Source organism: Myotis nattereri (genome assembly GCF_964212035.1).
Source record: "Myotis nattereri genome assembly, chromosome: 19".
NCBI classification, from domain to species: domain Eukaryota; kingdom Metazoa; phylum Chordata; class Mammalia; order Chiroptera; family Vespertilionidae; genus Myotis; species Myotis nattereri.
The window spans coordinates 24810580-24948785 of record NC_138095.1 but is presented as its reverse complement, the minus strand read 5'-3'; the positions used below and the strand labels follow the sequence as shown (position 1 = coordinate 24948785).

Below are 138206 nucleotides of genomic sequence, written 5' to 3'. Positions count from 1 at the left end.
GATCCATCTATGTTTGACAGTTACTATGACAATCAGGTTATGTTTTAGTAACTGCACTTTTAGCCACCGAGGTCGTGCCTCGGTCAAGCCTTGTCTAATTCCACTTTGCTGCAAACTCCAATAAAGCCTTAAACCTTTCCTGAGCTCCGACCCCAAAACCCTCCAGGATTGACATAGGGCAGAGTCCAGGGCTTTGCCATGTCCTCCGGTCAGCCTAGACTTTGCCAGCAGCATGACGGTCCCCAACACTTCCTCTCTGTAAAAAAATCAATAAAATATTTTTTAAAAAAATAAAAAAATTAAAAAATAAATAAAAAGTGCGCCCAGTGCTGTTACTGCTTAGTGAACTACACGGGTTTTAGGAGCTCCGAGCCAGAACCTGGAGGCCGAGACTCGATATGTGACTTCCATGATTTCACAGGACACAGTTCAACCCACGGCTCTCCGCTCGCAGCAGGCGGCTGCAGGAGCCGTATTTCTGCCAGGACGGCTGGGAGGTCCAGGGAAGTGCCATTTCTCAGGGAGGATGCCTTCGGTAAACTTCACATGATTCAAACCTTTGTAGTCCCAGAACCTCTTTCCCCCACAGGAATGACTGTAAAGTAAGTGATCACATGCGTTCGCACCGCTCGTAAATCTACAACCGTCTCCCACATTTTTTGCTTTTGATGCTGCTTTGTATCGTTGCAGCATAATCGCTGCCCTCCAGCCCTCTCCTACGTTAACAGCACCACCTGTTGAGGAGGTAGTTCAGTCTTTTTTTTTTTTTTTAATATATTTTATTGATTTTTTACAGAGAGGAAGGGAGAGGCATAGAGAGTTAGAAACATCGATCAGAGAGAAACATCGATCAGCTGCCTCCTGCACACCCCCTCCTGGGGATGTGCCCGCAACCAAGGTACATGCCCTTGACCGGAATCGAACCCGGGACCCTTTAGTCTGCAGGCCTACGCTCTATCCACTGAGCCAAACCGGCTTGGCAGGTAGTTCAGTCTTCAGTGGCGTTTCGTCGGGTCCAATATCCACTCCAAAGACACTCATTTGGGGGCAGGGGAGGGGGTTTCAGCACTAGGATCACCACCTTGTGAATGCATGGATAATGTTACTATATCTTTTTAAGGTGGCTTATCATGACCGTGAATGGCAAAATGACAGCTGCAGAGCCACAGAAAAACAGTTGCTAGAATCCAGAGTGTACTGAACAGCTTTGTGATTCGCTCCAGAATAATGTCACAGTGTGATCATTTGTTTCCCGGCTACAGTGGCGCCGCCTTGTGGCAGTGGCATAAACACAGTGGAAAATTCATTCCATCCCCGGGATGCTTTGACATTGCCCCATCCCTAATGAGTTAAAAGGTTGCCCTTTTTTTTTTTTTTTCTGACGTTTCTGTGATTTCCGATGTAACCGCGGAGGGGCACTTTGTTGATGGTTTTATGTGACACCGTGTCAAAGTCGCATAATTCACACTGCATAGGATGCATACCCCAGAGAGGCTGGGACTTGGCGGTGTGGCTCATGCCCCTGCTGAGACAGCAAAGCTGTCTTGCCCCTGCCCCTCCTGTTTGGGGTCCCTCCTGTTTGGGGTCCCACAGGATCCGGGCAAGGCAATTCTGAGAGCGGTGGAGCCCGAGCATAAAAGCCCATCAGTTAGGGGCCGGTGACACTACCAGAGCTGGGTGATTTGTCTCTTTGCTATTCCGCAGCCCATTCAGTGATGATCTATTTGTCCTAGAGAATAGATAATGGCAGGTCTGCCCATATTTTACACTTAGGAACCGGCCTGCTCCTCTCCGCCCGGCGCTGCCCATCTGTCTTTGTCCTGGCTCTTCTCATTTCATTTCACAAATTGGGCAACAGGCCTTGGCAGTGACTTATGAAGGCAGATTCCGTGCGGGCAGCTTGCTCTGGGAAGGAAGAAAGGGAGAAGAGATGGGTCAGAGAGGGGAGAGATGGACAGATGCAGGGGAAAGAGATGTCATAGACTCGGTGGTGGACAGGAAGGGACCTCAGAGCGGAAGGGGAGGGAGAGCTCCCAGCACAGAAAACAAGGATGCTGAGGAGGCCTGCTTGTTGAAAATTGCTTGAAGAGCCGAGCCCAATCCTAATAATTAAGTTGGGCTGCTCTAGCCGGTTTGGCTCAGTGGATAGAATGTCGGCCTGCGGACTGAAGGGTCCCGAGTTTGATTCTGGACAAGGGCCCATGCCCGGGTTGCAGGCTTGATCCCCAGTGGGGGGCATGCAGGAGGCAGCCGAGCAATGATTCAATCTCATCATTGATGTTTCTATCTCTTCCTCTCCCTCTCTGAAATCAATAAAAAAATATATTTTTTTAAAAAGTTGGGCCTAGTGCAAAGCCTAATTGTGGTAGCCAGCCTCCGGGATGGTCCCCTGTGACTGGCAAGTGTTGGTATCTACACCCTTGTAAAGCCTTTTCCCCACACGGAGCAGGGCTGGCATGTATAACCATGACGGAGCGTGACTGCCAAGACCAGGTTATAAAAGTGCTCGAAGCCCTAACCGGTTTGGCTCAGTGGATAGAGCGTCGGCCTGCGGACTGAAAGGTCCCAGGTTCGATTCCATTCAAGGACATGTACCTTGGTTGCGGGCACATCCCCAGTAGGGTAGTGAATGTGCAGGAGGCAGCTGGTCGATGTTTCTCTCTCATCGATGTTTCTAACTCTCTATCCCTCTCCCTTCCTCTCTGTAAAAAAAATCAATAAAATATATATATCTTTTAAAAAGTGCTTGCGGCCGAAACCGGTTTGGCTCAGTGGATAGAGCGCCGGCCTGCGGACTGAAAGGTCCCGGGTTCGATTCCAGTCAAGGGCATGTACCTGGGTTGTGGGCACTTCCCCAGTGGGGGATGTGCAGGAGGCAGCTGATCGATGTTTCTCTCTCATCGATGTTTCTAACTCTCTATCTCTCTCTCTCTTCCTCTCTGTAAAAAATCAATAAAATATATTTTAAAAAAAAGTGCTTGCGGTTTCCACCTTATTTTCTTTTGGGTCACTCCCATTGGGGGAAGCCAGCTGCTGTGGGGTGAAGACCTCCAAGCAGCGCCCGGAAAAGCCCAGGTGGCAAGGAACCGAGGCCTCGGGCCAACACGCTGGCCAGGCGTGCGAGCGCCCTACCTGGGAAGCCGCTCCCGCAGCGCCAGTCAAACCTGCACAGCCCGGGCACCCATCTTGACTGCGACCCCGAGCAGGAGACCCCGAGCCAGAACCAGCCCCGCGAACCAGTCGCTCCTGGATCCCTGACCCATTTGGAACGGTGTGATTTAATAAATGTTGATTGTTTCAAGCTGCTCCAATGTGGGGTGATTTGTTTCGCAGTAATTGGAAATGGCCCGATTCCTTATTCGCGGAATTATTGTCCAACAGCTATCTGGTTTGCTGCCCGGAACGCATCGTCCATGGGGCAAGAACCCATTCAGACCAGCTGCTCAGCTAACTGGCGTGGCGAGGCAGGGTAAATGGAGTCAGTTAAGCAAAGAAAAGATTCTGGGATGGAAGCGGGGTGTGTCCTGAGCAGAGGGGAAGGGCCACAATTAGGATGACCAAACCTCCCGATTTCCTCAGGACAGGGGGGTTTCCTGGGAGGGGGCACTTTCGGTGATGAAACAAAGACAGTTGGGTAAGCTGGAATGAGTAGCTGGGGTAGGGGTGAAGCTCTCAAAGCTGCATTCCAAGTGAGCGGCCACACGGTGGCTCACGTGTGACATGGCGAGGGACGCCCATTTCCCATGACTCTGGGGCAGGGGTGGGCGCATGCCCCGCCTGACTTGGGGGAAGATGGGAAAACCCTCTTTGGAAATGCCTAGCCCAGCGTGAGGAGGCTGCAGACCAGCCCTCCCTCCTCCCTCCCTGCAGGGGCAGCCGGAAACACCAAGCATTTGCTGAGGACTCTCCACGGAGACCAGGAGGGCCAGCGTCACCCTGCCCAAGGGTCCCAGCTTCCTGTGGCTTCCAGATGCCCTCTGTCACGTCGCCAGCGAGTTGCTATGCGGCCCCTGCGGGCACATCCAGTGACAGGTCATCAGGGCTGCCCACACCCTGGTTAGGAAGGCATTCCCGGTACCCAGTGGGAAGCTGCCGCCACCCTTGAATTCCATGGGATCGTGCGGAACAATCGAGACCCATTTCTTCCCTGTAGCTCTTTCACATACTGTGCACACATGGCTTCCTCTGCTTAAGGTCCTCCCTGCTCCTGGCAAACTCCCTACTTTACCCTTCAAGTCTTAGGTCCAACGTCAGTCACATCCACCTCTCCACGCCTGCCACACGCAGATCCTAAGGGAAGGACAGCTCCTCCAAACGACACCAGTGACATCTTATGGCTGCACCTCCATGGGCCCACCTGGGCTTTCCCGGAGGTGGCTGTGACTGGGAACTCGCAATCACACTGATTCAAGGAGGCGCTCACTCCCTTTGGTTTCCTCTGATCACCCCAAAAAGCCACTGGGCCCAGCTGGGTCTAATCCTCCCTCCCCCCATGCTCTTTATTTTATTTTTAAATATATTTTTATTGATTTCAGAGAGGAAGGGAGAGGGAGAGAGAGATAGGAACATCAATGATGAGAGAGGATCCTGGATCAGCTGCCTCCTGCACGGCCCCCACTGGGGACCGAGCCCACAATCCAGGCATGTGCCCTTGACCGGAATTGAACCCAGGACCCTTCAGTCAGCAGGCAGAGGCTCCATCCACTGAGCCAAACGGGCCAGGGCTGTTTGTGGCAATCCATTCAGGTTTTCCGTTTATCATACTGATATAGTTTCCTTTTTAAATAAATCACATATAATAATACATGTGCATTGTAGCAACTTTAGAAAACACAGGGAAAAAAATCATAGTTTGAGCCTCACTTTCTTTTTTTTTCTTTTTTTTAAATATATTTTATTGATTTTTTACAGAGAGGAAGGGAGAGAGACAGAGAGTTAGAAACATCAACCAGCCACCTCCTGCACATCTCCCACTGGGGATGTGCCCGCAACCCAGGTACATGCCCTTGACCGGAATTGAACCCAGGACCCCTCAGTCTGCAGGCCGACACTCTATCCACTGAGCCAAACTGGTTTCGGCTGAGCCTCACTTTCTTATAGAAGTCATCACTGACCCTCAGGCCTGTATGGGACCTCCCTTTTTTCTCTTCTTCCCCATTGTAAATCCTCATGGCCCCCGGCACTTCACAGCCTCTGTTGCAATTGGCAAAAATGTTTTTGTTTACATTCCTCACTTACCCAGTAAATATTTTGTGTCACGGGCAGGAGCGGTGAGGGGTGAGAGGCCGAAGGTGCCTGAGTGCCCTGGAGGGGCTCAGAGTCAGTGCTGAGCTGATATGGCCTCCCCCCCCCACCCCCTTAAGTCCCTAGGGGGCCCGGGCCTTACTGTTCTGCCCACCTTTGGTGTCTCAGAGTGTCACACGTTCACCAGCCAGGCAGACCCAGTACTCGCTGAAGGAATCCCAGAGTTAGAGCCTGCCTTCCACTCCCCCACTCCAAGCACACCAGCAAGGAGCCACCTGCCTGGGGTAGGCACTTGGTGGGGTAGGGGGGGCAGGGGACAGGCATGCTTCCACGTCTCTCCGTAAGCCACCAAGCCCCTGGTCCCCGTGTGGGGTCTGCAGGCTCCCTGCTTCTGCTGAGGTCTGTGATCTGGGGGATCGTGGCCGAGCAGGGGTTCGTTTGCAGAGCAGACTAAGGAGCTGGACGGGGCAGGAGGAGGGCAGGGGGCCCCAGGAGACGCAGGAAGAGATGGTAAAGGCGGATGGGAAGAGTGAAGGAGGTGATGGAGAGATGGCGCGGCCCTGAGCCCTGCCCGCCCGTCTGAAATGGTGAGGGGGCTTGCTTCTTGGACAATGTGGCTCCCCTCACCCCCAGGAAAACGCACCGTCTCCGGGGTCTTGCTCTGATGCCCATCCCTCCATGCCCGGCTAAGAACTCCCCATCTCCTTGTTCAACGCCCCCATTTCATTGAACTGGACACTGAGGCCGGAGTGGGGAAAGGGCTTTCTTAAGGTCACGGAGCAAGTCAGGAGCAGCGCGCAGGGGCTCAGAGGCAAAGAACCCCGACTTCCTCCCACCCCGTGTCAGTGGAATGTGGGGGGCAGGGGGATGCACCGCAGCAGCGGGCGGAAGGAGGCGGGGGACCGGAGGGGGCGGGACTTATTTACGCCCCGCCCCCCAGGCGGGCTCAGGGGCGGGGCCTCCCTCCAACCTGCTCTCCGCCAACATGGCTCCGCGGCTGAGCAGCATCTCTGCAGCGGCGCGGCTGCTGGGGCGCCCCGGGCCCCGCCGCGCGGAGGTTGCGGCTGCGGCTGCGGCGCGGTGAGAGCCGGGCGGGGGAGGGGAGGGGAGGCGTGCACGGGGGGGAGGGGGGTGCAGGGCGGGGGCCGGGGCCTGGTCGTGGGGAAGGGGCAGACTCCGGCTCGGAATCTATGGGTTGGAGGCGGGGGCAAAATCCAGGCCTGGGGTAGAGCCCTGAGCCAGAATGCGGGAGGTGGTGCGCGCAGGGTCTTCGTTCCAGGGGGCGCCTGGCTCTGGGGGGATGGAAGATGGGGGGAATGGGAGGGGCAGATCCTGGGCCCTGGAGCCGGGGAGGCAGGAGGAGTGGCCTCAGCCCCCGGCTTTGCGGTGACTGTGAGGCAGCATCCATTGGGGGCTCCTGGGAGAGGCCACTTCTCTGGAATTTCTTGGGGGTCGGGGGGAGCCGTAAGGGGAGCAATGGAGGATCCCCAAAAGCCACGGCTGCACAGACCGTTTGCTCCCCAACCCTGCACAGTACAGGTGGGGCAGAGGAGGCCTGGGGGGGGGGGGGATTGCCCAAGGTCACTCCCCCTGCTGCGCCGTGGCATCACTGGGCCTGGACCCTGGTCTCCTGGCACCCAATGCTCTTTGCGCCACCACTGGCGGCCTCTCGGGAGAGGGCGGCCGGCTGGACCATGCCCCCAGCCTGAGCTTTTGTGTGGGCCCTGCTCCCCGATTGGCCCTGGCCTCCCCTCCCTCCTCCCTCTCCAGCGCCCGGTACTTCCCCCATCGCTGCACTGACACCCTGTCCACGCTTGCGCTTGCCCGTCTCCCCTCCTAGACCCATCACCTCGTTTTCTGTTTTCCCAACCCCTGGCCCAGGGTTCAGGACAAATGGGAGTGATAAAATAGTGCATATCTCATAGAGTTGTTAGGGTTCCAAGGGCCCTGATGTGAGGCTGCTAGCCCCTGGGGATGGGAGGTCTTGCCCCTGGCTCCAGGCGATGTCTCAGGCAGTTTCTGCATGAGCCCCTCATCCTAGGCCAGAAAGGGCCTTGGGGAGATCATCTTATTTTCCAGATGAAGAGATTGAAGACTGGGAGAAGGGACCTCAGTTTCCCAGGGTTGTAGAATCCGTTGGTGGTAGAAGCCATTTGCGTGGCAACCGTCCAGAGGCCGCACAGGAGCCTGGGAGCCTCTTGTTTCTCAAAAACATATTGTGACGATTAAGTCTTAGCGCATAGTAGGAGCTCAGTAAACAGCAGTTATCACTGCTGCACCCGTGATCCTGTTAACAGAGCTTCAGTTTTAGCTCCAGTGTGTCTTACTGCTTCTGGAACAGGAAGCAGAAATAGGGCCCTTTCTAGAGTCTCAGAATGTGCATAGACCCCTGCTTCCTAGCGAAGAAATAAAACATTATGGAGCCGTTTCAGGGTGGGGGGGTGGGGCAGGCATCAGACTATTGATACCTATGAAGAGTGCAAATGTGTCATTACTGCAAAGTTCTCACCTGGGACATATATGGAGCTGTTCTCATGCCAGAAGCCCTGCGCTAGGTATCCCGGGGGATGGAATGACATCCCATGTGTTTGGGGAGACGGGACGTAGTCGTATGAAAATGATGGCAGGGCTGCGGGGGAAATATGAGAGGTGTTTTTGTGAATGGGGCTGATCCTTCCCACAGATTGGACAAAGCTGTATTGTGTGTTTATCTAGGACTAAGAGGCATTCTTAGTAGAGTTTTGATCACAGAATCTTTGACATGTCTGGGATGGTTTTCCCGAGATGACATTAAAAAAAAAATAATAATAGCCGAAACCGGTTTGGCTCAATGGATAGAGCGTCGGCCTGCGGACTGAAAGGTCCCAGGTTCGATTCCGGTCAAGGGCATGTACCTGGGTTGCGGGCACATCCCCAGTAGGAGATGTGCAGGAAGCAGCTGATCGATGTTTCTCTCTCATCGATGTTTCTAACTCTCTATCTCTCTCCCTTCCTCTCTGTAAAAAATCAATAAAATATATTTAAAAAATAATAATAATAATAATAAATTGGGACTGCTCTAGAGCAGTGATTCTCAGACTTGAGTGTGCGCCAGAACCCCTGGTGGGCTTGTTAAGACCCGGATCGCTAGGCCCATTCCCAGAGAGGCTGTTGCAATGGTCTAGGGTGGGGCCTGGGAATGTCTCAGGGGATTTGAGACCCACTGGGATGGGGAATCCTGGCTCGGTGGTTATCTCATTTAAATGGGAATTGGCTCTGGAAAGTTTGGCGAAGTGGATGAGAGCTGGAATCCCAAGCCTTTGTTTTGTAGGAAGTTGCGGGGCCGCGGGGGGGGGGGGGGGGGCATGGAAGACATCACCAAAGTGGTACTTGACAACAATTGATGGGCAGGTTGGGAAAAGTGGGGTGACAGGGGGAGCCCAGAGATCAGTTAGGAGTTTCGGTAGGAACAGTGCTACTGGCTGCCACTGCTGTGTAAACCCTTTCTCTAAAAGGCCCGTCCTTTTGCCTTTGTTTCCCAGATGAGGAATGTGAGGCTCAGAGAGATAAAGCCCAGCTGGGGTGAGAACCCCAGTTTGTCCAGAACCTGTGCTCTGAAAACACAAATTCTGCTGCGGGTGGGGGTGGGGAGGGTGGGAGAGAAGGGCCCCTGAGCCCTGTGTCCGTGCTCTGAGCGAAGGGCCACCCTTTCTGGCCTTCCACCTTCCACCTCTCACCATTTCCCTGCAGCTCTGTCTGAGCTCCCCCACCTCTCCTTTTGTTCCCCAATCACGGACTGAGCATGTGCCACGTGCCCAGCACTGTTCCGGGCACTGGGGAGAGAGCAGGGCTACACAGGACAGACAACAGCCCTGTCTTTATGGTGCTGCTTCTAGCAGGGAATCAGTAAACAAGGCACATAATAAGCAAACAAATAAAACAAGGTATGTGTTAGCCCAGCTGGCATGGCTCAGTGGTGGAGCATCGACCTATGAATCAGGAGGTCACAGGTTTGATTCCCGGTCAGGGCACATGCCTGGGTTATAGACTCGATCCCCAGCATGGGACTTGCAGCAGGCAGTGTTGGGGTCCTACTCCAGCAGGTCCAGGGGTTCCCAAAGGTGTGGACGGAGTCAGCGAAGAAGGAATGACATGGAGACTGCGTTCAGTTGATCAGCATAGCCAGGTTCTCTCTTTATTGTCCTGTTACATCTGTATTTATACTATTTGATCCTATAAGCATGCCTCTATAATCACATCATGGTATGTTTTGGATAACAGTTCTACAGTTCCTTGTTTCTTATCTGACCTTTGCCAAAAATCCTGTCTCTATCTAGTTCTATTGATTTTAATCTTGTCTAAATTAATCTCTGTGTTCCATTACAAGGGCTATTCCAAGGTTGCTGCTCTACTGATGGGCTACAAGGAAGTGACTGAAGGAGATTATCCTACCCAGTAAAGGTTATGTCCTCCCAGCCTCGCTGCTTGCCTTCCCTGGGACTGCCCTGTATCGGTGGGTCTCCAGGGGTATAGACTCTGGTGCTTTCCCTGGTGGGAAGACCCCTGGGGATGTGGGCCCAACAAGTCCCAATTTTTTAAAAAATATTTTTTTTTATTGATTTTTTACAGAGAGGAAGGGAGAGAAATAGCGAGTTAGAAACATCGATGAGAGAGAAACATCGATCAGCTGCCTCCTGCACACTCCCTACTGGGGATGTGCCCGCAACCAAGGTACATGCCCTTGACCGGAATCGAACCTGGGACCCTGGAGTCTGCAGGCCGACGCTCTATCCACTGAGCCAAACCGGCTAGGGCAAGTCCCAAATTTATTGCCAACAGTCTTAGTCCAAGTTCTTCATAAGTAGTACATGGTATTTCTGTAACACTAGGGGGATTTACTGATTTATTCTCTTCCTTAGTCCTGTTAATCCCTAACCTGGGGAAACAACCTTACTCAGGGAGGTGGTCCTGTTTAAAATGCATAGCGCCAAGAGGGGGAGCAAACCATATGCCATATACGCCAGGTCCTTTGAAACATAAGCTGTGCAGATGTTTCTTCCCTGCAGCGGCTGTGTCAAGCAGCAAGGGTGGACCGGCTTCCAGCAAGGCAGCCCATCAATAATTCTCTCTCATCATTGATGTTTCTCTCTCTCTCCTCCTCTCCCTTACTCCCTGAAATCAATAAAATATATATAGGTATATAGATTTTTAAAAAGGTCTGTGTTAGAAGGAGCTTCAGAAAAATAGAAAGGTGAGAGAGGTCAAAGAGGAGTTCAAGGGCAAGAGAATGTTGTGATTTCGCTGAGATGTAAGCCTGAGAATGCTGGGTTCCGGGTCAGACGCTGCCCTCGGGTCCTGGCCAGGCCCCTTGCTGGGTTTGACCTGTGGGAGAGATCTGCGCTCCTCTGACACATGGAGAAACGGGAGCCCGCAGGCAGGAGCAATTGGAGGGTGCTGGGAAGACCTGGGAGCCCCCGAGAGCTCCTGGACCTGCCGTCCACTCCCCAGGTTCTTCTCCAGGGCTGGCCGCTTGGCTGTTTATCTTGGTCACTGCTGGTGTTAATAAATGACTTGGAGCCCATGAGTTTTGGAGCAAAGGTCTTGGTTGACAAACTGGAGGAGTTGCTCTTCTCCCTGCCACCACCCCTTCAACTCCCTGACCTTCTATTTTCCCGTGTGGAAAATGGGGACACCAGGAGTATCAACACTGTGACATCATTCCACAGCTTCCGCCGGATCAAGCTACTGAAAAGCCAGCCGCAGATCCCTGGCACAGCGGACGTCCTCAATGAATGTGATCCACAGCGAAACCCCCTCCCAGCCACCCGGCCAGGGCTTAAGATGCTTTTTTAATTTCATCTGTCCCAGTGGCTGCTGCATATTTTTTTGGGGGGAAATGTAATGCTTTGAATTCACAAGACATTTATTCTAACCACAGAAAAGGCTCGAAAAAGGGGAGGACTTGCTGACGGGGTTTCCACTGCCGGAAATCATGCAGACTTGCTTTTCAGGCCTGGCCAGAAGCTGCTGGGACTGTGTGGGGAAGGCAGTGATGGTCTGGCAGGACCTGGTAACAGGTCCCTCCACTCTGAACAAGGCACGGTATTCATTTGTTCATTCATTCATTCATTCTCACAGCACCCTAAGGAGGTGCACAAGGCAGATCTTTGTCAATTAAGTGTTGGCTGGATGAATGAATCTTGCCTTGCTATGCTTTTTAGCCTGGAGATTTGGAGACTGGCCAGATCACCTCCTCTGGAGAGCCCACCCAGATTGCCAGAGGCTAAGTCCAGGCTCACTCTCCTGGGCTCTACCAGAGACTTCCAGCTGTCATTGTGTTCCAAGGCTGGTTGCTTCCAGCACCTGGGACCTCCTCGGGGACAAAGCTTAGTGGTCTCTGGCCATCCATTTGTGGGGGCTGGGAAGGGGCGCAGGCCGGGTGTAGTGTGAGCGCAGGGAAAGAGGGGGAGTACAGTGTCCCCCCCTCATCAGAGGGGACAGAACTTACAAAGGAAGCACAGAGTGCAAGAGCCTGGTGAGTTCAGGGAGGAGCATCCCTGGAGAGGGGTACACACTTGGGGGGAGGCTGACACTACAGGCTGGGCTGTTAGGACTGTGGCTGTGCAGTAGGTGGGTTTGGGTTTGGTTTGCCTCCGGGAAAGGGGCTGCAGTTGTGGGGCCCCCCCTTGGAAGGGGGTGAAGTGGAGGCAGGGAGGCTGGAGAGAGATGGGAGGTGGGGCTGCCTCCCTGGGCCTCTTGAGGCTCAGCAAAGACTCAGGAAGCAAACCGGGTGCCCGGAACCCTGCAGAAGGGACCAGGTCTGCTCAGCTGGCTCCAGCGAATGACATGTCACATCCTGGAGCTGCCATGGGATTCCGTGGCCCTGTTCCCAGAATGTGGGTCACCAGCCCCGGGGAGGGGAGCGGGGCACCTGAGCCTGTGGAAAGGCGGAGGCTCCCCGTGGCCGCCTGTCCTTCTGAACTCCTTTGTCCCGCAGCTTCTATTCCAAGGACAATGAAGGCAGCTGGTTCCGCTCACTCTTCGTGCATAAGGTGGATCCCCGGAAGGACGCCCACTCCACCCTCCTGTCCAAGAAGGAGACCAGTAACCTCTACAAAATCCAGTGTGAGCGGCTGCTGCGCCCCCCAGCCTGCCCGCCAGCCCTCCCCTCCACACAGGCTTGGGTGGGGAGATCCTGAGCTGCCCCGGGCGCCCTGGCCCTGTGGGGCTCCCCACACCCGAGCTCCCCGCGGACACACACACTCCTGCTTCACCTCCCACTCTGTCCTCTCTTGCAGTTCACAATGTGAAGCCTGAGTGTCTGGATGCCTACAACAGCCTGACGTGAGCATCTTCCTCCATCCACCTGCTCCCGTGCCTGTTGGGGTGGGTGGGGACCTACCCCAGCCCCATGCTCCTTACAGAAGTCCAGGGATGCACATTTTGGAGCCGGAAGTCCTAAGGCTGTCTTGTCCGGCATCTGCATCTGAGAGATGGGGAGGCTGACACCCAGGCCCGAGGGCCTGAGTGGAAACCCTTACCTCAGGGTGCGATGTAGCTGGTGTGAGCCCCCCCCCCCATCTCTGTGCCCCTCCCACAGGGAGGCCGTGCTGCCCAAGCTGCACCTGGATGAGGACTACCCCTGCTCTCTCGTGGGCAACTGGAACACGTGGTATGGGGAGCAGGACCAGGCAGGTGAGGTGCCCCCGTCTCCAGCACCACTGCCGCCCACCCAGGCCCCCCCCCCCCTTACACCTGGCTGCCCTCCACCCCCTCTACAGCAGCACACCTGGGGGCTTTCTTTTTTCTTTCTTTCTTTCTTCTTCTTTTTTTTTAATATATTGTTATTGATTTCAGGGAGGCAGGGAGAGGGAGAGAGAGAGAGTTAGAATCATTAATGATGAGAGAGAATCATTGATTGGCTGCCTCCTGTACACACCCTGCTGGGGATCAAGTCCGCAACCCGGGCACGTGTCCTGACCAGGAATCACACCATCATCTCCTGGTTCATAGGTCGATGCTCAACCACTGAGCCACACCAGCCGGGCCAGAGTGGTCTTTGTAAATACAATCCTCACCGACTCACTCCCCTGCTCAGACACCTGTGGGGGCTCCCCTCTGCCCTTGGGGTGGCCCACAGGGCTCTGCGCGTCCTTCCCTGCCCAGCCTCTGGCCTCGTCTCTCCACATCCTCCTTGCTTCCTGTGCTGTCCTGCCTGCACCGTCTGGCTCCACACTGTTGTTCTTGCTGTTTCCTCCGCCCGAAGCAGACTTTCTCCCTTGCCTACTTTCCCTGGTTTACTCCTCTCCTCGTCTTTTATTTTGATATAGTCATCACCTCCTCCTGGAGGCCTCCCTGATTCCTTTGACCCAAGCTGGGCCAGGCCTCTCCCCTGGCTCCCCAGCACCCAAGACTTGCCTTTTCTCTGCCCTGATAGTGCAGCCTATGGTGTACTTGTCTGTCTCCCCTTGTAGGTGGTGAGTCCTGGGAAGGCGGGGCCCCTGTCTGTCTGTCTGTCTTCATCACTGAATGAATCCCCAGTATGCGGCTCACGTTTGTGGAATAAACAGGGGCTCTTGTCTGAGCTGGTTCCTTACCCCCCAGCATGCCCCACCCCACCCCTACTCACCCACCTCAGTTGGCGCCAGGTGGTAGGGGCCACCCATAGATTTCGTTGACTCATAGCAGCTCAGCCACTCAAAGGGGGCTTTGGCCTTGAGGTCTATACTGTCCGGGAAGGTAGCCACTAACCACATGTAGCTGTTTAAGGTAAAATTAGGTGAAATGAAATGAAAAATTCAATCCTCGGTCACACAAGCCACATTTCAAGCAACATGTGACTCTGGCTACCGTGTTGGACAGCACGGCTATAGAACATTTGCATCGCAGTAGACAATCCTCTTGTCCGGGACTGATTTAGACTCTGCACAGCACAGGGAGCGCCTCTGGAGCTGCCCTGATAGGAGGTTCTCTATGCTTCCCTTGAACTCTCCTAGCAATGGGGAGCTCACTACCTTTTAAGCCAGCTTATCTCATTCTTTCATAGTCCTGATAATCGTGTCTTTTAAAAAAAATTTTTTTTATTGATTTCAGAAAGGAAGGGAGAGAGAGATAGAAACATCCATGATGAGAGAGAATCATGGACTGGCTGCCTCCTACACGCCCCCCACTGGGGATCGAGCCTGCAACCCGGCCACGTGCCCTGACCGGAATCGAACCGTGACCTCCTGGTTCATAAGTCAACGCTCAACCACTGAGCTACGCCGGCTGGGCTACATTTTAATGAATTTGTAAGAATCACTGATCCTTCTAGAAGAACTACTTTCATGGTTAGAGATTTATTTCTTCAAGTGAATCTACACGCCCTGCCTGTAACTTCTTCCTCTTGGTAGTCCTTCCTCACCCCCCGCCCCCCCCCCCGCCCCCCCGGATTAACTTCATTCCTCTTCCCCAGGTCAGCATCCCTGGTCGTGGTAGCCTTCCATCCATACAGTGCTTTCGCGGTTTCCCCTTGGGAAGGGCCTTTACACAAACCGTAGGGTCAGACAGTTTGGCAGATGGAACCATCGAGGCACAGATGGAGTCCAGAGGCAGGTGATGGACAGGCTGGGGCTGGGCACCCGCATTTGGGAAGCCGGTTAGCCAGCTGCCCACAGTGTAGCATCCAATGGGCCTTTGGGGCTCTTTCCTCCCGTGTCCCAGCCGTTCTCCCAAGGATGGAAGACTGTTCTCTCTGCTTCCACAGTAGCGGGTTCTTTGGTTTCACAATGTAGTCGCCTCCTAGGGCTGCTGTGACAGAGTTCCAACACTAGGCAGCTTAAAACAACAGAGGTGTGCAGCCCAGAGGTTTGAACTCAAGGTGTGGGCAGTGCCACGCTCCTTCCCAAGACGAGGGGGAGCATCTTTTCCCCCTTTTCCAGCTGCCGGTGGTTGCTGGGAACTCTTGGCGTTCCTTGGCTTGTAGAGGCGTCGCTCCTCCCCGTGTCTCTCTCTTCACTTGGTATTCTCTCTCTGTGTGTCCAGATCGCCCCCTCATAAGGACACCCGTCATTGAATTTGAGGCCAACCCAGTATGAGCTAATATTCATTTAATTATACCTACAAGGAGCTTATATTTCCAAATCAAGTCACATTCTGAGGTCCTGGGCAGGCGTGGGGATAGGGGACATAATGAACCCAGTCCCAAGGCTATAGGAGAAACTTCAAACAGGACAAGAGCTTTCGGTGCCAAGTCAGCCTTCTTCCTGCGTGCAGTCCCCAGGCCTCGGGTCTCTGCCCCAGGGCCATCTGCTGTCAATCCCATGGGTCTCCATCAAGAGATGGCACATAGACCAGTGTCCCTGGAGAAGTCCCTCCGCCCCCAACACGTGGTGGCATACCGTACATGCTGTTCTGTCCCTTGGTTTATTTTTTTTAAATTCCCTGTTTTGGAATGTTCCATCTCAGCCCATCAGACCTACCCCCTCCTACTGTGTCCCTCACGGCCTGGCTTTCCGTGTGCCCTGCTCCTTGGGTATAAATTCACGTCTGGTTCAAGTTGCTGTTTAAGGATGTTTGGGTGGGGGCGTTATTGTTGTTTTTGTTTTTTAATATATTTTATTGATTTTTTACAGAGAGGAAGGGAGAGGGATAGAGAGTTAGAAACATCAATGAGAGAGAAACATCGATCAGCCTCCTCCTGCACACCCCCTACTGGGGATGTGCCTGCAACCCAGGTACATGCCCTTGACCGGAATCGAACCTGGGACCCTTCAGTCCACAGACCGACGCTCTATCCACTGAGCCAAACCGGTTAGGGCTTATTGTCGTTTTTAAGATGAGGACATTGAAGCCTGGAGGGGTCAAAGGCCACCTGGCAGAGCTGGGGCTCCAGCCTAGGTCTTCTGGGCTTGTGTCTGGGGTCATGCCCTGCCCAGCACTGCCCCCTCCCTTCCTGGTGCTACCGAGAACCAGGCTGGAGGCCACCCCCCTACACACATGCTTAGCCAATTGGGGGAGAAGCAGGGCTGGGTCCCAGGGGCCCCCTGACCCAAACCTCTCACCCCACCACAGTGCACCTGTGGCGCTTCTCCGGCGGCTACCCCGCCCTCATGGACTGCATGAACAAACTCAAAAACAACAAGGTACGTTGGCATCCGCTCGGCAGACCTCTCCGCTTATTGGATCTGGCCCAGCCTGTGCCGGGGGCTGCCTCCGCCACCCCGGGGGACCCGCTGCGGGGGTGAAGGGGGGTGGGAGTCCTGCTCCCCGGCTGCCCTGCCCTGACCGCCGCGCCCGCAGGAGTACCTGGAGTTCCGGAAGGAGCGCAGCCAGATGCTGCTGTCCAGGAGGAACCAGATGCTTCTCGAGTTCAGCTTCTGGAATGAGCCACAGCCCCGAGCAGGTCCCAACATCTATGAGCTGAGGACGTACAAGCTCAAGGTGCCTCCCTCCCGCCCGACCCCTGCCTGCCCCGCTCCCCCTGCTAGAGTGCAGCTGTAGGCGCCCCGAGGCGGGTGCCCCGGCAGGGAGGCTGGGGTTTCTGGCCTCTCCCGCCCTCTGGGCCCAGCACAGAGGTGTGTATGCACCTGGGCCCCTGATTGAGGCCAAGGGACCCCTGGAGTTGGGGAGACTTGGCAGTTTCCCGCCTTCACCCAGCTGTGACGCTGGAATCCGAGGTGAGGGCTCATTCGATTCTCTTCTGGTTCTCTCTCAGCCGGGAACCATGATCGAGTGGGGCAACAACTGGTGAGTGGTCGTGCGGGGGGCTCGGGTTGGGGAGACCCTGCCCACCTGCCCTGCCAAGGCCCCTAGTTAACCTTTCCCGGGGCCAAATGGCAGGGAACCCTGCAACCTCTGCCCCTCGGGGATCCCGTGGGAGGATGCAACCAGGAGGTGAGCATCTTCTAGAGACTCCCCTGGGATCACCCAGCCCGCAGCTCACTTCCGTCACCCCATTCCCCGGCCATCTCGAGAGCTGGGGGCCTCGGGCTTCTCCCTTGAGGTGGAGCAGAGAAATCAGCCTGGAGACACCTCAGGGGGCCCTGTCTCCCGGCCCTGGCGTCTCCCCAACACTCTTCCGCCGTGCAGGGCTCGGGCCATCAAGTACCGACAGGAGAACCAGGAGGCGGTGGGCGGCTTCTTCTCACAGATAGGAGAGCTCTACGTGGTGCACCATCTCTGGGGTAGGCTCCCCCCCCCACCCCACCCCACCCCCGGGGCAGTGCAGGGAGAGCCAGTCCTGTGTGCCCAAGGAATGAGGCATTGCCTTTCCCACAGCCTACAAAGACCTGCAGTCTCGGGAAGAGACTAGAAATGCTGCTTGGAGGAAGAGGGGTTGGGACGAAAATGTCTACTACACAGGTGAGTCCCTTCTCCGGGGAGCAGGAGGGCTGGAGGGGGCAGTAGGGCCCTTGGAGGTCATCTGCTAGGAGCCCTATTTGAGGATGGAATCTAGTCTCCCTTGACTACCTCCAGCGATGGGGAGCTTGCTTTGAAGACAGTGAGTTATTGGGATTCCATCCTGGTGGCTCACTGCACGTGGTCCAGGCAGGCCTACGTGAGTGCTCTAGGGGATGCCATAGCAACCAGGAGGTCCCTGCCTCTGAGGAGTGGAGTTGTGTGCCCTGTGACCTCGGGCGCGGCTCTCCACCTCACTGAGGCCGTTTCCTCGTCTGTACAATGGCGATGGTGACGGTGCCTGCCTTGGAGGGCTCAAGGGAGGGCTCCAGGAGCCAGTTTATAAAGAGGGCTACACCCAGGGCCTGGCACAGAGGAAGCACGCAGCAAATATTTCCCAGCCAGTTCTCTGTCCCTTCGCTGGGCCTCCTAGGACCACCTGGATCAGTAGGTGTTGACTGACGGAGCCCTTTTGTCCTACCAGTCTACTGCTACAGTTACTTTCTTGGTATTTTTCTATAAATGCTTTACCTAGCATTGTCCTAAGCAATCTTATCAGTGAAATCACTTTTTACTAGGCTAGTGTTGTTGTTTTTTAAATATATTTTTATTGATTTCAGAGAGGAAGGGAGAGGGAGAAAGAGATAGAAACATCAATGACGAGGGAGAATCATTGATAGGCTGCCTCCTGCAGGCCCCCTACTGGGGATCGAGTCCATAACCTGGGCATGTGCCCCTGACTGGAATTGAACCTGGGACCCTTCCGTCTGCAGGCCCATGCTCTATCCACTGAGCCAAACCGGCTAGGGCTAGGCTAGTTTTTTTGTTTTGTTCTCACAAACCCAGGAAAATAAATGTATAATTATGAAAAGCGTTGACATGTTGCATTTCATCACCACCTCAGTCCTCCCTTGTCTTACCATTTGGAAGACCCCGTGCTCTCCCTGGGCCATTCTGGGAGGGCGGTGGGCATTTCCTGTCTCAGCGTCCCAGGCACTCTCCCCTTCAGAAGCCAGTTTCCTGGGGGAGCTGGCCGCGTCCACCTCTGTGACCTCTGCCTCTCCCCGCAGTGCCCCTGGTGCGACACATGGAGTCTCGGATCATGATCCCTTTGAAGATCTCGCCTCTCCAGTGATGCTGCTGCTGCCGCCGCCTCACTGCCCTTCTCCCTCGGGACAGCCACGGACAGAGGGGCTCCCAGTCCAGCTGTCTTGGTTTTCTCTCTGATCTGGAAGGACTCTGGGGGCTAGTGCTCAGCTCAGACAACGGGGAGCTGAGGATGACAGAGTCCTGAGGACTTTGCAGCTCTGCCTGCCCTGCCCATCCCTGCCCCTGTGCTGGAAGCAGTTTTTAATTTCTTTGAATGAAGAACAGCAACCTTTTATGTCTTCTCACATTCCCTCCTCCCCTCTAAAATTCCTCATCTCGGGCCCACCAGTCCCCAAGTATCACCATGGCAAACAACAGTTTAGCTTTAGTTGCACAAAAGGTAGTGTGTCCAGTGGTTAGAGGTGGGGTGGGAGGGGAAGAGGTGAAAGCAGACCAGGCTCTCGGGGAAATTCCCCGGTCTCCACTGGCCATCCACTTGCTGGACAGTCCAACCCACGTCCCTCCTGCTGGGGAAAAGCCTAGAACTGCCTAGAATTGCAAGAAGTAAAGGGAAATCCTCAAGTTAGCAAAGTCAGCCGGAGGTTCATCTCATGAACCCAGAAAGGCTGGGGAAATGGAGCTGGGAAGGATCTGGGGGCAGGAAACAGAATGGAACAGAACGAGAACCAGGAACCCAGAAGGTAGAACGTAGAATTCACAGCCTGGGTTTGAACTGCAGAACTTGGAATACAGAATGGGGGACATAGCACCGAGGTGACGAGACCACCTGGGAGGGTTTCCTAATACAAGGCAGCTGGAAAGAGGCTCCTCGCTTTCCCTCTACACCATGTGGTTGAAAACCTGAATGTGTCGTTGCAGCCGTCTGTCTGTGCGGGGACTCTCCTGCCCTCCCTTTCCCTTCCTGCGGGCAGATATCAGGCCACGGCCTGTGCTTTTCCTCGGTGACCTCCACACCTCATGAACCTCTGGGTAGGTTGATTCTGCCTCCCCTTTCAGGAAAACTTGCGCTGGAATTGCTGACGGAACCAATTAAATGTTTACTATAAACCATGGTGTCTTCTCATCATCTGCGAGGAGCTCTGGTAGGTGCCCGAGACGGGGCCAGCTTCCCAGGTCCAACTGCTGATTTTCCTCCCCACGTGGTCCTGTGCTTCCGGAACTGCTGCTCAGGAAGGGTCGCCCCCCGTGGCGAAAGGAACGCCTGTGTAACCAGGGATTCGGGACATCAGTGTTTCTACCTCCAGATAAGGATTCATACCAGAGTCCTAAACCTGCCCGTGCCATTCCTACCCGGGGTAGAAAACACTGGAGCTGTGAAACGATGCATTAGGACTGCGACTGCCTGGGCAAATCGGGCCTAAACTAGGGAACTGCTGGTGCACTTGGGGGGGAAAAACACGTGTAAGATGGGGTTAATGCCCTGCCTGGCTCGCTGCCCTCCATAGTGTGGGACGTTAGGGTGAATGTGACAGTTAAGAACCCAGGGTATGGAGGCATATCCACAGAGGTCCAAATCTTCACACTGCCACACTTCGAAATATTTTTAAGTTACTGATTTTAGAAACACCCATTTGTTGATGCATTCATCGGTTGATTCCTGTATGTGCCCTAACCCAACTGGAACCGGCAACCTTAGCAATCGCCAGGCTCTAACCAGTTGAGCGACCCGGCCAGGGCTCTCCACTACCCCACTCTTGTGTAATCTTGGGCAAAAGACCTATTCACTCAACAAATACTTGGCAGAGAGCCTACTAGTCGCGGGCATTAAGGCGCTGGGGGAAGAGTGAACGAAACACACTGAGTCTTTGCCCTGGCAGCCTCCGTTTCCTGGTTTCCCAGGGCAGCGTGCGGTGATGGCAGTGGGATCCTCCCTGGCAACCCAGTTGCCTCAGCCCCTGGCGCCCAAGTCACCAAACCGCAGCCAGCACGGGGCGCCAGCCACCATTGCAGGCTTTCAAGCTTCGCTTCCGGCTTCCACGCCTCGCTTCCGGTCTCCGTGCCTCGCTTCCGGCCTCCGCCTTCCGCTTCCGGCCTCCGTGCCGCGCTTCCGGCCGCTCCCTCCTTCCTCCCGCTTCTCGATGGTGCGCGGGCTGCAGTTCCCCCGGCCAGCCGCCTGAAGTGAGTGGAACGCGGGGGCCGGTTCGGGGCGCGGGGCGGCGAGGGGGGGTCGGGACCCTGGGAGGGCGCCAGGGCGAGGCCGGGGGCTCGGGGACTGCGGGGCGGGCCGCCCGCCCGCCCGGGGGCGTCCTCGGGCCGGAGTCCCGCCCGGGTTCTCTGTCCTCGGGGCCCTGCGCGCTCCGTGTCCTCTCGTGGGCAATGCTGGCTGCAGCATCCCAGGCCCCACGTTGCAGCCTTTTTAAACGACGAGGACGAAGGCGGTGGTGAAAACAGCGCCCATGTCCCGGGCGCTCAAGTTTGTGAAAGACACTCCTTTCTGGGTCCCAGTCGTGGTTGCTCGCACGGAAGCCTTTCAGGTCTTTTGGCCAAAATCAGCTTATACCATGTAGGACCGTTTCCTGAAGGTTCTTAATGGAGCCGCTTGAAAAATATGTTGTATTGATTTTGAGAGAGAGAGAGAGAAGCATCGACGTGAGAAGGAAATATGGATGGGTTTGCCGCCCATCCGCAACCTGGATGGACGGGAATCGAACCCCGTAATCCTTTGGGGCCCGGGAGGGCGCTCCACCCACTGAGCCACCCGGTCAGGGCTGCATCGAGCCACTTTTAAAATTTAAATGTGCTTGAAACATTTAAGCCTGTCATACACGTAAAACTCGGTTCACTTGTCATGTGCGGAAGGTTATGATAAGAAGTTAATATATTTAAAGTGAAGACAGGTCCTTGTTCATGATTCCGGCCAGGTCTCCCTGTCTCAGGCTCTGCGATAGAGTCCCTTCGTGAAGCGAGGAACGTCGGGGTTCACAGATGGTCAGCGAGGGGCGTCAGACGCTCCTGGGAGCAGTCAGCTGTTTCTAACAGGAATCGGAAAGAGTCGCTTGCTCCTCGGTGCCGCCGTCATCGAAGATCACGCTGTGCCCCCACCCCCACCCCCGCCCAGGACCCGCTCCCCATCGCCTGCATCGCCTTCGCCCACGGGGGGCCTTCCCGGGCCCGCAGCCACAGCCACCCCTGAGGTAGGGCCTCTTTTCTCACTGGGTCTGCGAGGGGGACAGGGCCTGGAGGAAAGGGCAGGGACTGGTCCCAGGATTCAGCCTCCAGCTCAGGGCTTCCCGGGCTCCGCTCCCACGAGCAGCGGGCTACCCCGATGGTGGTTGGTGACTGATTTGTTGGGGTACGGGAGGGGGTGCTGCCCACCTCAGGGGGCTGTGGTGACAGCCAAGAGAGAGAGCAGAGGGAGGGTGCTCCCTGACCCGAGAGCTCCATGAAATGTAGGCTCTGCTTTTTTTAATTGATTTCAGAGAGGAAGGGGGAGGGAGAGAGAGAGAAACATCAATGATGAGAGGGAATCATGGCTCGGCTGCCTCCTGCACGCCTCCTAGTGGGGATCAAGCCTGCAACCTGGGCCTGTTTCCTGACGGGGAATCGAACCCAGGACCCTTCAGTCCGCAGGCTGACACTCTATCCACTGAGCTACACTGGCCAGGACTAGGCTCTGCTCTCTTAAATGTTGGGGGTCACCAGGGAGTTGACAGCATCCCCAGATGAGATGGTGGCAAGAGGAGGCGGCATGATAATGGGGTTAAGAGCACTGATGGGACATCCCAGCTGTGTCGGCCGGGGCAAGTCATTCCGCTTTCTGATGCTCCGTGTTCTCATCTATAAAACGTGCTTGTTCTTATCTGAAAGGTTTGTATAAAGAGCAAATGAGAACATTACCCACAGAGTGCTTAAGTCAAGGACCAGCTCACGGTGATGAGGCAGTAGTATCCGGGACGTGCTATCGGCCAGGCTAAGGCGCTTGGTCAGTGGTGTGGTGGTGGTGCCTTTAGAGGAGGTGGAGGGGAGGAAGATGAGTTCATTTCGAACAGGCCGAGGGATGACCCCTCGCCCTCCTTTTATAGAGGATTTAATTGCAGCTTGGGAGGCTTGTCTGTTTTTCTTTTAAATCCTCACCTGAAAAAAAACAAATCCTCACCCAAGAATATGCTTCGAGAGAGGAAGGGGGCGAGAGAGAGAAACATCCATCAGTTGCCTCCCATACACACACCGACCAGGACTCGAACCCACAGCCTTTTGGTGTACGGGATGATGCTCCAACCAGCAGAGCTACCCCGCTAGGGCTAAAGGGTTGAGTCTTTTCTTGAGTTACCGAGGGTGTAAATGACCACAACTGCTCATTAGACTTAAGTTTTCTGACCACAGGAAAATCCAAAAGCCTTCTCCTCTTAACAGGTCTCTGCTGTTTCTTCCTGACCTCACCAAACAGCCATGTCGTCAGAGTCGAGCAAGAAGCGGAAGCCCAAAGTGATCCGAAGCGATGGAGCCCCAGCGGAGGGGAAGCGGAATCGCTCTGACCCCGAGCAGGTGGGGTTCGCCGGGCTGCCGTGCTGCTGAGGGAGCACAGCTTGTCGCCGGGCACCTGGCTGTGGGTTTGCAGCAGCTGAGGGTCAGAGGGACAACCTTCCAGGGAGCCTCTGTTTAACCAGGTGCCCAGAATTCACCTGGCTCTCCAGAGCCTGAGTGTCCCCATCAGTTGTAGCTGCAGCATCCCAAGAACCAAGACTTTTTCTTTTTTTTTTTTTAATTTAAATTCCTTATTGTTGAAAGTATTACATATGTCTCCTTTTCTCCCCATGGACCTCTCCCCGGCCACTCCCGCACCCAGCACATGCCCTCACACCCCTACTTGTGTGTCCATTGGTTATGCTTATATGCATGCATGCAAGTCCTTTGGTGGATCTCTTACCACCACCACCACCCCCGTTATTTATTTTGTTTTTGATACTCCTCCTTCCTTACTGAATCTGTCACTAAGCCTGCATTCCTTTATAATCAGAAGAGAGGAGTTCTTTTCCATTTTGAAAAGAAGAAAAACATTTGATTTGAGGACCAGATCCTTTAGAGACCTGCTTTGGGGTTTCATTGCTTTTGATCTCAGCCCATGTCCCTGGTCCTGACTGGGAGACTTTTATTCCCTACTCAAGGCCTGTATCCTTGCCTCCACAGGAAGGCAAATACTACAGTGAGGAGGCTGAGGTGGACCTGCGGGACCCTGGAAGAGATTATGAGCTGTACAAGTACACGTGCCAGGAGCTGCAGCGACTCATGGCCGAGATCCAGGACCTGAAGAGCAGGGGAGGCAAGGATGCGGTAAGGAGTGGACTAGGCAGATGTGAACCTGGTGGGTCCACATGGATGCACCTGTTTCGCACTTACCAGAGAGAGCCCATCCTGACCTTGGCCTCCTGTCCTAGCCGTGAATAGGTCGTTGGGGCCTGGGCGCTCTAGGGACCTGTCTATTAATCTATTGGAACTTCTCATCACCATCCACTCACAAATGACACTAATGATAAAATACAGGATAATGAATTTTTTCCATAACTATAATTTGATAATTTATCCAAATAATGTGTATTAAGTGCTAAGTTTTTTTTTTAAATATTTATTTTTATTGATTTCAGAGAGGAAGGGAGAGGGAGAGAGACATAGAAACATCAATGAGGAGAGAGAATCATCGATTGGCTGCCTCCTGCATGCCCCCCACTGGGGATCGAGCCCGCAACTCCGGGCATGTGCCCTTGACTGGAATCGAACCCGGGACTCCTTGGTCCGCAGGCCTGTGCTGTATCCACTGAGCCAAACCAGCCAGGGTTAAGGGCTAAGTATTTTGCTAGGTGTTGAGAAATGACATGTAAATACCCTTGCTGTTATAAGGGTGGATATGTACAAGGAAATCAGAACAAAAATTAAATTATTACTACTCAATGAATAAACCAGGCTTTGGGGCAGAGAAACTAAACAGTATGACTACAAACTAGATGAATAAGTTCAAAACAAAACAACCCATATTTTGCCAGGAATCTCATGTGTTTACACTGGCCAATATTGTTAAAATTATTATATTTTAGCTCTTAAAGAGAGTCAAATTTTACAGCTATAATTCTTCTATTTTCATTTAAATTATTCTGAAATGCTTTTTACAGAGGTAAAATTGTATGGCAAGATTTTGGATCTCTTGTGTGCGACATGTAAGGCCAGATTTTTTGTGCGTTGGCTGCACTTGCTCCCTATTCAATTCCTGTTAACTTTGGTCCAACCAGAAATGGCTTTTTGCCCTGAGAACCTTAAGCCCTTCCCTTGTACAGTCATTCTTTCATTTCTCTCTGACTCTTCTCATGATTCTGCCTCTTCCCATGGTCTTATTTTGGAGCCGAAGGAAGCGAGCCAGTGCCCGTTCTTGCGGTGTTTACCAGCTTTTCTTTGCCCGCAGGCAGTTGAGATTGAAGATCGCAGGATCCTGAGCTGTGTTCATTTCATGACTCTAAAGAAGCTTAACCGATTAGCCCACATCAGGTTGAAGAAAGGACGAGATCAGACCCATGAGGTAGGAGTTGAGAGGTTTAACCCTCCTCCTCCTCCCTCCTCCCCATCCCCTTCTCAGTGCCCTTTACCCCTTTTTCTGAGTTGGCTGCCACTCTGCTCTGCCCCGCCCCACCCTGACTTGCCCCTCTCACCTCTGACCTTGTCCTCCTTTCAGGCCAAGCAGAAAGTAGACGCCTATCACCTGCAGCTCCAGAACCTGTTGTATGAGGTGATGCACCTGCAGAAGGAGATCACTAAATGTCTGGAGTTCAAGTGAGTTTTGGAGGCCAGGGCTTTGGCAAGAGGGTCTGTTAGTAACTGCCTTTTCCCGCATAGCTCTGTGTGAGCTAGTCTCTTCAAAAAGAAATCAGATGATTGTGGAGACGGTAGGGCCTGGGAGAAGAGTGAATAGATGACTTTGAGTGGGAAGGTTGGAGGCAATAGTTTCTGCGCAAAGAAACTCCGAAGCCTGTCTGACCATTTTGAGTTTTGAGCTCTGCACCTGGTCAGGAGCAGTTGTCTCTCCCTAGTAGGGGCCTTTGCATTCATTACCAGTTTGATTTCTGAGCAGCCTTGTTGGGAGCAGCTCACCTCCAGTCATGTCCTTTTAACCTTTTGGCCCAGTTTTCATCTCTAAAGTTCCAGCAGTTCATTTTTGCAAACCGGGATTTCTTGCTGCTTAGCTGCCTTTGGTGAACAAATACGAATTTGCAGTGTTCTTTCTAAAATGTAATAATGCCTCTTGGCAAATCCAAGGTGAGAGATGAGAAGGGAGGAAGGAGTAGAAGAGAAGGGAGCATGTTCTTGCTTGGTCAGACCCATTTGTGCCAACTGAAAGGTGTTATTTGTAATAAACTTGGGGTGAGTGGGCACATTAGACATTGGGTCTAGTTTATTTTTAATAATAACGATGATGATTTTTGAGGAATCTATCTGCTCCACAAATTCATCACATAGTAATACTTAAATACTAACAGAGGTGAAATCCACATCAGGTCTGAGTAGTATGGTACCATTGCCACGCTCCTGGTTTTGACTTTGTACTGGTTAGGTAAGATTGTTATTGGAGGGGAAGGGTATGCGGAGGAACTATACCCTCACTCCAGGTATGAAAGCAAAGGCGAAAAGAATGCGATGCCCCCGCCTGTGACCATTGCTCAGATGGAAGCCGATAAACCCAAAATGCAGTGGAACTAGGCCCATGGAGAGCCAGTTGCCCTGGAGTGAGGCATGTCCCTGCGTAGCTATAGACCTGGGCTAAGTGGGTGTACATGGGGAGGACCTGGGGGCCTGCTTAAGCCACCGTTTGGGTTCCTAAGAACGGCAGCTTGACATTTGTTTTTGTCTCTAGGTCAAAGCATGAAGAAATTGATCTGGTCAGTGTAGAGGAGTTTTATCAAGAGGCTCCTTCAGATATCAGCAAGGCTGAGATCACCACGGGAGACCCTCACCAGCAAACCCTTGCACGTCTGGACTGGGAGCTGGAGCAGCGGAAAAGGTGGCTTTCCTCTTCCTGACCTTGTTAACCTGTGCAGACACGGCCCTTTAACCGCGGGGATAGTACTTGATCCACAATCAGACGGCAAAGCTCTGTGTAGCCAGCAGAATGGTCCCTAAGACCAAACCCCATTTTGTGATGAATTCACACCCGATAGTTCAGATTTGGCCAACTGCATCGTAAGTGGGGTTGGAATCGGTTAAGGCTGTTGACGGAAAGTTGGAGTAATCTTTCTTTTAAAATTTTGACACCTGAGACCTAAATACCTTTTGCACCATAAATCTAATTTTGATTTTGTCCTTTTCTCCTGTGGTTTTTAAAGCTTTGCAAACATTATTTTAGAAGGTTGTACGATATTTCATGTATAGACAAATTGTAACTCACATAATCGTTCCCTGATTGGATTGGACTGTTTTTCTTTGGAGAAGCAGCTGTTTTTATCCCTTGCCTTTTTCGGTTATCGAATGTATTCTGTGCCTTTGGTCCATGTTATGAATTTAATTAGCACTAAGTCTGATTCTTAGGGATTGGTGTCAATTTTTAGCAGATGGGCCTGTCACTCGCCTGTGCTCCTGGCACAGGCTAAACTGAGTGTTGTATTCCTGCGGCACTGGTCTGGAATCCTTCTCCACCCGGCCCCACTCAAGCCACTCTATGGCCTCATTTGGGTCCTGTAGCTATTAGGTCCACATGTTTGTGAAAGTTTGGGTCTGGCCTCTAGAGGCAAGAAATGGAGCAGATGACACGGGGGTATTCCGTAGAGGTTATGGACAGCCTCTGGAGCCAGACAGGCATGGACTCAAAGCCTAGCTCCGTGCTTGCTCTTTCCTGGATGACCTTGGGCAAGTTATCTACCTCCCTGAGCCTTCACGTCCTCCTTTGGGGATAAGGAAAGACCCTATCTTCCAGGGTTGTTGTTCTTGGTTTTTTGTTTGCTTGTTTTTAACAGACACAAGGCTTTTGTTTTTTCATTTTTCTAAATATATTTTTACTGATTTTCAGAGAGGAAGGGAAAGGGAGAGAGAGATAGAAACATGAATGATGAGAATCATTGATCGGCTGCATGCCCCCTACTGGGGATCAAGCCCGCAACCCGGGCATGTGTCTTGACTGGGAATTGAATCATGACCTCCTGGTTCATAGGTCAATGCTCAACCACTGAACCACACCAGCTGGCTCTCACAGGGTTTTTATAAAGATGTAATGCTTGTGAAGAGTTCTTCAAAGTGCCAGGCATATAGTACGTGCTAGGGAAACATTGGTTCACCCCAGCTGCTTTTACTAGGGAGATTCTGACAGTGAACAGGCGTGCCAGGATATCTCTGGAGAGCATCTAGGGACAGTGCCCTGTCCTTTCCCCACAGGTTGGCGGAGAAGTACCGCGAGTCCCTCTCCAACAAGGAGAAGATCCTTAAGGAGATCGAAGTGAAGAAGGAATACCTGAGCAGCCTCCAGCCTCGCCTGAACAGCATCATGCAGGTGAGGGCCTTCCCCACCCTCACCCCATCGGCCTCTGCTTTGCCTCCACTGAAGAACCAGGGAGACCCTGCTGACTCGAGCCGTCAGCAGCTATGTCTGCCTTTGGCTTTTGCCAGGTGTGTCACCCTAACCTGAGTTAGTGTACAGTTCGAGGATGGTCCTGGGTAGGAGAAAAGCTGGCCAGGTGGACTCAGGGACATAGACACAAGTTAACTTGGGGTGCTTTCTTTTGTTTGTTTGTTTGTTCATCCTCACCCGAGGTTATATTCTCCATGGATTTTTAGAGAGAGTTGAAGGGAGGGAAGAGGAGAAAGAGGGAGAGGGGGAGAGAGAGAGAAACATCAATGTGAAAGAGATGCTTCGATTGGTTGCCTCCCATATGCGTCCCGACTGGGGCCTGGGATCTAACCCAGGTACGTGCCCTGACCCGGAACACAAGACCCTTGGTGCATAGGCCAACACTCCAACCACTGGCCAGGGTTATCCCAAAGCCTTATCCCGGTAAAACACGTTTTTTAAAATAAATATATATATATATATTACATATATATATATATATATATTATTGGTTTTTAGAGAGAGAGGAAGGGAGAGAGAGAAAAACATAAAAACATCAATGTATGAGAGAAACATTGATCAGCTGCCTCCTGCACCCCTGACCAGAAATTGAACTGGCCACCTTTCGGTGCACGCTTTGACCAACCAACCGAGCCGCACCGACCAGGCCCACTTTTGCAAACTCTTTAGTTTACCCCCTCCATGGTCTTAACCAGCCCCCGAAGTCTATAGGTGCCTAAGTGTGCTGTGGATTTCTGTTAGATCCCCCTGATTGTGCCTCAGGGGAAGATTCTTAGTAGATTTACGCACTGTGAAAACATGAATCATAGTTGAAAGCCACTAGGTACCCTAGGAGGAAAAGCCCCCACTTCACCTGTAAACTGTAGTGTCTATGATTTTGTTTGCTTTGTGAAGCCAGATTTGGTCTAAGCCCTTATAGTTTTATGAAGCAGGGTAAATGGTTAATATGAAGGAACTTGGCAAAAGGACCCTAGAGAAATTACTAATTCCCTTTTCTGGGGTTTGGAAGTCTACATTTCCTCCCTTCCACACTAGGCATAGAATTAGAATTAGTAACAGAAATATTCCCAGTAACACTGTATAATGGGATAATGGGACAGAACAAAAATGGAAACTAAGAGAGTGGGTGGTACTTAATTTTTCCTGTTAAAAAATATGCCTGCAAATGTTTAGGTTTGTAAAGTGACTGTACTGATTTACGGAAATTTCCTTCAGCATTATGAGAAAGTTCTAATTGCTCCTCATCCTCATCAATGCTTGCAGGCTTCCCTCCCGGTGCAAGAGTACCTGTTCATGCCTTTTGACCAGGCTCACAAGCAATATGAGACGGCCAGGCACCTGCCGCCTCCCCTCTATGTCCTCTTTGTCCAGGCCACTGCGTATGGGCAGGCCTGTGGTAAGTACGGGGCCTGGTGCAGAAGAGGGGCCGTGGGAGCAGCAGCTGTGGCTGATGGGGTCATTTGGAAGCACTGCCAGCTGAGGAAAGCTCTAGGCCTGGCTCAGACACCCTCAGGTGACCAGTGCTGCCTGCCCTGTGCACCACCCAGCATGGCTGCTTTGACTAGTTGGCCTGAGGCTGGACTAAACCGATGGGCATTTCAAAATGGATGGCTTTGAATGTTTGATGAGCCTGGCTGGTCGGCTGTTGAGTGCAGTGCCCAGGCAGCCCAAAGCACGTTTGGCAGGTGGATCGGCACCTCTTGCTCAGCTTCAGAAACTAAACAGGTCCCAGCCAGCTCTTCTAGGCTTTTCCATGCCCCAAACAGGCTGCATGTCATTACGGTGAATTGCCCAGTGAGGGAGTGTGTCCTCATGATAAGCTTAAAGGCAGCCCTCTCCAGGGTTTTGAGACGTTTTGGAGACCCTGCCTCTTGCTCTATTGCTGCTTTCACCCAGCACCTAAAGCTTTCTTCCCCACCCCCACCAGGGCATGCTCTCCTCCACCACATCACTGTCTCTCTTCTTATGTCTTCTGGGTCCTTCTGGTCCTCTCCCTCCCTGTTGTCCTCCCTCCCCGTTGTCCTCCCTCCTGTTTCCATCATCAGCTCATATGAAATCCTCCCAGCCCCCTAGACAGGGTGAGTAATTTTCCTTTCTGTTTAAACCTCAACCTATTTCCATTCTCATTTTACTGTAGAATTTCAGGACTAAATTACTCAGAAGTTTGCCAGTGGTATATGGGGGCAGCCAGCTTATTTGGGGTAAGGTGTGATGGGTCATGCAGGTTTGTTAGAGAGAGTAGTGGTCGGCTACCTGGGAATATTATCCCACGGCCTGCACTTGGGGGAAGTTTGCCATCCCTCCTTAGAATGATTGGACAAATCATTTCAGGCTGCTGTGACTGTCAGTGATCTGTATACTCTTCTGAATGGAGCAGGCGGGGAGGTGGCCTGTCTGACCTCCAGCCCTAGACCCACCGGGCTCCACAAAGGCAGGCCCAGGCGTCACTCAGGAAGATGTCGGGTCTGTGCATGGCTCTTGAGATGCCAAGCTCAAGTCAAATAGACCTAGGTTATTTTTTTCCTGGCTGTTGTATCAAACTTCTATAAGGCTTCATTTTCTCATCTGTAAATGTATAAAAAGTATAATAATAGTGTTACTCCTATAGGGTTGTTGTGAAGATGGAAATTTTTTAAAATGTTTTTGTTGATTTTGGAGAGAAAGGAAGGGAGAGGGAGGGAGAGAGAAACATGAATCAGTTGCCTCCCATACACACCAGGCCAGGGATTGAACCCACAACCTGGGTATGTGCCCTGACCTGGAATAGAATCTGCAGCCTTTTGGTATAAGGGATGACGCTCCAAGCAACTGAACCACACCAGTCAGGAAGGTGATAATTTTTATTGTATTATTTGTTTATTTTTGTAAGAGAACATTTATTTGGTAAATCACAGGCAGAAGTAATTCCTAGAAGATTTGAGCTTAGGACACAATTTATAGAGTTAAAGGAAGAGCCCTTGAGCTTGGGAGTGAGGAAGGTCATGGTAATGTGCCTGGGGCAGGGAAGGGGGAGGGGGAGGGAAAGGCATGGGTTTTAAAGATGGAGATTTTAGGGGAGGTCCTCGGGGAAGACCTTAACAGAATATTGAGCAGTTTTCCAGGCGTACCCTTTCAGGTGGTGGTCTCCACTGATTGATTGGCTGGCACCGGAGCAGGGGGTCATTGTTCAGTGGCTGGTTTTTGCTGCTTCTCTGGGCCTGGAGCTGAAATGCAACTGAGGCCTTGATGTTATCTCTAGGGGGGAAAGGTCTGGGGGTCCAAACCACATGACCTTCGATATACTAAGGAAGGAAAGGTCACTCTGGAGATGAGCCGCCCGCCCCCCCCCCCCCCATAACTGATTGCCTGGTGCAGGCATCTGGGGCTTGCCACCCTGGTGACCACCAGTACCTGGCCATTGTCCCTGCTCTGCTCACGTCTGTAACTGCCTGCAGTATCCCCCTCAGGATCTTGGCGCTGAATTACTTCAGCGAAAGGCGTTCAGGGTCTCCTCTGTAGGTGCTTTCTGCTGAAGGGGTGGTATTTTCCTTCAGAGCCAGGCGATCCTCGCTCGCCGTCAGAGGGGCGATGAGGCCCGGGCAGGGGAGGAGGTGGTGACGGTGTCTAGAGTTGGTATTTCCTGAGAATGAGTAGGGCTTGTGACCTTGAACAAAGCGAAGACTATTGTTAGGGTTGGTGAAGGAGGAACACAGGAGGCTGTAAACTAGGTCATCTGGAAAACCAGAAGGGCTGAGCCCCAAAATGGTGCCAGCCAGAAGATTATAATTTTTTAAAAATTAATTTTATAATTAAAATTATAAGCATCTCCTCATTCATTATAAACATCACCTCACCATCTGACTGGCCAGCTCTCATTAGTCACATTCTGATTTCATAAATGCAGAACCAGGGGCTCAGCGCTGTGACATAACTTTCCAGGTCACACGTTTGGGAATTGGAACTATGACTCAGGCCTAGGACTGGACTGCAGGGTCCAGGTTTCTGCCCACCGTCCTCCTGCCTCCCAGTTAGATGTCACAGTGCCAGCCGGGTGCTTGGTGTAGTGTGGCATAGAGAATGAGCACTTAGTCGGGTGAAAGCCATTATTTCTGGGATGTGACAGTTACGGGTTTCTGCATGAGAACCTTTAAGGCATTTGGCAGAAGAGTACCATGTGGCTTTAGGCCCGAGGTTGCGGTTTCTGAACCTTGGTATAAGCCTGAAACTGGAGGTGTTCACCACTAGTCTCAGGTCATACTTGTCCAGGAATCTACACTTTGGGTTCTTTGTTCTCGGTAAATGATGCAAAAATACTTAAGTTTCCTACCTGTTTCTCTTCATCTGGAGAAAGGGTTTTTGTCCTCCCACCCCAGTCAGTAAGGAGCTGTGACAAAGGCAGAAGAGATGCAGTCCCGGAGCTGGCCTGCCTGTGCGGCTGAGCTCCTGCCCTCAGCGGCTGTCATACAAAGCTTCTTCTTGCTCCCAGATAAAACACTGTCTGTGGCGATCGAAGGCAGTGTGGACGAAGCCAAGGCCCTGTTTAAACCTCACGAGGAATCCCAAGGTAATGTGCTGGCCAGATCCTCCCCCGTCTTCTGTAGCTGGCTCGGGGGACACCAAGTCACCACCTGAGGGCAGTGCTGGCCCTTTGGAAGTTAGCTGTGCTGGTTTTGTTTAACAGGGAGCCTGACTATGTTCAGTGGGGGTCAGGGAAAGCCGTGCCTGTGGATTTCAGCCCTGCACTCACTAGCTCACTGTTTCCGGGGAAGCACTTTAACCTTTGAGCCTCAGTTTAGTCACCTGTCCAAACAGGATAGTAACACCTCATGTAGAATTATGTGAATTAAACAAGGTTATGCATGCAAAAGCCTTTAGCATCATCCTGGGCACATAGCAACCACTCAAATTATATGAGCTGCTATTATTGTTACTTTATTACTATTATTGCTACTACCACCACCACTACCAGTGGAGGGGCATAGGAAAACATCAAAAAACATGTAAAAAAAAACTCTAAAAGATGGGTGGTGTGATTACAGGTCATTTTTCTTTGTTGTTGTTTTTTTAAATATATTTTATTGATTTTTTTACAGAGAGGAAGGGAGAGGGATAGAGAGTTAGAAACAACAATGAGAGAGAAACATCAATTGGCTGCCTCCTGCACACCCCCTACTGGGGATGTGCCCGCAACCAAGGTACATGCCCTTGACCGGAATCAAACCCGGGACCCTTCAGTCCGCAGGCCGATGCTCTATCCACTGAGCCAAACCGGTCAGGGCCATTTTTCTTTGTTTTCTTGCATCATCATGTTTTCTATACTGAATATGAAGCAGCAAATTAATTTATCCTAAAAAAAGCATTTATAAATGACAGAGAGTCTGGGCCCCTTTCCGCCCTGGGTTGAGGTGCTTTAGGGAGCATCAGGAGCCCCCTCCACTCTATACGCCTTCTCTCTGTGTCTGCAGATGACGAGAGCGACTCGGATGCCGAGGAGGAGCAGACCACGGTGAGAGCCGTTCCCTCTTGTGGGCGTGCCAAGCAGCTGCACCGGGGCCTGCTAGTTGGCAGGTGCCATCCTTCCTAGCAGCAGAAGAAAGGTTTGAAGGAAAGGGCTGCTGGGAGCCTGGCCACTGAATAGCTGAAGCATCAGGTCCCAGGCAGCAGTGCTGAGGCCCTGGCCGGTAGGGAGAAGGCAGGGAGAGATTTTGTACGACCAGTGCTCATCAGGTCCATTCTTTCCTTTGTCCAGAAACGCCGGCGACCCACACTGGGAGTTCAGTTGGATGACAAACGCAAGGAGATGCTGAAGAGGCACCCGCTGTCCGTCATGCTGGACCTGAAGTGCAAAGGTCTGGCTCCCTTGTTCTGGGGGTCCCATAGCACTTAGGGGTTCCGCCAGCTGTCGGGGCACAGAACCCCGCAAGCCAGGGCCTCTTTGCCCAAGAACAGATTCTGATTTCATATTTCTCTGGTTATCTTCATTGTCAGCGGTACATGGTATCCTTGTGTCTTATTCCTGGTGATCTAAACTTGGATCCACTTGGTGATCACTTGATCACTTCCTTTTCATTCTGTCTTGGTCAGAGGCAGGGTCTGTAAGTCCAACCCTCAAGGGGAGGGAAATGGAGATCCACCTTTTGGGGGGAGAAGTAACAAGGAATTTGTAGACGCTCTGCTTTTTTTTTTTTTTTTCTCAACCTTAAATTGCCATTGAGTTTTTGTTTTCACAGTAAAATATCTTAAAGCCTCATGGACGCCCCTTTCTGTAAAACTAACAACTCTGCTCTCACGTTTCACTCGTGCATCCTTTTCTCTCCCTCCCCATCCAGATGACAGTGTGCTTCACCTGACGTTCTACTATCTCATGAACCTCAACATCATGACAGTAAAAGCCAGAGTGACAACTGCCACGGAGCTGATCACCCCCATCAGTGCAGGGTAGGAGCAGGCGTGGCGGAGGGGGACGGGCTGGGCTGTGGTGCCGGGCTGCCCTCTGTTTCTCTCTCCGCTGGCTCCGAGAGGTTCCACTGGCCTGGAAGCCTGGCACGTCACTGGTATTGAGAAAGCACTGACCGACTTGACTTAGTGACGCACTGCTACCAGCAGATGACAAAAGTGACTGCGGCATTCTGCACACCGAGGGGGGGGCAGGGGAACAGCTTTTCAGCCAGTGTTGGGAGAGCATGAAATGCCATTTGGCACATTATCAGGTTGACAGCTTTTCTTTTTCTGTCGCAAGGTGCTGGGATTTTCACTTTACACTCCGCTCAATCCCAGATTGTCCTTAACCTGGGCGGTGGGAGGAGGACTGTGGTGGGCCCTGCGGGGTTTTTGAAGAAGGTGAGCCTTCAGGTGTTGTCTAGCTCATCCCCTGTTGTACAGATGGATAAACTGAGATCCAGGGGGCAGATGATGGTGGAAGCCCTGGGTCTAGAGCTCCAGACCCCCAGTCCAGGGGCCTTGGCTCCAGTACAGGCTGCTTTGGCCCCTGGAGACACCAGCCTGCTGGATGGTTTTGTCTCTCTGTCTGTCTTTTTGACCCCCTTTATGTGATCACAGTATTTCACCAGTAGCCAGTCAGAGTGCAGGTATCCCTGGTTTTCTCTAAATTACTTTCGTTTGGTTTTTGCCATTTGGGTTTGACTCAGGGTGTCTGTATGGTCCACATGTTGCAATTGGGTGAAGCTTCTCTCAGGCACCTTTTCATCTGAGTGTGTCTGCCATCTTTTGTTGAGAACTTGTGTTGTTTTCTCTGTAGTCTTCCTCCAGAATTAGATTTTGATGATTGCATCCCTACAGTACAGGTTTATGGTTACTCCTTCCCCATGTATTCCATATAAATTGTGGTTAAATCTAGAGGATTGATGAAATTCTATTTTGATTTTTTGGAGGGGACAGAGGGGCAGGACTGTGTCATAGATGTTGAGTGCTGCCATCAGGAGACCCGAGCTGTCTGTCTTTGTGATATTGATGACTTTTGCCAGGATCTGTTAATTCATTAGGGAATTAATGTTTTTAACACAAACATTTTAATCAGAATTATACTAGCCTTGCTGAATTTTCCTCAAATTATTTTCCAGAATGATCTCCATTGGGACATTTTAATCCATTCATTTTTCATTAAGCCATTAAACTATTTTTATTCATTTTCCATTTTTATTTGACCAAGGTTTTTTAAATCCCTTTTCCATTAAAATTTTATAACAGAGATTTGACTAATTGAATAGCTTTTTGTTTCGATGTTGTATTTTTATGACTATAGCTTCCCCTTTCATGTCTGTTGTTTTTACCAAAGTCAGACATCTTGAGACATATATTACAGATGTAAGTTTTGTCAGGGAGATTTTATTCTTCTCCCTAGCCAGCGTGGCTCCGTTGTTGAGCATAGATCCTGAACCAAGAGGTCACCTAGTCGATTCCCAGTCAGGGCACATGCCCAGGTTGCAGGCTCAATCCCCAGTAGGGGGCATGCAGAAGGCAGCCGATCGATGAGTCTATCTCCCTCTCCCTCTCCCTTCCTCTCTCTCTAAAATCATTCAAAACTTAAAAAAATTATTTTTTGATTCTTCCATCAAGATTTGTCGCCGAAACCGGTTTGGCTCAGTGGATAGAGCGTCGGCCTGCGGACTGAAGGGTCCCGGGTTCGATTCCGGTCAAGGGCATGTACCTTGGTTGTGGGCACTTCCCCAGTGGGGGATGTGCAGGAGGCAGCTGATCGATGTTTCTCTCTCATCGATGTTTCTAACTCTCTATCTCTCTCTTCCTCTCTGTAAAAAATCAATAAAATATATTAAAAAAAAAAAAAAAAAAAAGATTTGTCAATTAGAAACCCTTATGTGCAGTTGTAGCTGTTTTGTTTTATTTTGGTTGATTCATTCTGTTAGTAATAGCCACTAAATATCGGCCAAGGACTGGCAATTCTTATTTATTTTCTAGCCAGTTTTCCATGCGAGGCAGTGAAAGGGGCAGACCCTTGCTAGGGGATAGTGGAGACAGACAGATTCTGGGAGAGACGGAGAACAGAGGAGAGCCAAAAGCTGCCAGTGCCGCAGTATTAAGTCCCGAAGTCATTTTGGGGGCTCAGGGCAGCAGGATTAGCTCTTCTGCCTGAGTTGCTCCTGATGCTATTCCTGAAAAAATGGAGACCGCTATACTGGTTGAGGGAAAGAGTGGGCCCTGTTGTCCTTTGTGATCAGATTACTCTATTATTATGCTCCCCCCAATTCTCTTCTCTGCTTGTCACACTTAATTACGGGCTGTGCCCTAGCCATTGCAGTTGGGTGGCAGTGGTGTCACTGTCTTTCTGTTTATAGCACTGGGCCACCTTGTCTCCAGTGCAGGCGATAATATCTTTTTCTTCGAATACAAAGGGGTCATTTTCTTGTGAGTAGCGTGAAATTTGGTCAAAGTGTGATAGACACAGCACCAAAGTTGCACACTTCCTTTCTGGGGTAGAAAGGGATCTTTCTGCTTCTATAAAAATTATGATTATTTCTATTTCCAGTGTCATGGGGCTTTGCTCCCCTTAGGTAAGGCCCTGATCACCATATAACTTTGAAGGGATAGGGGTTTTTTGTTTGTTTGTTTGTTTGTTTGTTTTCTTATTGCTTTTAGAGGGAGGGGAAAGGAGAGAGATAGAGAGATGGAAACACTGATGAGAAAAGACCTCATTGATCAGCTGCCTCCTGCATGCCCCCTACTGGGGATGGACCCCGAAATCCAGGCATGTGCCCTGATGACTGAGAATCAAACCAGCGACCTTCTGGTTCTTGGATCTACACTCAACCACTGAGCCACACTGGCCAGATGGATAGTTTTTTGTTGTTGTTTTTTGGTGGGTAAGAGTACTACTGTCTTTTTAAAAAATATATATTCTTATTGATTTCAGAGAGGAAGGAAGAGGGAGAGAGCGACAGAAACATCAAGGATGAGAGAGAATCATTGATCAGTTGCCTCCTGCACACCCCCTACTGGGGATCGAGCCCGCAACCCGGGCATGTGCCCTTGACTGGAATCGAACCTGGGACCCTTCAGTCCACAGGCTGACGCTCTATCCACTGAGCCAAATCAGTTAGAGCAGTACTACTCACTTTTTTTACTGTAAATCTGAGCTCCAGCACTAACTAGCAGCATGATTTTGGACAAGCCATGCCTTTCCAAGCCTTGAGTTTCTCCTCTATAAAATGGAAATGATAATACTCTGTACCTCATAGGGTTATGAAGATCCAGTGACCTCAGGTGTATAAAGCGTCTGACTCACAGGAAGCATTCCATGAACGCTGGCATTGATCATCAGTGCGAAGTGGCATGACCACCCCCGAATGTCGCAGTCTGCCTGGAGACAAGGTGTTGGGCCACATTCTCACTGCAGTCTGCTCCCTTTCCAGTGACTTGCTGTCTCCTGACTCAGTCCTGAGCTGTTTGTATCCTGGGGATCATGGAAAGAAAACGCCGAATCCAGCCAATCAGTACCAGTTTGATAAAGTGGGGTGAGTCAGCAGTATTTCCTCCTTTCTCAGCTTCTCTGCTTCTGAGTTTCTCTGATGGCTCAAGCTTAATGCAGGAGACCTGGTCGGGCCAGAGCCTCTGGGGGGTAGGGAGACCGTGGGGCAGGGGAGAACGCTCTATTGAGAGAAGGGTACACAGGAGCTTTCCTGCTTATGAGGCAAACGGCGGTCATGGATGGGTGGGTGGAGAACATGATAAGAACACATGACATAATAAAAATGTTGACCATTTTAATTCTCTGAGGATTAAAAACATTTTAAACTATTTTATGAATTGGTAAACTGGTCAGGAGAACGATCGTGTGCACTGCCTTTTTATTGAGATTTGCTGATTAGTTGAGGACTGTCAGGGGAAAAGAGAAAAATGAACATGGGAGAGATGAAATTTACAATAGGGAACCGCTCAAGTCAAGAGGCACGGTGGTAGCCTGGCTGTAAGCATGGCTGAGCCTGTGGGGCCCACCTGTTGGGGGTGATTGGGAGGAAGACTATATCCTGGGACCATTGCAAAAAGGACTTATAAAATTATTTTACTCTTTTTTTTTTTTTAATATATTTTATTGATTTTTTACAGAGAGGAAGGGAGAGAGATAGTTAGAAACATCGATGAGAGAGAAACATCGATCAGCTGCCTCCTGCACATCTCCTACTGGGGATATGCCCGCAACCCAGGTACATGCCCTTGACCGGAATCGAACCTGGGACCTTTCAGTCCGCAGGCTGATGCTCTCTCCACTGAGCCAAACCGGTTTCGGCATTATTTTACTCTTTTATGCAGCATCCTGACTTTGAGAGACTACGTGCTTGATTTAGGACACCCCTATTTGTGGGTACAGAAGCTGGGTGGCCTCCACTTCCCTAAAGAGCAGCCCCAGGTATGTACACTGATCCCATCTCCTTAGCTGGAGAGCTCTACCTCCTCTCTACCCATACAGACTCCAGAAAGGCTTCTGGTGGCTTTTGGGGGCTTTACACTAGCAGAATGCGTTCCCTTAAGGATATGATCTGTCCTCCCTCCACTCAGCACACTAAAATGCCCAAGGCCTACAAGTGTTTAGGTACCTTTGCCTTCTCCCTGAGTCTAGAAACCCTCTAGATCAAAGTAACTTGGGTCCTTACTCTGGGTGCAGCACAACTGAAGGACAGCGTCTGGCCTGTCACAGCAGGTAAACCCTGCCTTTCCCCATCAGGTGCCCACCTCAGGGCATGGGTGAGCTCGGCTGCCACAGGCAGGCAGGGCCTAGGAGAGAGGCGGTGCCTGGAGGAAGGGACGAGCACTCAGGTGTGCCCCTTGCTGTCATCCACAGCCCACGGTGATCGCTGACCACTCGCTGAGCTCTAGCCACATGGAGACCACCATGAAACTGCTAAAGACCAGAGTGCAGTCCCGCCTGGCCCTCCACAAACAGTTCGCGTCCCTGGGTAAGCTGGCATTGGGGCTGTGGCTTGAGAGCCATTCATTCAACACAGGGACAAAAACTACCTAGCTCTTCATTCAGATGTCTGGAATCCTGGCAGCAAATGAAAGAGGGCTGGATTTCGGGCTCTTGCTGAGCTGCGGTGTTGACAGGGCGGCTGGAGAGAGCTGCAGGCCATCCAAGCACAGATCTGAGCTCCCCCAGGGTCATCAGGGCTGTTCGGGCTCACAGAGGGGCCCGGAGCCTTCTGGTGGCACAAGTTGGTCGGGGGCAGCTCATCCTAAGGTAGCGGATGTCCGACTTCGGTGTACATCCTACAGATATGTAGTGGGAGTCCAGGTCATGATTCATGGAGCCCACCTTCAGCTTCTGTGAACACAGCTGTACAGGGATCCACTCCTCATCCCTCCCTGAGACCTACTGAGCTAACACCCTCCAGGGTAAGGCTGAGCCCCTCTTTCATAAGCTCCCAGGTGATTCTGCTGAGCCATTGACCACAGTGGTGGCCATATGGGGCTTCTTTTCATTTATTCATTCAGTAAATACTTGTCAAGGGCTTACTACGTACAAGGCACTTGCAAGATAGTGAGGGTTAAAATCTTTCTGATGCGAGAGGGCTGTCAGGAAAGACATTGGGTTTCTAGGACCATCGGGAGACCCTGCCCCTCAGGTTCGGTCTAGTGCTCCACGTGGACCCTGGTCTCCAGGGCAGCATTGCTCGTCCGTCAGGCCTTTCTCCCATCAGCATTGCTGCATTTGTTTCGTCTCAAGGTTGGATGATTGTCATCCTGGGCAGCGTTTACTGTGTTGGCATATTTGCTTATTGAAATGCCAGCAGGAATTCACGCTGGAACAGTTCTCCAGCCTTTCTCCCCTAGAGGAGCTGACACAGAACACTGCAGTCTTTTCCTCCATCAAGGTCAGCTATGGAAACAGCCCTCTCGGCGATTCGATCTAATTAACCGTCACTGCTGCAGCGGCACTGTCATTGGTTTTGGCTGGAGGCTCTTGTTTTGCTGTCATTTGTATTAAGGATAAAGCACCGTGAATGCTGCTGCTGGGTCTGGCCACAAGCACGTAGCCCTGGGTGAAGTCAAGTTGATGTGCCTGCATTCCTGGCACGTGTTGACCTGGGCACCTACTGAGTGCCAGGTGTACCTAGACATCTGGCAGGGCCATCTGAGTCCTCTAGAGGATGCTGGTTACCTGGCTGTGGCACCTGATTTCTACCTGTGACCCCACCTGTCTTGCTCTCTTTTAGAACATGGCATTGTACCAGTTACTAGCGATTGCCACTACCTCTTCCCTGCAAAGGTTGTCTCTCGCCTGGTGAAGTGGGTGACGATTGCCCATGAGGATTACGTGGTAGGTAGAAGAGTGACAGGTCATCGTTGCTGTCCTGGGGACCGTAGGCCAATGTCTCCACCAGGCGGGCAGGAGGTTTTAAAGGAGCCAGCCGTTCATTCCTTGTCCGTGTTGACTTCTAGGAGCTGCATTTCACCAAGGACATTGTGGAGGCAGGACTGGCTGGGGACACCAATCTCTACTACATGGCACTCGTGGAAAGGGGCACAGGTAATTTGTTCTGCTCATAACAGTGAGGCAAGGGGAGTGGCTGAGAATAAAACATTCCTGGAAATTGCCCAAAGAACGTGAAAGATCTGGAATCCTGCTGCAGGACTTAGCAAATAGTAATGAATGTGACAGCCACCGTTAGATGAGTACTTTATCTCATTTAATCCTCATGACTGTCCTAGGGATGGTAATATTCTCATTTTATAGGTGAAGATGTTAAGACTTAGTCATAAACCCAGTCTGACCTCTGACCCTGAGCTCTTGGCTTTATTGCTCGCTAGAATCGGACACCTGTTCCTACCCCTCATCCCAGAAGGACTGGCGTGTCTGAGGTTGTGAGGTGCGGGGTGGCAGGACCTTCCTCCCTGTCTGCAGTTTCTGCGCTCATTGGAGGCATCAAAACTGTGATTCCTCACAGGTGTCCTGGCATCTGACTCGCCAGGGCTTCCTGCTTGAGCCACCCCGATACTCCTGTGATGCTGTCGCCCGGCCTCCGCCGCGGCAGGCCTGGCTCGGACACAGGATCTGATCCCCGGGGCTTGGTACTGAGGCCACAGGGTCAGGGGACTTGTTGGTAGTTTTTTCTTCCCTTCTCTTTTTCTTCGTGTGTTTTTAAAAATATTCTGAGGAAATTAAGTATTTCACATACAGTGAGGCTCTCAATCCCACTTTATGCTCTCCTCATGGTAGGGGACTACTATTTAGAATTTGTGCATTTGCTGCTGCTTTTTTTTTTCTTTAGAGAGAGAGAGAAACATCAATTTGTTGTTCCACTTATCTATTCACTCATTGGTGGACTGCTGTTTATGCCCTGACCAGGGATTGAACCCTCACCTTGGTGTACTGGGACAATGCTCTAGCCAACTGAGCTACCCAGCCAGGGCTTTGCATTTGCTTTTCATCCTCTCCTCTTTTAAAATATACTTTTACCTCATCTCTATGCAGCCCAAAAATTTATGAAGCCCCAAGGGTAGAAAGTCATTGGAAGACATTACTTCTGCTTCCTGGTTGAGCAGATGAAAGCTTGGAATCATAATAAGTATTCTAGATTCATACATAAAATGAATGAAAATTAAAATTTTCATTAGCTGTATTGAAGAATTTGAAAAATTAAGTTTGAAATTTAAATGAATAAGTGGGCAACAAACCCAAGTACATATATATAATCCTTAAGTCATACAACAGATCGGTTTGAAAAGTTTATGTAATATAGATCAAAAAGTTGTTGAATAGAGTTCAATCCAGAAATATATTCAGACTACTGTGACAGAGGCAACACAACAGTAAAGAAAAGAATCACTTTATAATAAATGTTTTTGTGACTGTTGGGGAAGAATTGTCTTTTTTTTTTTATTATTATTATTGTTTAAAGTATTACAAATAGTAGTACATATGTCTCCTTTTTTCCCCCATGAGGAAGAATTGTCTTAACCCACACTTTCTTGCCCGCTGTTATTTGAATTACTGGTGTGTCAGAGAGTTCTTTTTTAAATCCTACATAAATAGTGAAAAAAGAATGGCATATTTAGCCCATTGGTGGAGACGATAAGTGTCATCCTATTGAGAGTGGCAAAGACTTCCCCCAGAGAAAAAATGAATGTGTTAAAGAAATACAAATATTTCATTGAATGATTATGAACACAGTGCTGACATCAGGCAGTTAAAGTCAGCACTGCTGCATTGCACCTGTTTGATCTTAAGAAGGTTTCTCTTGGAGCCTGAGTTTCTGTATATGTACAGTGGGGATGATAATAAGGGTACCCATCTCAGAATCATTGTTAGGATGAAATAAAGTTTGTGTAATAGCACAGTGCTCGGAAACAGAATAAGTACTCAATAAATGTTGGCTGTTAACAAGTTTCTACATAACAAAATATCTAAAAATAAAAGGAACAGAATAGAAAGGATAACTTTTATATAACAGCTAATACACAATATTGAAAAACCAGTAAGTCTTTACCTGGGAAAATCCTTAATTTGCTGGCAAATAAATGTCAATTAAAACCAACTTCTGTCAAAGGACCAAATAGAACTCAGGCAAACCCAGTGTGGAGTAGACTCTGGCGAGTCCACACCCCTCTGCCTCCTTAGAGGGACCAGAGTCACAGGCATCACATCTATAACCTGGCAGTTCCACTTCGGAGATTCCAGAACAAACATAAAAGTCATTTAGTACCAGGATGTGCTCTGGAGCACTTGGATTAATAAGGGACCTCAGAGCTAGCCTTAGGGGTCTGCTGGGGACGGTGCATGGCTGCCAATCTGGGTCACAACTGATTTTCCTCCTTTCCCTTCCCAGCCAAACTCCAGGCAGCTGTGGTGCTGAACCCCGGCTACTCCTCCATCCCACCCATTTTCCAGCTCTGTCTGAACTGGAAAGGGGAGAAAACCAACAGCAATGATGACAATATTCGGGTAAGGCCCTGCTGGGGTGACAAGAGGAGCAGGAGGAGCTCTCTGGGGAGCTAAGGGCTGGGACACTGGCGTAATTCCTAGGACAGAGGAGCCCGCCAGGATTTAGAGACTATATTGGAGGCTGCATGCTGTAATGGAAGGAACCTAGACCCATCTCAACCAGTTACCTAGTTTGAGGTCCACAGGTTTCACCCCACTTACAAATTAGGGAAAATATAAATACCTGCCTTGAAAGGTGGTTGTCATAGGCTTCTGTGCAAATGTGAGCTAACTCAGAAGCATAGGATTGCTGGAATGAGATGAGTATGAGATCATTGCAGCTGATAATTATTATTTTTTAAAATATATTTTATTGATTTTTTTACAGAGAGGAAGGGAGAGGAATAGAGTGTTAGAAACATCAATGAGAGAGAAACATTGATCAGCTACCTCCTGCACACCCCCTACTGGGGATGTGCCCGCAACCAAGGTACATGCCCTTGACCGGAATCGAACCCGGGACCTTTCAGTCCGCAGGCTGATGCTTTATCCACTGAGCCAAACCGGTTAGGGCTCTGTTAATTATTATTATGCCTGATGACTTGATTCTGTGGTGGCCTTAAGGCTGTGGAGCATGTTTTTAACCCTAACTCCTTCTGACTTGGATCTCAGCTTGAGATTCCGTCTCTACACACCTCCGTCCTCTTGGCTGTGGCTGTGCAAGGCAGGGAAAGCTATGGGTCAGAATCAGGAAGACCCCATGATTTGAGGAGGGGGAGCCTTAGGATAATCCAGTCCAGCTTGATGTGGTGTGCGCTAGCTCCTGCACAGGCCCAGCTGCCATTCTGTGGAGCTGTCAGACCGAGCAGTCTGAAGGTTGTGCTGAGTGTCCGGACTTCCCACTCTGTAGGCCATGGAGAGCGAGGTCAACGTGTGCTACAAGGAGCTGTGTGGGCCCCGGCCCGGCCATCAGCTCTTGACCAACCAGCTGCAGCGCCTGTGCGTGCTGCTGGACGTCTACCTGGAAACTGAGATCCACGATGACAGCGTGGAGGGGCCCAAGGAGTTTCCCCAGGAGAAGATGTGTCTGCGGCTTTTCAGGTGAGGGGAGAGGTCAGAGTGCCAGGGACCTCCAGTCCTGCCTCTCATGGGGATTTGGGACAGAGATCAGAGCCTGGCATAGAGGACATACTTGTTCCCAGGTGCCCTGATCTCTGTTCACAGAGGAATTTAAAGTCCTGCTGCCGGATTTCCTGGGGAGAGCTTGCTGCCTCCTTCCTGAAACTTCCTGCAGCCGCGCTTTACCAGCCTGGCCCAATTGTTCTTCACAAGCACCCTCTGAGGGGGGACCCCCCCACCCCCCCACTGAGTGAGCAGCACTGAGCCATGAACCAAGAGGATTTGGCTGAATTTTACTTTCCATGCTTTCTGTACTGTCCAAATCAGCCTCTTATCTATACCACCTCCACCAGGCCTGCTGTGCTCTTCCTAAGGCGTTCACACGTCTTTGAGAATCACAGCTTTAGGCAGTCGGCTTCCCATCAGGAGCCAGCCTGAAGGAAGACAGACACAAGTACAGATCTCTGCTCTGCTGCTCACCTTGGAAGAATCACTTCAGCTCAGCCCTGAGTCTATTTCCTAAAGGCTGAAGGAAATATAACCTTCAGGCTCATGATAAATTAGCTCTAATTTACGTGAAGTTTCCAGCATGGTTCCTAGCATAGACCGGGGCTCACAAAATGCCAACAGGTCCTGACAGCTCGGTATTTAGCATGTCTGCTTTCCCAGCACTTCTGAGTACTTTTCCTGTCGCTTTGGGGTCCTCTCTCGCTTTCGTCCCCTCACTCATATTCTTAGAGTCCGTTCCAGAACTCCCGAGTTCATATTGCTCAGGCATCCCTTCTGTTCGGGGCAAGGGCTTGGAGAGGAATGGTGTCTGGGAACGGGAAGGGCTAGAATCTGTTTCTAATCCGGACATCCCCCTGTTCCCTATCAGTCTAGGGCAGCCGTGGGCAAACTACGGCCCGCGGGCTAGATCCCGCTGGTTTGAAATGAACTAAAAAAAAAAAAAAGACAGTACCCTTTTATGTAATGATGTTTACTTTGAATTTATATTAGTTCACACAAACACTCCATCCATGCTTTTGTTCCGACCCTCCGGTCCAGTTTAAGAACCCATTGTGGCCCTTGAGTCAAAAAGTTTGCCCATCCCTGGTCTAGGAGGTGCCTTATTTGCCTCTCACCTCCTCAGGCAGCCAGTCCCAGCCTGGGGAACGTGTCCCCAGCATCCTCCCTGCTGTGTCTGGCACCTCCGCCTGGGTGATTTGTGGTGCTATCTGATAATAACCAGCTCTAACCCCCAGTGGCTGCTGGGAGGTGGTGCTGGTGCTGGATGTTGGTGCCTTCTAGGACTTGCTCTCCCTCGTGGGTCTGTGTGAGACCTCAGCTCTTCCCACCCTCCCAGCCTGCTGTAGCACATTCCTAGGGTGGGATCTCTCACTTGGCCAGTGTTTCTTTTCTGTTACCTAATGGTTCCCCAGGGACCCCTTTTCTGAAGTGCTTTGTATGTCACCCACGCTGAGCTCTGTGAGGGCATTGGAAGGTGCAGCTTTGGCCACTCAGATCTAATTAACTCCATCACTGGTGAGGTGTGAGGTTCTTGACCTAAAGTCCTGACCCTTGGGATCAAGCCAGGAAGCTGAACTTTTCTTTTTTTTTAATGCAACAAGTTTATTTAGCATAGCCAGTCCCAACATTCAGCACAAAAAGTTTACAGAGGCTGATGGGTACCTTCAGGCTGTGGGTTCTCCATCAGACGTATTCTTAGACTTGCCCAAACGACAGTGCCTTCTGGTGTTGGGAGGTATATGACCTCATGGTTACGAGCAAAAGCTTTGGGGCCAGAAAGACCTAGGTTCAAATTGCTGCTCCTACCTGTGTGATTAGGGTCTATACTTAGTCTCTTTGAGCTTCAGATTCCTCGCTGGTAAAAACAGCGTTCACTTCAGGTATGGTTGGGAGGGTGAAATGAAACCAGATGGAGCATATGAAGTGCCAAGCACAGTGCAGACAGAATAAACCCACAGTTAGGTAAGTGGTTTTCCTGGTGTGGGAATTAAAACCTTTTTTCTCTGTATCTGCAATCGCACACGCGCTCGTGCGTGCCCACACACTCCCTCCTACCTTCCCTTACTCAGACCAAGATCCAGGGTGTTACCTAGTGGTTACTACTGAATGTCAGTCATAGGCAGATGAATAAAGGAGGCCCTTCACCTGGACATCAGTTACTGGGGAGCTGTGTGGAAGGGGACCCTGTGTGAAGTTCTGCTTGGGGGCCGGGGATGATAGCTGAAGCACCTAAGCTTCATGAGGTCAAGGCTTGGCGTCGGACCTGGTCTTGAATTTGGGCTCTGCCACCTTCTGACCGTATAATGCTGGGCAGATAGTTTAACTCCTTGAGACTGTTTCTCCATCTGTAAAACTTACAGAATTACAGCAACAGCATCTAACTTTGCAGATTCTTTTCACCCCGACTTCAGAGTCCTACCTCCCTCCTGCATGGGACTCTCCTTGCAAAAGAGGTTTTTAAGTTTTTTCCTTTATTTTTTTAAATTATAGAACTAAACCATGTTTATTGTTAAACATAGAAACAACAATCAACAGTTGTTAAATATATTAAAAAGTGAGGGTGCCCACATCCTCTCCCCAGAAGTGCCTATTGTTAGTGAGGGCCCTTCCAGGCCTGTTTTCATGCATTTGCAAGCATATAAACATTTTTACAAAAATGGTATCACACCTTACATATTGTTCTGCAGTCTGCTTTTCTCACACGTTTATTTTTCCCCCTAACAGCTGTACAGTATTGTGCGGGTAACCATAATTTCTTCCGTCCCCCTTCTCCTGTTTCTCTAGGGGTCCCAGCAGGATGAAGCCGTTTAAATATAACCATCCTCAAGGATTCTTCAGCCATCGCTGACCTGCTCGGCCTGTGGTTCCCCTGGGCCCTCGGTGCTGTGCCTCCGCTTCCTCTTCTGTCCGCATGTGGCTCCTGATGGTCTCCAAAGACAGGTTTTATATTTCTAGCCAATTAAAGTGTCATCTGACCAAGTGGCCTTTGTCTGGTGGCTCTTTTGGGAGGAGGGGGTGGCTTTGCAATCTGTAAGGGCCAGTAGGAGCCACAGCACGGTGTGAAAGAGCATTTGTGGGTAGACTTTCTCAGGGTGGCCAACCCCACCTTACTTGTTTCTGCTTTGGGCAGTCCTCATTATCTAGGTCAAGCATGTCAAACTCAAGGCTAACATCGGCCGAGTAAACGAGGCATGGGGTCTACGGGCCGCGAGTTTGACATGCTTAATCTAGGTATTTATTATCCTGAGTCCGTGCTATTAGGAGGTGACAGGGGAAACCAAATCAGCGTAGCACAAAACCCAAAGCTCTTCTTTCCCCTCCCCTCATCTCTCCACTGGACCTGTGGTGTCGGTGTCTCTCATGGCCACATTCTCTGATCGTTGCATGTCATGAACGTCTGACAGTGCAGTGCACAGAGGAGACAAATACATCACAAAGAATAATTGTAGCCCTGACCGGTTTGGCTCAGTGGATAGAGCGTTGGCCTGCGGGCTTAAGGGTCCCAGGTTCGATTCCGGTCAAGGGCATGTACCTTGGTTGCAGGCACATACCCAGTAGGGAGTGTGCAGGAGGTAGCTGATCGATGTTTCTAACTCTCTATCCCTCTCCCTTCCTCTCTGTAAAAAATCAATAAAATATATTAAAAAAAAAAAGAATAATTGTAAATCGTGCAGGATTTGGTGAAGTCGATGAGTGATTTTGGAGACTCACATGCAGAGCTACCACCCAGTGAGACTCTGGCAGAGTGGGGCCAGGTGGCATCTGAGAATCTTCATGATGAAGACAGGCTGAGTGCCTCCAAAAATAATGATTTGACTCTCAAAGGATTAAGAGAAGTCCTGGGAAAATAGGTAACACCTAAAACGTTTGCAAAATTACCTCCTTGTAATCCTGCAAAAGTCGAAGAAAGTGAAGGGTGGCATCAAGTGTTCTTGGGCAGGTTCATCTGAAAAATTATACTCCTTCAAATCAGTACCCTGTTCATTCTTTATTCATTTTAACAAGTCAGATACAAAGATGTAAAAATATATAAGAATTATTACATAGTTGCAAGTATAATCTAAAGTTTGCTAGCTACAAGATGAGATAAGTTTCTTTCAGCTTTATTGAGATATAATTGACATAATAATGTGTAAGTTTCAGGTGTACAACTTGATTTTTTGTATATTGCACAATGATCACCAGAATAAGTTTTGTGTATGTGTTAAGAACTTTTAAGATTTACTCTTAGCAACTTTCAAACATGTAAATTTTATTTATGTGATAGTCCCAATCAGATGTGTTTTTTCTCCCACAACATACTTTTAAGTTTGGTCCCAATGTACGTGTATTCACTTTTAGTGGACTTGTACTGACTATCCTTGGATAACACGGACCTCTGGTATAAAAGCTGTCATTCTCCTGTCCTCTCAGCTGATCGCTGAGCTCCCAGAGACAAGGATTTCTTTTTTTTTCTTTAATATATTTTATTGATTTTTTACGGAGAGGGATAGAGTTAGAAACATTGATGAGAAAGAAACATCCATTAGCTGCTTCCTGCACACTCCCTACTGGGTATGTCCCCACAACCAAGGTACATGCCCTTGACCAGAATTGAACCCAGGATCCTTGAGTCCGCTCCATCCACTGAGCCAAACCGGTTAGGGCGACAAGGATTTCTTGAGGAAGAACTGGGAGACTCCTAGCCCTGCCAGGGCCCTTCATTTTCTAGATGGAACCCCGAGCCCAGCGAGGTGAGGAGAGGAGAAGGGCACCTCCCGTGGCTCTTAAATAACCTCCACTACCTGTGCCTCGCCTTCCCCTCATCCGACATCATCCCTTTGAATTCCAGAGATGGATACTCTCCAACCCAGGGGTCCTTGAACTTCAACATGTAGGAACCACCTATCCCAGGAGCCAGCTAGAAATGCAGTTTCCCATGCCCCACTCGAATAGGACACAGTTAACCCAAGATGGGCTTGAGGAGTGTATTTTTAACAAGCTCCCCAGGTGCACATTGCCTCGTCTCTTTTTGGAAGTTACTGTTACTTATATTGGTGACGCCTCAAATAATGCAGAAGGACCCCTTTCTCTGAGCAGCTCCCCCTCTTCTGTCTTCTGCACCTCGGGCAGCGGTATGAGCTCTGGTTGCTTCTTCCTCTCCACAGAATGCGTTCTCCTTGTCTTTTCTCTGACCTACTTGCCTGGGACTCTCCCTGCCAGCATCCCCTTGGTCTGGCCACCTTCAGGCCTTGCATCTCACCGCCTGTGCTGAATAAGATTGAAATGGGGCCTAAAAATAGTTCCTTTAATGGCCTCTGCATTGCAGTCTCCACTGCATCCTTGGCTGGAAGGCAGCCAAACTGACTCAGCACAAAAGCTTGTCTCTGGTAACTGGTAGCCGGGACAAGGTTGCAAACAGCTCGTGAAGGCTGGAGGAGGCTTGGTTTCCTGGGCAGGGATGTCAGAGCCTGTCACCCTCCAGAAGAGAGTTTTTCTTCCTCGGAGGAGAAGGCTGAACAAAAGGATCCTTTGGCTTTAAGGAGAGGGTTTTAAAACCAGTGAGAAGCCCAGGACAATCCAGCCCCTTTGAGCTGCTTAACTGAACCATTTGTGCCTTGGTTGGGCAGACTAGGGGGAGGGGCTTGACTTGTTCCTCCCCAGCCAGAATTGGCCTTCCCTTCCCTGGGACACATCCCAGACTCCAGGCCCTTTCTGGCGTTCTGTCGCTGGGAGGGATCGGCCCAGGTTCCTTGCCTTTTTAAAGCTGCCAGCCATGTTCCTGATTTCTTATCTTCTAGTCTCTCCATTGTGTTCTTCCCAGCTTGCCCTTTCCTAACTTTACAAATAAATCCAAAGACCCCTTTTATCCACACCAGCCCAATGAGAGCCAACCCCCGGGCTTTTCCCAGAATATTGAACAGTTCCCGCCCCCCCCTCCCCCCGCCCCCAGGTTTGCTAACCTGGTGGAATGTAAGCCTGAAGCTTGAGACCACATGGAGAGGTCCTGCCTGAGAATGAAGCCTACAGGAAAGCAGCCAAGAGATGGCCAAGTGAGTGGACAGCATCTTGGAGAACAATCATTTGAGATTTCCCCCGGATCTAACTATATCTGAAACAATTCAAACTTATTGAACTGATTGGTTATGTAAAATAATATATTTTTTATTATCAATTATTAGTAGCAGTAGTAGTTTGCTTAAGCTAGTTTAGCTCTGTTTTGACTGCTTGTAACAGAAACAATGCTGATGGGCCCACCTGGTGTGCCTACTGGTTGAGCATTGAGCCAGGAGCCAGGAGGTCACGGTTTGATTCCCGGTCAGGGCATGTGCCAGGTTGTGGGCTCAATCCCAGGTTCGGGGTGTGCAAGAGGCAGCCAGTCAATGATTCCCTCATCATTGATGTTTCTGTCTCTCCTCCCCTCCTCTCTGAAATCAATGAAATATATTTAAAAATGAATGATGTTTTGGTCCCTATATCTTTGGTTACAATCTGTTGCTAATAATGCACAGAGGTCTTTGCCTCCTCCCCCAACCCCTATCTTCAGGGGTTAGGCTCTGGTATTTATCTCTGTGTTTTTAATCATGTAATCTCTTGATATGTCAATTTAAAAAACTTTATTTTTGAAATAATTTTTAACTTACTGAAAAGTTGCAAAGATAGAACTTATAGGGAGTTCCTGGATACCCTCACTCAGCTCCCTCTAATGTTAACATCTTACACGTTCATGGTACATGTGTCACAACTAAGAGATTAATGTTGGTACATTACTATTACGTGAACTACAGACTATTGGCTGTCCACTAGTTTCTCTACTAGTGTTCTGGGATCCAGGACACCACACTGCATTGAGTCATCATGTCTCCTCAGTCTGTAGTCTGTGATAGCAATCCATAATAGTGCTTAAGACTATAGGTTACATCATCTGTAATATCCTAAAGTGGCTAAGAAGCATCTGGTTGGGGCAGGGAAAGAAGCAACTCCCAGAACAAGGGTTAATGACAGATCTAAAGTTGGAATCAAGCCTTTGTATAAAGCTCCCAGATGATGCCGATGTAGGTGATCCATAAGCCAGGCACCAGGCCACCTGTCTGTAAGATCATAAAAATAAAGCATCTAGCACACTGCCTGGCACAGGAAAAAATACAAGAGAGGCCATGTAACTGGTCCCAGAATCTCGAGACCCCTGATGCTTGCTCAGTCCTGTGTCATCTTGTGACATCCAAACCTCCCTTGGTTCTGTCCCCTGGCCTGCGAGGGAGGGAATAGATAACAGCAGCAGCTCATTTCATAAGCACTTGTTTTTATTGCACGGAAGCAATTGAAAGTGGTCTCCGGTGGAAAAGTGCGCCCTGGCATGGTTCAGTGCCCAGCCCCACCCACTCGGGCTCTTCCAGGGGAGCGAGCTCTGGGCAAGGGCCTGACCACTCCTTTGGAAAACAGAAGGCATTTGGGAATAGGTTAAGACATCTCAAGCATAATGTGTTTCTAACTGCTCATTCATTACTGCGGTCATCTGTCAGTTGCACATACAGGAAATAAATGCACTTATTTGGAAAGGAGGGGGGCAGTTTTTACAGTCAAGTGTTTAGTGTGGCATTCGGCATATATCACATTCCGCTACATAAGCTATCATAACATAATGGACCATCGCCTGGGGAGGGTTCGGGGTACGGGGGGCAGGGTGGGGAGTGCCCTTCCTTGGTAACATATTGCTAACAACGTCTTGTTTAGTGAGGGAGAGCCCCACCAGCTAAGCAGAGTTTCTTCTATAAAGAGAAGGGAGAAAAAAATGAAAATTGATTATGCCGACCCTCGGACTCCCAGACCCTCCTGAGTTTCTTTGGATGCTCCGGATGCTCCTGTCTCCCTCTTTACTTCTCCCCCTGGGCGGCCTTGTCTCCTGTGGCCTTCTCTGGAGGCCTGCTGTCTTTGTGGTCTGTGCTAGAGGACTTCTCAGCCTTTTCCGTCTTGGCTTTGCTGGGTGCGGGGGCCTCCTTGCTGGGCTCTTCCTTGGCTCGGGCCTCCGGTTTGGGTTTCTCCTCCGGCTTCTTGGCCTCGGTGGCCTTCTCCTCCTTGGCATCTTTTTTCTCGGGTGCTGCCGACGTCTCTTCCTTCTTTGGCTTTTCTGGCCCCTTCTCCGCTGCTTTGCTGGGTCCTTTGGCCGTGGCGTCACCTGGTTCCTTCTTGTCCCCCTCGGTCTTCTCTTTGGCTTTCGCCTCTTCCTTCTCCTTGGCAGGAGCCTCCTTCTCTGGAGTCGCTGCTTTTTTCTTACCCTCAGCCTCTTCCTTCTTGGCTTCAGCTACGGATTCTTTGGGCTTCTCCTGGACCTCGGGCTTGGGAGCCTCCTTCTTGGGCACCTCATCTTTCTTGCTATCCTTCTCGGTTTTGGGTGTGGCTGGAGCTTTCTCTTCCTCTCCCTTCTTTGGTGGCTCTTTGACTTTCACCTCCTGGGGTTTCTCGTCTTCCTTCATGGGGGACTTCGCCTCTTCCTTCTTTGAGACCTTCTCAGGGGCCTTGGCCTCCTCCTTCACGGGAGACTTGACCTTCTCCGGGGACTTGACCTCCTCCTTGCTAGGACTTTTGGGCTTTAGGGGTGATTTGATGTCTGCGGGGGACCTTACTTCCTCCTTCACTGGGGTCTTGGCTCCTGGGGACTTCACATCAAGAGTCTTGGCCTTCTCGGGGGACTTAGCTTCTTCTTTCGTCGGAGACCTGGCCTTTTCAGGGGATTTGACCTCAGATGGCGATTTTGCTTCTTCCTTCTCTGGGGACTTGGCCTTCTCTGGGGACTTGACCTCAGTTGGGGACTTAGCCTCTTCCTTAACTGGGGACTTGGCCTGCTCAGGGGACTTCACCTCAGCTGGCGATTTTGCTTCTTCTTTCATGGGGGTCTTGGCTGGTGACTTGGCCTCTTCCTGCTCTGGAGACTTGGTCTCCTTCTCTGGGGATGCAGCCTCTTCTGCTGGGGGAGACTTTGTTGCTTCTTCTCCCCCCTCTGCTTCCTCCTCTTCTCCCCGTTCCTCCTCCTCGCCCTCCTCCTCTTTGGTCTCTTTCTCCTCTTCCTCAGTCACTTCTTCGGTCACTTGTATCTCCTCTGTCTGTTCCTCCACGATCACGGTTTCCTTCTCTGACTTTTCTACCACCCTGATCTTCTCTTCACTTTTGACCTTTATGTGAGTGGCCGTGGAAGGCATTTTAGGGAGTCCCTCTGGAAGGGAGAAGGGACTCGGGCCAAAGCCAATCCGACACTCTTCACCCTCCAGGAGTTTTCTGCAGAATGGATAATGGAACACGTTACTATGAACTCAAAGCAGGTCGATAACTTGGGGGTCTTCCTGGTTTCCTCTGAAGGTCCATAGAGTCCAATGATGGGGACTTCAGCAGAGGAAGGAATGTGAACAATGGGCACTTTGAGGATGGAGAACTTAGTGAATCATCCCAGGAGGCCACACCCCAATGGCACTGCTCTTGTTTAATGCAGCAAAGGCTGCAACTTATGAGATAAAACACCTTCTTTTCCTTAAAAAATTACCCTTAAGAGAGAGTGCCTACTTTAACAAAATTTACATTTATTGTCCCTCAACTAAAATAAGAGAAAGTTGGGAGCCTGAGAAGACAATTTCATACTTACAAATTTGGGTTTAAGAAGTCTAAGGATGTTCCTATTTTAATTTCAAGAACCTGTCACCTTTGTATTTTCATCCTTTGAGTTTTAGGAATAGGGTGATGGCAGCAGTTTCTACTCTTTTATTTTTTATAAATTCTGTACACCCCACACTGGGGATCGAGCCCGCAACCCAGGCATATGCCCTGATCGGGAATTGAACCTTGATCTTCTGGTTCATAGGTTGACGCTTAACCACTGATCTATACCAGCCAGGCTTTTTGAGAATTTTTATATGAGTTGATTTGAGCCAAACTGACGACATGCTGGGAGCAAGATTTCAAATGTTCCCCTGTTGTTATCACTCCTATTTCATTTCCCCAGAAAACACCTGCTCAGAGAGCCCAGAAACTATGCTTGAGAGACAGTTATAACGGACCCTGCACTCAAGTACCTCTTCTCCCTGCAAAGCAGGCCTCTCACCGGCTGCATTTGGGAGCAAATGAGGAGCTTTAACCCTCTAAGTCACTGTCAGAATGAATATAAGCCACTCTTAATATTTTTGTTTCAGGCCCTGGCTGGTTTGGCTCAGTGGATAGAACGTCAGCCTGCAGACTGAAGGGTCCCGGGTTTGATTCCAGTCAGGGGCACATGCCCCCCAGCCCCTGTTAGGGCACATGTGGGAGGCAACCAATCGATGTGTCTCTCTCACATCGATATTTCTGCCTCTCCCCCTCTCTTCCACTCTCTCTAAAAAAAAAAGTCAATGGAAAAATATCCTCGGGTGAGGATTAACAAAAAATATATATTTATATTATCTAAATATATATATTTATTATATATATATATATATATATATATATATATATATATATATATTTGTTTGTTTTTTGTCTCAGAAAGTAGAACGGTGGTTGCCAGGACTGAGAATGGAGGAAAGGAGCATGGGGAGTTATGTTTAATGAACACACAGTTGCAGATTAAGATGATGAAAAATGTTCTGGAGGCCGAAACCGGTTTGGCTTAGTGGATGGAGCGTCGGCCTGCGGACTGAAGGGTCCCGGGTTCGGTTCCGGTCAAGGGCATGTACCTGGGTTGCGGGCATATCCCCAGTGGGGGATGTGCGGGAGGCAGCTGATCGATGTTTCTCTCTCATCGATGTTTTTAACTCTCTATCTCTCTCTCTTCCTCTCTGTAAAAAATCAATAAAATATAAAAAAAAAATGTTCTGGAGATAGATGGATGCACAACAATGTAAATGTACTTAATGCCATAGGACTGTATATTTAAAAATGGTTAAGTGGCAACTTTTATATTACATATATTTTACCACAATAAAAAGTTCATCTTTATCTCTAAGACAGGCAGGCTGCCTCACTGGGGGACTTGGAACCCCAGGCTTAGCTCCTCAGAAGAATACAAGGGCTCCCCACCACCCTGAAGGCCCCCGGCCCACCTCACCTGTAAGCCGCAATCTCAATATCCAGAGCCATCTTGACATTGAGCAAGTCCTGATACTCGCGGAGCTGGGCTGCCATCTCCCACTTGGTGTTCCTCAGCTCAGCGTCCAGCTGCTGGATAGTGTCCTGAGGGCGACAGGTCACATACCCCTCAAGCGCCAGCCGACACCTGGCCCTCAGCACCAGAGAGGCTGGGCCGGGCCCTGCGACCCAAAGCAGTCCTGTCCCGGCCCACAGCTGGAGCCAACACCCACCCTGGAAAGCAGCGGGGCCTCATTTATGGACTTGGAAACCACGTGGAACAAAAATTCAGCTCTGGCTATAGCCTCAGCCTGGGGAATGGTCTGGGATGACACGCACCAGACTCCAACAATGCATAGTAAGTGCTTTAAAAGTGCCAGTTTTTTTGTTTTGTTTTTTAATACATTTTTATTGATTTCAGAGAAGAGAGGGAGAGATAGAAACATCAATGATGAGAGAGAATCACCGATCGGCTGCCTCCTGCATGCCCCTCACTGGGGATCGAGCCCGCAACCCAGGTATGTGTCCTCACCAGGAATCGAACCTTGACCTCCTGGTTTACAGGTCGACATTCAACCACTGAGCCAGCTGGCCGGGCAAAAGTGCCGTTTTCTTAAGCCAGTTGTCTTCAATAGGGAATCTGCCAAGGCCTTCCCCAGGTTACCCACACTCACAGACATTGGTTATTATTCACCAAATGCCCTTTTTGTGACCAAACCCTGCTAAGAACATTCACACTCATCTCTTAAAAAGGTTGTCTATCTCTTTCATCTTCAGAGCTCTGCAGAGTCAGCGTTCTTTTTTGTTGTTAATTCTCACCTGAGGTTATTTTTCCATTGATTTTTAGAGAGAGTGGGAGGGAGGGGAAAGACAAAGAGAAATATTGATGTGAGAGACACATCGATTGGCTGCCTCCCGCACGTGCCCCAACCGGGGATCAAGCCTGCAACCAAGGTACATGTCCTTGACTTGAATCGAACCCGGGACCCTTCAGTCCATGGACCGCCGCTCTATCCATTGAGCAAAACCAGCCAGAGCAAAGTAGGCATTCTTGCCCTGGCCTGTGTGGCTCAGTTGGTTGGGCATTTTCTTGTGCACTAAAAGGTTGCCAGTTTGATTCCAGGTCAGGGCACATGCCTGGATTGTGGGCTTGATCTCAGTAGGGGGCATGTAGCCTATTGATGTTTCTCTCTCTGTAGGCATTCTTTCCCCCCCCCCCCTTTTTCATTGAAGGAATTCCAAGTTGGAGAGGCAGATAAACTTCTGGAGTCACATACCTAGAAAGACATACTGATATATCTGGTATGTCTGACTCCAAGGCCCATGTTCTCGATCACTACAACCCTGCTCAGAGGACAGCGATTTATCCAAGGTCACGGTCACCCAGCCCAGTCAGACAGTCTGGCTCTCTACCCCAACCCTGCCCACCTGGTAGGAGGCGATGTCGGTTTGATGACGGTCCTCCAGCTCAGAGCGCTGCCTCTCCAGCGAGTCCTTGGTGCTTTTGAGTGCCTCCAGCTCTGTGGTCCTGGACTGCAACTGGCGCCGGTACTCACTGATCTCCTCCTGTGCTGAGCGCATGGCATCTGTGTTCACCTTGGCTGCCTCTGACAGTCGGTCTAGCCTCACTGGGGGAGAAGGAGACAGCACAGTTAGACACACCTGGATGCGTGTCCCAGTGCCCAGCTCCAGAAGGTGGCACGCATCGGTTGAGGACCTACTGGGTGCTGAGTGCCATCCTGGGTGCTTAACTCATCCTATCTTGCATGACAGGCAAATGACTACTGCCCAAGGCTACCCAGCTAGTGAGTGGCAGAGCGGGGATGCAAATCTAGTGTCTATATGGCTCCAAAGATTAGTCTGTCTCCTCGACTCAGGATCCAGAAACCCTACAGGGCAGAGGAAACCCCCATTTCTGGTCCTAATGCCTGGTTCAGTCCCCAGCAGGGGCTGGCAGTGCTGGGGTTCAGATGTGAAACCTGGCTTAACTCTGAACTTCTGGCTGAATAAGTTCATGAGCCTTTGACCTTTGAAGACATGAGGGTGCTGTGAGCCACCGTGTAGCCACAGCCCCTTCCTTGCAGGTTTCTGCTGTGCAGAGAGCCCAAGGTCGCCGCAGAGCCCGGGGCCTGGGTACCAGCTCCTCTGCCCCTTCCCTCCACCTGGCTGCACATTGCGGCACTGGAGCCCCTGAGCCAGCGGCAGCCACGCCGGCCCCTGCAAGCCAAGGGCTGCTGGTTCCCAGGCCTTCCAGGGCTGGTGGAGGTCTAGAGACTATCTACATCTCCTGAAAGTGAACATCCTGAATCTTGAGATAGTGACACCCAGGGCCTGAGTTGGGAGTGTGGGAGGACGAAGGGAAGCCAGCTGGATGGGCCAGAAGCCTGGGCTGGTTTGCTGGTATGAAGGGCAAAGCCGGAGAGAACAGAGGGGTTCGCTCTGGGAGGAGCCTTGCTGCAGAGAAGTGGGAAAAAAAAAAACAGAAACAAAAAACGGGAAAAGCCTGCATCCAAATCCCAGCTCTCCTGGCTTTCCCTATAATGCCGGCAAAGATTTAGAAACCATCCTGAAGGGTGAGGGTTCTTACCCACTGTGGATCACAGGCCCGTTTGGGAATCACTGAAACCCCTGCGTCCTCTCCCAAGAACAACACATAAAGTTTTACATTTTTGGGGGGAGAAGGGGGAGCGGTGGATCATGGAGCTTCCCAGAGTAAGAAGTCCAGGTGGTCCACCCCCATCTTTCCACCCAAATAAATAGAAATGAAAACCAGAGAAAGCAGCGTTGGTCAAGGTCACCCTGCAGCTGCTGGAAACAGCTTCAGAGCGGCTGCAGCTGCAATCCTGCTGACTCAGGGCAGCTTGGAGTTGGGGGAGGGCTACGGATTTGGATGTGGGAGGCTCCCAGTTTCCCAGGCGAGGGGAGGGGACATTATAGGTCTCAGGTGCCAGTGGCTTGTAGTGATGGTCCCCCCTGGGGAGAAAGGATGGGAGAATGCCCCACTTCTCCGGAAATTAGTGGGGAGGGGCCTGGTAGGGATCAGAAGAATGGAGTCCGTCCCCTGCAGTGTCCAGAAAAGGGGGGTGGGCAACGCAGCAGGGAGGACAAGTTACTTTGAGGGCAAAGAGTCCCCAGCGCTTGTGACTAGACGCCAGCATTGCTTCGGAGCTATAGAGGGGACCTGATGTAAAGGGGCCTCGGAGTGGAGTTACCTAACTACAGGGGGCGAGGGGGAGACCAGGAGGGTCCCAGAGTTAAAGGGCAAGCACAAGGCCCCTGGAGGAGGGCAGCCAAAGGTGAAGAAGCCATACTTGACGGGGGCTGAAGACATCCCACATGAGGCCCAGGGGGAAACTGTTCTTTAACTAAGGGTTATGAACTTTGCACGGGGCAGCTGACAGTGGACTCTCTCCAGCCACCTCCACGCAGAGTCCAGCAGCGTCCCCCGGTATCACGCCACCCCGCCCCTCGCCGCGGTGGGACCAGCAGGGGGCGCCCCTTCCTCCCCCACCCCCACCCCTACCCCCACCCCCACCCCCGCGCGCGCGCTGGCGCACCTCGGAACCACTCCTCGGACTGCAACGTGCTTTGCACCGTGTGGCCTTCGAGCTGAGCGCGAATCTCGCGCAGCGCGGACGTCACGTCGCACTTGAGGGCGTCGCGCGCGTCGGCCTGGGCCTGGGCCTGCGCCGCGCCGCAGCCCTGAAGCTGGCTGAGCAGCTCGGCCACCTCCTCCTGGTGGTGGCGCCGCAGGTAGCCGCACTCCTCCTGCAGGGACTGCACCTTCTTCTGCAGCTCGGCGCGCGCCGCCTCGGCCTCCTGCGCGAAGCGGGCGAGCGCGCGCGCCGCCGCCTCGGCCTCCTCCCGCTGCCGCGCCTCGTCGTCCAGGCGCTGGCGCACGTGCGCGATGTCCTCCAGCAGGTGCTCCTGCTCCAGGCGCAGCTGGCCGCGCGCGGCGCCCAGGCGCAGCACGACGCCGCGCATCTCCCGCACCTCGCGCTCGTACAGCTCGCCCATGGCCGCGCGGCCCGCCTGCTGCTGCCGCAGCGCCGCCGCCTCGCCCTCCAGGCTGCGGTTGTGCGCCTCCAGCTGCCGCACCTTGTCGATGTAGCCGGCGAAGCGGTCGTTCAGCACCTGCAGCTGCTCCTTCTCGCTGCGCGCCGCCACCGCCATCACGCCGCCCTCCGGCCCGTTGCTCAGCGTGTCCAGCGAGTCGGTGCTCGAGGCGACGGCCGCGCCGCCGCGGAAACGGCTCGGCGAGGCCGACACGGAGCTCACGGACGTCCGCGCCCACGAGTGGAAACCGCTCGACGAACCGGCGGCCGAGCGCGCGCCGCCCTTCCGAGCCAGCGTGTAGTGCAGGCTGCTGCCTCCGTGCAGCGACGCGAACGGGGCGCCCAGCAGCGCGTCGGCGCCGCCGAAGCTCATCATGGCTGGAGCAGGTCCGGGAGTGGAGCTGGTGGAGCGGGCGCCTGGCGCTGGGACGGGGCGGGTGGCACTGCGGCAGCTCCGGGACGGCGGCCCTTTTATAGCAGCGGGGCCGAGTCCAGCCCCCGGCAGTTGGGGGGGGGGGGCGTGCGGGGGAGGAGGGCCCCGCCCGCCTCCTCCCCTGCTGCCCCGGGGCTGGCCGGCTCCGCCGCAGTGAGAGGGGCGGGGCAGGGGGACCGGGGAGTGAAGGGGAATCCGCGAGGAGTCGGAAGAGCCCCCCGCCTCGAGGGCAGGTCCGGGGGTAGAGGATTCCCAGAGCGGGCCGGCGGGGACCCCCGGGTGCGCATCGGAAGACCCTGCTACTGTTTTCAGAATAAGGAAAGGGGCTGAAACGCGGAGAGGACGAGGAGAGCTGCTGGGAGTAGGGGCAGGGCGCCTTAGGGATGGAGCGACGGAACACTCGGTAGTCAGTAGGATGAGGGGGTTGCTGCATGAGTCGGGGCACAAGGTGTTCCTAATAGTTAAGAGAGGCCTCCGGGGAAGGGGTGCAGAGTGTCTGCAGCCGCCGGGGAACAGGGGAGGGAGCGAGGCAATCCTGAATGGAGGCAGGGCGGACGCTGCGGAGGCTAGAAATCGAGGACCTCTGCGTGGAGTGTCAGTGTCCCCGGAGTAGCTAAGGGCTCAAGAAGCTCGGCAGCCCCTGCAGAAGAGGGGAGGGAGCCTGGAGTTGAGGGGGGCAACGAGAGTGGAGCCCAGAGGAGGGGGCCCAGTGGTCTCAGCAGGACAGACAGAAGGTGAGCTGGCCCCAGTGAGAAGGACCCTCCGTGAAGGGGGCAGAGGGTCTCCTGCATAGACCGGGGGAACCTGGGCTGCGTGTGAGGGTCCGGAAACCCAGAGTGGGGGTGCTGCTGGGGACGGGGCATGCATATGGGAGAGCTGGTGCCTGTATAGGGGGGTGCTGGAGGGAGGGGGAGAGTGACACGTGAGTGAGTGGTCACTCGGCCAGGCTCTTCCCACTGAGGTCGCTCCAGTTTGCTGGCCACATGACCTTGGACAAGTTGTATCTGTCCGCCCCGCCCCCACCACCCACCTCAGGCTGCAACTTCAGACCCCTAGCTCCCCAGGCAGCTTCAGCTTGGGGGGGCGGGGAGGGGGTGAGCTCTGGCTGGATCAGGGGAGGGGAACCCGTGTGCCGCCTCCCCACCGCTGCTTTCCCACAACTAGGAAGTCAGCAAGTCCATCTTCCTAGCTTCCCCCTTTCCATCTCCTCACCTTCCACTGAGCATCTCTCCCCCCCACCACCCCCACAACAGATAAGTGGGTGCCCCATAGGCACCCCTTCTCACCCCCATAAGCCCTATCGGAGGGTCAGGTGTAAAAAGGGGTCCTTGAGCTGCGGGGGGCGGGGGCGAGGAGGGTGCCTGGAACTGCCATGTCATTTAACTTTTTCTCCTTTGGGCTCATTTCCAAAGCCTTGCGAGCGCCGGCAGCACTGCAGATGGTGCTTCAGCACCGGGGACAGCGCCCGCTCCTTGTCCGGGAGGAAAGGGTTAACCTCTCCGCCTCGGCTTTGGGGGGAGGGAGGGGAAGGAGGTGTGCAGATCCCCTTTGCCCGACCTTTGGGGCCGTGCGGATGGGGACCTGGGAAGGAGAAGGTGAACGAATGGCCTGGCAGGGTCTCAAAGGGAGCCCAGGACCCGGCCCCTCGACTTTCTGGTAGGCGCCCGGTCCCCCGTTTTCTGTAAAGTCCTCTTACACACACACACCTGGGCTGTCCGCCTCCTCCGCTGGGAGCCGATGCTGGGAAGGGGTCCCCTAGAGTCCGGGTAGACTTCGCTCTCAGACCTGAGCCTCCCGTAGCCAGTTATCTCCACCCCCACTACCTTTCCAGTATGCGCTGGTCTTCCTTCTGCCGGGGCCCCAAGATGGGGACAGACGGACCCCTCAGAAAAGTCCTCTGCCAGTTCTCTTCTCCGTGCCTTCCGCCTTATTCCCAGCCCCTCCCGCCCCCCCCCCGCCCCCTCCCGAGCAGACCCTGAGCAATGCGGAAGAAAGCGATGGCGCTGTTCCTTTAACCGGGTTTTACTGGAAGGAGTGTGCGCTGGGGAGGAGGCAGCAGGAGGCAGGGAGTTTCTGGGTTTGCGTGGAGAAGCAGAACATGATGAAGCATTTTCCCCCCCCGTTTACAGATCCAGCCTAGCTCCGGTTTGCCGGGGGCAGAGGGGCTGGTGTGCAGGTGGTGCTGGGAGGATGGAGGTGAGAAGGGCACTTTGTATGTGTGGGGGGGGGCGGGGGGGGCGGGGGGGAGAAGCGGGTTACACAGGGTCCCCTTGCTGTCACATGGCTCCCCATTTACTTGTCTTTCTGCTTGTAATTTTACCACTAGAGCCTTGTTCCACTGGGTCTTTTCAGTGGTCTGCATAATACAGAGACATCCTCTGCGTGTGGGAGGGCTGCAGGCAGCTGACAGCAAAGGGGAGTGTTGGGAGGGGCCAGGTGAAAGAGAGGAGGGGGCCGAGATGGGTTCTGTCAAGGCCAGGGACCCTAACCGGTGTGGCTCAGTGGATAGAGCGCCGGCCTGCAGACTGAAGGGTCCCAGGTTCGATTCTGGTCAAGGGCATGCACCTTGGTTGCAGGCACATCCCCAGTAGGAGGTGTGCAGGAGGCAGCTGATCGATGTTTCTCTCTCATCGATGTTTCTAACTCTCTATCCCTCTCCCTTCCTCTCTAAAAAAATCAAAATGTATTTTTTTAAAAAAAGGCCAGGGGGCCACAACCTATGGGATAGCAGCTGCCCGTGGAGTCCAAGCAAGAAGTCCCAAGCGTGATGTGGCTGGAAAAAAATGGCATGAGGGTGAGAGCTCTCAGGCCACGCCCCCAAAGAGCCCTGCCGGCTCCCCTCCAGGATGCCTTTTCCGGCCTCCTTTACTCCCCCATTTAGTGAGTTCCTCCCTCCCTGGTCCCCATGGCTAATCCACCCCATCACACTTACCACTCTGTGTTGTCATTTGGGTGAATAAATTCCATCAGTTCTCCTGCCAAACGTGTGGTCTAGAGGGGAGTGAAAATGATTCTGCCCTGATTCCTGAGGCCTTGAATCACTTTCATCTTCCTCCCTCCAATTCTTACCGTTTGGAAGTGAGTAGAACCACAGATTCATTCATATCCATCACGAGTTTACTGAGCATGTGCTATGTGATAGTAAATAGAAGTTACAGAACTCTGTAAACCTCGAAACGTTTTTCCCTGGGACCAGAATTCTCAAGTCCTTCCCAAATTCCAGCTCAGCATTTCCCACAGGGCACCTACTTCCAGATGATAAGTGTTCATCCAAAAAGGAGAGAGAAAGAGGGAGTTTCATGACATCTGGACGAGGCGATGAACATTGGGGACCTACCAGAGGTGAGTCGAGTGTGCCGGGTTCCCCAAACTTGTTTGACCACAGGCTCTTCTTCTTTTTTTTTAATTTTAGAGAGGAAGGAAGAGGGAGAGAGAGATAGAAACATCAATGAAGAGAGAGAATCCTCAAGCAGCTGCCTCCGGGGATCAAGCCTGCAAGCTGGGCATGTGCCCTGACTCAGAATCGAACCGGTGACATTGAACCGGTGACCTCTTGGTTCCTGGGTCCACGCTCAATTGCTGAGCAACACCTGTCCTGGTGTGAAGGCTCTTCTTGCCCCCAAGAGTCTCCCACAGTGGCCCACACTGCAGGACCCACTCAGAATGGAGCCTCACTCCTGCTGTCCCTGGGCTGCCATCTGGGCTCCTGTAGACCCCTCCTGTAGACCCCAAGGTGAGGGCTCCTCAGCGACGGGGCTGCAGGGTGAAGCTCTCTGTGAACACCAGACAAGCACTGCTGTTTGCTGTACTTCATTCATTCCGCATCGATGGGATTAGACCCTGTGGTGAGCTCTCCGGTCTCTGAAGAATGAGACCCCAATGAGGGAGAATCCCTCCCATCTGTACAGCCACCACTCTCTCCTTGGTACCTCCTCAAACCTGGTTCACTAAGTGGTAAGGATCATTGTCCCTATTTTATTGATGAGTAAACTGAGGCCAGAGTGAGGATGTATGTTGCCTGAGTGGACCCAGTGGCAGTATCTCAGATCACCCAGGGCTAAGCTGGTGTTAGATACACAGGGTGGAAATCCATTTCTCTGACACAGTGGAGGCCTAGATGAGGTAAGGGTGGGGAAATGAGAGATCCCCAGAGAGGGAATAGGCAGCTAGCTGGGGTTGAGGTCCGGCCTCTGACAGTGGCCCAGCAGAGAGTCCCTGTGACCTGTGACCCAGTGTCAGCACATCCTTTATGTGGGGGGCTCACTTCCCAGCCTGGCATCCTGTACCTGACTGCTTACATATGTGGTGTCTGTATGACCTCTCTAGGAAACAGCATGTGACCACTGTTTTGGGGTGCATTTGCTAAACTCGTTCTTTTCTTGGCTTTATTTGTCTCAACAAAACTTGACCTTTTCTCACATGGGAAATTCTATCTTACCTTGTTTCCTCCTATAGAACGCAAACTTCATCAGGGTAGGGATTCTTGTCTGTTTTATTCACTGCTGACTTACCCAGTCCTTGGAACAATGGCTGGCATACAGTAAGTGCTTAAGAAGGACTGTGCCGCCCAGCTGGAGACACGGAAGGACACAAGGACATTTCAGCACCAGGCACCTGGACAGTTCCGGCCTGCTGCGCCTTGGTAGGGAGACCCCCTAAGGATGACTGCTAAAGGTGGGCTTGAAAGTGTGGCCCAAGCACTGGCCAGATAGCTCATCCCGATACACCAAAGTTGTGGGTTCAATCCCCGGTCAGGGCACATACAAGAATTAACCAATCGCCCTAGCTGGTTTGCTCAGTGGATAGAGAGTCAGCCTGCAGACTGAAGGGTTCAGGGTTCCATTCCAGTTAAGGGCATATGCCTGAGCTGTGTGCTCAGTCCCCAATAGGAGGCATGCAGGAGGCAGCCGGTCAGTGATTCTCTCTCATCATTGATGTTTCTCTCTTTCTCTCTCCCCCTCTGAAATCAACAAAGATATTTTTTTTAAAAAAAAATTAACCAGCTCAGTGGTTGAGCGTCGACCTATGAACCAGGAGGTCACGGTTCGAGATCCGGTCAGGCAGGGAACAGAAGCCTCCTCCTGCCCTCTTCTGCCGCCCAGCTGCAGGGTAAGGCCACCAGGCCACCCCCAGGGGGCCTTTCTGGGCGTCTTGCTCTCACTGCGGCTGGAGCTGGAGCACTCTGAGCCCAACTCAGCATCTCCTCCCACGCTCCTCCCTCTGCAGAGCTGCAAGCCAGCCAGGGACTCAGCCAGGGACTCAGCCAGGGCGGCAGCAGCCTCTGCAGCATCCCCGCCCCGCCCCCATTCCACTCCCAGGAAAGACACTCCATGGGGAAGCACAGTGGCAGGAGTTTTCCCCCAGTCGGGGACCAGGACAGCAGGGGACACGTGCACAGGTTTGAAGAGTGGGGGAGGGGACTCACAGAAAGCTGGGTGGGGTGCCAGAGGGGGCATGAGGTGCCTTTGTCAGTAGCCTTGACCTGCCTGAGCCCGTTTCCTCTGTGAAAAGAGTCATCTTCCCTCTTCCATTAGCTCCGTGGTGGGGGGATGGATACATGAGCCTATATGCCACCTGCAAAGTGAAGGTCACGGGCAGGCAGCCCATAGGCTGATGTGGCCTGCAACCCAGCTTGGGTCAGCCCCTCAAGGGTATTAAAAGGATGTCATTTAGAAGTGGATAGTGGTCAGGGTTGCACAACATTGTGAATGTAACTGACGCCACTCAATCGTACACTTAAAAGTGGTTATGTTAGCCCTCACGGGCTTGGCTCGGTGGATAGAGCGTCAGCCTGCGGACTGAAGGGTCTCAGGTTCCCTTCCGGTCAAGGGCATGTACCTTGGTTGCGGGCACATCCCCAGTAGGGGGTGTGCAGGAGGCAACCGATCGATGTTTCCCATCAATATTTCTAACTCTCTATCCCTCTCCCTTCCTCTCTGTAAAAAATCAATAAAAAATGTTTTTTTTAAAAAATGGTTACGTTATATACATTTTTTTACCACAATAAAAAAATATGGGGGAAAAAGGGGATTTGAATTAGCTGCCGTGTCTGTCACAAAACAGAGCCCACATTAGGGGGACCAATGGGGCAATTCTGAAAGGCCAAACAAGAGACGCTGGGGGTTGGTTACCTAAGCCTATGACCTGGAACCATGGAGGATGGGCTGTCTGGAGGGCACTGGTGCAACCGGCCTCTTCCCACCTGCCAGCCTCCATTGCCTCCCACTAGTTGAACCGTCAGTTGGCAAAGGAACTTGGGAAATGTCTTTCACAGTGGCCAGTCCCCCTCTTCCATCCCCCCTGCTCACCAGGGCCAAGCAGAGCAGAGAAGGGGCAGAGAATGGGTCTGAAATCACATAGCAAATGACCAGAACAGTTGTCAACATTCAGCTGCTGGGTGATTTAGCATAAAACTCTGGATTCACAGCTTTTCCTGAATCACCCTTGGGCCTGCTGACCTGGCAGTGACCCTGAAGACCGGGAGAGAAAGGGAAGATCAAGGCTTGGGGTGGTGAGGATCACCTCTCTACTCATGTTGGGGCACTGGCCTTGGGGTACCCTGCTGAGAAGCCCCGATAGAACTACGGGTCCCCCCTATTCTGACCAGCACTCAGCAAGGCATGAGAGCACCCAAGGTCCTTCAGAGAAGGGATCAGAGGAGGAGAAGCCATGAAGACCTGAACCAGGTGGACTGAGTAGGCAGGTAGGCAGGGCCAGGGGAGCTGGTGGAGCAGGACTAAGGGAACCTTCTTTATTATTATTTTTAATACATTTTTATTGATCTCAGAAAGGAAGGGAGAGAGAGAGAGACAGAAACATCAATGATAAGAGAATATTATTGATCAGCTGCCTCCTGCATGCCCCACACTAGGGATCGAGCCCGCAACCCGGCTTGTGCCCTGACCAGGAATCGAACCGTGACCTCCTGGTTCATAGGTCGATGCTCAACCACGATGCTAGGCGAGGGAACCTTCTTGATATAGCTCTTGGAGACTGTCTGGTCTTGCGGGGGGCGGGGGGAGGGGGAGTGGGGGAAGTTGTTTGTTTGGCTTGTTTTCATTGTCTTTCTGTGGCCGTCAGGCCTGTATTCAGACCAAATCTTCCAGGAAAGCCCGCCACATAAACTCATGGAAGAGCTACTAGTATGTTGGGGGGAGAGGTTGGGTGGCCTGGAGTTTTCCTCTGAGGGCGATACTGCAGCCCCCAGGAGGGGTCTTGGAGCTGCCCAGGTTTGCACGCCGCAGCTAAGAAAACTGTGCTTAGGCCAACGAGTCTCTGGCCTCCCTGCAAGCAGAGAACCTGACTCGGGAGTCGGTCAGACTAGGGACAGATGCTGGCTGTAGCTCAGTGACCGCAGACAAGCCCCTTCAGGTCTCATTAGAAGCAGGTGTCAGTGTCACAGGGTATGAGGAGTATCAGAGGTGCCCACATAGTGCCCGGGGGTGCGGTTGTTATGGTAACCAAGGTGTCAGCCCCAGGGCTGTGTGGCGACCCCGGCTGCCTGCCCTCCGGCCCCCAGGATGGGGAGAACTCCCCATCGTCCCTCCTCTGCTCTTTCTGCTGCCTCCCCGGCCACACCGCCAGCAGGAGTTTGTCCTCTGCAGGATGCGCAGGAAGAAAGTCTTCTCCTTTTTTGATGAAACAGCAGTGAGGTGATGTCTGGGTTTTTTATATCCCCATTGCTGAACCCGTGCCAGACGCAGAGTCCGGGCCTGATTCCCTTAGCTCCACTTGTCTTTTGGGTTCTTGGCCCTGTGGGGACCTGCCGGGGATCCAGCTGGAGACCCAACAGCCTGGAAGAGGTTGGCCGGGGCCAATGAGAGCAGTTCCAAGACCTCGAACCTCCCCGGGGACGCAGGCCGGGTCCTGGAGAACCTGCCTCATCCAGGAGTCTTTAAACAAAATAAAACAAAAATCAAATCACTACTTTGTCTTCTTATCAAGGCAAGGAATGCTTTGAGGTGTAGGAATTAGCACTAGCACGTTTTGGAGGGTAAACGGAGGCCTACATAGGTCACTTACCTTGCCCGTAGGAATCGGTTCTGTCAAGTCATGGTCTTAATCCTGTTAATTCATTGGTGTGTGTGTGTGTGTGTGTGTGTGTGTGTGTTAGCCTAACATGAGGATTCTTTTTTTTTTTTCCTTAGAGTGGAAGGGAGGAGGAGGAGGAGGAGGAGGAGGAGGAGGAGGAGGAGGAGGAGGAGGAGGAGGAGAGAGAAACATCGATGTGAGAGATACAATCAATTGGTTGCCTCCCGCATGTGCCCGATTAGGGCCGGAAATTGAACCTGCAACCTCAGTACATGCCCTTGACCGGAATCAAACCCGGGACCCTTTAATCCGAGGGCCAACACTCTATCGGCTAGAGCAGCCATGGGCAAACTACGGCCCGCGGGCCGGATCCGGCCCGTTTGAAATGAATAAAACTTAAAAAAAAAAAAAAAAGACCGTACCCTTTTATGTAATGATGTTTACTTTGAATTTATATTAGTTCACACAAACACTCCATCCATGCTTTTGTTCCGGCCCTCCGGTCCAGTTTAAGAACCCATTGTGGCCCTCGAGTCAAAAAGTTTGCCCACGCCTGCTCTAGCCACTGAGCCAAACCAGCTGGGGCAATTCATTGTTGATGGCACTGCAGAAGCCTGAGGCCTCATTACCATTCGGATCAATGGTCTGGAGACAGTGGTTGATGATCATATGATGGGACAACACTTTAAAGGGGAAAAAATTCCTAAAAGTGGCACACACTTGTTAAAAAACATCCACTCCCCAAAATGTCTGAGGCACACAGTGGTAGCCCCTGAAACCCCACTCCATAAGCTCTAGAACCATTTATTACATAGATTTCTCCCCATTTATATATATATTTACAAGTAAATGTTAACAGTTATGTTTTATTTTTTTATATTTTATTGACTTTTTACAGAGAGGAAGGGAGAGGGATAGAGAGTTAGAAACATCGATGAGGGAGAAACATCGATCAGCTGCCTCCTGCACACCTCTTACTGGGGATGTGCCCGCAACCAAGGTACATGCCCTTGACCGGAATTGAACCTGGGACCCTGGAGTCCGCAGGCTGACACTCTCTATCCACTGAGCCAAACCGGTTAGGGCAACAGTTATGTTTTAATAAGATTTTACTGTACATTCTGTTATGCAACTTGCTCTTTGCTCCTGAAACGCAGAGGCTCCTAACCAGGCCGATCTGCTGGGGGAAGCAGCTGGTAATATTTTGTGCAAAATAGTGTTGGGTGCGAGTGTGTTGAGGGATAGTGACTAGGACTAGAGTCATCAAACTCTTTAAAAAGATTCGGACCCAAGCCCCTTGTTTTCCAGGTGGAGAACGTGAGGCCGGGAAGGGAAGGGCCAGGTGAGTGGGGAGCCCAGCCCCTCCGATGGCCTTGAAGGATGAGGGCAAGAACACTGCAGTCGCCGAGCCCTGGGCATCTTGCCCTGGACCTGGAGAGGAGCTGTGCCCTGCAGAGCCGGGAGGAGGGCAAGGGAGCCGGCCCTGCCCAAGCTCCCAAGAGGGGCCTCTGCAGTTCCTGCGGGGAGAAAATTTACGGTCAGGAGCTTGGGGAGGTTGCAAGGAAAAGGTCTGATGCAGCACTTGGGGAGGACTGGCTTCTGGTTGGGCCTGCCTCCTCCAGGTTCAGGAAAGCCCTGCAAGGGGCAGGCTTTGAGCATGTGGGCGAGTGGACAGGGGTCAGAGGATGCTGTTGGGACCAGGGCCCCCAGAGTCCCCTGGTGCTAGGACCCAGACCCTCGGAGAGCGATGAGCATAGACCCTGTCCAGGCTCGCCCTAGCCAGTGTGGCTCAGTGGATAGAGCTTCAGCCTGTGGACCCAAGGGTCCCGAGTTCGATTCCGGTCAAGGGCACGTACTTCGGTTGCAGGCTCTTCCCCAGCCCAGGCCCCTGGTCGGGGCTCGTGCAGGAGGCAACCAATTGATGTGTTTCTCTCACAACGATATTTCTCTCTGTCTTTCCTCTCTGTCTCACTCTCTCTAAAAAAATCAATGGGAAAATATCCTCGGTGTTGACTTAAAAATAAAAAGAACTTGTCCAGGCTCTTGTTACTGTACGGTGAGTGTTATCAGCACAGCTCATAGCCTTTCTGGAGCTTAAACTGCTCAGGACTTTGCTAGCTGCCGCGGGAGGGTCTGGCATCACTAACCATGGCCACCACCCATCAAGGGCGTCTCCTGTGTGGGCCTTATGCCAAGCACTGTGCGGGCACAGGCTTCAGCCTTCAGTCCACCCATCAACCCCTGGGGTGGCGGGGGTGGGGGGGGGGCGTTCCTGTGAGTCTCTCACTTTACAGTGACTCACCAAGGCCAAGGTCACTGCCCAAGGCCAGCGGTGTCAGCAGAGGCCTGTGCAGTGCGGAGCCTGGTGCTGGGGCCCTGTCTTCAACCTGGGGAGGGGCTGCCCTGGCACAGGAACGACCCCTGTGAGGGGGTGAGGGTGGAGGAGTTTTTGTTCTGTTGGAACGTTTTACTGCAAGCATGTGCCACTTATACAGTGAAGGGGGAACATTTTTTTAAAAATTTGTATTTCTTTCTTTTGTTGTTCTCGTTGTTAATCCTCACCCGAGGATATTTTTCCACTGGTTTTTAGGGAGAGTGGGAGGAAGAGGGAAAGACAGAGGGAAACATCGATGTGAGAGAGGCACAGCTGAATGGAAATGAGGATGACGCTGTACCCACCCCGTAGGGATGGCATGCGGATGAAGGGAGACGCTCCAATGAAACGATGTTTGTGTGGAGTCTGTCACATGCTGAGTTTTTGGCAAATGGCACTGCCATCGTTGCCACACCATCACCACCATTGATAACCTGTAGGCAGCAGAGCCGGGGGGGTTGAGCAGAATTTTGTTCCTGGTAAGACCAGGAATGGATAAATGAGAGTATTTGCAGCAGGGGGAGAGAGAGGGGAGCAGAGGAGGGGTCCTGGGCAGTCTCTAGGCCCCTCTGGCTGTGCCAGACCTACCCTGGGTGGGAAGGATTTGATCCTTCCACCCTCAGCGGATGGGGAGCTGGCATTGTTAGTGAGGCTGCCGGTAAAGTCACCTCCTGCCTCCTTCCAAAAAGGATCTGTCTGAGGCATCTCTTATTTTATTTTTAATACATTTTTATTGATTTCAGAGAGGAAGGGAGAGGGAGGAAAAGATAGAAACATCAATGAGGAGACAGAATCATGGATCGGCTGCCTCCTGCATGCCCCACACTGGGGATCGAGCCTGTGACCGGGGCATGTGCCCTGATGGGGAATCGAACCGTGACCTCCTGGTTCACAGGTCAATGCTCAACCACTGAGCCACGCTGTCCAGGCTGAGGCAGCTTTTAGAAATCTGTAGCATAAAAACAGCAAGCAAACAAATTGAAGGAGAGAAATAGAAATCGTATAAGAAGAATCACATAGAAAGAAGGTTGGGATACAGAAAGGAAGGGAAGGATGGCAATTAATGTCACCCGGGGGCCCTCTAGTGGGCTTAGATGGAAAGAATACTTAAGTCAGCTTGTCTTCATCATGCAGCAGGGGAGAGGGAGGGTGAGAAGGACAGGCTCTGAGATGCTGTGTGTCCGAAAGAGGAAGGGACTTGCTGAAGGTCTCACACTGCTGGCAGGGGGTCCTGGGGCGTTTCATGACATCACCACCGCTCCCAACCTTCCTCTGATTGGCTGAAACCTCCTGGGGCAGGTAAGGGTCCAGGGAGAGGGAAAGCATGAGCCCCCGCAGTCATCCCGGGGCTTGGAACCAACCCCTCAGCTCTGCCACTTAGACATTATGTGACTTAAGCTCTTGGAGTTGCAGCTCGCCCCTGCCCAGGTAACATGGGGATGCTGTGAGGAGCAAATGAGACCCTCTGCACACGGTCAGGCATACCCTAGGTGCTCCATAAATGTTCGCTGATGTTCTGCAGTTTCAGATTAAATGCCTCCACTTGTCCAGGCTGCCCCTGGTCCCTCCAATCCTGGGGGGGGGGGAGCTTCCATTCCTTCTCTGGACTCCCGTATCCTCAGTGCATCCCCTATCACAGTCCCAGTCACACTTATGTCTGTCACCCGCTCCAGACAAGCTATAGGTTCAGCAAGGACAGGGCCTTTGCCTCACCCAGTACCCAGCCCGGGACCTGGCTCAGAGCAGGGGCTTGGAAAATGCTTTCTGAAGGACCCAGATGCCCGGATCCCTTGCCTTCTGCACTGTTGTCCCTGGAGTACCTTTTCCTTTCATCTCTGTACAGCTCTGTTCTCACTGGGCCAGGCCTAGCACAAGTGCCACCTTCCCCAGGATGTCTTTCCTGAGCCACTGTGACTTCTGTCTTTTTCTATTTTTTAACAGTTTTATCAGAGAGGAAGGGAGAGTGAGAGAGACTCTTTTCTTATTCTTTTTTCATGTTACATTCCCAGAAACATCAATGATGAGAGAGAATCACCGATCTGGCTGCCTCCACACGCCCTCTACTGGGGATCGAGCCCACAACAGGGCATGCGCCCCCCGACGGGAATCGAACCCTGGACCCCTCAGTCCACAGGCTAACGCTCTATCCACTGAGCCAAACCGGCCAGGGCACTTCCATCTTCTTTAGGATTTCCTAAAGCTCTGATTTCTTCAACCAGCTTGAAGAAATTTCGGTTTGTTGATTTGTCTTGTTGAATAATTATTCTCTTTTCATGTTACATTCCCAGTGAAATGTTGGCTGATGGTGTTTGCCAACATTTATCATTAAAGAAAGGGAGTTGCTCCAGACAGCTGTGCATAGCACGTGGAAACATGGCACCTACTTAGGAAATTATTCTGTGTCCTGCCTACGTCAGAAAAGGACTTTAAAATGGAATAAGGTCTGTAAATTTAGTTAATGGTATTGTACCAATGCTAATTTCCCGGTTTTGATTTATGCTCCTAATATATAAAATGTCACCATCGAGGGAAGCTGGGTGAAGGGCACATGGGACTCTATGTATTATTTTTGCAATTTCCTGTAGGCCTATAACTATTTAAAAATAAAAAATTGTATAAAAGGACTTAAGGCTGATTAAACATATAAAATGATATTAAATATTAAAGCAATATCTAGATTAAATGGGGCCTACAGACTTGGCTGTACACACATACTTATTCAGTTTTACAATATTAAAAGATTGATAACCTAAGTGTACAACTGTAGGGGGCTGTTTTTGAGAACAGGGATGCCATCCCAACAGCGGAATACAACTCAGGTATGGGAAAGCACCACATAGAAATGTGCTTATTGTTTGGGGAAAGCTTTTACCAATACTTTAGTGAATTAGAAATATCAAATGGTACATCAGGTGTGGACGGAAATTCACCAAACTGTTCAAAGTGAATGTCTCAGAGCAAATGAATGGCGATGTTTTTAAAAATCTTCTTTTTGCGTACTAGTGTATTTCCACGTCTCTACAACGCAAATATCATTTGCCCAGCAGAACATTTTTAAAGAGTAGCCATGAAATCATGTTTTAAAGGGGATGGTCAGACATTATCTGTAAGGAGAAGAAAGTTAATAGAACCAGTCGGGAGTGAGGTGGCTATAGGAATGGAGGTCCTGGCAGACCCCATAAAAGGGGAAGGGGGACCTTGTGAAGTTCTTGGATAAACGTTCCTGGGTCGGATCCTTTCCCCTAAAGCAGTGGTTCTCAACCCTCCTAATGCCGCCACCCTTTAATACAGTTCTTCATGTTGTGGTGACCCCCAATTTCATTGTTACAAATTGAACATAATTAAAGCATAGTGATTAATCACAAAAACAATATGTAATTATATGTGTGTTTTCCGATGGTCTTAGGCGACCCCTGTGAAAGGGTCGTTCGACCCCCAAAGGGGTCGCGACCCACAGGTTGAGAACCGCTGCCGTAAAGCATTCCATTCCCCCTAACATTCCCCAAGGGCTGCCCTGAAAGGCAGCGAGCACTAGACTAGACTTGCAGCTCTAGGTTTTTTTTTCTTCTTTTTAATTTTGTTTTATTGCTTAAAGTATTACAAAGAGTATTACATATGTCTCCTTTATTTTCCCCCCATTGACATTCCCCCAGCCTCTCTACCCCCTAGTGTCTTGTGTCCATTGGTTATGCTTATATGCATGCATACAAGCCCTTCGGTTGATCTCTTACCCACCCCCCTCAAGCAGCTCTAGTTTTGACTTCTATTCATCAAGTAAGTGATCTTGAGAAAACACTGCCACTCTCGGAGCCTCCGTTTTTCCGTCTGGAGCACAGAAGGAAGAGATGGACCTCAAAGCCGAGTCTAGGACGTTTTCCATCCCCGTGAAATTTCTCAGCGGCTCACACTGGCTAATTTTTCTAAACGCATTGACGAAGCAGCGCCGCGGCCACGAAGGGGTTACTCGCCGTGGCCCCGCCCCCTCCTGGCCCCGCCCCGCGGGCCCAGCAACCCGCCCGGGGTGGCACCTTTGACCCCGCCCCCAGGCCGTGCGTCCACCGGAAGTGCCCATGCGCAAGCAGCTCATTTCCGCTCGGCAGGTGACAGCCGTGGGGCTCCGAGCAGCCGGCTGCACTGTCGCACCGGGAGAGCGGGGGGACGAGGCCGCGGACATTTTGCTGCCCAGCCGAGCCGCGCCGTGGCGCCGGGAGCCGTTCGGACCTGCGGGTGAGGAAGCAGGGAGTCAGGCGAAGCAGGAGAAGGCGCGGGGCGGGGACTCGGGGGTCTGAGGTGAGGGGTTTGCAGGGTCAAAGGTCATGAGAGGACGGGGTGGGGCGGGGGAGCGAGAGCGAGGAGAGTGGCTTCCCAGGCCCCCACGAGGCAGGAGGACTGCAGGTTCATTCATTCACGCCCCCTGGCCGCGGACCTGCGCCTCAGCCCGTCCCGGGTTCCGCAGCCCGTCCCGGGGCGCCCTCCGGGACAGATTCCTAGACTTAGGCCCCGAGGAGCGTGCGCTTGGCCGGAGCGGAAACTCCTCATCGCGTCCCGGTTTCCCCCTCACACTCTCCCCTGCGGCCACCTTGAGGACTCCTGGTCGTTCAAGGCTTTATCTCGTTGCCAAGGTTCGAAAGGGAAAAAAACACACAAAAAACTCAAGAAACAGCCGCCGGCTCCGGTCTGGACTTGGGTTCGGTCTGTCGTTGGCGCCTCGGGATCGGGTTATCTGGGGACACACCTGTAATCATGCTAAAGGCGCCGATGCAGATGCTCGGAGCTGGTTACGGAGCCCCTCCTGTGTCCCGGGCGCGGCGCTGCGCACTGGACTTAACAGTGCTGCATGGAAACTTCCCACCAGCCCCGTGAGATCGCTGCTGCGGTCATCCCCATTTTATCTGCCGGTAAACCGAGGCACGGGAGGTCAGATCACACCTGGAAGGTCAAAGAGCATCGGGGCTCCTCCCCGGGCTCTCAGGCACCTGCAGGGCGCAGAGACCAAACAGAAGCCGGGCGGGTTGGGTCGGCGCCGTTTCGTATCTTTAGCTGCCATTATATGTTTACGTCGAGGTAAAGCGGTGGCCTTCCTGCTTCTCCGCCTCATCTTCACCAGGGGCATTGCAGTCGCTTTCTTTAGGATGAAGCCCTTTTGCAGGCTGTTCCTATGGGTGACTGACTGCCTTTCAGGGCAAGAGTGGAAGTTTATTCCCAAACCCTGGGCAAGTGGGAGACACCCCACAGGCTGTGCGCGGAACGAATTTCTATAAGAATATTCCGGAACCTTTCTTGAGCGTGGCCGAGCTGCATTCCCTTTGGAATAAAGAGGAAACACAGGATCCCTGGAGGACCATTCTCTCTGAGGACGGGGCAGGCCCCAGGGCTTCCTGGCTGGGGAGAGCCCGTCCGACCCGGGAGATGGTGACGTCCGGCCCGGGAGACGGTGACCGTCCGGCCCGGGAGACGGCGGATGTCCGGCCCGGGAGACGGTGCCGTCCGGCCCGGGAGACGGCAACCGTCCGGCCCGGGAGACGGCGGACGTCCGGCCCGGGAGACGGTGCCGTCCGGCCCGGGAGACGGTGCCGTCCGGCCCGGGAGACGGTGACCGCCCGGCCCGGGAGACGGTGCCGTCCGGCCCGGGAGACGGTGACGTCCGGCCCGGGAGACGGTGACGTCCGGCCCGGGAGACGGTGACCGTCCGGCCCGGGAGACGGCGGATGTCCGGCCCGGGAGACGGCGACCGTCCGGCCCGGGAGACGGCGGACGTCCGGCCCGGGAGACGGTGCCGTCCGGCCCGGGAGACGGTGACCGCCCGGCCCGGGAGACGGTGCCGCCCGGCCCGGGAGACGGTGCCGCCCGGCCTGGGAGACGGTGACGTCCGGCCCGGGAGACGGTGACGTCCGGCCCGGGAGACAGTGATGTGGTTCGATGGCCCGAGGACGAGGCTCTGTGAGTCTGAGCTTCTTCCTTTGCACACACTTCACTTGCTCCCGTTCTACCTCAGTTTCCCTGGCATTGGCACGAGAGAGACCTGCTGCCTCCCTACCCGTTCCTGGGTTTTTTAAGACTTCGTGAACCCGTGAAGGTCTCCACATGCTTCTGTGATATAAATATGACCGTAGTACCTTTAATTTTTAAAAAAAACCACTCGGTGATCTGTTCTCCTAATCCCATTGAATTCACAGAAACTTAATATTGTCACCTTATCCCCATCCTTCCAAGAGAGACGCAGCGGCTGGTCGCCGACGGCAGGAACATGAGCGGAGTTCGGAGCGTCTGGCTCCCTGTCCTGAGAGGAGCCCACCAGGCTGGTCTAACCTCTTACAAACTGTCGTTGAGCAGCTCCACTCGTTTCCAAGGACCCGGGCGTCTTAGAGGTTCTGAGAGGTTGTCTGTCTGTCGTGTGCGGGTTCAGCAGAGGCTCCCCACCCCCCCCCCCCACCCCAGCGGCTCAAAAGGCTCAGCGGGATCAGGGAAAGACTCCCCATCCCCCGGCCCCGGGCCCTCAACTCCGCTCCGCAGCTTCCTGGTCGTGTGGCCTGGACGACTCACTTAGGCTGGCCTCCTGTGCCTCGGCTCTAAAATAACACCGGCCCCCGCCTCTCGTCCCCTGTGTGTGTCAGGGGTTCGAGGAGGAGCTTTGTGCAGAGCCTGGTGTTGTTGTTGTAGTGGGTGCCCTAACCCTAGGCAGTGGGTGCCTGCGGGGGGCCTATGCCTATCACCCCTGGTCTGTGGGGTGTTACTTCCTTCTGCAAACAGACCTTTATATACACAGGACTTCTCCCACTCTTCTCCTTTCACTTCCTAAAAGTGTTTCCGACTCAGTTGAGTTCGTTGGTCCTGCTGGCTTTGGGCTTGGACTTTCATCTTTTTTCTAGTCGTCTTCTGAAACGGTGGTGTGTCTTGACTGCTCACTCCCCAGAAACACGCACACACACACACACACACACACACACACCCCACCTGATGCCAAAGCCAGACGCTTACCGTGAGCAGTCATGGCTTGGGGGTGGGCTCTGCTCTTTGGTGTATTTCTAACCGTGGAGGGAGGGGGGCGTCTGTTACTCGAAGGTGTTCCTTTTTCTGAATAGGTCTTCCTGCCTGGAGGTCACCCAGAAATGATCACAGCCCAGAAGCTGCTTCTGTGTTCTTTTTCTCTTAACACAGAGAGGAACAAATAACTCCAGAGAGAAGAGGTCACTTGAGCAGTTGGGGAATCCTTTACCAAAAAAATCCTGCTTGAACATCCATCAGTGGCTCTTCACTGCCCTCAAGCTAAAACTCACATTCCTTCGCATGACCTCCAAGTCGTGGACTCTGACCCCTGCCTGGCGCTTCCGCCTCATCTCTCCTACTCCACCTTCCCCCTCTTCCCAAGCTCCAATCAAACGCGTTTGCCTTTCGACAAAGCTCCAACCCTGTACCTCCGTGGTTTTGCTTTGTGCTGCTCCCACTGCCTAATCACATTTCCTGTCACCGTCCTCCCTGTGCTGCACCCCTACTTGGTGCCTCCCATGTGAGCATTCCCGCACACCATGCCGGCCTGAACTAGATGCCTCCTGTGATGTCCCGTGACTCTGATCACAATGGGTTGTCATTGACTGCTAAGTACATGGCTCTTAATCTTTGGCCAAGACTTGTCTTAATTGTCTGCATCTCCAGCACCTAGTGAGATGTCTGGCACACAGTAGGTGCTCAGTAAGTGTTTAGTGAATGAACAGATGAGTGGGATATTGCATTGAATCGTCAGGATTCCTTGACTCCTAAGGAATTCAGAGCACTTTGCAGATGGATCCTCATGTCGCCCCAGGGGGATAGGAAAAAACCTGACCCGTAATGGGGTTAACTACTCTCAAACTACTGTTGCTACCACCCAGCCAGCCACCAGCATGCCTCAGGGCCTCCAGAGACCTGGGGTGTGGGGGGCAGCAGGGAGGTGCTGGTGGTAACCTCCCTTCCTATGTAGTAGTAATAGTGGCTAACATTTATCAAGTACTAGGTGGCTGGCACTGCTGAGAGCTTTGTATGTATTGACATTTTAGGTCACAAGCCCCTCAGGTATTTGACATTGTAATTCTCATTTTACGGTTGTATGGTTGTGCCTGTGATGTTGGAGACCCCTGGAGAGACCCCGTCGTACCTGTTGTGGCCACCTTTCCATTCCCAACCCCTTGGTTCTTGGATTATCTCCTGTTATTTAATGGGGTTGAGGAGGAGCTTGGGTTTGGTTCTAGACTCCCAAGCCCCATGCTTTTTGGGTTTTTAGCCTTGGGCTTGACCTCTGACCTTCATTAAGAGGGTCTCCCTGAAGTCAGGAGGTCTCTTCTAGTTAGATGAGAGTATGGCTGGTTGACTCCAGAATGCCCAGAGTTCATCATCAGCCAGGATGCCTTGGTCTGTCCCCCAGATAACCATGTGGACTTGAGCTGGAAGATGGTAGATTTGGAAGTCAGGACTCAAAAGCTCTAAAACAGTGGTTCTCAACCTTCTGACCCTTTAAATACAGTTCCTCATGTTGTGACCCAACCATAAAATTATGTTCGTTGCTACTTCATAACTGTAATGTTGCTACTTTTATGAGTCATAATATAAATATCTGATATGCAGGATGGTCTTAGGCGACCCCTGTGAAAGGGTTGTTCGACCACCAAAGGGGTTGCTACCCACAGGTTGAGAACCGCTGCTTTAAAACCTACTCTTCCCTTTTTAACACAGTAAACATTAGGTATAGCTGAGCTCTGTAGAGGAATAGACTTGGGTAGCACATTCTTTTTACCACACCGATTGCTTTTTGGGTCTTCAGCATGTTGAGAGTAGAATGACAAAATTTTATTACAGGCAGCTGTTGAGTTTGCTTCTATGATCTTTCGTCTGTGATCTCTAAGGGTTGGGTGGCTGGATGTTGAGATACTGAAGGCAGAACCGTCATACATCCAGCATTCATTCATCCAATCTTTATTTCAGACCCTGCTCTGTGCCTGGCACGGGGCTAAGTGTGAGGATAGGTAAACAAAACAGACAGTTTCTGTCCTTGACTTGCTTACTACATTCTACTGGGGGAGAGAGACAAAGATAAAGTAGAAAACAAATGTAATAATTAGAAAAACCGATAAGCCATGAGGGAAACAGAAGTACAGCCCCCAGCACCTGTTGAAATGTAAGTCAGATCTCAGGACTCCTGCTCAGAACCCTTGGTGGCTTCCAGCTCACCAAGAAAAAGCCAGAGTCCTTACCTTGACCTGGAAGGCTCCCTCCATTCTCTTCTGACCTCATATCCCCCCTCCCCCCTCAGTGCTCACTCAGCTTGAGCCACATCACCTGCTTTTCCTCAAACAGGCCAGTTACACTCCCACCTTTGCACTATTCTTATGCCCAGACAGTCACCTATCACCTTCTCCAGGAGGCCTTCTGTGGCCACCCTGGTTAAATTTCAACCTTCCCCTCCACCCCCAAGCTTCCTATCCTTCCCTGCTCTCTCTTTCTACATAGCATTTATTACTATCTAAGATACTTTATATTCTACTAATTTATCCTGCTTGTGGTTTCTGTCTGCCATTAGGGTGTATCCTCCCAGAAATTTCATTCACGGTTGCATCCCCCTCGTGTAGACATGTTCATGGCATGTGGGAGGTGGTCAGTACACAGATGAACAGGCCCACTGGGGAGTGAGGACAGAAAATGCCTTCTTACTGCATGCAGGGAGGGTATCTTTGAAATGATGTCATCTAAGCTGAGATTTGAAGATTAAATTGGAGCAGTCACTCTAGAAGCCAGACAGGATAATCCAGGCAGAGGATCAGCAAGTGCAAAGGCAACGAAGAGCTTGGTATGAGAGGAACACTGAAGGAGGCCTGTGGGCCTGCAGGGTTATAAGCAGAAGGAAAGGCCTAGCTTTGCTCACATCATAGCCTCATAGCCTGTGTCAGAGCCCCCCCACCCCCGGCACCCCAGCATTTGTACCCCCACCTCCCATAGCTCTCTGGTCACTCTAATCTGATGCCTATGGGAGCAAGAGATGGTGGTCTGGCCTCACTGAAGGAAGTGGCCTGAACATTTTTCCCATTGGAGTTGTTGCTACCTGATCATCTACCCTTTGCCCTTTCTTTTCTGTTATAATTTTTTTACTTACTTTACATTTATTGGCTGTGAAATGGGCTATGGGGTCCAGCATTTTCAATTTCAGTTTTGTCACAATAGCTTGACATCCGGAGCAGATGTAGCGCTGACCCTGGCAAACCCTGCTCTCTAGCTCAGGTTGGTTTACAGAGCATGACATTTTCCCAGAAGGAGAGTTGAGCACTAGTCATTCAAATATTTATTGAGCACCAATTCTTTCTGAGGTACCAGTCTAGGAACTAGGAATACAGTAGTAAACAAAATGGACAAAATCGTTGTCCTCATGGAATTCATATTATGGAGGAAGAAAAAATAGACAATATAAATACATATAAATACATTTTATATTATGTTAGTGATACATACTTTGAAGAAAAGCAAAGGGAGGAAAGAAGGAGTATAGGAAGTGGGGTGGATTGGTCGGGGATGTACACACTTTTAAATAAGGTGGTGAAAGAAGGCCTCAGTGAAAAGGTGACATTTGAGCCAAGACTTAAAAGGGGTGAGGAACTGCCCTGGCCAGTGTGGCTCATTTGGTTGAGCATCATCCTGTGCACCAAAAGGTTGCTGGTTCAATTCCTGGTCAGGGCACATTCCCAAGTTGCGGCTCGATCCCCAGTAGGGGCCATCCAGGCGACAGCTGATTGGTGTTTTGGGTCTCATGATGTTTTTTTCTCTCTCTCTATTCCTCTCCCTTCCTTTCTCTCTAAAAATCAATTTTAAAAATCTTTAAAAAATAAAAGGCATAAAAAAGAAGAAGTGAGATTAAGTCATAAAGCTATTTGAAGAGAAAGTCTCTCTGGTAAAGTGAACCGTGTGTGCAAAGGCCCTGTGCTGGAAACAGCTGTTTTGTGCCAGGGTCAGCAAAGAGGCCCATATTGCTGGAACTGAGGGGGTGATGGGAAGAATAGGGGAGAAGAGTTCCAAGAGGTAATGATGGGGAGGGTGTGTGTGAGAGAGACAGAAGCGGGTGTACGTCTCATACAGGGCTTAGGAGCCATGAAGCCATGTTAGGGACTTTGGCTTGTACTCGTTTGTCTACTGTGTGCATGCTCCTGTGCGGGGCAGAGTCCCAGTCTCAGAGCTGGCGGTGCTCCACGCTGTTACATGCTGAATGGATGACTACGAGCCCTGACAGATCTTCCGAGAGTGTTCCCGTTGTACAGGTGGGAAAACGGATGTGGGGCTTTGCTTTGTAGTCTTCGGCCTCTTTCTCCCCTTTTTGACTCATTTAAATATTGCTCAGAAGAAGCCTTTACTTTTTCTTTTTTCAAGTCCAGAGGAACTTTTCTTTTTCTTGACAGCAGCTCTTTCCACACATTATTGCTTGTAGATAGTTGAGAACTGGCACCTGATTCTAAAATTAGGCTCTAGAGACTCAGTGCTGATATAGGAACATTTGCATGTGGCATTTGCCTGCCTTTAGTTTCTTTTTTATTTGAGCCTTTAATTGCTAATGGGTCTTAGGAGATTGATTTTGACCAATCAGTTTTCACCCAAATCCCAGGAGGCCCGCGTCTTGGCAAGCTCATCTAGACAGGCTTTCACCAGGCATGTTACCAAACTTGATGTTTCTGCTGTCCAAACTGGATGGACTGGTCCTAAAATAACCTGTTATTCAACAATGGAGGGAATCTGTAGGGATGTGTGGCAACACATTTTACATACCCTTTAGCCTGGAGTGTGTGTTTCTGCAGGGTTTCATTCAAAGTGGAGGAGTTGCCTCGCTTGACAGAACGGGACATGTGGGACCTCATTGTGGGGCAAGGGTGGAGAGTGTCGGCACTACCATTTTCTAGCTCTGTGACTCCAGAAAGATGCCATGACTTCTCTGGGCTTCAGTTTTCTCATCTGTACACTGGTGATTTTATTAATACTCTTTACATAGTGTCCAGCCCAGAATGCACATCCGTTCACCATTACTACTTCCATTGCCACCTTCGTTCTGAATTCCGTGCCACACCTGAAGAACAACAGCTTGTTTTCTCCTAGTTAGTGAGCCACTGCAAAGAGCCTGTCTGCCTGAGTTTGGTGACTACATTGTCTCAGATAATAAGTCTGAAATCTGGTTTCTCTACTGCTGATTCAACCTTTTATTTTTTTCATAAGTTTTTAAAAAATATATTTTTATTGATTTCAGAGAGGAAGGAAGAGGGCGAGAGAGATAGAAACATCCATGATGAGAGAGAATCATTGATTGGCTGCCTCCCACAAGTCCCCCACTAGGATCAAGCCCACAACCCGGGCATGTGCCCCCGACCGGAATCGAACCTGGGACCCTTTAGTTCGAAGGCCGGTGTTCTATCCACTGAGCCAAACCGGCTAGGGCCTAATCTTCAAGTTGACCGTCACTGTTTCTGTAAAGTGAATTTGTGTACTTACCTGTGAGGACCTTTTTCTTTTTAAAAGGAGACGATCAGACCAGTGAGGAGTCGTGAGTAGAGTTACTGGGTGGTGAGTAGAATCATCGTCCCTATTAAACACTAAGCTTCATAGGGGCCAGGGCATAATCCAGAGCATGACACAAAATAGGGGAATATTTGTGGAGTAAATCAACCTCTGCCCTTGAGAATTGAAATGACAAAACATGTGGGATGATCCAACTTTGGCTTTTTTGTTCCAAATGAAGAAACGGTGGCACCACCCTAGCCCATTTTATTCACTCTTCCTCGCTTAGTCTTGACTGCCTTTGAGCTAACATGTGCCTTGGAGCAGATTTCTCAACAGGTATTCATCAGGCAAGGGTTTACAAGTGAGAGTTGTCAACAGTGAAGTTGGAAGTCACCAATGCGGACTTCCAGGGATCAGTATTTCCTGCCTGAATATCCTTGAATTAGAGATGGGTCTGGGCAGCTGATCAGAGCTTGCCAAATAATTCTTTCCCCTTTGCCTTTCCTAACACGCCTTCTCTGCTGATCTCACAATACTGGTTGTCTCCCTTGTCAGTTTACTGCTAGTTCACTGAGCGTGCAGGGTGCTGCGCTGCTGCTGCCAGCTTCATGCCTCTCATCCGATTGCAGGGCATGGGCTGCTCTGACATCAATCGCTGCCCTGAGACTTGAATAGTCATCACCCGGGCCATTGGCTGGCCATTTGGGGAATGGCTGGCTTCTTACTATTTTTCTTCCTACTGAAGACCTAATAGGGTTTGCTGGCCCTGGTGGCATTCGGAATTTTTCTCTTGTCCTCTTGGAAACGTCCTTTGTCATGCTCTGAGAATGATGATGGTCCATTTCCTCGTTTCATACCCAGGAAGAACACTCATTGATGAGGAAATAGGTTTGTCATAGAATGTGAGGTGTGGGAGGGACTTTAGCTGTCATTTAATAGACTGCATGTCAAACTCTGTCCCATGGAGCAGTGGGTTGTCTGGGGCCCAGGTGAGGAAAGGGGAGAGTGGAATGAGCCAGGCTCTAGCCACCCCCCGCCCTACATCAATCAGAGTAGTCCCACTTTTGTTTTTTAAACAGTTTAAAAGCAAGGAAGGGCTTGAAAAGCCATTAATTTTGTTGAATTCTCTTGTTTGACAGTTGGTAACAGTAAGGCTCAGATGGAGGGATTTGCCCAGGATCACACAGCTGTTGGTAGCAAAGCGAGATTTCCTGGCAGCCATCTTGGCATTGGATCAGCCTGGCCATGTTTGTTGAAGTTCACTGCTAAACCTTATGTTCCTGGTCTGTCCAGTCATCGTTGTCTGGCACTCATCAGGGAGTCCTCTTGTCTTGATGTATTATGGGTCTTTGGTTTTGTAGCTTCTCTGAGAACCTGTCTTCTCATTAATTCTGTCAGCAGACATTTGGTGAGCTCCTGGAATGTGCCAGGCGTAGTGCCAGTCACTGGGTAGAGAGCATTAAATAGGGCAGATTCCAAATTAGAGTTGTGAGGAGGCTGTGGAGAAGTCCACAGGAATTACTCTTGTGTTGGGAGGCCTCTGCCATCGGGGTCCAGAGAAGGCCCCCCCTGGTGCAGCCGTGTTTGAGCTGAGACTGAAGGATGAGCGCAGGGGTGGGAAAAGCGTTTGGGGTGGAAGTACCATTGTTTCCTAAGCTGTATTATCCTTAAGAGAGGTGATACAGGCCCAGGACATAACATTCCCCAGACAGAAAAAGCTGAATGAGGAAAGGTCTGTCTCTCACTCATCCCTTGGTAATCCAGCTTCCTTTCTGGAGGGAGTCACTGTTAACATTTCTTATTCACCCTTTCAAGGAAAGTCAATGCATTTGTAAGCATGGTATTTATGTTTTTCTTTTTTAAGAGGAATGGTAGTAAACTATACTTTTTAAAAAAACATGTTTTCTTTGATTACAAAATCCACATTTTTAACTGGTTAATAGTTAATCTGCATTTTAATCAGTATGCATATGCTGTTAACTGGTTAGAAATGCGGATACCGGTTAAAAATACGGATTAGCTGCCCTGACTGATTTGGCTCAGTGGATAGAGCATTGGCCTGCGGACTCAGGGGTCCCGGGTTCGATTCCCGTCAAGGGCATGTACCTCGGTTGCGGGCATATCCCCAGTAGGGGGTGTGCAGGAGGCAGCTGATCCATGTTTTTCTCTCATCAATGTTTCTAACTCTCTATCCCTCTCACTTCCTCTTTGTAAAAAAATCAATAAAATATATATTTAAAAGTACGGATTAGCTATTAACTGGTTAAAAATGCGTATTTTGTAATCAAAGAAAACATGATAATTTCAAGAGAAACATCAAAAGTGCTTTATTCAAAGTAATGTCCATCGCTAGCAACACATTTCCCCCATCTTTCAGGTAATTTGTGGATACCGTCCCAATATAACTTTTCTTGTTTTGAGGCAGACCATTCAGAGACCCAATTTTCCACTTCTTCCTACGTTTTAAGTGCTGCTCAGAAAGTGCGTGTGCCATCAGTCGGAACAAGTGGGAATCTGAAGGAGCAATACAACAAAATAGCATCAAGAAACACAATTTCGCCGAAACCGGTTTGGCTCAGTGGATAGAGCGTCGGCCTGCGGACTGAAAGGTCCCAGGTTCAATTCCGGTCAAGGGCATGTACCTGGGTTGCGGGCATATCCCCATTAGGAGATGTGCAGGAGGCAGCTGATCGATGTTTCTCTCTCATCCATGTTTCTAACTCTATCTCTCTCCCTTCCGATTGCTGCCTCATGCACACCCCACCTGCTATCAAGCCCACAGCTCATGCATGTGCCTTTACCAGGAATTGAACTGGCAACCTTTCCATGCATGGGGTGACGCCCAACCAACCGAGCCACCCTGGCCAGGGCTAGCTGGGAACATTTTTATGAGTTTTCCCCCTTCCCTTTTCTTCCTAGGACCTCATTTTTTACACTCTTAGATTATATTACATCTCTGTCCCTGGATGGTATATCAGTGATTCTTACCAAGGACTTCTTTTATAACTCTAGAAAACATAAGAGAAAACTACTGTGTTTTAGATTTTATTTCTCAGTTCCTTTTTTTAAAGCCTAGTGGCAGGAGAAAGCAAGCATGTCAAAGGATTTTTTTAAAAAGTGAGATTAACAGGAACTGGTCCGGTGATTATGGCTTCAAAGTCATCTTCCAAGGGTGGGTGTGCACACTTACGTGTCATTCAGTTGCTCCTGAAAGACAAAACCAGTCCTCCAGTGCGCTCCTCTTTTAATCTGGACGGTGCCATCCCTTTGAGCTATTCCTTGGCCTGTAAATGCTGCAGTGGAGGAGTAAGTATCCCGGCCCAGAATGCTGTCTTAGCAAAAGTGACTCATCACACTGGCCAGAGCAGTTTCCAAACCAAAAATTCCCTCCAGTTATTGCTTTTGAATGCGCCCCACCACTTCCAAAGATGGAATCCAAACCCTAAGCTTTCTCTGGCCTCAGTGGGCTGCCTGCTTTCAATTGTGGCTCCTGTACACAATCAGATTCATCAAAGAACAAGGTCTTGGCCCGTTTGGCCTCCACTGATGTGTGGTGACAGCCGAGCGGTGCAGCAGTCTTTTCTGTGGCATCTACAAGACTGAGCTCCTTTAGGACTGAACTGTAGGGTTTTTTCCGTTCCTGCAGAGAGAATGAAAAATCTCCCCTGCACTGACATCCAAGAGGCAGCTGCAGTGAAAGGACACAGAGATAGCCACTCTCCGTAGATCCGCAGGGCGCAGGTGATCTTTGCCAGTGAAATGAGGTTTTTAAACCAGTGTCCTGGGATAGCTTTGCAAACGCATTTTCATTTCTCCCCACCTCCCCTTCCTCCTCTGCTTTAATTTCCTGTATATAAAACAACTTCAGAGGGATACAGTTTCTGCATCACCAGTCCCATCGGGCCCTCTGCAGAGGAATATACGAAATAGATACTGCAGAGAAGTGGCAGGCAGTACACGGGGCAGCAGTTTGAGCTGGTGAGTGCGTAGTTGCTTAGCACCTGTAAAAGGAAATGTCATCCGAAGCTCAATGCTGTCAGGGTCTCAGCAGTTGTGGTGGTTTGACCTGACTGACCCTGAAACTCTTTTGCTTTGTTCAGTCCCCCAAACTTCCCCCCTTTCCTCCACCTGGGTGGTGGCGTATAACACGGATTCAGCACCGGCAGGTTATGTTCTGGGAATTGAATGCTCCGAATACAGAGTTGAGCCTGCAGATCAGGGGAAAGCCGTCTCAGCCCCCTCTGCTGGGGAAGGGGGGTTTCTGGACAGGGCCGAAGTTAGACATCTAAGGTAGCTTTTGCCTTGTCCACTTTGACTTCCTTTTAGATTTAACATGGGAGGGGTTTGTCTCTTACTTTCTGTGATTCTTTTGGCCTGTGGTTTTTAGCCCCGTTTGCCTTCATTGATGCCTCTTAGACTAAACTTCACCTTGAGTTACACAGGGTACTGTCCTGTTCTGGGTGCCTCTACCAGTTATGCTTTCAAGTCTGTGACTTCTGAAGCCATGCAGCCCTTCATTGTGTGGTAGATATCCCGTTATCTTGTTTAGTTTATTTGCTCATTTTCAGAACTCCAGAAAGAATCTCTAGGTTGGTGAGGTTTCTCTGAGGAAATGGCTTTATGTGCACGCAAAAGAAAATTGTTTTTATTTTATTATTTTTTTAAAATATATATTATTGATTTTCTACAGAGAGGAAGGGAGAGGGACAGAGAGTTAGAAACATCGATGAGAGAGAAACATTGATCAGCTGCCTCCTGCACACCCCCCACTGGGGATGTGCCCACAACCAAGGTACATGCCCTTGACTGGAATCGAACCCAGGACCCTTGAGTTCGCAGGCCGACGCTCTATCCACTGAGCCAAACCAGTCAGGGTGAAAATTGTTTTTAATGTAAGCAAACTGTGGGAAACAGATGCCACATAGTTACATAGCATAACAGAGCTGTCAGAGTCATCGAGGCTCCCTGTAACTTTCAGTGGTCCTTTTTCATTCCTTTCAACAACTATCAACTGAACACCGGCCGTGTGTGGAGCCCTGGGCCAGGCGTGAAGGGGGAGGATGGAGAGAGCTGTGGACCACACCAGTGTGGGTCCTCCCTTTGTGGATCTGCCTCCAGCCCTGACTCCTGCTGCCAGGAGTGGCAATTAGAGTCCCCACAGCGGGACTGGCATCATCAGATGCAGCGGCCTCTGCGGCTCTTTCCCACAGCTCCCACGGAAAAGTACCGTCACCCCTTTCAACCTTGCAAAGCAGAAGCAAAGTAGAATTCAGTCTTTTTCTTTGTACCATGTTGTCAGCCAAGCCTTTATTCCTTTATCCTAATGGGACCCACAAAGGATGTAAGGCAGCCCCAAGACAGTACATATTTGTTTCCTACTGATCGCTGAGACAAAATCTATGGGCATTTTGTTTGGGGAACAGCCCTGTTGCCATCCTGCCACAGTACAAGCTTAGCCTGGAAAAGTACAGCTGGGCTGAAGAAGAGCTAAGTTGGCTTTGTTTCCAGAGGCTTTTGAAATGATCCTTGACCCGTCACACTCGTCTGACCAGTAACCATCTCTCCCCCACATGGTAACGAAAGATGTTAATGGATTACATGTTTGAGCCTCTTTGGACGGAGTAAGTTTTCTCCATTCAGATGTCTGGTTTTTGGGTTGTGTGGTTTTCTTACCATGTGAAGGTACAGTTGGGACTGGAAGGTTGCACTTGAAGGTTTTTTGAACTTCGTCCTTAGCCACTGTCAGGGTTCTGTCCTCCGTATCAGATGGGGAAGCAGAATTCCTTCATCAGTAGAGCACAGGTGCCCTGGCCGATGTGTCTAAGTGGTTAGAGCATTGCCCTATGCACCAGAGGGTCGAGAGTTAATTCCTGGTCAATACCTGGGTTGCAGGTTAGATCCCCGTCCCCAATCAGGGCGTGTGCAGGAGACAATCAATTGATGTCTCTCTCACACTTATGTACATTTATGTTTCTCTCTCTGTCTCTCTCCCCCTCCCTCTCTTCTTTCCACTCTCTCTAAAAATCAGTGGAAAAAAGTATTCTCGGGTGAGGATTAACAACAAAAAATAGAGCACAGGGGCTGAGCTCCGATGGACCTAGAATGGTCTCCTAGTCTAGCTATTTACAAGCCATGTGGCCTTGGGCAAATTACTTAACATCTGTTAAAATGGGGTTAAAAGCAGTTAACTTTTTGGGAGGATTAAATGAGATAATGTGTGTAAAGCCTCTGCCTCTAATAGGGGTTGGTTAATGATAGCTTCTTTGTTGTTGTTAATCCTCCCTCATCCGAGGATATTTTTTCCGTTGATTTTTAGAGAGAGAGAAAGGGATAGGGATAGAGAGATAGAAACATTGAAGGAATAAAAATATCAACATCAATCAGCTGCCTCCTGCAGGCCCCCTACTGGGGACCTAGCTACAACCTGGGCCCGTGTCCTGACTGGGGAATCGAACCGGTGACCTCTCAGTGCATGGGATGACACTCAACCAACTGATCCACACTGGCCAGGGCTTAGCTGCTTTTATCTTTCAGCTGTTGACCAAGAAGAACTAGCGAGGTTAGGTGCCCAGTAGATGTTTGTTGAATGAACAAGAGGGCCCGGGTACTTTGTCCTGTTGCCTTAGAACAGCACTTGCCACTGTAAGTTTTACAGTAGGAGATATCCTGAGAAAGCTGGCCATTCCTCATTGGGCAGTGCTATCGAGCCTGCAATGTATAGATGCTAGCCCTCTCTACAGATGAATAATGCATATCTCTTAGAGGAACTTGGGGAAACTTGGGGAGAGAATAAATCTCCGTAGCCTTTTTAACTTGGCATTTTCCAAGCTCATTTGACTTTATAGACACCGATAGTGCTTCTGTGAGGCTGTGGTGAGGCTTTCATGAGTTAACACGTGCAAAGCAGTCAGGACAGTGCTGGACAGAGTGAGCACCATGAAGGGACGGCTGAAACCATGCTTGTTAGGTGCTTTTTAATCTGCAGGTCCTTTCAGAGGATTTAGCCAATCCCTCATTGATGGGCACTTAAGTTATTTCCAATGGCGCATTGCTGTGGACAGTGCTGTAGTAAAAACCCTTTTGTCTTGTGCAAATGTTTCTTTGGGAGAGATTCCTAGAAGTAGAACTGGGTCAGAGGGTATGCACATTCAAAAATTTGCTAGCTCCTTCAGAATTACCCTCTAAAATCTGTCAGCCATTACCTAATAGTTCATTTGTCCAGTAAAGAGATAAGAAGCTATCTTTCGAAGAAAAAATAAATAAATAAATAAATAAATAAAAAAGAAGCTATCTTTGGGGGGTAGAGGGAGACTAAAAAGGATATAAGGGGGGTAAATGATGATGGAAGGAGACTTGGGATGGTGAACACACTATAATATACAGATAATGTATCATAGAATTGTGCACCTAAAACTTATATAATTTTAAAAAAAAACTATATAATTTTATTAACCAATGTCACTCCAATAAGTTTAATTAAAAAGTAAAAGAAGCTATCTTCCCATACTACCGTGTGCTGGATCCTTCTCCCCCTCCTCCTCCTGTGCTCTGTAACTGAAAATGGAATGGAACACAGTGGAAAGTCACCCCTCTCTTCTGTCTTGCAGAGTCTGGCCACAGATAAGGGACCAAAATGACGGACTCAAAATACTTCACCACAACTAAGAAAGGTACAGTTTGTTTCATTGTGGGGTCTTGTCCTACTCTTTCCCTGCCCAACTCTTCTGCTTGCTCCCTGCAGGGATGGTCGGCTGGGGGGGGGGGGCGTAGTAGTGGGTGTGGAGGCCTGGAATCAAGTGGCGGGAATCATCCAGAGCATCTTTTAACCCTGTGGCTCCAGAAAATTGAACGGTTGATGGTGTAAGAAATTGACCACTTCTTTTAGAATTCAAGAATGGAAGAACACCAGCTCCAAGTACAGAAGAAGAAGAAAAAGCCCTCTTTTCCCCGTGGCTTAAAATTGTTAAATATGATTTTTTGTTTTGTTTTTCTTGGAAGAAAGAAATACTATCAGAAGCCTCACGTCATATGTGTGTGTCTGGTCCTTCTCCTTGGGCGCATGTGTTATGCGGTTGAAGTCAGAGTTTATGTCCTGTTTTCATGTGACATTATCATAAGCATTTCCCCTCAGGTCTGACAACTCAGTCTTAGTCCATTGAGTTGCTGCGCTGAAATGTGCTAAGCTTGGCTTATATTGTTGCATATTGTGGTTGTTTCTGCTTTTCGGGAAATGGAAGTTGTGTAGCAGCTGATAAATATGCTTTGACCCTGTAAGCATCTACTGACTGGCCCTTCCTTCCTTCCGAGTGAGATTGACACTGGCCTGCTGACCAGATGGAAAGAGTCTGTTGTTGGGTCAGCTGAGCCCGGACCTGAAGTCTGCCCCTCCTCAGCATTTCACGTATTGGTCCAGCCACTTTTTATTGAACACTTTCCATGTGCAGTAGACAGACAGGCTCTAAACGGGCGTTCTAGTGGTTGAGCAGAGAAGACAGTTTATTAAGTAGTAACTACTCTAAAGGGCTGGTGGGTGCTATGATAGGGAAGTGTTGGAGGCTGTGGGCGGGCCCTGGGTGGACCTAGCTTGATAAAGGGGGTGTGGGGGTGGGGAGCGGAGCTCAGCCAGGGCTCTGCCCATGGTACATTCAGGGAAAGGAAAGCAGTTGGGCACAAGTCACTGAAGAGTGTGATGGGAGGTTGGAAGGCGTGCAGGGGTCTGTCATTGCATGGCCTGGTGAGCAGGCTGGAGGGGGGAACTCAGTGCTGAGTGTGTTGGGGTGTCAGTGGTGGGGTTTTTTATGTGGGTTTTCTTTTGAGGACAATGTAGAGTGATGCCTGGATCCAAATTTGACCTCAGTGATGGTTTTAAGCAAGGGAAGATCCAAGGCAGAGTCTAATAAAAAAGTGGAGCTTGGGGGACGCGTAGGGAGGCCAGTACCACAGCTCCGGTGAGAGGTGGAGATGATGGTGCCTGAGCTAGGCGGGTGGCTGTGGGTAGACAGAATCAGATGCCTCATATGTGATTGAGGAGGTAGGCTTGGTCACTGAGGAAGGAGATATTCAGATGCAGGCAGATCCCAAGTTCACCTCATCAGCCTTTTTGGAGCTAAGGTGACTCAATTGACGGCCAGTTGTACTATAACCGGCCAAAGGTTTCAAGCAAAGCAGGGGCAGCCCTGCAGCAGGGCCCAGGGTCAAAGTCATCATGGTCTGTTTGGATTCCACAGCTGTGAGACAGGGCCCCCACAGTCTCTTGGAGGAGAAGGGTATGGGTTCCTTCAGCCCTACAGAGCCGTGAATTTGAATGCGAGGTCTGCAGATTCCTCCTGTCCGTTGAGCAATGCCCTCAGTTTGGCCTTGTCCTGGGCTGTGCTGTGCGTTTGTTCTTAATTTGCCTTGTTTTTCGAGTTCTTTGGTAAACACCACGTTATTCAGTCACGATAAAAACCTGCTAAGTTTTCTTTTTCTCACTGTAAATCCACCTAATCTAGAGCTTCCTCAGCTCTTACGTCCCACATGATAGTCTGCTTCCCCCTCCCCCGCCCCGCCCCAACTAACTTGAGAGGGACTAGGGCTCTTATTCCTTCAAAAGAGATAGCCAAGACAGAGGGTCATGTGATAAATTAGTCATAACAGTGACCACCCTTAATGCCGGCCACACACTGAGTGGCACACACTGAAATGAGTGATTGACATCTGTGTTAAATGAGAAAATTCAGTGCTCTGGTCAAGGGAGAGAGTACAGACGAGAAAACAGGCCCCGAGAAGCAAAGTGAGTGTCCTGGAGCTAGCAGCGCTGGCTTTGAATCTTGGCCCTCCCTCTTATTTGGTATGTGTCCTTGGGCAAGTTACTGAACTTCTTACAGCCTCTGTTTGCTTATCTGTAAAATGGGGGAGATGCAGAGTTGTTGTAAGGATGAAATGAGGAAAAGTGTGGGGAGAAGTTAGTGTGGCACTTGGCTTAGAGAAGGCTCAGGAAATGCTGGTGGCTGTTGTTTAGAGAGCCCATCACTCCAAAGTCAGCCCTCTTAACTTTTTACTGGGGGTTATCGGGGTTCTGGCTACCTCTCCATGGCAGGGCCCCAAACAAGCCTACTTCCTCATTTGCTTTTTCCAGATCATCAAGTTCTTAAGACAGTTTATTGCGTGTTAGATAGAGCAGCTGAATTCCCATTTTCAGAGCTGAGCAACCACTGTGGCACAGGAAGTGAAACCCTGAGTGAGCTGTTTTAACTGGAGGTTCTAGGAAAACAGGAAAAGCGAATGTGGGAAACAAGCAAATCCTACCCTCTCCCTCAAACTTTAAGTCCCCAGGTCCCATACACACTGCCTTGAGGGCTTTGGGTAAGGGTGGCTAAAGGACTTTGCTTCCCTCTGTGTGTCTTGAGACATCTGGGTGAGCAGGATCTGCCTTCCTGCTTTTTGTCTCCCTCAGAACCCTGTAGCGTCCACAGTTCCTCTCTCGTCAATCCAGTGTGACCTCCAAGCTTTCATCTTGATAATTCCTCTCCTAATAGTTGTCTCTCTGCTGCCTGCCCCACCCAAGGCCAGGGGCCTCAAACTGCCCTCAGCTGGTAGCCTGGAGTGTCTTACCTGCCTCCCTCACTCTTGGAAGTCGGGGACTGGGGAGTCACCCTCTGGCAGGCGGGAATGGATCACTCATGCCTGCCTCCTCTTTCAGGGGAGATCTTCGAGCTGAAGGCAGAGCTCAACAGCGACAAGAAGGAGAAGAAGAAGGAGGCGGTGAAGAAAGTGATTGCATCAATGACAGTGGGCAAAGATGTCAGGTGTGCAGGAGGAGGCTGAGTGGCAGCAGGATCCAGTTCAGATCTCTCCTTTAGGGCTTCCCTAGGGACCCCCGTCTCCCCTCATCCAGCTCCCTTCATGCACCTCCTTTCCGAACAGAAGGCTTTATTTGCAGCGGGGTCATGATCTCCAATGTTGGTGGGGTCAGGCCGTAATGGGGTGAGTGAGTGGATGTGGCACGAGCCCTGTCAGAAACCACGGAGGGTTGCTGCCGGCTGGGGAAATGAACCAGTGCAGCCAGGTCTTCTGGTTTTTCCAAAGAATGGAAAGTTGGATTTTTCATTTGAAATCTCCCTGCGTCAGATTGCCAGGTGATGTTACACACAGAAATGAACACTGCCCACGCAAAACACACCTGCAGATGGAGTGTATTGGGTTTGGCGTCAGTTGGCAGCCTCTGGTTTGCATCTGGTTGCCTGAACAGTCGTGTAGAATTGCTGCCACACCTTTGTTCATGCTTTTCTCCTGCCTGGCATGTCCCTTTCCCCTTTTCCATGTCCCCAGCTTGGCTTTCCGTCTTTTAAAACCCATTCGTGTCTCCCTGCTGCCTTCCTCATCACCCCAGCCCACTGCCCTGAACGCAGCATTTTCTCTATGTTCCTGTCACCCAGCACTAATTCTAGACTATTCTCCTCTTCTGTGTACTTGTCTTTACCTGCCCACCACATTGTAAAGTCAAGGGCAGGGACTGGATTTTACAACAACTTAACACTTGCTCCGTGTTTGAGAGTCTGCAGAATACTTTCAGATATGTTTTCCCAGCATTCCCTTACAATTCCCAGATTTGACATTTATGAGCTTCATATCATCTTCTATAAAATGGGGATAATCCACCCAGCAGTGTTGCTCAGTGGTTGAGCATTGACCTATGAACCAGGAGGTCACCGTTCAATTCCCAGTCAGGGCAAATGCCCAGATTGCAGGTTTGATCCCCAGTAGGGGGTGTGCAGGAGACAGCCCATCAGTGATTCTCTCTCATCATTGATGTTTCTTCTTTTTTATTTTTAATATATTTTTATTGATTTCAGAGAGGAAGGGAGAAGGAGAAAGAAATGGAGTTTTGTTTCCCCTTTCTTGCAAATGAGGAAACAGAGTCAGGGTTGGGCAGGGATGAAGGAGTTTTCCCAAGTTCAGACAGCTAACAAGAGGCAGAGCTGGACTTTAACCAGGGCTGATGGGCTCCAGAGCTCATCTCTGACCCCTGGGAAAAGAAAAAAGGACTTTTTTTCATTTGTAAAATCATCCTTTGGAATTCTGTTTCTACTAACAGGTATTCACGGTAACAGCACAGTGATGTTCTTTCTCCCTTTTGCTAGGAGGTCCTGTTACCTCCCTCTTTTCCTCCTCCTCACTGTCTGCCCGCATCCCCCTTCCCCATTAGCTGCCTGGAAAATCTTCCTCTTCCTTTCTTCGGCCTTCCCCACACTGATGCCGTTTTGACCTTCTAGTGCCCTCTTCCCTGATGTGGTAAACTGTATGCAGACGGACAACCTGGAGCTGAAGAAGCTGGTGTACCTGTACTTGATGAACTATGCCAAGAGTCAGCCTGACATGGCCATCATGGCCGTCAACACCTTTGTGAAGGTGAGTCGGAGCTTGGTGAGAGGGAGGGGTATGGGTGCTCACTGTTCCATGTCTCCTTGATCTCCTGGGGTGAGGCGCTACGGCCCTGAGTAGAAACACTCGGGCTCCTTTCCAGGCCCTCTGACTCCCAGCCAAGGGCTTCATCTTCCAGCAGAGGGCTCCTGCTCTCCAGAAAATCAGAGGGTGCAGCCCCTGCTAACTCATTCCATGGGGAGCTGCACACGGCTTGTTGATGGCTTGTTGATCCCTGCATGCCACAGGGGTGAGCCGTTGCCTGCGTCCTTTACCAGGGCAGGATTCAGCAAGTGTCTGCGAGCTTTTATGTCTCTCTTTAGACTCACTCCTACTGCATTTTCCATCCTCCAGACCGAAGAGCAAGCAGGCACTTGAATTGCCAGCTCTGTGCACCTTAGCTCCCCTATCCCCATGGATGCCCAGATACGGGCAAAGGAAGGGTCCTGTGGCCCAGTGGCAAGACTGAAGGCTGTGGTGCTGGATGGATGTGGGTTTGAATCACAGCTCCACTCTGTGACTGGGTGAGCTAGCGACCTTCCTGAGAGGTTCGCTCCTTCACCTGTGGAACGGGAAGAGTATTGTATGCTGTGAGGATCAGAGGTGGCCAAGCACAGAGGCCCAAAACAGTATCTGGCATATGCTAGATGCCCATCCATGGCACTGATGATGCTGTTGGCTGCAATTGGCGGGAGATCCCACAGCAGCTATCTGATGTTGCTCGGCTCACTCCTGCCCTGGCTAATGGCTGGTCCCCCTCAGGACTGTGAGGACCCCAACCCCCTAATCCGCGCCCTGGCTGTGCGGACCATGGGCTGCATCCGCGTTGACAAGATCACAGAGTACCTGTGTGAGCCACTCCGGAAGTGCCTGAAGGATGAGGACCCATATGTTCGCAAGACAGCGGCTGTGTGTGTGGCCAAGCTTCACGATATCAATGCCCAGCTGGTCGAGGACCAGGGCTTCTTGGACACACTTAAAGACCTCATCTCCGACTCTAACCCCATGGTAAGCTGCTCCATCCCCTCTGCCCCGCCACCACTCCTGCGTTGCTCGGGAAAACCTTGGCTTGACCCCCCACCAGACAGTCCCCAGTTCCTGGAAGTCAGCCTTGCTGGGTGGGGTAACTGTTTTCATGCCTGCAGTGGTTCGGGTACCTCCTTTGGAGTGAACTAGTCTGGATTCCCTTCTTTGCGCTCTCTCTACCAAGCTGGGTGACTTTGGGCAAGCTGCCTATCCTTCCAGAGCCCTCTTCTTCATCAGTAAGGTGGCTCTAATTCTGCATGGTTGGCAGGAGCGCTGTGAGGCTTAAGCTATAAAGGTAATGTGGCTAGTACAGTTGGCACTCAAGGGGCATGCAACCAAGACTAGTACCCTCCTTCCAGTCACTATCATTGTCACTGTCTTCTCACCAAGACCATCAGTGAGCTTTCATGTGAGGTGCTTTTCCCTTTCCCCACATAGAGGTCACCCTGGAAGTAGCAGAGCCTGGACTCTGGGCACCAGGGCATAGCTGGGAGTGGGACTCATCTCCTCACACACGGCAGTGACAGCAGTTTAGAGGGCAGTTCTCAGGCCCTGTTTGATATGAAATGCACAAACCTCTCAGCCCAGCCAGCGCTCTCTGTTTCCGATAGAAACACTGATCACACACCGGCGCTGAGTGGCCAGTTCAGGGATGGCCGTTGGAGCACTGTCATAGGGGAAGGTTAAAAGCCAGGCAGAACACACACAAAAACAGCTGCTCTGGTGAAAATGGGTTGCGCTTCACCTGGCAGGCCCCTCTGCACTCTCGCCCCAGGTGTTTCCTGCAGCCCCGGGGGCTCTGCAGGGACCTTCTAGCTCAGAGCACTGTTGACACCCTGACGGAGCTGTTGTAGCCGGTAGATGGGGGCTGTGTGTCAGGGACCTGGGGATGCTTTCTGTGGCCAGGCACCTGGAGCTAGATCTTCCTTTGTTTCCCCTCTTCTTTTTCTTGACTGGCGCGTGCACTTATTTTAGTGCCAGTTTACAGAGGCACCAGTAGGGTGAGTGCTTAGAGTGGGTCTCTGCTCCTGCCCTTCGGGTAATTTTTTTTTCAGGCTATTCAACCTCTGAATGATAATCCTCATTAGCTCCACTGCCCCCTGGCCTGTGAGCAGTGCCCTCAGCCTCTGCCCCTCCTACCCTCTCAACCAGGTGGTAGCAAATGCAGTAGCTGCCCTCTCAGAGATTGCCGAGTCTCACCCCAGCAGCAACCTCCTCGACCTGAACCCTCAGTCCATTAACAAGCTGCTGACAGCCCTGAACGAGTGCACTGAATGGGGCCAGATTTTTATCCTGGACTGCCTGGCCAACTACACGCCCAAGGATGACCGAGAGGCCCAGAGGTGAGCAAGCTGCCCCTTTTTGCCAGCCCAGCTGGAGCTGGTCCTAGGAGGTTGGGGGCGGGGGGTGCTCTAATCATGAGCTGAGCCTTAAGCCTCTAGAGGGCTTCTTCCCAGGGCCTTGCCCACAGACCATCCTCAGACAGCTCGAGGGAGGGCAGAGCCAGGCTGTCAGTGGTTCCTTCAGGCAGTCAGCTCACTGCTCATTGTGGGCAAAGACAGAAGCCAACACCTGACCTGGGAGCTGACAGACACCCTGGTCACCTCGGGCTGAGGGAAGGAGGTGGCCAGCGTCAGAGTCACCATTCACTGAATTCTCACTGGGAACCTGGGGCTCTGCTGGTGCTTCCCGTGCATCTGAAAATCCTTAACGCAACCCTGTAGAGTCGGTCCCATTATTGTTCCCATTTTACAAGTAAGGAAACCCCCCTTAGAGAGACGGAGAAAGCCGTGCGGGTGACCACGCTAGGCTCCCCTGACCCTTGGTCCTAACCAGCAAGATATTCTGCCGCTTTGAGCGTCCTCACAGCGGGGACGATGGGGACGATGGGGAATTGACATTTATCAGGTATTTGCTACATGCCTGGCATTCTGCTGGTGCTTTACATGCATTGTCTCATGTAGGCCCCAGCAACTCTGTGAAGTCGGCATCATCTCCATTTTCTAGGGGAAGAAACTGGGGCTTAGAGTGGTTTTCATAAACTTAGGTTCAGTTTACATGCAGCAAAACCAAGATCTAGATCTTTCATTTAAAAAGAAGTGCTATCTTGATAACTAAAAACAGGGCGTTGCCCCTTGTCTGTCTGTCCTCTTTATCCCCTTGGAACGGACCTCAGTATCTGTGAGCGGGTCACTCCCAGGCTCTCCCACGCCAACTCTGCTGTGGTGCTGTCTGCTGTGAAGGTGTTGATGAAGTTCATGGAGATGCTGTCCAAGGACCTGGACTACTATGGCACGCTGCTCAAGAAGCTGGCCCCGCCCCTGGTCACGCTGCTGTCCGCGGAGCCTGAGCTGCAGTACGTGGCGCTGCGCAACATCAACCTCATCGTGCAGAAAAGGTACCAGGGCTGCCTCACACATGCAGTGTGTCCTGCTGGGAGCCTGCTGCTGGGAAGAGGGCTCCAAAGGGAAATGGACATGTCCCGTGCAGGAAGTCTCAGTAGCTTACAGAGGTTCTCAGCCAGGGACAACTTTGTCCCCAGAGATATTTGACAACATCTGGAGACGTTTTTGGTTGTCACAGCTGGAGGTACTACTGGTATCTAGTGGGTAGAGGCCAGGGATGCGGCTGAACATCCTGCAGTGCATAGGACAGAACTGTTTTGTCCGTTATGTCAGTAGTGCTGAGGTTGAGAAACCCTGGCTTAGCTTAACCAGATAGCAGGCCAGGTAAAGGCTTGCATGGAGCTGCTGCTTTAAAAAAAAAAAAAAAAAAATATATATATATATATATATATATATATATATATATATATATATATAAAAATTGATTTCAGAGAGAGGAAGAGAGAGGGAAAGAAGGATAGAAACATCAATGATGAGAAATAATCATTGATTGGCTGCCTTCTGCACACCCCCTACTGGGGATTGAGCCCACAACCAGGCATGTGCTCTGATTGGGAATCGAACTGTGATCTCTGGTTCATAGATCGATGCTCAGCCACTGAGCTACACCAGCCGGGCTAGCTTAGAGCTTCTTAACCACAGATAATGGATTGCTCCACAGTCCGCAGAACCCTCTGGAAATGGGGAGTATAAGTGTGTGTGTGTGTGTGTGTGTGTGTGTGATTGTAGATTTTTCCTGGAGACAGAGTCTGTAGTGCTAGTTAAATCCCAGAATTCCCAGAAGTCCGAGGACTCCAGGAGGTGAGGCATGGTGTGGACTTTGCAACAGCCTCGGGGCCAGGGGAGGGGTATGTGAAAGTCGCTCAGAATGCTGTGCAACCTGTTTCCATCTGCCCCATGGAAACTATTGCAGCAGGAAGCCACTGATCCTATGAGGGAAAGCGCCTGATGCCCGCAGTGGGTGGGGCTGAAAGCAATTAGGAGTGCCACATTAAGGGCCCAGAGCAGGAGGAAGTCTCTGGAATGATCCAGTGAGGGACCCCAGCAGCTCTACAGCAGCTTTGCAGAGTAGAGCTGGACGCTGGAGTTCTACCAGCCTTTTTGGTCAAATGGCTTTCTCAGCAACTAACTCATGATCCTTGTGTGTTACAGTAGCCCCGTTGGTGGGAGTGAGGCCATGGGAACAGGGGCCTCGTAGACATTCTCTCTTGGAAGACAGCACACGCTCCTTGTCATTGTAGCATCAGTCTGGTTCTGAGGACATTCTTGGGGGCCCAGAGATATCAGTGGAATTGGGACATTTGTGCAGGTTTGGGAATTAAATATGGGAAAGCACTCTCAGTGCCTAGACCAGTGGTTCTCAACCTTCTGGCCCTTTAAATACAGGTCCTCATGTTGTGACCCAACCATAAAATTATTTTTGTTGCTACTTCGTAACTGTAATGTTGCTACTGTTATGAATCGTCATGTAAATATCTGATAAGCAGGATGGTCTTAGGCGACCCCTGTGAAAGGGTCGTTTGACCGCCAAAGTGGTCGCAACCCACAGGTTGAGAACCGCTGGCCTAGACCAAGGGGTGAGACAGGGAGTCGCAGCTACAGGGTGGGATTAGTAAGGTGCAGTGACGTATGGACCCTGATCAGTGTGAAGGGCTCCCTGGGCTATATTTAACATGGCAAATCTCTTAAGATGTTCTTTTGCCAAGGCACCACCTGGCGCAGTCCCGACAAGTGGTTGGGCAGCTGTGCCAAGTCCTGACTGCGGAAATCACGTCTTCCTGCTGCCCCCCAGCTCGGATCCTGCCGCCCCCACAGGCACGATGGAGGCTCTTTGCTCTGCCAGGACCTCCCTGCAGCTTGCACGGCAGCACAGAGTTCCCAGGGTCCCTCCTCCTTCTCTGTGTGTCTTCTCCCTTCACCCTCTGTCCTCACTCCTTTGCCTTCCTCTTTTCTGTTCTGGAAACGGCATAAGAGTAAGAGCTGAGGGTGGTGACTGCTATCTTGTTCCCATCCTTATTAGCATTTCGTGTGTAACCTGGTGCAAGCCTCTCCACCTGTCAGCTTTCCTCATCTCAACAATGTGGGTGGTGCCAGAGGAGCAGTGACACTGGTGATGGCTCCTGTGTAGCCAGTGCCTCTGAGGCAGGCTATTGATCGTCTTGCTTCACAGCAGCCCTGCTATGTAGGAGTCTGTGCCGGGGTCCCAGGACCACCCCCATTCAGATTCACTAGGACTCATGGGAGTCGTAGTTGTCCTCTGGCTGAGATGGATTATTGATGTAGTGAGAGTACATAGCTGGGTCCAAGTGGAATCTGGAGGAGTCCATGTACAGATTTCCTTATGTTCCCTACCTTCCACGGGGATGGGGCCACATAGAGCACACGCCTCCCTCAGCAACAAAATGCAGCAGGAAAGCAGGTGTTTCACGTAGAACATATTGTTTATACAAACAGTTTAATCGCCTTTCTCATTTAGGGAAAGGTGGGAACACTCCCAAAAGCCGAGGTCCGGGACTCCGGGACTTTTTAAGACTAGAGACTGGGGTCTGCAGTGGTGCTGCTTTCCGGCACAGTGTCATGCTCATTACCTGGGTGAGGTCGTAGGCGCCTGAGGCACAAGCTGGGATGGAACCAAGGCCTGGTCCCCAAGCCCAGTGCCTGCTGCCTGCTGCCTCTAGAATGCAAGCTGTTCCTGCTCATATTCCCTCTTCCCTTCCTGGATGTGGTTAGACATGCAATGACCAGTCACCACTTTGCTCAAGCCAGTCAGTAGGCCCTCTGCCCAGAAGCGTGCAGCCATGGTGGCCACTGCCTTCATGGATGTCAGGCTTCACCTGACACCCCAGAAATGTCCCCACAAATGTGAAGAGGTTTTCTCAGAACTAATTGCTTGCTTGTTGCTCCTTGGGCTGCCCTGCACTGCCACCAGGCCTGAGATCCTGAAGCACGAGATGAAAGTCTTTTTTGTGAAGTACAATGACCCCATCTACGTGAAGCTAGAGAAGCTGGACATCATGATCCGCCTGGCCTCCCAGGCCAACATCGCCCAGGTCAGCAGAGGGTGGTGGCTGGGGCATGGGCGTGGGTGTAGACAGCAGTACCACCCTCAAGCTGTGGTCTCTGGGCAGGCTGGCTGATCTCACTGTTAACCGACAGTTCATCCGTGAAGAGTGCTTAGCACTGGGCATGGGGTTTTGTAAACAAGCATGAAACAAATGTTGTGATAAAGAGTTTGTTCTCCCTGTCATCACTTATCCATTCATTGAAAAGTGGTAGTTAGGTGGGTGTGTGAGCTAGGTCAACCTGAACAAGGGCTGTCCAGCCCTACCAATTAGTCCTTCCCTGCTTTTCTCTTGGAGCACCTGCCATCTTTCTCCCTCCCCCAGGGCTTCCACCTCTAGCAAGAGGCAGAATCTCATCCTTCTAGGGGTCTGTGCATCCCCACTGCCCAGGGGTGTTCTAGGTGTTTGCCCCACTAGATCCCCTCCAATCCCATCTTCTCTTTTTGGGCCACAGGTCTTGGCAGAGCTTAAAGAGTATGCGACAGAGGTGGATGTAGACTTTGTACGGAAGGCTGTGCGAGCCATTGGCCGCTGCGCCATCAAGGTGGAGGTAAGGCTCTGGGACTCTGTCTTCAGCTGGGGGTGGGGGGGGAAGGGGGCTGAAAGCAGGAAACCGGTCTGATTCTAGCAGAATCTGTCAGCTTGTGGTCCAGGAAGGCCTGCGCGTCACTGCTAGAGTCCCCAAGGCACCATTGTGCAGGTTTGGTTGGGCTTATTCTCATTCTGTAATCTCCTTTAGGCCTTCGAGTTGTTGCAAATGAAATGGACCCATGACATGGGTTCTCCTGCATCTTAGCTAAGCCGATGGGGGAGCCCCAGCTGGTGGTGGCCCTGGTAGACTTAACCTTCACTTCATGCAGCTTTGGGTCAGGGCCTGTGCCTGTCAAAGGTTCTGGCAAGGGCCATGCATGATTCAGCCCACCCTGTGCCCCTTTCCCCATGCTCCCAAGGGCTCTGCAAACCCCTGTGTCCAGACGTCTCATCCATCCCATTCTCTGCCTGAGGAGATGCTCCTTGACCACTGAGTTGACTCCTTAAATGGGTCCACTGGAGGCTGGGAGATCCTGGGACAGCTGGTCACCTCAGTCCCTTACGACATTTTCCCGTTGGCACCTGTGATGGCCTCCTGAGAAATCTCTCCACAAGGGCATTAGCGCAGCATGTTGGAATGGGGCTGGGGGAGGGAGGCAGGCGGGGGGATGTCTAAACAGAACTTTTCTAAGCGTTTTGGTCGCAGGAGACCATCTGGGGAAGGAAGGAGAAGTGAGGTGAGGTCAGGCTGGTGCATGGTCACTCTGCCCGCAGGGCTTGCCTAGAGGAGCTCCAAGGGCTCTCCCACTCTCAGAAGCTCCACTGGCCTCCCCCTCAGTCTAGCTCTGTCTCCCTATGCCCTGCTGTCCCAAGGCACCATGGCTGTCCTGTCCTCCCACTGTGACAAGGAAGGTGGGCAAGGCAGGACTGAGCCGTTGGCCAAGGCACGGTTGTTAGAAGTTCTCTTGGGAATGGGTCCCGGGGCCTTACCCACCCTCTCCTCTTCCCACACAGCAATCTGCAGAGCGCTGCGTGAGCACGCTGCTCGATCTCATCCAGACCAAGGTGAACTACGTGGTCCAGGAAGCCATCGTGGTCATCAAGGACATCTTCCGCAAATACCCCAACAAGTGTGTGCCCGTCCCCCCGCGAGGCTGCTGCGGCTCTGTGGGAAGGGAAAGCAAGGAGCCTCTCCCCTCTTCCTTACTTCCGGGCCACAAGCAGCATTCGCAAAAGAAACCCTGGGTTTTTTATTTCTCCTCTGCTGCCCCTTCTCTGCTCCCCAGACCAAAATAACTAAAATGTAACAGATAAAACTCAGATCCCTTTACTCACCTCGGGGCCTTGGGTGGGGGCATCTGCTTGTCTCTCTTGGCCCTGCTGGGCCTCCCCTGCATTGCCAGGGCTCCCTCAGTGCTCACTGCTGACTGTGTGCTGGTCTCCAGGTATGAGAGCGTGATTGCCACACTGTGCGAGAACCTGGACTCCCTGGATGAGCCCGAGGCCCGGGCTGCCATGATCTGGATTGTGGGCGAGTATGCCGAGCGGATTGACAATGCGGATGAGCTGCTGGAGAGCTTCCTCGAGGGCTTCCATGACGAGAGCACGCAGGTGAGCCATCACGCAGGCCAGCGTAAGCCAGGGGTGGGTCATGCCTGGCAGTGGCATCACTGCCATCCATCCTGCTCTGACACCTCCCCGCAGCCTGCCGGCCTCAGGGCCCTGCCCCTGCTAATACTGCATCGATGGTGTGGACAGACAGGGAAGTGCTATGGGGGGACAGGTGTGGCTCCTCTTCCTCCCACCGCTAGTACCTCAGGGAGGGACGTGCGAGAACGGTCTGCGATGGTGTGCACCAGAAGCAGGCAAAGCGTTCTGGTTTTGTTTTCCTATTTCTCTTCAATAGTTAATACATTGATTCGGTTCAAAGTTGAAAAGGTGCAAAAGAACATTTATAGTGAAAACTCTCTTTCCTACCCCTTTCCTGGCCACCAGTTCCCCTGGAGATCACTAATGTTATTTACTGGTTTCTTGGGGATACTTGAGAGGGAGTTTAGGAATATACCAGCAGGTATACACATACCTCTATTCATGTAAACACGCACGTATACAATCAAGTATTACTCTTTGTGGTTCTTATGTTCTATAAAGTCACCCCAAACACTGAATTAGCAAGTACTAAACCATAGCTCCTAGGAGAAATATAAAGTTGCTTAGCAAACAGTAGCTGTGTGGTGGTGGTGGTTTAGTTTAACTGGCCTGCTCTCTTTGCCTCTTGGGTTCACAATATAGTTCAAAGCTTTTATAAGAATACTTATTTAGTATTTTGCAGTTTGGGAATGTATTTTATCTTTTTTAAAAATTAATTTGTATTTTAGAGAGACAGGAGAGAGAGGGAAACATCGATGTGAGAGAGAAACATTAATCGGTGCCTCCAGCATGCACCCTGACCTTTTGATGCATGGAGTGACGCTCAACCAACTGAGCCATACCAGCCAGGGCAGGAACTTATTTTAGATTGTCTATTTGAGCTCCTTGCCCTAGGCTCATTGGCCTTTCCAGCCATGGATGGGAAGCTCAGAAAGTGTTAGCCAGGGTGGTGCGTCATCATCCCAGCTTACGTCTGGCCCCTATCTGGATGGCATCATTGCAGGAGGGCTGCTGGTAGGGCCTGGGAGGAGTTGACTTGCGGCCAGAGCTGCCAGCCAGCATAGCACACCAGGCAGTGAGGAACGATTTCAGGCAGCCAGCTGACCGGGGCTGGGGAGAACTTGGTAAAAGAGTCCCTGAGTGGTGGCCATGCTGATATTGACGAGGATGATGACAGCTGTTGTGTCTTGAACAGAATACGCAATAGGTTCTTTACATTGTTGTCATATTGACTCTTCCATTAATCCTATGAAGTATATGCCCATTTTATAGGTGAGGAAACACACTCAGGGAAGTGAACTGCCTTGTACAGGGTCACCCAGCGGGGAAGTGATAGAACCAGAGTTCCGTTGAGGTGTTCAGTCTAACTCCAGCTCCAAGGCAGCTGCTAGACTTCAGAGCTCACAAGAACCCCGTGAAGTGGGCCATGCCTCTCCCTCACTGACTCTCCCTCACTGACAGGGTGAATGGCTTTGGCTGCACTGCCAGCCAAGGGGTTAGAGCCAGGGCTGGAAGCCAGCCCCTGGGCTGCCTCCTGCTTGAAAACAGCCAGCCCCCTGCTCCTCTGCCATTGACCCACGTGTAACCAAATCGCAAGGACTCTGGTTCATCTAATCCCAGAAACAGACCACATGCCCTCCCCCCTGCTACTGCTGCTACCCTATGTACCAGTGTAATTAGCCTTTTGTTTTTATAGGTGCCCTCCTGCCCGACAGGACTCGGGCCTGTCTTTGGCAGAACCCTGGCTCAAGAGCCTTCTTGTCCCAGGACTGACAAAAATGAGATGTGCAGAGAATTGTCTCTTCAGTCAGCGGGTTTTTCCTTAGTGCCCGCTATGCACTGGGCACTAGATTGCACAGTAACCAGGGATACAACTGTGACAGACATGATCTGCCTGCTCTCAAGGGCTCTCTCCAGGGGACGGCATTTCCATCCTGTAGGTCGATCCTATGAGAGTGTCAGGAAGCTACAGAAGCAGGGGGTGGAGGCTGGGGCAGCGTGAGATCCAAGGGTGTGAGGAGGGATTGGCCAGGTTGCCGGCAGCAGGAGGCAAGTTCGGGGGAAGGCAGCAGCCAGGTAAGAGGCGGAGGTGAGCGAGGGCTGGACAGGGATGGCCCACTGTCTGGTGGAAGCACAGCTGCTCAACAACAGGCTGGCTCTGGGGCCCAACTGGCCTGGTGCCCTGGGCCTCACTGGCAGCATCTCTGTTATTGATGGTGGTCCCTTTAAGAAGCATCCCAGCTACACATGTTGCCTTTTTAAGCTGTGAGCTCCTTGAGGCACCACGAGGCCTGGAGTCCTGAATGGTTTCTGGGCCCTCGGGCAGGGCAGCATCCCCTGGCCGGCCTGGGGTTGCCAAACAGTACAGTGGCCACTGCTTCCTGAGTGGTCTTGGCTGTTCAGCACTGCCAACACCCTCTGCTCACCTTAGTGTGTTCTACGGCCACCCCCAAACCCGGGAAAGTTGGTCTCTGCTTCCAGGGCCGTCACCACCCTTTCCCTCTTCAAGGCCCTCATTGGGTTTCTTACTGTCCCATATGAAGCCACTGTTTCCTTGTCATTTCTGTCTCCCTGCAGGTCCAGCTACAGCTGCTGACAGCCATAGTGAAACTCTTCCTGAAGAAGCCAACAGAGACCCAGGAGCTGGTGCAGCAGGTCCTCAGCTTGGCCACTCAGGTGGGTGCCCCAGCCTCCCTGCTTCAGTCCAAGCAGCCAGACCTGGGTGGTCCTGCCCCTAAGACTGGCACCGTCGTGGGTTTGGCTCAGTCATCAACCAAAAAGATGGAATGGGGTCAGGTAGTGAAGTTGAGACGGACTGTAAATGAGCAGGGAGAGGGAAGTCATGAGAACCAGAGGGTTTGTATGCAGGCAGGGAGGGCAGACTGCCATGGAGGGGAGTGGGGAATGGAGATAGGAGTGGGCATGGCCTGCTAGGGTGGGCAAGAGTGGAAAGTTGGGGGGCAGGGTGCTGGGCCCTATCCATTTGAACTTCCCCTTCCCCGGTTGCTGTGCTCTGAGTTTCACAAGCTTCTCCTCATGCCCCCAGGACTCAGACAACCCAGACCTGCGGGACCGTGGCTACATCTACTGGCGCCTGCTCTCCACAGACCCAGTGGCAGCCAAGGAGGTGGTGTTGGCCGAGAAGCCGCTCATCTCAGAAGAGACAGACCTCATCGAGCCCACGCTGCTGGACGAGCTCATCTGCTACATCGGCACGCTGGCTTCCGTCTACCACAAGCCGCCCAGCGCCTTTGTGGAGGGGGGCCGGGGCGTGGTGCACAAGAGCCTGCCGCCCCGCACCGCCTCGTGAGTGAAGTGGGCCAGCTGCCGGGCGGAGCCTCCCCTGGTTTCTCAGTTCAGTAGCACAGGTGCTCGGGCCCGAGTCTGAGAGAAGTTATAATTCCAGCAACTCTTATTGAATGCCGACTACACACCAGGTGTTGATTAGGTGACGTCATTTGATCCTTACAACAGATCTGAGACATGCCCCATTTAACAGGCGAGGACAGTGGGCATGGAGAGTGGGCATGCCTGGTGCAGCATCCCACAGCCCAGAGCTGGGCTCAGACGATTCTGACTCCAGAGCACTGTTCTCGCCTTCCTCCTCTGCCGCTCCAGGTGGTTGGTTTGGCCTGGTTGCCAAGTCCCCTGGGGACTGGCATCCAGTCTTCTCTGTAGAGTAGGCGGAGTGGTGGAAATACCATTCTCCTCCCCGTGAGGCTGCATCGCTTAGACAGCTGAGAAATGGACAGGCAGGGGAATGGGAGGAAGAGGAGGCATATGGACAGCCCCTAAGGGACAGTGAGGAGACCCAGTGCCTGTCCTGGGGGAGGATCCTGCAGAATGGGGACTCTGACCTCCCTGAGACCGTCTGCCCCCAACCCTTCTGATCCTCTCCCTCCTGCGTCCCCAAAGGAGCGAGAGCACAGAGAGCCCTGAGACAGCCCCTGCTGGAGCGCCCTCTGGTGAGCAGCCAGATGTCATTCCCGCCCAGGGGGACCTGCTGGGTGACCTCCTCAACCTGGACCTCGGCCCCCCAGTGAGCGGCCCACCCCTGGCCACCTCTTCGGTGCAAATGGGAGCTGTGGACCTTCTCGGTGGCGGCCTTGACAGCCTGGTATGTCCTGGGGACCCCTCTAGATGCCATTGGTAATGCTCTTCCGAGGAGCAGTCACTGAAGGCCCTGTGTGCCAGGCCCCGCTGCCCATGAAGGTGATCATGTAGCTCCCTACGTACAACTGAGAAAACAGGTTAAAGAGGTCAGGAGACTTCCCCTCAAAGAGAGCAAGAGCATAGTGCTAAATGGCAGACACAGGACTTAGCCCCTGGTCCTGCCACTGAGCCCCCAAGAGACCTGGGGCAGGCTAGGCCAGTCCTAGTCCCTTCCCCCGAGCCTGACCCTGCAGGCAGCTTGGCCCTGTAAGGCTGAAGGAGCCAGATCTGTGTCCATGTACCCCAAACCTTGCACCGGCTGCGGCAGCAGCCCAGCGGGCCTGAGAAACAGGGACAGTTCTGCTCCCCTGTAGGAAGGGGGTGTGAGACTGGCCTGGGTATCTCCCTGGAACTTCTTCAGGAGCTGGTAGAGACAGTAGAGCGGGCAGCAGAACCTGTGTCACTTAGTCATGCTGGCTCAGATCCCAAGGCTGTGGCACAGGATGTGGGTGGTAGGGTCAGACCCGGGGGCTAGTGCTCATCATAGAAACAGTCTAGGCCCCTCCTAGTCCTGGCACAGCCTTGCACCAGACTCATCTTGGATGGGGCAGCAGTAACTAATCTTTTCTCTCTTTCCTTCTTTCTACCCGCCCCACCCCTCACCTCGTCTCTCTGTATGTCTTCCTTCCTGGCTTTTCTCTCTGCATGTGGCTGCCTGTTCTCTTCACCCTGCCTGCTTCTGCTTGGAGATGGGGGATGAGCCTGAAGGGGTACGGTTCAACCCTTGCGTCACCAAGCCTTCGTCCCTGCTCCTCCTGAGAGCGCTGGCCTAACATCCCAAGAGGCAGATGATGTCAAAGCAGGCCCTCCCTGCTGAGCCCTGGCCTCTGTCCAGCGTCCCGGCAGCCTCTGTCCTGGCAGTCCACCTGCCACTGGGCCCCCAAACCCATGAATTCCTCATCCCGTCCTCACTACCCAGTGACAGTTTGCCTGGTCATCCTGAGGATCACTGGCCCTCTCTGTCCCCATGGGCCCTCTCTGGTATCTTGGAGGGCACACTCCCGTCTCCCCAGCACAGCCCTCTCGCAGCAGTGTGCCTCTGGTGCCCCTTTTATCGGTGGACTGAGTGTTTACAAGTGTCCCCAGCTTTCCTAGAGGTCACCCCTAAGGCTTGAGATTTGCAGGGCACAGGAGAGCTCGGCCTCTCTTCTCCACCCACCTCACTCTTTCTTGTTTCTGCAACTTAGAGTTGATGTCAAGAAGCCTTGTGGGACCCCCTCCTGGCCCGCCCACCCCATTTTCTAAAGAGCCAGGTGGCTACACTTATCCCAGGCCCCTGATGACCCTGCCTCCGGTACCTGCCACTGACCCCTTCTCTTTCCTTTCCAGATCGGGGGCCCCAACTTCGTGACACCTCCAGCAGCAACAGTACCAGCTAACCTAGGTGCCCCCATGGGCAGTGGCCTGAGTGATCTCTTTGACCTGACCAGTGGCGTGGGCACCCTGTCAGGATCATATGTGGCCCCCAAAGCGGTAAGTACCATGCCTCCTCTCGTGGCAAGAGCGGAGAGAAGTTAGAAACTGATGTGCACGCTCCTAAAATGGCTCATTCTACGGAATCTGCTCAGGCCAGCGGGGCGGGCTCCAGGAGCCGCAGTTTGCCAGCACCATGCCCAGGGCAGCTGGGGGCTGTGGGAGCACAGGGAAGGGATGCTGAGTCAGGCATGGGGGTGGCCAGGGAAAGGCATCCCAGAGGGAAGCTGGCGCTCAGGCCTACAGATCAAGTCAGAGTTAGCCAGGCAAAGTGGGGAGAGGGCTCCAGCCTGCGGGAAAGCCTGGAGGTGAGGGAGAGCCAGCACCCTCCAGGGAACTAGCACAGTCCCATCTACTTGGAGCAGCGCTTCTCAGTGCTGTCCAGCCCCGTGCCTCTCATTGATAACAGACATTTTATAATGCCCTTCCTCTCCTGTCCTTAAATGAGATCTGTGGACTGTGCCCCTACCTACACCTGTAATTTAAAAAATAATCAATAAGCCCAGGTTGAGCGTCGACCCAAGAACCAAGAGATGCCTGGCATAGGGTCAGGGTGGGCTGAGGGCTACTGCCCAGATGGCTCTGAGGTGCCTGGATTGGCAGCTGGAGAGATGATGGGACGTTTGCTAAAAGGACGTGTTGGGGAAGCTGTCCAGGAGGGCCTGAGCCTTTTGCCACTGCTGGGAGCCATCTGAGTGAGATGACGGCCTGAGAGGCACTTGCATGTCCACAGGGTGACACCAGCAGATGGGCAGGGCTTTAATTCAAGCTCTTTGCTCAGCAAACACTCCCTGTACCACTAGGGAAGGAGCCAGGGGACGGGCTTCTCAGAAGAGGCAGCTCTTACACTTGAGACCAGGATGACAAGGGCAGCCAAACAGCAGGGGGCCTGCCAGCAAGGGCCCTTAGGTACTGTCCTTAGACCAGTTTCCGCAATTAAAGGCCAGCCCTGCCTCTGTGGAGAGGACAGGCTGTGACGGCCAGGGAGGCCCACGGCCCTGGCGGAGGCCCAGGATGGCCTTGGGCTCTGGGCCCCAGCTCTCCTTGGCTCCTCAGGAGGCTGTCCTCGCCTTCCTCGGCCTCCTTCCTGAGTGTTCCTTCTCTGACCTCTGAGTATCTGGGCCAGCCTTTGGGCACACCAAGCACTTCCCTACCCGAGCTGCTCCAGTGGTGGTGGCCCCGGTGGCCCTGCAGGGCTGTTCTCCTGCTGGGATGCACATTGTCATCCCCTGGTGGTAAAGGCACGGAGGCCCCTGCAGGGGAGAGAGCGGAAGGACTCTCGGGGAGCCTGTTGAGCTTTGGGGAAATGGCGAACTGCAGCCCCTCCCCACCGTCTTCCCTGCAGATCTGGCTCCCCGCCATGAAAGCCAAGGGGTTGGAGATCTTGGGCACCTTCACCCGCCAGGTGGGCTCCATCTCCATGGACCTGCAGCTGACCAACAAGGCCCTGCAAGTCATGACCGACTTTGCCATCCAGTTCAACCGCAACAGGTGAGCTCCCCACGGCCGCCTGCTGAGCGCCCTGTGGTGGCTGCAGGTCGGAGCTGAGGCTGCAGGGGCCTGGGCCCTTTTTTCTGGTGAAGGTGGGTGTTCCTCACAACCACACTTCAGACCAAAACTAATTTCTCCCCCAGTGACCTCTTAATGTGGACTTCGAAGTACTGGGCCAAGGGGTTGGGTTTCTCCCCTTCGACTGCCTTCCTCCCTGTCAGTGTTTTACTGACGGAAATCCAGCTCCAGCCTTTGGCAACACCCCACTTAACAGGAGCTTGGGGCCTCCTTCCCAGCCCTGAATTGCTCCCAGCTCTAAGAAGGCTGATGGGGAGTGGTGGCTGCTCCAGGCTCCTCATCCCCAGCAGGTCCCCTGCACGGGGGGCCGGGGGGAAGTCTGCCGTCTGGCACCGTGAGGGTCTTCATGCACCAGGCCGGCGAGGCCCGAGCTCCCGGGGAACCTGAGCAGCCTCTCCTGATGATTCTTCTTCCTGAGCAGCTCCAGTGATGAGCAAACTGAGCCTCTAAGAAGTTGACTGAAGGGGCTGCTTCCTCAGGGAGAGCCTTCGGGCCAGTGGGTCCTGACCCTCTGTCAGACCAGGGAGGGTGGCAGCTGCTCTCCCACTGACCCTCACGTGACCCTGGAGGCCACAGACACTCCAGGCTCCAAGGGGTGGTCCTGTGATCACTCATAACAAACTTACTGTGTGTTGAGAGCTTCCTAAGTTGTAGGCCCTATGCCAAGGGCTTTCAAAGTATTGTCTCCCTGGAGCCACCTGGCAGCCCAGGGAGGTCAGTGCCACCCTCTCCTGTGAGCAGGTGATGGCCTGGGCTCAGCAGGTCACGCAGCAGCTGTGGTGGAGCCCGGAGTGCCGGGCCAGCACCAGGGCCTGAGGTTCCCCGTCATCTCCTGCTCTGTCTCCGGCAGAGCCACTCACCCTCCCTGAATCTGTGTGTCCCGGAAGCTGGGAGACTATATACCTGTCATTCTTCTTATGAGGATAGGAATTGGTGTAATTCCAAATGCTCAGTTCATGGTGCCCATCATAACTGTACATATCTTCCCAGAACCTGTGGCTGGGGTCCTCCTGATGGGCCCCTGTGCTGCTTTATCTAGAAGCAGGCCTTTCCTGTGTGTCACTGGGGTCAGCTCCCTCCTGGGAGATGGGAATGGGCAGCAGCAGCTGGGCAGGCGCCGAGTTTTCAGGTTTGAAGAAGCGCACAGACCCGGGTATCGGATGGAGCGCTCTGAGGGGCAGGGCGAGGCTGTGCTTACCTGCGTCTGCCCAGTGCCTCGCCCAGAGGACAAAGAGGAGCAGAGATGGGCTCAAGCCTGCAGCCGCCTGACACTCTGTCCTCCTGTCCGCCAGGCCATTGCGGGCTGGAGGGTCAGGGTCAGAAGTTGGTCTTTCTGGCTTGGGCCTGGGCCTGGCGTGAGGCCGGCTTGCGAGAGAGGCTTCTTGCCGACCGGTGCCCCAGCTCTGGGGCTGGAGGAGCCCATGTGTCAGCACCTGCTCCCCTGCCGTCCCTACGGGGACTTCTCTCTCCACAGCTTTGGTCTGGCCCCCGCTGCTCCCCTCCAGGTCCATGCGCCACTCAGCCCCAACCAGACCGTGGAGATCTCCCTGCCTCTCAACACGGTGGGCTCAGTCATGAAGATGGAGCCTCTGAACAACCTCCAGGTGTGTTCTGGCGGGACCACGCCCCTCGTCTTTACCCGCACACCCACCCCAGGGGGAGCCTGGTGGGACGGTCTGGGCCTGTGCTGTGTGTGTGGAGCCCTGCTCTTGGCCACACATGTGCCCAGGAGGCCTGAGCAGAGGGGACAAAGGGCATGGCTCCCAGGGAAGGCCTGTGAGGGAATCTGATCAGGTGTGGGGCACAGGACGTGGGCCCTTCCTGGGCCTCAGAGGTGGGGGCCAGGCCTCAGGGACCAACTCGGGCCCCCTGTTCCTAGGTGGCTGTGAAGAACAATATTGATGTCTTCTACTTCAGCACCTTGTACCCACTGCACATCCTCTTTGTGGAGGACGGGAAGATGGGTGAGTCGTGAAGTCGTGAAGTCAGCCCAGGGGCTCCTGGAATAGATGGATGGGTTGCCCCACAGCAGCACCTGTGAGTCACCAGCTTCTCTGCTGAGCCTGCACTGAGGGGCACACTTCCATGGGGGCTGCCAGGGTCTTGTCAGACCAATTGTGGCCACCAGGGGGCATGCCGCGCAGGAACCATCTCACTCCTCGGTTCTCTAGCTCTGCCCTTCCGCCTTGCCTTGGGCCTCTAGACAGTTGTCCCCTGGGCCCTCGAGGCAGGGAGCCCAGGCCATGCCTCACACCTGATGCCCATCTCCTCTGCCCTGGCTGGAACCCCTGAGCGACTCATCCCAGGGCCCAGAGGACTCACTTCCAGCTCAGCACTGCGTGGAGCACTTTGCCCCCCTCATGTCTCAGTCACCACAGAAGTCCTGTAACACAGGCTGACTAAGGAGCAGGCTGCTCGGGGCCAGAGCGGGAGGAGGCATATGTGGGTGCTGAGGGGAGAGCTAAGGCCCCGAGGCAGGAAGCCCGGGGTCTTTTGGGAGCAGCATGGGCGGAGGGTTTGCTCAGGAGGCAGGAGCTGCTGTGCAAAGCTGATGCCTGTCCTGTTTCAAGGCAGACCCCTTTCCTGCTCAGAGTTACTGCCCAGGGCCATGAGTTACCAAGGTCCGTCTTCTCTCCCCCTTCCTCCCAGACCGGCAGATTTTCCTGGCCACGTGGAAGGACATTCCCAATGAGAACGAAGCCCAGTTCCAGATCAGAGACTGTCCCCTCAATGCGGGTAGGACCCCTGAGCACCCCCCCACCTGTCCACACTGCCCCTCACCTACACCCAATCCCTCCCCCGTCACTGACTGGGGGGCCTTCTGACCCCCAGAGGCTGTGAGCAGCAGGCTGCAGAGTAGCAACATCTTCACAGTCGCCAAGAGGAACGTGGAGGGTCAGGACATGCTCTACCAGTCCCTGAAGCTGACCAATGGCATTTGGGTGCTGGCGGAGCTGCGCATCCAGCCGGGCAACCCCAACTTCATGGTGAGGGCCCCCGCTCCCGCCCTGCCAGCCTGGGGCCTCTGTCCTGGGTAGCCTCTCTTGCCCACCCCCAGGCCCTGGGGCAGCTCTGATGGAGGACACTAGCCCAGCTAGGCTGGAGTCCCTTTGAGGCTGGTGTGAATGGGCATCAGAATTCTGTCCCCAAAGGATCTTAGAAAGCTTTCAACTCAGTCCCATCAAGTTACCCAAATAAGACCCCAAGCTGGGTCTCAGGACGGTGATTTGGACTAGACGATTCTGTACAGTTGGGCCCTGTGAGGCGGCACAGTGGCTGCCTGAGGGCCCGCCTGCGAGGACGGTGATTCCGAGCAGCTTGTCCTTCCCAGCCTTTGGGTCAGACCCCGTCGGGACATGGCTTCTATGTAGTGCGTGGTTGTCCTGGACACCAGGCTGCTGGTCCAGGCCCAGAGAGCACCGGGCTTTGCTTCTCCCCTGCACCTAAGTCTCTGGCAGGCATGGCCCTCCAGACACTGCTCCCCGGGCCCCGCTGGCGGCCTTGGCTCTGTGGTTGGGTGAAGGCTGCAGTGGTGGCTTCAGTGATGGTAATTTCCGTCTCCCTGTGTTTGGTTGCTGCATGTCCACCTTCCCTGCTGATGCCCGTGGTGCAGGACTTGGAGGTTAGCGGATTGCTTTTCTCTTCCTCTTTCCCCTCCGTCCTCCCCAGCCACACGTGCACACCCCGCCTCCTGGCTTGGCTCCAATGCACCCCCGGCTCTCCTGGCCTCCGCACTCTGCTGGTCCCCATCCAGGCTGCAGGCAGGAGAGCTAGCTGCCCTCTGCTGACACCCCGCTGCTTCCCAACCAGGTGGCCCCCTCTGAGGAGCTGGTACCCCACTTCCCAGCACACAGTGTGCACAGAGCCCTTAGAGGAGACTGTGCCCCTTGGGGCCACTGCTGCTGGTTTCTGGTGCCACCTGCCCTCCCCCTCCCTAATTGCACCCTTCAGAGCAGCAATTCTGGCAGAAGGGGTGGTGGCACTTGTCGCTCCTCTACCTGTGCTCCAGCTCCTGTTGCAGTTAGAGCTGAGGCCAAGTCTCTGGCGTACCTGCTTTCTGTGCAAGAAATCAGGAAGAACCCCCAGCGCCCCCACCATCTCCCAGAGCAGAAGCCTGCTCCCTCTCTGCCTCCCCCAATACCTCCCCAGGGACCTCAGTCCCCATGGCTGTGGGAGCCAGGCAGCTCTGCAGGGTGGGGGCTGGGCCTCCCTCACAGCCTCCGGCTGCTGATTCACGCTGCTTGCCATGGGGCCCGTGGCTGACAGACAGCAGGTGTGTGGGCTGCAAGTCTATTTGGTCCACACCCGGCTGGCTGCGGCGGCCGCCCCCTCTCCTTCACCACACAGCTGCCCAGCCACGCTGCTGCCAGCAAGCCACGTGTGCACACACACCTCCCTCTGGCCCCCACCCTGTCTGTCCTCCCACGTGTTCCCTCCCAGCCTAGTAAATGACAGCCCCGGAGAGGAGCCCAGAGTGATGCGGCCTTCTCTCCCCTGCAGCTGTCCCTGAAGTGTCGAGCACCCGAGGTGTCCCAGCACGTGTACCAGGCCTACGAGACCATCCTCAAGAACTGAGGCCCCGACCAGGGCCCACCCCAGCCTTTTGCCAGCCCATGGAGGAGCCCCCTGTGGGGTGACAGTCCCTCCTCCCAGCAGAGGCCTGGCAAGGCTCCTGGCCACCCACAGGGCTTCCTGGTCCTGACTGCAGGGCCCGCTTGGGTCCTCAGGGCAGGGTGGCACCCCTCCTGGAGCGAAATCTCAGTTTCTCCCAGGCTTGGAGGACCCCTCTTCCATTGCTGCTGACATTTAGGGTCAGTGAGGAGGAGACCAAAGGAGACAGAGCCAGAGCGGTCACGAGGCTGAACAGGGAGACCCAGAGTTCTCTTCCTTTCCTGATGCCTGAGGGCAAATGCAAAGTTCCCTCCTCAGGCTCCCAGCCCAGGAAGCGCCCTGCCCCTCAGTCTCTCCAGGGTTGGTGGTAGCAACCCTCCCCCACTGCCCACTCCAGTGGGACAGGACCTGCCAGGCTGTCCTGGTGTGCGTGGAGGGTCCCCTTGGTATCAGGAGGGCTGCTTTGTCAATCAGGGGTTCCCATGACCTGCACCTCCTCCCCACCCCAAACTCTCTCCCTGCGTCCATCCAGCCGAGGCCCAGCAGTCATGCCTGTTGGGCCACAGCCTCCCAAGAGCTGACCAGCATGGGGAGACCAGGCAGACGCTCCCAGAGCCCTGCCCAGGCCCTTGCTCCCTTGGCAGTTGCACACACCCCTCCCCCCCCCCCTCTCCCTCTCTGCCCTGAGGGCCGTCACTGCCTGTGGTGCATTCCTCAGTGTCGCCTGGGCTCCCAGAGCAGAGGGGGCTGAGGGATGGGGAACACAGGTAAGCGGGGCACCTCCTGTCCAGCGTTTCTCCTTCATGTCTGCTACCCTCCTCCTGGCCTCCCAAGTGTCAGTGTGTCTGACAGAGCATTAGGTTTTCCTGTTACCGCTGTTTAATAATAAAGAGTCTGCTTTTGGCAATCACGGACACTTCTTTCCCTTTCCCCCAAATGTCAGAATTGAAAGCTGGTTGAGGATGATTTTCTGAGCCCTGCAGTAACTTTATCTAATATATATAAATAGAGATGATATATTGTATGTTTACTCTTATTTTCAGAAAGAGAAAGTGAATAAAAATGATGACATCAAGCATGTCCCTGGCCAGTGTGTCAGGTCCTCCCTGAGGCCCTTCCGGTCGGGGTGTGGGTCCCCTGGGGTTCAGGGTTAAGTGCTGAGCTCTGTGCTCAGCTCCTCCCCTGGCACTCAGGACTGTGTTTCTCTGTGCCCAGCTCCTCCCTGGCACTCAGGACTGTCTCCCTCCATCCTGTCCTTAAACACTGACTTCTGGGTCCTGGTGGTCTCCCTGGCACCTCTCCCACCCTTGATTTCAACTCTACCCGAGCAGACACCGTCTGGCCTTTTGATGTTGGCCAAGAGGGCTGACATGGTTTGGTTTCCCTCAGCTCCCTGCCATCAGGGAGGCTCCTGGGAGTGGCTGCAGGAGACGGCTCTGGCGGGCAGGCTGCGCACCAGGCCTGTCTGGGCACGCTGTCCCCACCTTGCAGCTGCAGCTGGCTGAGTGTGGGAACTGAGCTGACAGCTGCTACCAGGGATGCTCCATTGGCCCTGGGCCTGGCATTGGCCTAGCTTTCAGGGGAGGGCAGCCAGACCCTGGGCAGGGCTTCGACGGCAAAGCTGCTCCGGGTTCTCAGGGCCTCGTGGCTGGTAGGCATTCGCCTGCTTCTGAGGGAGAAGCAGCTGGACCCTTGCCTTTCCAGCCCCAGCCACTTCCTGCACCCTGCCCACCTCTGACACATGGCTGCCTTCCCAGCTGCCTGGGGACCAGGCATTGGCAGGGACACCTGGCCCTCCACTGTCCCACCTCCGACCCCTGGGTATTGTCATGCTGTCCTAGGGACCCAGAGCGTAGGCCCGTGATTGCACAACCCTAGCTCCACCTCACCGGAAAGTCCCCAGGCTCAGAAGGCCCTGGATACATGGGCTGGAGTCCCCTCGGGCTGTGGGCAAGGGCAGGGTTTTGAGCCCTGGAGGGGAGAGAGGCTGTTACCCGGCCTGCTGGTGGCCTGCTGCTCCTGCCGCACTGGGGGCCCGACGTCCACCCCAACACCCTGTGAGTGCACGGCTGGCTCAGCCATCAGGGACCTCAGAGCTTTCTGTTCGCACCGCTCCGACGCCAAAGAGTTGAATGTAGGGTAGTTGTCCTCAGTGGGGGACGATGGGAAGGAGGCCCAGGACTGAGCACCTGGGGTGAAGAGGAGAGCCGGGGAGAGGCTGGCCTGGTTGGACAGAGGGCCTTGCACTGTCACCGGACATCTTGAATTTGCCTTCCTAACTCAAGCTGTGGCCGGGTCTCGGGCAATTGTGGGCAGGACCTTGCCGTGATTTTGCCCTCTCCCACGCACACGGTGCCTGGCAGGATGGGACCCAGCTATCTGAATATACTCAGAGAGAAACAGAGTTCCCCACATCACTGCATCGGAAAACAGCAGGAGACCCAGGCTCTAGGAAAAGTGCCTTAGGAATATCCAGCAGGTGCCTTCAGCTTCCGGTCTCCCTCCCCTTGGTGAGGACCCATCACGTGTCTCCTCCCCCACCCCTGGCACTCCCCACTCTCAGCCTGACGCCTCCCAGGGGCCTTGGCATCCTGGGCCTTCCCAGCCAGTTACAAAGGCCTGTGGCATGACCTCATTTTACTTTATATATATTTTATTGATTTCAGAGAGGAAGGGAGAGAGAGATAGAAACATTACTGATGAGAGAGAATCATTGATCAGCTGCCTCCTGCACGCCCCCCCTCCCCGCAACTGGGAACAGCCTGCAACCTGGAATTGAACTGCGACCTCCTGGTTCATAGGTTGATGCTCAGTCACTGAGCCATGCCAGCCGGGCTCATTTTACATTTTTTAATCTTCAACTAGTGGTTTTCTGTTTTTGTTGTTTTTAAATAATTATTTATTATTGAAATGTTTTTGTTATTGACGGAGTGATTCTGGACCATGGTAAGATCAGCCACGCAAAGGATTGAGGTCTCCCCCCCACCCTTCCCTCGTTCTTAGTTTCCTTCCCTAGAGGCAGCCTTCGTTGCTAGATTTTGGGTTTCTTCCAGGAATATTCTGTGCACGTATGAAAGCAGATCCACGGGTTATTTATAAACAAGTGGGAGCACACTCCAGACACTACCTGCACTGCTTTTCTTACCTAATTGTCCAAATGGACCCACTTCAGTACTCCCTGTGTGGACGGCTGCCGTTAGCCAGTGCCAGCTGGCAGGCGCTCAGGCTGTTTCCATCTGCTGCCGTCCCAGCAACGGTGCATTGAACATCTACAGACATCCTTGTTGGAGCTGCAGAATCTAGCCCCAGAGTGACTGGGCCAGAGCGTGTAAGCATTTTACATTCTCTATTTTAGTTCTTGTTTTGCAGAGGTAATTCACTCACATGGCTTAAAGGATAGAAGTGAAAAAAAAAATTTTTCTTCCCCAAAGAAATCAATGTTACCTTCCAAGGAGATCCAATGGTGTCTAATATGGTTTCCCCCCCTTTTTTGTACACAAGTGCTAGCATGGAATATACCCGTTCTGCACCTTATATTTTGGAGACTTCCATTATCAGTCCATCACAGAGAGTCCTAATGCCTTTTTATAACAGTGGATGGCTTTCCAGTGAGTGGAAGTACCACCAGGAACCAGGGCCCCGAGATGTCTGTTGAGTTGTGTCTGTAGTGTTGCTAGTACAAGTGATCCTGCAAAGAATGTTCACTTTCATATGCAGTCAGTTCCTGCGATGGAAATCGCTGGGTCAAAGGTTTGTAATTTTAATGGCTGTTGCTAAACACTCTCCAGCTTACGTTCTCCCAGCCAGCAATGGATGCCTGCCCCATGTTCTCACACACTCAGTGTATTGATATGTGCCAAACTGGTGGTGAAAAAGTGTATCTGTATTTTAAGCATGCCTCTATTCGTATTTTATTTTCTTACCATTGTTATTGATTTTAGAGAAAGAAGGGGGAGAAAGAGAGAAACACATTGATCTGTTGTTCCACTTATTGATGTATCCATCGGTTGATTCTTGTATGTGCCCTGAGTGGGAATCAAACCCACAACCGTGAGGTACTGGGAACACACTCTAACCAGCTGAGCTGCGTGGCCAGGGCTCATTTGTATGTTTTTGAGCCATTTGTATATCTTTCCTATGAGCTATCTTTATATTTTTTGCCCATTTCTCTTTTGTTAATCTTCACCCGAGGATTTTTTTCTCCATTGATTATTAGAGAGTGGAAGGGTGAGGGAGAGACACACAGAGAGAGAAACATCTATGTGAGAGAATCACATTGATGGGTTGCCTCCCGCATCACCCTGACCCGGGCTGCAGATCGAGCCTACAACTTAGGTATGTGTCCTTGACTGGAATCAAACCTGTGACCATATTTTTTTAAGATATGTTTTTACTGCTCTAACCAGTTTGGCTCAGTGGATAGAGCATCAGCCTGCAGACTTAAGGGTCCCAGGTTCGATTCCATGTACCTTGGTTGCGGGCACATCCCCAATGGGGAGTGTGCAGGAGGCAGCTGATGGATGTTTCTAACTCTCTATCCCTCTCCCTTCCTCTCTGTAAAAAATCAATAAAATATATATTTTTTAAAAAAGATATGTTTTTACTGATTTTTTTTTTTTTAAGAAACAAAGGGAGAGGGAGAGAGGAAAACATCGATGGGAGAGAGGAAAACATCGATGAGAGAGAAACTTCGATTGGCTGCCTCCTGCACACCCCCTGTGTGGGATCAAGCCTGCAACCCCTGCATGTGCCGAGTGGGAATTGAACCAGCGACCTCTTGGTGCATGGGATGACAACCAAGTGAGCCACACCTGCCAGGGCGTGCCCGTTTTTCTGTGTGATTATTGGTCCTTTTCTTCCTGCTTTGTCATTATTTCTCCCCATTTTGTTACTGCTTTTTCCTTCTCCTTGCTGAAATTATTTCTTTTTTTTGTTTGTTTTAATATATATTTTATTGATTTTTCACAGGGAGGAAAGGAGAGGGATAGAGAGTTAGAAATATCGATGAGAGAGAAACATCGATCAGCTGCCTCCTGCACACTCCCTACTGGGGATGTGCCCGCAACCAAGGTACATGCCCTTGACCGGAATCGAACCTGGGACCTTTCCGTCCGCAGGCCGACGCTCTATCCACTGAGCCAAACCAGTTAGGGCTGAAATTATTTCTTATATAATCTTTTAATTTCTTCTTTCTATACTTACCTGATCTTGGTTTTTGCATTTTGATCCGATTCCATCTGGGCTTTATGTTAGGGATCCAACTTCCTCTTTCCCCAGATGGTTACCCAGTTGTCTTCACACCATTTACTGAATAATTCATCTTATCCCACAGATCTGAAATGCCATTTTCTCATATACTACACTTCAGTATATATATATACGCTTTTGTGGCTTCTGCTATGTACCAGCAAATCTGTCTATTCATGGGCCACTGCATTTTAATTTTTTTATTTTCGGTTAATCCTCACCCAAGGATATTTTTCCCATTGATTTTTAGAGAGAGTGAAAGAGATGGAGGGAGGGAGGGAAAGAAAAACATCGATATGAGAGTGACACACATCAATTGGTATCTCCCACACACGCCTCGACAGGGGCCAGGATTGAACCTCCTACCCCAGGCACGTGCCTTTGACCGGGAATCGAACCTGGGACCCTTTCATCCTTAGTAACTTCAAGGAGTACTGGTCAGGTATCTTGTAGACTCTCTGTCCCTCCATTGGGTTTGTCTGATGTTTTTCTCAGGGTGAGACTGGTATTAGGAGTTTTTAAGGTCACAGTGGTGGCCTTCGCCTCCTAGCACCTCACAGGTCCAGGCATCGGCAGGATTGCTCACTGTCCCCTTAGCCCGGGTCACTCTGCTGAGGCGGTGGGTGCAGCTTTCTGTGCTGTGAAGTGACTTTCTCCCCGTCTGCTCTCTGGGAGCAAGTCCCCAAGTGCAGCCTACACTCGGGAAGGAGCGGGGGCAGGGAGTGCTGCAGAACCATTTGGAATTCTTTCGTAAGGAGATGTGTTTCTGCACCCATCCTTCTTTATTCAATCGATTATATCTGTTTGGAGGCATAAATATTTATTTTATAATTCCTGTTCAATCCAAAACCACATTATTTTGTTGCTTGAATTGTTCCAGCTTTGGCCATTGGGCGCAAGCAGTGAGTGAACCCCGGTCAGCGCAGGGACAGGAAAGTCTGCGTTTCCCCGGTGCCTGGGCATCTGGTCAGGGATGGGGAGCCCCCTCTGCAGGAAGGAGGCAGGAGAGGAGAGGGCAGCTGGCACCCCAGACTCCCCCAGCCTGCGGGGAAGGAGATTCTCACCGGCTCCAGGGAGGAGGGAGGCAGGACCACAGGTGGAGACGCAGGCAGAACCGGCCTTGGCAGGGGCGGAGGCGGTGTCAGCCGGTTTCTGATTCTTTCCACCGGGTTTGGGCCGGGATCGGGGCTCCGCTGCTGGCACCTGGCGTGTCCGGGGCTCAGCACCCTCCGTCCGCCCCTCCCTGCACGACGGCCATTTGACACTGGGAGGTGCTGAGCTCCTCCCGTGGCCAGAGGGTGGGAGGCCCCTCAGACCACTGCCCCCCAACTTCAGAGTCCGGGCTGCGGCTGCGGGCGCAGGGGCCGCTGACGTAATCGCTGGGTGAAGGGCCGGCCCTGCAGGTCTCCGGTGATGGATGCGGAGCCGGCCCGCGCGGTGCGCGACTCGCCCAAGGTCACACGGCGGGGCCGGACCGACCCGGGCGGCGTGAGCCCCGCGGCCGGCGGTCTGAGCGGCTCCAAGTGCGGAGCGAGGACGGAGCGGCGGGCGCGGCGGGAAGGGCTCCGGTTGTGGGGCCGGCGAGAGCGGCGCGGGCGCGGGGGGCTGGTCCCTCCTCGGGCTTCCTGCGCCCGTCACCTTCCCGCGACCCTTCCCGGGAGAGGCGTCCGGGGGAGGCGGGAGGGGCAGGCGGTTACCTCATCGGCGAGGCGGCGACTCCGGTGCCGGAGCGGGAGCAGGACGCAGGGAGCGGGACGCCCGGAGGCAGCACGGCCCGCGCCCCGCTCCGCGGCGGGACCCTCGCGGCGAGGAAGCCGGCCCCGCGCCCCGCGCCCCGCGCCCCGCGCCCCGCGCCCCGCGCCCCGCGCCCCGCGCCCCGCGCCCCGCGCCCCGCGCCCCGCGCCCCGCGCCCCGCGCCCCGGCGGCGCTCCCGTCGCGCTGCGGGCGGAGGCGGGGTCTGCGCGCGGCGCGTGGGTCCGGGCTCCCCGAGCTTCGGCGCCCGTCCGCCGGCTGGGCTGTCGGTCCGTCCTCCCGCCGCCCGCTGCGTCCTCCCGCCCGGCCGCCCCGGCCCCGGGTGCTCCGGGGGCGACGAGGAGCGCGGAGGGGCCCGGGCGCTCCGGGCAGGGCGCGCGGGGCGCACACAGCGGCGCCGGCCCATGAGGCTCCCCGCGCGGGGCGCGGCAGCACGCGCCGGCCATGGGGGGCAGCCTGCGGGTGGCCGTGCTGGGCGCCCCGGGCGTGGGCAAGACGGCCATCATCCGCCAGTTCCTGTTCGGGGACTACCCCGAGCGCCACCAGCCCACGGACGGGCCCTGCCTCTACCGGCCGGCGGTGCTGCTCGACGGCGCCGTCTACGACCTGAGCATCCGCGACGGGGACGGCGCTGGACCCGGTCAGAGACCCGGAGGCCTCGAGGTAGCGGCCGAGGGCATGACAGTGTGTGTGTGTGGGGGGGGGGGGGGGTGCACACGGTGCCCGTGGGTTGAAGGATGAACGTGTGCCCCGTGTTGTGTGTCCCACCTTCTCGCTGGCCTGAGGCGCACAAGCCGGGGCCCCGGGCGACGCGCAAAGTGCCTCCGTCTGTGCCGCCGCCAGCAGGGGTCTGGCTCAGTGCGGGTGGAGCGTCCTGTGTTCAGGGCCCTGAACGGAGCCGCAGAGGGACAGTTGGGGCCAGACGCAGGGGTGCCCTTTCGGGGAGGGGGTGCCATTCTCTGCTCCCTCCTGCCTGTGACCTGAGCAAAGACTCGTGTAGTCATTTGTGGAAAGTCCAGAACAGACTCAGTCCTCGGAGAGGGGAAGACGCAGGAGCAGGCCGGGTTTCCGGGCGGGAGGGCGGCACCAGGGCCGAACCCACCGGGCGGGGAAGCGGCAACAGCATTCCAGGTGCGAATGAGCGTGTGTTGGTCCTCGAGGCCTAACCGCTCGCAGCTGCCCACGCCAGGCCACGGGCTGTGCAGTTCGCTTCAGGGGCGGGAAGACGGCTGCCCCGGAGCCTCATTGGGCCAAGCCGGGGGGAGGCGCCTGACCGAGGTCCAGGCTGGAAGGACGAGGAAGAGACCAGAGGGCAGGCGGAGAGGAGACCGGGGGCGAGGGAGGGCTGGTGGCCGACCAGCTTCAAGCAGCTTTGGCCACAGGGACAGTCAGGCCCAGGGCTCACAGAGGAGGGTGAGCGTGACCTGTGGGTTTAGTGTCCAGACCCCCCCGCAGAAGGTCAGGGCACAGGCCAGGGGGAAACGGCCCGGCCTCCCGCCCCCAGGAGTGGCCGGGCCCGAAGGACTGGAGCTTGCAGGACACGGACGCCTTCGTGCTGGTCTACGACATCTGCAGCCCCGACAGCTTCGACTACGTGAAGGCCCTGCGGCAGCGAATTGCGGAGACCAGGTGAGGGCACGGCGTGGGGAGGGGAAGGAGGCGCGCTTTTGCCCGTCGGGCGGGCCTGGCCTTGCCCCCGGGGAGCGGTTCGGCCCTTTCGCTGTCCTGGGCCTGGTCTCGGGCCTGCTGGGCCGGGCCTGCGTCCTTGCATGGGAAGGTCTTTGGCGCACACGGGTCTGGTGCTCGCTTGGGGGCTTCTGGCCGCAGGAGAGGGTGCTCCTGAGTGTACGTGCCCACTGGGGGAATTCTCTGGCGTGGGGTCCCCGGCACCGCCGCCCTCATGGCTCCCTGGTCCCCCAGGCCGGCAGGCGCCCCCGAGGCGCCCATCCTCGTGGTCGGCAACAAGCGGGACCGGCAGCGGCTGCGCTTTGGGCCTAGGCGCGCCCTGGCCGCCCTGGTGCGCAGGGGCTGGCGCTGCGGCTACCTCGAGTGCTCGGCCAAGTACAACTGGCACGTGCTGCGCCTCTTCCGCGAGCTGCTCCGCTGCACCCTGGTGCGCGCGCGGCCCGCTCACCCCGCCCTGCGCCTGCAGGGGGCGCTGCACCCCGCACACTGCAGCCTCATGTGACCAAAGCGGACCGCGAAGCTGCCGGGGGAGCCGGACCCTTTGACGGGACCAACCAGGGGCCTGGATTGGAGGAGCTGGCCCAGCTTCCTTCGGATTGGACAGGACAGTCTCCTCCCTGATTGGATGAGGGGAGCTCCCACCCAGTTTCCTTTCTTTGAATTTCAATTGGACCCAGACGGGCCCCAAGCCTCATCAGACAAGATCAGTACCTTCTGGGCATCATTGAGCCGTTCACGAGCCCGAGGAACTTGACTGTGCATCTGGTTGGAAGCTCGCGGGCCGCTCCGGGAGCCTCGTTGGGTTTAAGCCACACCTTCCGGGAGATAATAAAGAGGGAAGCGTTGCAAGTGCACCTGGCGTTTCTGGGATGGGCAGGGTCGTTTTACGTCTAGAAAACGGAGTTGCCAGGCTTGGCCCCGGGAGTTAACTCCAGAATCCCAGCGTGTAATGAGGGTGTGATGGTCCCAAGGATGAAACAGACAAGAATCAGACACCAGTGGCCGGAACAAAACTTTACTGTCAGGCTCGGCAGGGCCACAGGACCTCAGGAGGGTCCTCGCTGGGCTCCTCTAAGGCATTCAATAACATTAGTAATTAAATAGCGATGCTCATCCCCCGATCGGAATGTACAGCAGAGGTCCCATTGTGCCATGTAAGGGGTCTGGTCCCATGAGGTCTGGTACCCGAGGGGTGCGGGGGGTGGGTGTTCCCTGATGCAGAGGGGTTAAGGCCACAAAGGAAAAGGATGAGGAGGAACGGGGCCTGGAGGCAGCTGGGCTGGTCCGTCACATCCAGGAATCCGGCTCCACCCGTGGGCTGACCGAGCGCAGGGCACGCCAGGCCCCGGGCACCGTGGGTTCGGATGGGCGGCGGGGGCCCCGAGGCGTGGGAATTCGTGAGGGTTTCCCGTCTGGCTGTGTGTCCATCCGGCCCCGTGCCCAGGTCCTCGGGGGCTCAGGGCCAGCCAAGTGACTGGCAGATGCATCTGGCTGTCCCCCCACACCAGGGCAGGGGCTGCCTTCATCGGAAGAGCTGGACAGGGCTGTCCCCCGGCACCCGGGCAGCCCGTTGGCCACCCGGCCAGAGTCCCCTGGTTGGCCACACTTGCCACCCAGGACGCAGAGGGAGGAAGAGGAGGAGCTGGAGGAACAGTAGGCCGAGTCAGGCCCTGGAGCGTCCGGGGCCCGGGCCGGGTCGGGGGCGGGTCCAGTGGGGGTGCCCCCAGCAATAGCCTCAAGGGCTCGGGCGTTGGCCAGGAACTCCTCCTCCAGGCGCCGGAACAGCTGCTCTTCATGCTGCGGTTCAAGCTGCAAGGGGGTGCGGAAGACGCTGGCCGGCGTGGCGCCCAGCTCTGGACTCGGGCTGGAGACCCGGGGCGGCCGGGGGGCCGCAGGGCTGCGGGCACGGGGAGTGTGGGGGCTGCTCCTGCCCGAGCCCCCACCGGCCCGACCCCGCGGCACCCAAGAGTGCTGCCCGTCTCGGTCCCGACGCACAAGCAGCACAGCCTGCTCCTCGCGGCTCTGGCTCCGGGCCCGCCGGGCAGGGCTGGGGGTGGACAGCTGGGCCCTCCGGCCTCGTGGGGCCTCCTGGAGCCGCCCCCGATCTAGCTGGTCTCGGGACTGGCTGCGAGGGGCGGGGGGTCGTCTCGGGGCGGCTGGGGTGCCCGTGGTCAGCCGCCGGCTGGGCCGCTCCCTCCGGGGGCCAGCGCTCGAGTCATCACTTCGGGCACCAAGGGGGCCGCTCTGGGCGGAGGAGGCTGAAGAGTCGCTGTCCCCAGAGTAGCGTCGGGAGCGGGGATGGGGGGGCAGCTGATCCCGGGCCCTGGGGCGGGGGAACAAGAGAGACGGGGTGTCATGGAAAGAGGACTGGCGAGCAGGAAGGGTAGGGAGAGGAGGAAGCACGTCTGTGGTTGGTAGGAGGCGGGGAAGACACCTGTGGTGCCGCGGGGTTTGGTGGGGGTTTGTGTCTGTCCTGGGGACTTCCAGGGAGAAGTGAGGCTCTGCAGCCGCTTCCTGCAGCCAGGGCTCCCCTGCTCCTCCCCCTCCCCCTCCCCCCAACTCCTAGGCAGCGGAAGAAGCGAGGCCTCCCGGGCCCTAAGCTCCAGCCCTCCTGTTTCCTGGGCCAGGCCGGAGGGAAGCAGGGTTGGCTGAACTGGCTGCCACCCAGCCCCAGGGCCCGCCCCAGCTGTGTTGTTAGTTTGGTTGGGTTGCCATGGAGACGGGAAGCTAGGCCTGCCCCCACCCACGGGAACTATTCCCAGGGTGTGAGTCACTGGGAGCACAGGCTCCTGCATCATCCCGGCCAGGGCTGACGCTCCCCCCCCATCCCCGCCTTCTGGACCTCTCACCTCCATGTCCTCCTGCCTCTCACCTGAGTGGGGTCTCGGGCCCCTCCTTGGCGCTTCGTAAGCTCATGGGCGTCACCTCTGGCCGGGAGCCTCGCCGCTCACCCCCTGGGGCTGGGCTGCCCGCTCGGGGGCTGGGAGTGGGTGACACCCTCTGCGGGGAGAATGTTTGGGTCCTCGGCGGGGGCTGGCGGTGCGCTGCAGGGGGGCAGACAGGTGGCATGTGAGGGGTGGAGCCACAGAGATGACCCCCTGCCCGCCTGCCCCGGCCGAGGGCACCAACCGGTGGAGGAACAGCGGCAAGGGTCGTGCTTGTCCAGGTAGTGCTCCAGCGTGTCCCAGCCGCCACCCACGCGCACCATCACGTGGCTCCTCAGCACCTGTGGGAGCCGCCAAGGGCCGGTCACAGCCTGTCCCGGGGCCTCGGCGCCCAGCCCTGGGGCGGCTGCTGCAGGCAGCCCCTCACCCTCACCCGCACGAAGATGAGCAGGCTGGAGTCTCCGACGCGGTACTTGCCCTCGGAGACCTTGATCATGGGGAACTGGTCCGGGCAGCTGCAGTGGCCCAGGATCTCCCTCACCTGAGGCCGGGGAGGAGAGGCTGGGGGTCAGGGGGAGCCCCTCCTCCCAGAGCCTGATGCCAGTCACTCCAGGCTCAGGAGGAAGGAGGTCCTTCCGGGGAAGTGGAGCTTGGACTCTGTGGCCCCAGACGTCGTGTAGCCTCTGCACTTGACCTTTCACCAGCTCTCCTTCCCCTTTGGCTGTCAGATGGCGGGGCTGGGGTCAGGCCAGGACTTGGGACCCCAGCGAGGCACATCCCCAAAGCCCCCCAGCCTGGGGGCAGCCCTGGAGCCATCCTCATGCCCCCTTCACCCACTTCACAGACATGAAGACAGGCCCAGAGGGAGGCCAGGTCCCGGGGGGAGGCGGGTTACAGGACTCGGCACTGAGGCAGGGATTCCACAGACACACCAACATGCACGCACAGGCCACCCGCACGGAGAGCAGACATCTACGCACATGTCTCTCCAGGCCCTGAGCTGCCAGGCTGGCTATGTGGGCGGCCCCGCCTGCCTCCCTGCCCACAGCAGAGTGGGAGGAAATGAGCAGGTGGAGCCTCGGGTGACCCTGGCCCAGGACAAGGGTGGGGTGGCAGCCTCTGCCCACGCCATCCGGCTGTTACCCTCCAGAACTGGCACATCGCAGCCCCAAGCCCTTGATAAGGAGGAAACTCTTGGCCTGGCTGCGGGGGTGTCAGGGACACCTAGGTCCTGGGGGGAGAGGGAGCTGGGGGCACGGTCTGGCCGCTCCTATGCTCAAGCAGAACTAACTCTGCAGCTCCCAGCAGCAGCTCTGGGCTTGGCTTCCCAGATAAATGATGTGGGAAGGGCCCTGGGGAGTGGGAGGGGCCAGGGGAGTCCCTGGGAGCTTCTGAGGCACCCCTGAGCACCTGCTGTGTGCCGGGCACCTTGTCCAGGGCCAAGTGTCCCCCCGAGGCACCCACTTCACATTGAGCAACATGGATGCAGTTGCCTAGCACTTGAGTGAGGGCACACGGGAGGGGCTCAGATCCTGTGGCCCCTGGATGAAGGCACACCCCGCCCTGTCTGGGGCCTGGTTAGCAGGTGAAGGAAGGCGGGCACCCGTGCAATCGGGCTCCGATTGTATCCCAGGTCCCAGGTCGGCTGGGGCTCGTGACCTCCCCAAGCCCTCTCTCTCTCTGTCGGCCTGCTCATCTCCTGGGTGCGAGGTAGACAGTCAGTGCTCAATACATGCACCCTTCCCCCGGGACGGGCTGTCCTGCATAAGTTCGGGACCAGTTGTGGGCACCGGCTCTGCCGTCCGGTCCTGGCACAGCGCAGGGTGAGAGTCTAGCAGGACGGGACTCACCAGCTCGTCCAGGTTGCGCAGGTCCATGGGCGTCATGCGGGGCCCTCGGGTGGGAGCCCCTGGTGCAGCCGTGGTGTCGGGGGTGCCCTCCTCATCCTCAGCGGCCGGGGCGTGGGGGGCCGGGGGAGCGGCGCGCAGCTCCTGCTCGATCTCCTGCTCGAACTGCACGAGGCGCGGGGCCAGCAGGCCGAGGCGGGCCCCCCGCCGCGCCACCTCCAGCAGGCAGAGCACCACGCTCTTCTCGTTCTTGCGCAGCACCAGGTCCTCCGTCTCGAACATGAGCACCTCGGGCACCCCCAGCTCCGCCCGGCACCAGCCGATGAAGGTGGCCACGTTGTCTCGGGCCACGAAGGAGCCGGGCGCCACGCCGTGGGCCTGGAAGGCCACCCCCCGGGCAGGACGGGCGGCAGCCAGCGTGCGGGCGGCCTCGGTGACGGCGTTGGCGTGCTGGCACAGAGTGGTGCCGGTGGCCAGTCCCATCAGGAAGCCGTCACCCCCGCCGGGCAGACCCAGGCCGTACAAGGCATTCAGCCACTCGGCCAAGTCTTCCTTCATGGCCTCCACGTAGGCCTCGCTCGAGCGGAACGGCCTCACGCTCTTGGCGGCCGAGCCTGCGATGCTCGCCACTGGGTCTGCCATGCCCGGGCCAGCGGGGTCACTGTGGGCAGGGACACAGACGGGGCTGCGGTGAGGGCGCGGCAAGTACTCAGCGGATCCTAAGCCACCCACCACCTGTATCCACCTGCCGTCTCAGGCCCAGCGCCTGCGTTTGAACCCTTAGCCGGGAGCAGTTTCTCTGGACCGCAGTTTCCTCATCAGTGAAATGGGCACAGTAACCCCACCTTCCTCCTCGGACCTGATGGGGCAATTTTTACAAATGATATCGGGTCCATAAGTGTTTGCTGTTTGGCTTTCGGGGCGTGGGGAGTGGATGGGGGGACCTGGTTGAGTCCTCCCGCCCAGGCAGGGAGGCACCCATCCGTACCCCCATGTGATGGGTTAGAGCTGAGCCCTGGAGAGATGAAGCCCACCGGCCGCAGCGCCCAGCGGGCAGGAGAGGAGCCCAGGTCCTGACTCGGCCGGCTGGCTCCACTTCTCGGGGAGCTGCCCACCGGACACCCCCTCCTCTGGGAAGGTCGGGTCCTCCCTCAGCCCCTTCCCCAAGGACCGTGTCATCTTAACAAGGAGCCTCACTGACGTGCGCCAGGGCTGAGATAGCATCTCCATTTTACAGATGAGGAAAGCGAGGCGCAGAGAGGGCGGGAAGGCCCTCAAGGTTGCAGACCCGTGAGCGGGACGGTGGAGACCCAGCCGGGCCCAGGCGCGGGGCCCCGCGTTGCTGGTCCCAAGCCTGACCGGGCAGCCAGGCCCCGCCTCCCGGGAGCCTCCCCAGCGCCCAGGCCGGTGCCTCCGGTGCCTCCGGTGCCTCCGGCCGGGGCTCCGAATGGCCTCCGGCCGCCCGATCTGTCCTTCCCGGCTCCGGCCCAGAGAGGGTGCGGGGCTGCCCAAGGTCACACAGCCCCGGGGAGCCAGGCTGCCGCCGCCCGGGCCCCACCAGCGCGCGCCCGCGGGGCAGGGGTGGCCGGGGGTCCCCGCGCTCACCTGGCTCATCCCGCGGCCTCGGGGAGCATCGCCCCGGCGGGGCCGGAGCCGGGCCGCGCCACCGCAGAGAGGCGCCGCCCGAGCCCCGCGATCGGTCCGGTCCGGTCCGCTGCCGCCGCGGAGCCTCTCGCCCCGCCTCCCTGGAATTCGGATCCGGCCGGAGGGGGCGGGTGGGGCCGCGCTCTTAAAGGAGCCGCGCAGTCCCGTCCCGGCGGGCGGGGCGGGCTGGAGGAGGAGCTGGAGTCTCCTGACCGGGGCCGGCCATCCTCCACCCCGAGGGCCCGTCCTCAGCCAGGCCAGTCCCACAGCCCCGCCCCCCGCCTGGTCTCCCGGGGCGGGTTCGGCACCCCCCCTTTAGGGGTCCCCCCGGAGAAGGCCGCAGGGCCTGTCCCTGAGATGCACTCCGGAAGCGATAGAGCCGGGCACTGCCAAGTCACCTCCGGCTGGAATGGGCCTCCCTGGGCCAGATAAGCAGCCACCCGCTCGGGTTCGAGCTCTCCGTTGGCAGAGCCAGCCTCGGGGAGTGGGAGGGCGGCCCCCGCGGTGGCCAGGCAGCGTCCTGAGCCACATTGAATGTTCGTTTTTAAGCCCGCGTTTCGGGGAGCCCATTTCTTGGATTGGGACACGGACGCGCAGCGGGTCGGGGGCTGCGGCCGGCGGATCTGACCCCGGGACTCCTGCCCCGGCCCGGCCCCGGAGCACTTCTGCTCGCCTGGGTCAGGAGGTTCCGAGGGGAGAGGAGGGTCTGGGCAGCCTGGGCAGCCCAGCGGGGAGCGTTAGCCAGCCCCCCCCTCCCCCCGACTCCCCCCTCCCTCTGTCTCTTTTCAAACTGCAGAGGAGGGGCCTGGCTGGGATCCTGGGAGGTCCTGCCTCCTGCTGCCGCCGGCTGGGCGGGGACACCAGGCCTGGCTGGGAGCAGCCTTGCTGGCCAGACTAGGTCAGCTTGGAGGGGGGGTGGGGGGAGCACTGTCAACAATAGCCAGACCAAAGCGCCTACTGTGTGCCAGACCAGCTCTGTGCCCTTGACCCGAAGTCACCTCTATGAGGGACACTTTTATGCCCAAACCAGAGCTCAGTCAGGAGAGCAGATGGAGCTGGGGGTTTGAACAGGACTATTAGGGGAATACCCTCACTCTAGGATCAGGGGCATTTTTCTGAGTGCCTACTGTGTGCCAGACTTCCTGGTGCCAGGCTGCTCACATGCATCATCTCACCAAGTCCTCATGACCTTGCAAAAAGTGGGCTCTCACCCCCATGCGGGTCTACCCTTTCCTCCAGTGCCCTCCCCCCACCACAGAGTGAGAAATAGTAATGGCGAACGCTCATGTGTCACCTACTGTGTGCTGAGTCTCTGAGCACTGGAGCAAAAAGCAGGCAACGAAACAGAGCTAGTTCTGGGGCTTGGAGGCAGCTGCTGGGGAGGAGAGACGGGGAGCCAGGTGAAGGGGAGGAGCCCAGAGTGCATGGGGGGTGGGATGGGTCTGCAATTTTAAATCAGTGATCAGCAGAGGTGAGGACGGGAGCTTTGTGATATCTGGACGGAGGCCCCGAGGTGGGCATGTGGCTGCTGGGTTCCAGGAAAAGGGGGAAGAGGCCTGTGAGGCTGGAGTGAAGGGAGATGGAGGGAGGCATGAAGATAGAGAAATTGGAAGCAGATCAAGTGGACTGTGGGCCACGCCTCTTTGGAGGGGTTTAGAGCAGAGGGGTGGGACCTGACTGGTCTTAACAGGTTCCCTGTGGCTGCGGGAGCCCCAGGGCCGGGCTGGGTTCTGGCTGTGTTTTGCGGGGAGAGCGGAGAGCTGACAGAATGTGGAGTAAGAATGCGAGGACAGGGTTGGGGCTGCTGGTACCTGGGGGAGAGAGGCTGCTGGAGGCGGGCCGGGAACACGGGTGTCGGGAGAGATCAGGGTGTGGACACTAAGTAATTTAATCCTCAGCATAATCCTAGGAGATCTGTTTGTATGTGTTCTCGTTTTATAATTTAAGGAAACAGGCCCAGAGGGGGCAAGGGATGTGCGGGACCCAGATGTGGGTCCACCCGTGATGACTGTCCTGCCCTGGCTGTGGGACCCCGGCTTCCCTGAGCTGCCTCCTGCTCTCCGTGAGCAGCAAAACCAGGAAACCCCGGAGCCCCTGCTCGCCAGCCCCTCCACCCGCCGTTACGGGAAAGGGGACCTGCGTACGAGAAGGGGGGCTGCCCAGCGCCGGCCGGGAGGGTGTGGGTGCCTTACTTCGTGCAGGAAAGATTTCACAACATGAGTCCAGATGGCGTTTAGAGGACGTTTATTAAAGCTGGGGACCCTGAAACAAGAAGAGCCCGGCTGGGCTGCTTCAGCTCACTAGGAAGTCAGAGAAGAGGGAGGGGACAGGGTCGGGGGTTTGTCTGGGAGGAACTGCTGCTGCCCTGGTCGCCAGCCTCGCCAGCCTCGTGGAGTCCCTTGGAGTTTCGGAGATGCTGTGGCTCCAATGCAGGCAGGAAGGTGGGGCGGGGGGGGGAGCTTGGGCAGGCTCCTGGGAAGGGGAGATGCACTGGGTCCTTCGTCTTGAGCTGTTTAAAAGGCTGGACGGCTAGGGGAGATCTTAGGGGGAAGATCAATAGAATATTCATCAGCATGATGCTGATGCACCAAAATGAGATTTATTCTCGTAACTTCATCTGTCCTTGGCACCAATTGGATTTCTGCTGTCTCCCTGAGCAGGGTGAGTTAAGCTATTTACCCTCTGGTTGGGGAGGAGAAGTACAAACCATTTACTATATATTTTTTAAGATATTTAAATCTTTATTGTTGAAAGTATTACATATGTCCCCCTCCTCCCTCCATTGTCCCCTTGTAGCCCGCCCCCACTCCAGGCCTTCACCACCCTATTGTTCATGTCCATGGGCTATGCTTATATATATGCATACAAGTTCTTTGGTTGATCTCTTCCCACCCACCCACCCTCCGCCTTCCCTCTGAGGTTCCGCAGTCTGGTCTATGTTTCTGTCTCTGGATCTATTTTGCTCATCAGTTTATGTTGTTCATTAGATTCCATGTATGAGTGAGATCATGCGATACTTATCTTTCTCTGACTGGCTTGTTTCACTTAATATAATGCTCTCCAGGTCCCTCCATGTTGTCTCCAAGGGTAAGAGATCCTTCTTTTTACTGCTGCATAGTACTCCATGGTGTAAATGTACCACAGCTTTTTTTATCTATTCATCTGCTGGTGGGCACTTGGGCTGTTTCCAGAGCTTAGCTATGGTAAATTATGTTACTATGGACATGGGAGTGCATAAGTTCTTTCTGATTGGTGTTTCGGGTTTCTTAGGATATAGTCCTAGAAGTGGGATCACTGGGTCAAATGGCAGTTCCATGTTGAATCTTTTGAGGAAACTCCATACTGTTCTCCACAGTGGCTGCACAGTCTGCTTTCCCACCGGCAGTGCACGGGGCTCCCTTTTCTCTGCATCCTCGCCAACTCCTGTGGTTTGTTGATTTGTTGATGGCAGCCGTTCTGACAGGTGTGGGGTGATAGATACCTTATTGGTGTGTTCGGCATCTCTCTGACCATCGGGTACTTGGAGCATTTTTTTCATGTTTCTTGGCCGTCTGTATGTCCGCTTTGGAGAAATGTCTATTTAGATCCTTTGCCCATTTTTTAATTGGATTGTTTGTCTTCCTTTTATTAAGTTGTATGAGTTCCTTACGTATTTTGGAGATTAACCCTTTCTCAGATGTATCATTGGCAAATATGTTCTCCCATAGCGTGGGCTCCCTTTTCGTTTTGTTGCTGGTTTCTCTTGCTGTGCAGAAGCGTTTTATTTGGATGTAGTCCCATCTGTTTATTTTCTCCTTAGTTTCCTTTGCCCTAGGAGATGTATCTGTAAACATATTGCTACGAGCGATGTCTGAGATGTTGCTGCTTATGATTTCTTCTAAGATTTTTATGGTTTCCTGTCTTACATTTAATCCACCTTGAGTTTATTTTTGTGTATGGTGTAAGTTGGTGGTCTAGTTTCATTTTTTTGCATGTATCTGTCCAATTTTCCCAAAACCATTTATTGAAGAGGCTGTCTTGACTCCATTGTATGTTCTTGCCTCCTTTGTCAAATATTAATTGAGCATAATGGCTTGGGTCAATTTCTGGGATCTCTGTTCTATTTCATTGATCTATATGCCTGTTCTTGTGCCAGTACCAGGCAGTTTTGATTACAGTGGCTTTGTAATATAGCTTGATATCTAGTATTGCGATTCCTCCAACTTTGTTGTTCTTTCTTGAGATTGTGGCTTGGCTCAGTGGGTAGAGCGTCGGCCTGCAGACTGAAAGGTCCTGGATTCGATTCTGGTCAAGGGCACATGCCCGGGTTGTGGGCTCGATCCCCAGTGTGGGGCATGGAGGAGGCAGCCAATCAATGATTCTCGCTCATCATTGATGTTTCTCTCTCTCCCTCTCCCTTCCTCTCTGAAATCAATAAAAATATATATTTTTTGGTTGTTTTAAAAGATTGCTGCAGCTATTCAGGGTCTTTTTTTGGTTCCACATAAATTTTTGGAGTATTTGTTCTAGATCTGTGATACATGCTGTTGGTATTTTAATAGGGACTGCATTGAATCTGTAGATTGCCTTGGGTGGTATGGACATTTAATGATAATTCTACCAATCCATGAACACAGTATATTCTTCCACTTGTTTATGTCTTCCTCTATCTCTTTTCTCAATGTCCTCTGAGTACAAGTAGTTCTCTGAGTACAAGTCTTTTACCTCCTTGCAAAACATTTACTCTTGAGTGTCCATGGATTAGGGAAGGTAGGATTTACTAGGTGGCTGTAAACTGCTGTTTAACTACCTGCCTCAGTTTCCCTGTTCCCGTTGTCCTGGTTTACTGGCCTGTCTCAACACTCTGCTCACTGCTCACCCCGAACCCCACAGCTCTGTGAGGAGTGGGGCAGCATCGGGGCAGATTGAGAGTCCTTTGTCGGCTCAGTGTCCTGGTGTCTGGGGGCTCAGCTCCTGGTTGCCTTGGCCACTAGTCCTGGTCACTCTGTGTCCTTGGCCCCACAGCCCCTGGAGCCCCAAGTTCCTTCTGTGGAGCAGATGAGCCACTTCCTGCGGGCCTTTGTTCCTGTGTGGGCCAGAGATTAGTCACCCCATTGACTCCATAACCTTTGCCCAGGCCTCTGGGTGTGGCTGAGTGGGACCACGAGGCTGTGTTGGAAATTTTTATTCTAAGCGTGACTGGCCAGGAGCTGAATTTGCAGCAGGTTGTGGAAACGGGGCAAGACTTTTCCTCTGACTTCTCTCTCACCTCTTCTGTTTTTTCTCCTGCCCCTGCCCATCCCGCCCCCAACTCCCCCCTTCCAGGCACTGACCAGCTGGGTACAGCCCTTTGAGACACAGCTCGACTGGGCACTTGAGGCCGGCGTGGTCCGGTTTCTTTTGGCGGAAATTGGCCTTCCTGCCATGAACACCTCCACCCAGGCCTGGGCATCTGAAACATAACCCCTTACAGGTCCGTCCATTTAGTGCCAGTGACAAACCCTCTCCAGGCAGGGGCATGAGGCCACTCCTGGGACAGCCTCACGCTCTAGGCGGGAGACAGCCAGTGCCCGCTGCGATGGATGTCTGTGCAGCAGCTTCCAGTAAGGGCTGCTTGTCCTCTCAGCGCTGGCTGCGGGCCAAGAGCGCCCAGCCTTTCAGAAAGGAGCGTGTGTGGGAGGCAAGAGGGTGCCCTCACCCTCACCTTGGCCCCTGGATGCCAAGCCCCGCCCCTCCTCTGAGGAACTGGATCAGCATACCTCCCATCTCAAAGGGTCGTTAGGAGTTAAACGTGCCAAGGCGGTGCTTGCACGATGCACGGGTGAAGTTTGGGCCTTGGGTGTGCACCCGTCACAGCTGAGGTGTTGGAGGAACAGCGCTGGCCCATGTGCCGCGACTACAGTGGGCAGAGCGGGCAGCTGTCACGGGGCTGAGGGCCCAGTGGGTCATGACGGGTGGTGGGCGTCCCCAGGTTTTGACAACAGTGATGACTTCCCCTGGCGAGAAGCCACTGGCCAGCATGGGAAAAGGCGAGCGGGAGAGGGAACCCAGGGAGGCACAGGCCTGGACTGTGTGGTGGGCGATGGCACCGTTCTGCATTGTGAAGAGGACCCGGTGGGTCGGAGGGGACTGGAGTGGGTTCCAGAGAACAAGGAGCCAGGACTCCGAGGTCAGGCACGGGGGCAAGTGCGTTTGCGAGACGCGGTGGCGGGAGCAGCGGGCAGCGGACACCAAGGAGCTGGCGCTTGGGAAGAGGGTGCCCCACCAGTGCAGACGGAGGGCGTCAGCCGGGCGTGACCTACCCCTGGCCGGGGCCTCCCCCATGTTAGAGAGGGGTGGGGGGCAGTGATGGGAGAACCCGGTGGTGACCAGAGAGCTGCTGTGTCAGCAGAGGCAAGACTGACTCCAGGTGGAAGGAACGGAGAAACGGTGGCAGCTGGAGGGGCTAATGACGGGTTAAAGGAGGGTTTTCCAAAGGCGGGTGCTGACCTGGTAACTACGAACTGGAGATGGGGGGGGGGGCCCTGGGTGAGGCGCAGTCCCGCCCGGAGCAGGAGCAGGGCGAACGCCGTGGCCAGCAGAGCCGTGCGCAGCTCCGGATGCTCCCGAAGCCCTGCTCCCACAGGGGCAGGCATGGAAGGGAAGTAATTTTCTCCAAATGTTTCTTGTTCCTTCCCCAGGCTCACGGTGACACTCTCCCTGGACGTGTGGAGGCCTGCTGGTTTCCTAACATCTGCCTGGGGATGAACTTGTTACAGACTTGGAAAACCTCTTTTCCCAGGTAGGTCTCCATCTGACTGAAATCGCACAAGCACAGGTGGTAAGCCTGATGGAAGAGGCCCAATTCCGGAAGCATGCCCACTGGAGAACGCCCTGACCCCGCACAAGGCGACCGGGGACTCCATCTTAAAGGCGGCCGTGTCAGTTATCAGGCTGTTGGCCAAACTGTAAAACTCTCCACCCTGTAGCATTAAGGAAGCACCACTGTCACTGAGTAGGAAGAACGACCCCCTTCTC

At 53.3% G+C, this 138206-nt stretch overlaps 6 protein-coding genes across 11 annotated transcripts; 4 read left to right on the top strand and 2 right to left on the bottom strand.

Annotated features, from left to right (window-relative positions):
• Positions 1-6220: 6220 nt before the first annotated feature.
• Positions 6221-19758, top strand: NIPSNAP1 (nipsnap homolog 1). 2 transcript variants are annotated; one of them, XM_081113810.1, is made up of 10 exons: positions 6221-6324; positions 12221-12348; positions 12522-12567; positions 12824-12918; positions 16276-16346; positions 16504-16644; positions 16919-16950; positions 17293-17387; positions 17482-17565; positions 18672-19758. In XM_081113810.1, exons 1-10 carry the CDS (start codon positions 6230-6232, stop codon positions 18734-18736), a joined length of 852 nt encoding a protein of 283 aa, XP_080969936.1. In that variant the 5' UTR covers positions 6221-6229; the 3' UTR covers positions 18737-19758. The 2 variants fall into 2 exon arrangements, with proteins under 2 accessions (XP_080969936.1, XP_080969935.1); XM_081113809.1 differs by lacking the exon at positions 6221-6324 and adding an exon at positions 11261-11325.
• Positions 19759-20788: 1030 nt separating this feature from the next.
• Positions 20789-47730, top strand: THOC5 (THO complex subunit 5). Of its 2 annotated transcripts, XM_081113807.1 has the most exons (22): positions 20789-20829; positions 21573-21845; positions 23065-23196; positions 23839-23982; positions 25103-25216; positions 25370-25467; positions 26546-26692; positions 28057-28171; positions 29513-29645; positions 30295-30327; positions 32715-32792; positions 33694-33734; positions 33978-34077; positions 34558-34666; positions 38116-38217; positions 39014-39110; positions 39543-39657; positions 40915-41018; positions 41141-41228; positions 43528-43643; positions 44533-44723; positions 47535-47730. In XM_081113807.1, exons 3-22 carry the CDS (start codon positions 23101-23103, stop codon positions 47596-47598), a joined length of 2085 nt encoding a protein of 694 aa, XP_080969933.1. In that variant the 5' UTR covers positions 20789-20829; positions 21573-21845; positions 23065-23100; the 3' UTR covers positions 47599-47730. The 2 variants fall into 2 exon arrangements, with proteins under 2 accessions (XP_080969933.1, XP_080969934.1); XM_081113808.1 differs by lacking the exon at positions 30295-30327.
• Positions 47731-52017: 4287 nt separating this feature from the next.
• NEFH (neurofilament heavy chain) lies at positions 52018-60364 on the bottom strand. The gene is made up of 4 exons (XM_081113804.1): positions 59375-60364; positions 57246-57445; positions 55798-55922; positions 52018-54002 (listed from the first exon to the last, which is right to left on the bottom strand). The coding sequence occupies exons 1-4, from the start codon at positions 60246-60248 to the stop codon at positions 52604-52606; spliced, it is 2598 nt and encodes an 865-aa protein (XP_080969930.1). The 5' UTR covers positions 60249-60364; the 3' UTR covers positions 52018-52603.
• A 1502-nt stretch (positions 60365-61866) lies between these two features.
• Positions 61867-117225, top strand: AP1B1 (adaptor related protein complex 1 subunit beta 1). Of its 4 annotated transcripts, none has more exons than XM_081113803.1 (22): positions 61867-61961; positions 90816-90878; positions 93890-93995; positions 95463-95598; positions 96373-96618; positions 97789-97979; positions 98813-99034; positions 101971-102091; positions 102558-102653; positions 103649-103764; positions 104080-104245; positions 106862-106960; positions 107331-107590; positions 108200-108401; positions 109186-109206; positions 109826-109969; positions 111315-111460; positions 113013-113142; positions 113418-113502; positions 114188-114274; positions 114371-114525; positions 116039-117225. In XM_081113803.1, the coding sequence occupies exons 2-22, from the start codon at positions 90842-90844 to the stop codon at positions 116111-116113; spliced, it is 2841 nt and encodes a 946-aa protein (XP_080969929.1). In that variant the 5' UTR covers positions 61867-61961; positions 90816-90841; the 3' UTR covers positions 116114-117225. The 4 variants fall into 4 exon arrangements, with proteins under 4 accessions (XP_080969929.1, XP_080969927.1, XP_080969928.1 ...); XM_081113801.1 differs by having other exon boundaries at positions 61869-61961; positions 114371-114531; XM_081113802.1 differs by lacking the exon at positions 61867-61961 and adding an exon at positions 62381-62501 and having other exon boundaries at positions 114371-114531.
• A 6222-nt stretch (positions 117226-123447) lies between these two features.
• On the top strand, positions 123448-125844 carry RASL10A (RAS like family 10 member A). Its single transcript, XM_081113522.1, has 3 exons — positions 123448-123811; positions 124653-124777; positions 125069-125844. The coding sequence occupies exons 1-3, from the start codon at positions 123593-123595 to the stop codon at positions 125334-125336; spliced, it is 612 nt and encodes a 203-aa protein (XP_080969648.1). The 5' UTR covers positions 123448-123592; the 3' UTR covers positions 125337-125844.
• GAS2L1 (growth arrest specific 2 like 1) lies at positions 125834-131313 on the bottom strand. The gene is made up of 6 exons (XM_081113494.1): positions 131172-131313; positions 129570-130227; positions 128153-128260; positions 127964-128060; positions 127707-127878; positions 125834-127157 (listed from the first exon to the last, which is right to left on the bottom strand). The coding sequence occupies exons 2-6, from the start codon at positions 130206-130208 to the stop codon at positions 126122-126124; spliced, it is 2052 nt and encodes a 683-aa protein (XP_080969620.1). The 5' UTR covers positions 130209-130227; positions 131172-131313; the 3' UTR covers positions 125834-126121.
• Positions 131314-138206: the final 6893 nt, after the last annotated feature.

Coding starts and splice junctions, on each gene's coding strand:
- NIPSNAP1 (XM_081113810.1), top strand. CDS start 6,230: ATGGCTCCGCGGCTGAGCAGCATCTCTGCAGCGGCGCGGCTGCTGGGG. Junction 6,325..12,220: donor GCGGCTGCGGCTGCGGCGCG/GTGAGAGCCGGG, acceptor TTTGTCCCGCAG/CTTCTATTCCAAGGACAATG. Junction 12,919..16,275: donor TGGGGAGCAGGACCAGGCAG/GTGAGGTGCCCC, acceptor ACCCCACCACAG/TGCACCTGTGGCGCTTCTCC.
- THOC5 (XM_081113807.1), top strand. CDS start 23,101: ATGTCGTCAGAGTCGAGCAAGAAGCGGAAGCCCAAAGTGATCCGAAGC. Junction 38,218..39,013: donor TACCAGTTTGATAAAGTGGG/GTGAGTCAGCAG, acceptor TCTTTTATGCAG/CATCCTGACTTTGAGAGACT. Junction 44,724..47,534: donor ATGTGTCTGCGGCTTTTCAG/GTGAGGGGAGAG, acceptor CTGTTTCTCTAG/GGGTCCCAGCAGGATGAAGC.
- NEFH (XM_081113804.1), bottom strand. CDS start 60,248: ATGATGAGCTTCGGCGGCGCCGACGCGCTGCTGGGCGCCCCGTTCGCG. Junction 55,923..57,245: donor CCGACATCGCCTCCTACCAG/GTGGGCAGGGTT, acceptor TGTCGCCCTCAG/GACACTATCCAGCAGCTGGA. Junction 54,003..55,797: donor ATTGAGATTGCGGCTTACAG/GTGAGGTGGGCC, acceptor TCCATTCTGCAG/AAAACTCCTGGAGGGTGAAG.
- AP1B1 (XM_081113801.1), top strand. CDS start 90,842: ATGACGGACTCAAAATACTTCACCACAACTAAGAAAG. Junction 97,980..98,812: donor GATGACCGAGAGGCCCAGAG/GTGAGCAAGCTG, acceptor AACGGACCTCAG/TATCTGTGAGCGGGTCACTC. Junction 103,765..104,079: donor TTCCGCAAATACCCCAACAA/GTGTGTGCCCGT, acceptor GCTGGTCTCCAG/GTATGAGAGCGTGATTGCCA.
- RASL10A (XM_081113522.1), top strand. CDS start 123,593: ATGGGGGGCAGCCTGCGGGTGGCCGTGCTGGGCGCCCCGGGCGTGGGC. Junction 123,812..124,652: donor AGAGACCCGGAGGCCTCGAG/GTAGCGGCCGAG, acceptor TCCCGCCCCCAG/GAGTGGCCGGGCCCGAAGGA. Junction 124,778..125,068: donor CAGCGAATTGCGGAGACCAG/GTGAGGGCACGG, acceptor CTGGTCCCCCAG/GCCGGCAGGCGCCCCCGAGG.
- GAS2L1 (XM_081113494.1), bottom strand. CDS start 130,208: ATGGCAGACCCAGTGGCGAGCATCGCAGGCTCGGCCGCCAAGAGCGTG. Junction 128,261..129,569: donor TGCGCAACCTGGACGAGCTG/GTGAGTCCCGTC, acceptor CCCCGGCCTCAG/GTGAGGGAGATCCTGGGCCA. Junction 128,061..128,152: donor GCCTGCTCATCTTCGTGCGG/GTGAGGGTGAGG, acceptor CGGCTCCCACAG/GTGCTGAGGAGCCACGTGAT.